Consider the following 117,900-nt stretch of genomic DNA (forward strand, 5'->3'; position numbering starts at 1 on the left):
TCGGGGCTGTGAGGAGACGGATCACCCACGCCTTTGTCCGAAGCACAGGAGATAGGCAATGTCCAGCAGTTGTAAAACTACAACTCCCAGCATTCATACCTCCTCTGCTCTTCTCAGAACTCAATAAGGCATGCTGGGAATTGTAGTTTTACAACATCTGGAGTGTGAAAGTCTAGTCACAGTGCATCCAGAAAGTGGACTCTCATTGGTTGCCATGGGCAACTGTTCTGAAATTTCTGCAGGAACCCAAGGGTTCTCTTGGAATTTATCAGCATGCCCTGTAAGTCCTGAGATGCTGGAGATTGTAGTTCCACAGTCATATTCATCAATGCAGTTACCTCAGTTTTGAAACCAAACTGAGTGAGGTCTCATCGCAACTTGGTGCCGCCACAACCCTAGAATTCTTGGGTCGCCGCACGGTTGCTACGCAGTGATCTTCAATTGCACGACAGGTGCCGTGTCCACCATATAGCCCCAGCCTAATAATGGGGCGGTGACCTGCTGCAAGTCGCACACTGACTGCAGACTATAAGACGCAGGCACTTTTGAGCAAGGTATTTTCTTGCCATAAAGTGCGTCTTATAGTCTAAAAAATACATCTCACCCGGCGGAAAAAAAACGAGCCTTCATACAGCTGCAATAACGTTAACCTTAGTGGCGTGAAAAAGTTGCAAACTGCACATTTGTGACCTTTTCAATGGCGCTTGCGCAAACATTTTTGGCCAAGTACCATTACTCTGCCAGCCTCACCGCTCGTGGCCACATGTATTATCTTCTACACCAGTTTGGTGTAGGAGAACACTGAAATCTATGGCAGCTAGCAGCTGGAGGTAGTTCTCAGTTCAGGTGCACAGACTGCCGGCATACACCTCCTCATAAATCAGGTGCGACATCCAGAAGTAAGCTTAGTTAGGCTAGCTTCACACTAGCGCTAGAGGTCCGACAAGCTGTTCTCAACCGATCTCTCTCTATTCAGGCATTGCTGGAAGCTTGAAAGTCTCCGTCTGGCCCCATTAACTATAATAGGGACCTTCGGAGATCCGGACGCAATACGATTGGCTGTAATCCAAATGCAGAGAGATGCGGCAGGCTGTTCCATGCCGGATCCCTAGCGCTAATGTGAAGCTAGCCTTATCGCAGCCTGGCGTACGCCGCCGGGCTATGACAAATCAGGGCCCATGGGTATAGCTGCTGCCACTAGGAGTGGACAAAAAGCAGTAACTGTTAGGTTCTTCCACCAGCTATACTCTTCCCACGGGGCCTAAGCTAAAATATTTTGTAGCGTAGTGTCTGCAGGAGACAGGTCTGCCAAATCATTTTCTCAGCCTTTTATTTTCATGGTTATAGTGGCAATTGCAGCAACTTGTCACCGCAGGGACAAGGAGGGAGACCAGCGGGTCATCAAGCCAGCTACTACTTTCCTACCCCTGGAAGGCAAGGAGGGGTCAGTCTACTGTCATCTTACCCACCAATTCCTCCTCTACCAGTGTAGGTTGTTTGTACAAGGGGCAGATGTCACCAGGATTTTGGGTATAGAGCTGAGGATATGGGTTGCTAGATGGCCGCTAGCACATCTGCAATACCCAGTCCCCATAGCTCTGTGTGCTTTTATTGTGTATAAAAACCGATTTGATACATATGCAAATTAACCTGAGATAAGTCAGAGCTTGAAAATATGACTCTTCTCCGGTCACACAAGTAAGATATGACTATTTTATGTTAATTAGCATATGCATCAAATAGTTTTTTTTTTTTACACAATAAAAGCACACAGAGCTATGGGGACTGGGTATTGCGGATGTGCTAGCGGCCATCTAGCAGCCCATGTCCTCAGTTCTATACCCAAAATCCCGGTGACAGGTTCCCTTTAAAGGGTTTCTGTCACCTGAAAAATGGGCATTAAGCTGGCTGACATTAGCGATGTGCTAATGTCAGCTGAACATAACTATATTAGGGCCATCTCACTGCCTAAAGCCTTTATTGAGAAAAAATTACTTTTATAATATCTTAATTAGCCTCTAGGAGGTTCCGTTTGCCCACCGCTTTTCACGCCCTTCTTCTCTTGATTGACAGGGCCAGGCAGCGCTGCTCTCCTCCCGCCGTCTGCAGTGTAAATCTCGCGCCATTCATTATTCGGCGCAGGCGCAGTGAGGAAGCCAGCAGCTGCCCAACAAAATTTCCCAAACCATTTTTTTAAGCACCAATTCAGTTATAAAGTGATTTTGAGGGGCTTACGTAATGTAAACCACCCATAAATGACCCCATTATATATATTTATTTATTTTTGTTTCAAATCTGTTTTTATTTATAAAAGAAGAACAGTGAACAGATTCTGCATCAAACATAAATACAGCATCAGACATGAGTACAAGGTTATGAATGCTTATACCATATGAGTTTATACAGAAATATGTATTGAAAGAAAGTCACTGTGGTCTCCTTCGACTACTAAATAAAGAGAGATGAGCTCGATTCTCCATTACTCAAACTTCTAGGAGACGATACGATGGTGTAACCTAGAGTTTCTACAGCTTGGTGAGCATGTACTGTAGGTCCCAACCGTCCCCTCAAGATGAGTGAGATGATTACCACGATCCAAATAATATAAGGAGACTGCAGCGACCCAAAATCAATATGCAATAAGAACTAATAAAAAATAAAAACAAAAGCATAAACAAGAAACAAAGAACTAGATGCTCCAGAGGTATCAATTGCCCATTGTATGATTCTAGAGGCAAGTGGGGTAAGGGGGATTGGGGTCTTTTGTTTATAAAGTCTAGCCATGGAGTCCAAATCTGAAGGAACTGAGATTCCCAGCCTGCTAACTCCTCTAATCTGCAAATCTGATGTACTTTGTCAAACCACTGGGTTAGAGTCGGGGTAGAGGTTGATCGCCAATGTAAAGGGATCATCAGCTAAGCAGCGGTGATGAGTGAGGTTTAGAGGGTCTAAAAGAGTCCATAGAAGGATCAGTTCTTTGTCCAATCGGATCTGAGATCCAGGGCAAATCTGATGCAGTACTCACCTCTACATGTTCCTAAAATTGTTTAAGCAGTGTGCACTCCCAAAATATATGTGAGAGAGCTCCTACAAGTTGTCCGGGGATATCCCTATTTTATAGAGATAGTCTGGTGTTCTATACCAATAGGTTGTGGTTTTAAATGTAATTTCATGTATTTTTACACACCCAGAGAATCCATGCGAGACTGTGTGAATCTCCTTCTGTTTAAATGTGCGGTTAATTTCCTTTTCCCAAAGTGCTATAAAGGCAGGTTTGGGAGTGGAACGATTCTCAAGTAGGGTTGTATAAACCTTGGAAATAATTTTAGATGTTGGGGATTGGAGGAGAGTGTAGTTTTCCAACCAGGAAGGATCTCGTTTATTGTTGGTACTCTTACTCTTCAGCCTTTAAAGAGTTGTCAATTCTAGCAACAGAGAGCTGGATCTCACAGACTTGCATGGAAGGCAGCCCCGATGCCTGTGGAAGGCATTGGGCTGCCTTCCCTGCCATCGGGAGCCCGTCACAGCAGCGTGGGGACCCGATGGGGAAGGGGAGGGAGCTCCCTCCACACACCCCGCGGTCATAGTGAGGGTTAATGCGCCGGCATCAGGGTTTTCACCGATGCCGGCGCATACAGCAGGGGTCCGGCTTACGGGAACAGCCGGTCCCCTGCAGCTGAACGGGCGGGCGCAGCCACTGCACCCGGCCGATCAGCGTCGGGAAGTCACTTCCCACAGCGCCATAGTATTACGGTGCTGGTCGGGAAGGGGTTCATAGTTCAGATATTTTGGGATGCGGTGGTATAAATTATATTTATTGTTTATATTTATTATGGGGAAGGGGGGTGATTTGAATTTTGATAATTTTTTAAAACATTTTATTATAAATATTTTAAGTCCCCTTAGGGGACTTTAATAAGCGATACTTATATTGTCTTAGCCTATGGGAGTTGTGCTATTTTGCTATGGAGCCTTGCCACCTGCAGGCTTCCATAGGAACTACTGCTGTAGAAAACTCAGAGGCACCAAGGTTGCTACAGGGACTGAATGGCTTCCCCGACCAAAGTGCGGGGCCGCCGTTCGGCCCCTGGAGAGCAGTGCTCTTGGAGAAAGCTGCCTCAGATGCCGTAGTCACAATTGACCACAGTATCCGAGGGTCTAAACGTCTGTAGTTGGCATTTCACAGACATGTATGACAAATGTCCTGAAGGGGTTAAACATGGGACAAATACATGATGTGAACACAAATTAAAACATACCCGAAAAACCACCCAGTAAACTGAAGAACTGAAGTCTCAGCCGCACTAAGGCCCCTTGCAGACAAGCATGTGTCACACTGCGAGTCCGCAGCGCAGCTCCCAGCACTGACGGGGTCACATAGCATTATATTGATTTATGATGCTATGTAACCCTTACAGTTCTGGAAGGTATTAGATGACACTAACATAATGCTGTTAGTGTAATCTAATACATTCCAGAACTATAAGGGTTACATAGCATCATAAATTAATATAATGCTATGTGACCCCCGTCAGTGCTGGGAGCTGCGCTGCGGACTCGCAGCGTGACACGCGCTCGTCTGCAAGGGGCCCAAGTTTACATTTCTTCCAGTATACAAGTGCATTCATGACTTCAGAAGTGAGGAAACATAACAGAAGCTTTTGGGGTACAAGACAAGCTGTATTATCATTGGTCAAAATGATCTGAAGACAGTGGCTGTAGTGCAGATCCGGTGGCTCTGTTTATCTCCGTCAGAACTTCACTTTCTTTCTCAAACATCTGTTGAAGTGAGCAACATTGTAAGCAATTAGTAATGAATAATAATTAGTATAGTGTATAGATCAAAGACACTGGATACACGTTTAAGGGCTGTTCAGACAGAGTATTTTGACAGCAGAACTTAGCAAAGACTGCTGGGTGGCAGTGTGGAATCCGGCTCCCTCCGTCCATTCATGCCGCCGCAGTTTCTGGCATAACCTTTCTTGGAGTGGCCAAAAACCACAGCCTCCCATTAAAAACAATGGAAGGTGGATTCTACTCTGCCACCTAGAGGGCTTTTGGCATGGAATCCATGCCAATTTCCAGTCAAAAGATGCCATGTGAATGGCTCCTTAGGTTGGGTTTCCACATTCAGGTTTTTGGATGTAGTTTTTAGAGCTAAAACCAGGAGTGAATTAAAAATGTATCCTTTATGCATACTCAAATACTGCCTCAGAAAACGCAAACATAGAAACCCAGCCTTAACCCCTTAGTGACCAAGCCAGATTTTGGAAATCTGACATGTGTCACTTTAGCAGAGAATAACGTCGTAAAGGTTTTGCACATCAAAGTAATTCTGACATTGTTTTCTCGTCACATATTGTACTTTATTTAGGTGGTAAAATTTTACGGATAAAATATGCGTATCTTTATTAAAAAAACGTAAAAATCGATGAAAATTTGTAAAAATTGGCATATTTTCCTATTTTCAACTGCAATATTTCACATACATACATAAATACTATTCAATATTTTTATCAGAAATACAATATATTTCCACATCTTTATTTTTGCTGCACAAAAACATTTTCTTTTTTTTTTTTATTTAGGAGACTTACCATTTTAACATTAATTTAAAATTTTTTGAAGAACATATTTTTTCCTGCAACAAGCCAAGTTTGAAGAGGCTTATAAGTGTCAAAATAATAGAACCCTCTCATTTTTAAAACTAGACCCCTTAACGTATTCATCTATGGGTGTAATGAGTTTTTTGATTCCCTAGTTTTTTAAATAAATTAATGTTAAGAAGGTGAAAACATTTTTTTTTTTTCATTTTTTACACAAAAGTGTCAATTTAAAGACAGAGCACATGGAAATGAAGAAGTACCGGTACACCCCAAAATGTATCACCCCATTTCTTCTGTCTTCAGAAATACCGCCATTGTGGCCCTAATCTTATGTCTTGACACACGGCAGGGCCCAAACATAAAAGGAGCACCTGGGGCCTTTCAGATAAACTGAAAATGGTTCAGACCCCATTGCACACATGTAATGGCATTGAGCTGCAAAATGATAGAAAACCCTCATAAATGATCCCATTTTAAAAACTAGATCCCTTAAAGCATACATCTAGTGGTGTAGTAAGCACGCTGAGTGCAAAATTATTATAGGATGAAATAATGAGTATATATGGTTTCATTTAAATTGTTAATAAAATTATTTCTCAGGAAATTGGAGAAAAAATATTTTTAGATGGGTAACCCTGTTACTGTCTTAGAAATCCTTATCTTTGTGGCGCGTACAGATGAGAAGTGAAGCTGTGCACTTCTAAGGGATTAGGGAATGCAACAAAAAAACCACACTAGGGTGAGGCAGTTCCACCAGATCGAGGTTAAATGTCCACAAGTTTAGAGGTAATAAGCGCCACTCCCTTAGTACAGCACAGTATAGTCTACTTAGTATAGACGTCAAAAAAGTGTAATTGGAATAACTTAATGGAGAACAGCATTAGGGGGACTCCAAGGCCCCAGTTAAGAAATAGATGGGCGATCTGACATAAGTTAGGGAGTTAGCATAGGCATCAATAAAAATGATAAAAATTCAAGAAACATAAGCATTAATAAATGAGATAATAAAATAATTAAAATCAAGTTAAAATCTGTATGCACTCACTTCGCTGGGGGGTAGTCAACAGGATAAGCTCAAGACGCCTGAGACTTTGAACCCCCTGGCGAGGATCGCATGTAGAGGTGTGGAAGATTCTGAGGCTTCTGATTAATCCCTTTATTTGAACAAAAATGTGGCTCAACGCGTTTCGGCGACAGTATTCCCGTTCCTCAGGAGCAAGAGCATATACTTAAAAAAATATTTCAATATTTCTTTTTAAAATATTTTTTATGTATATTCACTTGCTCCTGAGGAAGGGGAATACTATCCCCAAAATGCATTGAGCCACATATTTGTTCAAATAAAGGGATTAATCAGAAGCCTCAGAATCTTCCACACAATTCAAGATGGTAACACCTGTGTCTGACTCTGACTGCGATTGAGATTTTTACCTTTCCTTACAGAAAGACATTGGAGAGCAGATTTCTAATATTAATATTTCTACAACACCTCCTTTCTTCTTCACTGTCGGCACCCACATTTTTTCATCCCCTTGGGGATTTCATGATCCCCTAGGATTGGAATAACTTCCACTTTTTTCTCTGTTTTTACTGCACTTATAAGCGCGGCAGATTTCTAAAAAGTACATATGACTATGTCTCGCCAAACTGAAAAAAACGGAAAAAAAATGAACTGCAGTGAAAGACAACACGTCCAAGAAAAAGGAGCAAAATGTCTCCAACTATGTTGCAAATTCCAGTTTGTTCACAAGATACAAGAACACTGATAGGGCTATAGAGACAAGGTGGCATTCAAGGACAGTGACTGGTTGTATAACGTCTCTTTAGCCCCATCAATCCCTGTATGAGAGACGAACGTGCTAAGTGACACGGTGCACCATAACAGGCCCCTGCCGGGCAAGGTAGAAACCGCTATGCACACAATCAACCAGTTACCTACAGAATATATAAAAGGACAGTGTCCAGAACATCTGTGGGAACAGTAATGGATCACTAATTCCCAAAATGATGTCAGGATTTCTAGACATCCCTTAGTGTATAAGCCCTTAGGCCTCTTTCACACAAGCGTGTCCGGATAAGGTCCAGATGCGTTGCGGCAAACCCCCGCGAGTAGGTACGCAATTGCAGTCAGTTTTGACTGCGATTGCGATCCGTTGTTCAGTTTTTATTGCGCGGGTGCAATGTGTTTTGCACGCGCGTGATAAAAAACTGAATGTGGTACCCAGACCCGAACTTCTTCACAGAAGTTCAGGTTTGGGTTCAAGGTTGTGTAGATTGTATTATTTTCCCTTATAACATGGTTATAAGGGAAAATAATAGCATTCGGAATACAGAATGCATAGTACAATAGCGCTGGAGGGGTTAAAAAAAAATAAAAAAAAATATTTAACTCGCCTTAATCCACTTGTTCGCGCAGCCGGCATCTTTTCTGTCTTCATCTGTGAGGAATAGGACCTTTGATGACGTCACTGCGTTCATCACATGGTCCATCACATGATCCATCACCATGGTGATGGATCATGTGACGGACCATGTGATGAGCGTAGTGACGTCATCAAAAGGTCCTATTCCTCACAGAACAAGACAGAAGAGATGCCGGCTGCGCGAACAAGTGGATTAAGGCGAGTTAAATTTTTGATTTATTTTTTTTAACCCCTCCAGCGCTATTGTACTATGCATTCTGTATTCAGAATGCTATTATTTTCCCTTATAACCATGTTATAAGGGGAAATAATAATGATCGGGTCTCCATCCCGATCGTCTCCTAGCAACCGTGCGTGAAAATCGCACCGCATCCGCACTTGTTTGCGGATGCTTGGGATTTTCACGCAGCCGCATTCACTTCTATGGGGCCTGTGTTGCGTGAAAAACGCACAATATAGAGCTTGCTGCGATTTTCACACAACGCACAAGTGATGCGTGAAAATCACCGCTCATGTGCACAGCCCCATAGAAATGAATGGGTCCGGATTCAGTGTGGGTGCAATGCGTTCACCTCACGCATTGCACCCGCGCGGAAAACTCGCCCGTGTGAAAGGGGCCTTAGTGTACTGGTGAGGAACAACTCAATCATTAGAGATCCTCCAAATACAAAAATATCATGCCAATAACATGATACAGAAATGTGAATGGAATTAACAGCTTTGTGTGGCAGGACATAGTCATAAAAAAATGAAATTATCGGTGTACACATGGTACCCTTTGTCCCAATATTTTCAGGGCAGCCTGGGGTGTTAAGTTGGGAGTTCCTCTGTTAAATATGATAGCATGCCATGTGATGTTGGGTTGGCCGTCTCACCGCACAATGTAATGTGATGTAATGATGTACTACACTAAATAATGCAATGCACTTTTTGTTATGGGTTCGGGTTGCGGTGGGTGGGGGAATAAAAATAAAAAAATGTTGTCATGCACGCAATGTAATGAAGACAAAAACAAATAGATATTGTGTAAACAAATGTTACTTGCTGATTGTCATTTGGCTGCAATTTGCTTGACAATAAAAAAAATACACTGATAAAAAAAAAAGTTGTGAGTCCCTGCCCTCAAACAGACAGACCGCAGGTGTAGCCGGTTGTGCTCTCGCACACCTTATGTAATTTTACCCCATATCTGGCACACTTGGAGGGAATAAACTGACAGAAGGAAAGGCGGCCTTTAAAACTAAAAAGAGATTCATCAAGGGATAGATATTTTTCAGGGGTATATCATTTTAAGAATAAATCCCTAAGGAGGGAAATATTATCCGTATATATGGATTATTTATGTATGGAAAGAAAAAAAAAAGAAAAAATCTGAAAAAAAAAATAAAAATGACTTTCAGAAAATGGTGAAAAAAAAAAAAAAAATCCCTAAGGAGGGAAATAAGGGGTCTCAGTTTATTTAGGCGGTCGTAGGCTGGGTCAGTTCTGAGGGGGGGACTTGAGAATTGTCCGAAAAATGCATAAACCGCATTAGGGCCTCATAGCGGTTTCGGGACATACGGTAACTGCTGCAAACACAGGGGTTGAGTGGACAGTACTCGAAACCCAATAGGATCGGACAGATGGCTTTTTTTTTTAAGCCCCAAATTTTTTTTAATTTCAGGGACCACCATCTTATATAGATAGACGTGGGCTTTTGTACAGCAAACTGTGTGGCGTACAGATTAGTTTGCTGCGCAATTAACTCTAGGACTTTATCGTCCACAAATTGGTAAAATTGGTGATGTCCACATTACTTTGGGGAGTGGATAAAAATTGGGGTACTTGGGGGGAAAATGAAGTAGCAGGAACCCACGTAGTAGAAGGGACGGGACCGCTGGGTGGAGAATGAGATGAGGTGGCGACTTCTACCACCATAGGGCTATGGGGTCTGGAGATGGAAGTGGAGTCCCCGCTATCGGAAAATATTTCCGTCTCTGAGTGGTCAGAGCAGAGAAATTCATGTGCCAAAGATATCTCGCCTAATTCATTCCCTGCTGTGATCCCCATTGACATGCTGCTGCAGCTCAGCGTGCTTTCCGCCTCAATACGTACTCTTCTGGCTGAGCGGGATAGGCCCAAAACTGCAGAAAACCACACAATCCTGTATCATCATCAAAATGTCAACTGAAAAAATAAAATAAAAAATTAGACTAACCTTTCTCCAGTCTTCTGGATCTTGATGTGTATAACCAAGCAGGTGACATAGGCCATGTACTGCAGTCACCTGCAAGACAGAATATGTTGGAGTTTCATAGCAGTAGATTATAATTAATCTCTGAAAGACACAAGACCCTAAGGCCCCTTTCACACGGGCTTTGCGGGAAAATGTGCGGGTGCGTTGCAGGAACACCCGCGATTTTTCCGCGCGAGTGCAAAACATTGTAATGCATTTTGCACTCGCGTGAGAAAAATCGCACATGTTTGGTACCCAAACCCGAACTTCTTCACAGAAGTTCGGACTTGGGATCGGTGTTCTGTGGATTGTATTATTTTCCCTTATAACATGGTTATAAGGGAAAATAATAGCATTCTGAATACAGAATGCATAGTAAAACAGCGCTGGAGGGGTTAAAAAAATAAATAAAAATCATTTAACTCACCTTAGTCCAATTGATCGCGGCCCGGCATCTCCTTCTGTCCCCTTTACTGAATAGGAACTGTGGTGAGCATTAATTACAGGTAAAGGACCTTTGATGACGTCACTCCGGTCATCACATGGTACGTCACATGATCTTTTACCATGGTGATTCACTATGGTAAAAGATCATGTGACGTACCATGTGATGACCGGAGTGACGTCATCAAAGGTCCTTGACCTATAATTAATGCTCACCACAGGTCCTATTCAGTAAAGGGGGCAGAAGGAGATGCCGGGCCGCGATCAATTGGACTAAGGTGAGTTAAATGATTTTATTTATTTTTTTTAACCCCTCCAGCGCTGTTTTACTATGCATTCTGTATTCAGAATGCTATTATTTTCCCTTATAACCATGTTATAAGGGGAAATAATAATGATCGGGTCTCCATCCCGATCATCTCCTAGCAACCATGCGTGAAAATCGCACCGCATCCGCACTTGCTTGCGGATGCTTGCGATTTTCATGCAACCCCATTCATTTCTATGGGGCTTGCGTTACGTGAAAAACGCACAAAGAGGAGCATGCTGCGATTTTCACGCAACGCACAAGTGATGCGTGAAAATCACCGCTCATGTGAACAGCCCCATAGAAATGAATGGGTCAGGATTCCGTTCGGGTGCAATGCGTTCACCTCCCGCATCGCATCCGCGCGGAATACTCGCTCGTGTGAAAGGGGCCTAAGGCCCTTTCACGCGAGCGTTACGGATTCTCTCAGGTTCTGGTTTTGCACGCAAGTTCAGTGAGTTTTGTCTGCGATTGCGTTCAGGGTTTCAGTTTTTTCCACGCGGGTGCAATCAGTTTTTGATGCATTTTTCAAAAGTGTGAAAACAACCTGAATGACAATCTCCATCTCCTAGCAATCATAAGTGAAAAGTGCATTGCATCCAGATACAATCCGTTTTTCCTGAACGCAGAGTTGATGTGTGAAAAATGTGTACACAGACCCATTGAAGTGAATGAGTCAGGATTCAGTCCGGATGCTATGCGTTTGCTTCACGCACCGCACCCGGATGGAAAACTCATGGGAAGTTAGCCTAAAGCTTGTAGGTGCAAAATCCACAGCAGGAAACAGTAGCATCAGATTGTGTCAGGATACGTTCAGTGAAACTCGCACCAAGTTCAGTCAGTTTTGTCTGTGTGGGTGCAATAATTTTTCATGCGTTGTTCACACACACGTGAAATAAACGGAAGTGTTACAAACAACATCTGCTAGCAACCATCAGTGAAAAACGCTTTGTATCCGGACACAATGCGTTTTTCAGAAAGTCCCATTCACTTACATGGGGCCAGGGCTGCGTAAAAAACGCAGAATATAGAACATGCTGCGATTCTCGCACAACGTAGAAATGATGTGTTTAAAACAACGCTCATGTGCACAGACCCACTTAAATGAATGGGTCAGGATTCAGTGCGGGTGCTATGAGCTCAGTTCACGCATCGCACCCGGACGGAAAACTCACTTGTGTGAAAGAGGCCTTGCACACAAGGTCAATCAGTTTTTTCTGCGTCTGCGTACAGCGTTTCCATTTTTTCTTTCTAGATTGTATGTGTTTTTCACGCACGTGAAGAAAAACTAAAGAATAATAATCTACATGTCCTAGCCACCATCAGTGGAAAAGGCATTGCTTCCAGATGCCTTCCGTTTCTCACGCAAGTCCCTTGCACTTCTATGGAGCCAGAGCTGCGTTGAAAACGTAAAATATAGAACATGCTGCGATTTTTTCCTAGATGCAAAAATGATGTGTGAAAAACGCCACTCATGTACACAGACCCATTGAAATGAATGGATCAGGATTGAGTCCTGATGCTATGCGTTTGCTATTACAATACCCGATGGCTATATTAATTCTGTTTGTGGCCTGTTGTCTTTCTAAAACATAACTTTTATTTTTATACCTAAGGCTACTTTCACACTAGCATTAAAGTTTTCCGGTATGGAGTTCCGTCATAGAGGCTCAATACCGGAAAAAAAATGATCAGTTTTATCCTAATGCATTCTGAATGGAAAGCAATCCGTTCAGGATGCATCAGGATGTCTTCTGTTCTGTCCCTTTTACGGTATTTGGCCGGAGAAAATACAGCAGCATGCTGCGGTTTAAAAATGTGAAAAAAATAAATACCGGATCCGTTTTTCCGGATGACACTGGAGAGACGGATCCGGTATTTCAATGCATTTGTCAGACGGATCCGCATCCGGAAACAAATGATATCTGTTTGCATATGGATTTCCAGATCCGGCAGGCAGTTCTGGCAACTGAACTGCGTGCTGGATTCTTCTAACGCTAGTGTGAAAGTACGCTTAAAGGAACAAAAGAAAAATGTGTTCTTTCTTCCCAAAAGCCCTTTAGTGACAATAAAACATTGAAAGCACATCAGTGTTTTTATTTCCCTTTTCTTTCCTTGTTTTTACTTATTTTTCTTTTGTTGATAGAGATAGTGATTTGTGTGTATAGACAATAAATGTGTTTTGCTTTAAAGGGCTTCTGTCAGCCCACTAAACAGTTTTTTTTTTTTTGTTTAATAATGATTCCTACACTGCGATCTCTGCATACATAAGTAAAATAATCATTTTCGTTCAGTAGAATTTGATAAAACGCTATTTTTATAATATGTAAATTACCTTGCTACCAGCAAGTAGGGCGGCTACTTGCTGGTAGCAGCCGCATCCTCCGATCCTAATGACGCCCCCTCCGCATTGTGATTGACAGGGCCAGGGAACGGAATCATTCTCTGCTGGCCCTGCCTGTTTTCATTCAATATCTGGCGCCTGCGCCGCGGCCGTACCTATCTTCAATCTGCGCAGGCGCACTGAGTGGCGGCCACTCACTCGGCCGCTCGCTCCTCAATGACGTCACATCTACACCCGGCGCAGGCGCATTGAGGAGCGAGCGGCCGAGTGAGTGGCCGCCACTCAGTGCGCCTGCGCAGATTGAAGATAGGTACGGCCGCGGCGCAGGCGCCAGATATTGAATGAAAACAGGCAGGGCCAGCAGAGAACGCATCCTCCCATCATTAGGATCGGAGGATGCGGCTGCTACCAGCAAGTAGCCGCCCTACTTGCTGGTAGCAAGGTAATTTACATATTATAAAAATAGCGTTTTATCAAATTCTACTGAACGAAAATTATTATTTTACTTATGTATGCTGAAATCGCAGTGTAGGGATTATTATTAAAAAAAACAAAACAAAAAAAAACGGTTTAGTGGGCTGACAGAAGCCCTTTAAGCTGTTTATATTTTAGAAATTGTCTATTCTTCATATAGATCCTATACTTAGACAAATATCTACGATATGCCTGTTAAGAGAAATATCCGCTTTTTTTTTCTTAAAGGGGTTGTCCGGGTTCAGAGCTGAACCCGGACATCCCTCCATTTTCACCCCGGCAGCCCCCCTGACTTGAGCATCGGAGCAGTTCATGCTCTGATGCTCGCCTTTGCCCTGCAGTAAATCGCGCAGGGCAAAGGCATTTTTAGGAGTTCCGGTGACGTACCGGGGCTCTCCATGGGGCTGCCAGGAAGCCCGGTGAGGTCACCGGCACTGATGGACGGGCTTTAGCGCTGCCCTAGCCAGTAAAACGGCTAGGGCAGCGCTAAAGCCCGCCCTTCAGAGCTATTGACGTCACCGAACACACTGCCGGGCGGAAGCCTCCGCCTTGCAGTCTGTTATGATAAACAAAAGAGCCCATTCCCTGCGCGATCTAGCTCAGGGCAAAGGAGCGCATCGGAGCATGAGTGTCACGAGGGTATCAAGAGCCACGTCTGACTCCGTTATACCCGGGGTCAGGAAGTCGCAGCGGGTGGCTGCGCGCTCTATATCTAAAGATCACGTTGTTTCTTAGTGATTGTTTTCTGTGTTTGCCTTGCTATCCTTTTTGTCTCTATCAGGGATCCGTAGCTTCTCCTCCTCAGCTGTTTCTTGTCTGCCACTCCCAACCTCCTTATATTCTCCCCTCACACTTCTCTAGTTGCCAGTTATAGAGCTTCCTGCCTGGACATCTATACTGACCCACTGGAGTTGTGTATCCTGGTTGTCGTTCCAGAGTGCTACCCTCCGGATCCCTGTTGGGCTTCTTGTTGTCTCCTGTTGTCGCCCACCTGGGATTATATGTTGAGTTTGTATTGTCTGTCCTTCCCTTGGTGTTTTCCTTTAGAGCTAGTGGTGCGGACTAGGGCTTTAGGCACGTGATCGGCGTATGGGTGAGGAACCCGTCTAGGGACGTCAGGGCAGCCAGGTGCCAGCCGCTAGGTGAGTCAGGGGTCACCACCTTCCCTCTCACTTGGGCAGGGCCTTCCTTGTTCCCTCCCTCTGTGTCACGTATGTGATAGTCACGCCGACCGTGATAATGAGATGCTCCGATGCTAGCCTCAGGGGGGCTGCCGGGGTGAAAATAAGGGAATGTCTGGGTTCAGCTCTGAATCAGAACAACCTCTTTAATTAAATCACTTTGTTATTTGTTATTTCCATTTGCAACATTATAGATATGTTGCAAATAGTTTCATTATGGACAGTAAATAACTCCTTTTGTGTCCCTAATAGACCTTTATTCAGGTAATAGTATCTTTGTTTCACAATACCTCTCATAACTTGCACTATCTCTATCTCTCGACCCCTTTACTGTAGTTTATCTCGTATTCTTCCTATCATTCCCTTCTGGGGAACGCCTGCAGTACGTTCCTCTAAGGGTCACTCATGTGCTTTTCTCATTTAAAAGAACATAAACAGAGGCTCCCCCGACATGTTTCGCCACTATGTGGCATCTTCATGGGTTATTAAGGTGCATCTCAGATGCTTATTTTGCAGATCCGTTGTTTGTGGAACGTAATACGGATACGGCCGTGTGCATGAAGCCTAATTAGTGAAACTTTCTATTTTCATAGGAAAAGGCTGTGACTTCTAAGAATCCCTCAAATCTTTTTTTTTTTTTTCTCCATTCTTTTTCTTCTCTTCAGGTTTCCACAAGTTCTTGTCCAACTGAACTCAAATCCTGCATGCAGCTATTGCTACAGAGAACACTATAAGCGTCTCATGCAGTGTAACTTACGGTCAAGACATTGTTAAAATCCTCCTTTGTTTCTTGGCACTGCTGATAAATAAACTCAACCCCAAGGTAAATGTCTCCTAAATTGTGTTCATCTGGGAATGGTGGATCAGGTAATAATCCAGGGCGCAAATTCTGGAAGTATACAAGCACAAAATCATACAGGGGGAACACACCATCATGTCTTGCAATTAAAGGGATTTTCCAAGTGTTTTTCTGAGACTTTTATACTGATGACCTATCCACTGGATAGGTCATCAGTATCTGATCGGTGGGAGTCCTACACCCAGGACCCCCGTTGATCAGCTGTTTGAGAAGGCACCGCCACTTGCAGTAGCGCCATGGCCTTCTCGAAGCTTAGGGTAGACCATGTGATGTCACGTTCATCGGTAACATGGCCTAGGTGCAGCTCAGCCCCACTGTAATGAATGTGGCTGAGCTGCGATACCAAGCACAGACGCTATCCAATGGGCGGCGCTGTGCTTGATGAGTTGAGAGACGGCCGCTACACTACTGCGTGCACCAGTGCCTTTGCAAACAGCGGATCGGCGGTGGTTCTGGGTGTCGGACTTCCTCCGATCAGATACTGATGATCCAGAGGATAGGTCATCAGTATGTGATTAGTGGGGGCTGACACCAGAGACTCCGGGCGATTAGCTGTGAATGCCACGGCCTCCTTACAGCTTACCAAGCCGTCCATTGGATAACGACTATGGCATTCACTCTAATGCGACTGACCTGTGCCTAGGCTTCTTCAAGCAGCTGATAAACGTGGGTGCCAGGAGACAGACCCCCACCGATGAGATAGTGATCGCCTGTCCGGAGGATAGCACATCTGGAAAAACCCTTTTATGCATAATGTATAGAACTGCAGTTACTTGAAAGCAACCTTCTGTCCCATTTGTGTACCTCATGGAATGGAAAGGACAATACGTCTGTGGCTTTGTCCTGTCGCCTGTAGAGTCTGTTTAACTGACGGATCTTTGTATCACTTGTACATATGACCCCAACGTCAAACCCCTCCACCTTTAGACATTTTCTGGCAACCTGTAAATTCTTGCGTAAAGGTGATCGACGAAGCGGAATCACACACTGCAAGTTCCGTATAAGTAGAGACATAACCCTGTGGGGTCAAAGAAACAAAACACACAAAATTAAAGGAGTTGTCCACTTTGGGCAATATTTACTTGTTAGTATTGTCCCTTGACCATAAGATGATGGCATGTTACCCTGCTGGCAACCCCTAGAGAAAAGCTGGAATCTGTTTGGAAACCTGATTGTGTGTAACTTCCTTGCAGTGCCACTACAAGGAGAGGTAGGCATGACATGGAGTCTGTTAAAATCAATGAATTGTCAGAGGTCAGCAACCTCCTGCACTCCAGCTGTTGTGAAACTACAACTCCCAGCAAGCTCCACTCACTTCTATGGTAGTTTAACCCCTTCCTGACGCAGCCATTTTCCATTTTTTTTGCATTTTCGTTTTTTGCTCCCACCTTTTCGAAGCCATAACTTTTTTTTATTTTTCCATTCACATAGCCGTATGAGGGCTTGTTTTTTGCAGGACAAGTTGTACTTTCTAACGTCACCATTTAAATTTGCATAGACTGTAGTCTAAATCCAAATGGGGTGGAATTTGAAAAAAACAAAACACAATTCTGCCACAGTTTTAGAGGTTTCGTTTTTTACGGCGTTCACAATACGGTAAAACTAACTTGCGCTCATTTTCCATGTCAGTACGATTACGGAAATACCACACTTGTATCGTTTTTCTTCCATTTTAATACTAAAAAATAAATAAAAACTTTTGAATTTTTTTTTTATTCTTTCTTTCTTTTCTTTGCCATATTCTGACCCACGTAACTTTTTTTTATAGTTATGTATACAGAGATTTGTGAGGGGTAATTTTTTGTGGGCCAATCTGTAGTTTCTGACTTTTCGATTACTTTTTATTCCATTTTTTGGGGAGGTAAAGTGATGGAAAAAAAAAACAGCAAATTGGCCATTTTTATTTTACGCCATTCACCGTATGGTGCAAGTTTATTATGGCACGGCATCCGCTTGTGTGAAAGAGCCCTTAGTCATGCAAAGGCGAATGCAATCAACATCTTACTTCCATGAGCCCCTGTTGATTATGACAAACAGGTTATGCTTAGGGATGAGCGAACTTCTGTTTTCAAGTTCGGCGTACAAGGTTCGGGTTATCTAAGAATTCCGTTATGGATTCCGCTACCACGGACCATAACTTATGGTCTGTGGTAGCGGAATCCATAATGGAATTCTTAGATAACCCGAACCTTGAAAACAGAAGTTCGCTCATCCCTAATTATGCTCACTGCAGCATAGGTCACCAGTATTTAATGCCGGAGATTCCTTGAGAAAGCCAGTCAGTCAATCACATAAAATACAAGTCTGGTTGCACAGACTTATCATTACTGATACATGCCACCCAAGTGTCGCTCTTTTTGACCCAAGTCCCTCTTTGATTCTTAAATGTCCCTCCTTTTGACCTGGGGAATGAAATGTGCATTAATAAATTTACAAAATTGCTCCGTTCTAAAGTGTCTGTAAGATTTCTACCTGTATATTAGACCAGAACTTCATTATTTGGTGCAATTTGGACCTTATGATATCTATTAACTGATGATTCATCTGCCAATATTTAAATAGATATTGAAGCACAAGAAAGAAAAAAATTGTTCCAGGGGCTCCACATGCTGTAAAAAAAAATAAAGGAACTTATATTCACCTGACCAATCCCCAGCTGCTGCAGTTGTGTCAGTAATTATGCTTTAGGCGCACTGCCCATATTGTCCCTCACTGCGATTTTCAAAAGTTGGGAGGTATGCCGATATACAGGGTGGGCCATTTATATGGATACACCTTAATAAAATGGGAATGGTTGGTGATATTAACTTCCTGTTTGTGGCACATTAGTATATTTGAGGGGGGAAACTTTTCAAGATGGGTGGTGACCATGGCGGCCATTTTGAAGTTGGCCATTTTGAATCCAACTTTTGTTTTTTCAATAGGAAGAGGGTCATGTGACACATCAAACTTATTGGGAATTTCACAAGAAAAACAATGGTGTGCTTGGTTTTAACATAACTTTATTCTTTTATGAGTTATTTACAAGTTTCTGACCACTTATAAAATGTGTTCAATGTGCTGCCCATTGTGTTGGATTGTCAATGCAACCCTCTTCTCCCACTTTTCACACACTGATAGCAACACCGCAGAAGAAATGCTAGCACAGGCTTCCAGTATCCGTAGTTTCAGGTGCTGCACATCTCGTATCTTCACAGCATAGACGATTGCCTTCAGATGACCCCAAAGATAAAAGTCTAAGGGGGTCACTGGATATGCGAAATTGCTACATGATGATGTGTTTCCCTCTTTATGCACTGAAGCTGGCACGTTCCCTGAGTTTTTCCAGCAAGATGGTGCACCACCACATTATGGGTGTCAGGTCCGAGCATTCCTAGATGAACAGTTTCCTGGAAAGTGAATTGGTCGTCGTGGGCCAGTTGAATGGCCCCAAGGTCTCCCGATCTGACCCCCTTAGACTTTTATCTTTGGGGTCATCTGAAAGCAATTGTCTATGCTGTAAAGATACGAGATGTGCACCACCTGAAACTACGGATACTGGAAGCCTGTGCTAGCATTTCTCCTGCTATCAGTGTGTGAAGAGTGGGAGAAGAGGGTTGCATTGACAATCCAACACAATGGGCAGCACATTGAACACATTTTATAAGTGGTCAGAAACTTGTAAATAACTCATGAAAGAATAAAGTTATGTTAAAACCAAGCACACCATTGTTTTTCTTGTGAAATTCCCAATAAGTTTGATGTGTCACATGACCCTCTTCCTATTGAAAAAACAAAAGTTGGATTCAAAATGGCCAACTTCAAAATGGCCGCCATGGTCACCACCCATCTTGAAAAGTTTCCCCCCTCACATATACTAATGTGCCACAAACAGGAAGTTAATATCACCAACCATTCCCATTTTATTAAGGTGTATCCATATAAATGGCCCACCCTGTACAATGACATGGACTGATGCAAACCTTCACAGATACCCCTTGATCTTTGTTTACAAGGGGCCGGCATGTGCCCACTGTAGCCAATCAGTGGATCAAGTCAATCAAGTAGAAACTCCTTCTAGTTCTATGGAATCTCCAGGTTCAGAAAAGTGTCTAATAAAACTGATCCAAGAGAAAAGAGTCCATGACTTTACCTCAAATCTGGAAATCTTCATAACACTCTAGCGTAACCCGTGCGTGCGCCCAAACAGCAGGAGAAACGGAACTCAGGCGACATCGGAACCTTCATTGCGGGATAAGGGGAACGTGATTTCTGTTGGAACTCGGACCGGAAGTAAACCGCTTAACACCGGAAGTAGATTCATTTCTATGTTGCTGTTGTTTTCCCCCCACCGTTGTATGAAAGTGTCCGCTACGTTTGGAGCTCGCCTGCATGTGAGTAGCTTGTGTCATGACGCTCCGGCGGCCATACTATTGTTTGTGTGCGTTAAAGTGAGGTCACGTGATGCGCTCGGTTCCTGTGTGTGGTGGCGGAGTTTAGTACAGATGTCGGGAGGAGGAAACCGCGGGACGTGAGTGTCTATTAGGTGAGGTAAATAGGCGGCCAGGAACATGTAAGTCTAGTTATGGCTGTAAAGGATTCTGTACAAGGATTCTCCGTGTATGTTCGGTGTAGGTCACCGGCCGCAGATATTTAGGCTTGCTGAAGGGCAATACTCCTTATCCTCATTGTTTACAGTGCGGTATTTGCGTTCTGCCTCTATTTTTCTCGAAAAAACAAACAAACATGGAATGATTTTTCCATTCACATTGCCTCTATGATATATATTATAAACTTTTTTTTTTTGAGTTGTAGTTTTTAATGGTAACATTTGTGGTGTTTTCCATGTGTTTAAAGGGCATCTGTCACCAGATTTGTACCTATGACACTGGCTGACCTGTTACATGTGCGCTTGGCAGCTGAAGGCATCTGTGTTGGTCCCATGTTCATATGTGTCCGCATTGCTGAGGAAAATGACGTTTTACTATATGCAAATGAGCCTCTAAGAGCAACGGGGGTGTTACCGTTACACCTAGAGGCTCTGCTCTCTCTGTAACTGCTAAAGAACCTGCACTTTGACAGGGCCAGGCAGTGAACACATCATCACACCTGTCTGGCCCTGTCAATCAAAGCAATTCAGTCATCGACTGTTGCTCCACCTGTAGTATACCACGACCTGATTCAGAGCCTCACTTAAAGGGAACCTGTCATCTGGATTTTGTGTATAGAGCTGAGGACATGGGTTGCTAGATGGCCGCTAGCACATCCTCAATACCCAGTCCCCATAGCTCTGTGTGCTTTTATTGTGTATAAAAACCGATTTGATACAAATGCAAATTACCCTGAGATGAGTCAGAGCTTGAAAATATGACTCTTCTCTGGTCACACAAGTAAGATATGACTCTTTTATGTTAATTTGCATATGTATCAAATTGTTTTTTTTGACACAATAAAAGCACACAGAGCTATGGGGACTGGGTATTGCGGATGTGCTAGCGGCCATCTAGCAACCCATGTCCTCAGCTCTATACCCAAAATCTCGGTGACATGTTCCCTTTAACCCTTTCGCTACCAGCGCTGTACGAGCATGGCAATAATGCCGATCGCGGTAATAAATGCTTTAGATGCCATGATCAAACTAGATCACAGCACCTAAATGCACAAAAACCTACTTATGCTCCGTGTGGCCAATTCGGGCATCGGTGGTTGGGCTGAACACTCTCTTGCTGATAAGGCCGAATGCACACGGCCGTGTTCCGCGGCCGAGAGCGGTCCGTGGTATGCCGGGCTGGATTCCTGTTCAGAGCAGGAGCGCACGGCGTCATTGGTTGCTATGACGCCGTGCGCTTCATGCCGCCGCTGCACTACAGTAATACACTAATAAACATCATGGGTATCGCGGTGACTGAAAACGCCCATACTATTAAAATAGAAAAAAAAAATTCCAATACGGCGAATGGTGTAACGGAAAAAATGGTCGATTTGCAATTTTTTCATTGCTTCTCTTACCCCCCAAAAAAATGTGATCAAAAAGTCACGCACACTCCAAAATGGTATCAATAAAAAAACAGATTGTTCAGCAAAAAATGAGCCCCTAAACAGCTAAGTAGACATAAGTATAAAAAAAGTTATGGGGGTCAGAATATGGTGATGTGTAAAAAAAAAAAAAACGTACTGACCCAGACCATGCTGCACGACGTTCCTGTCAATGTGCAGAGGGCGCTTTGGTTGCAGAGAGAGCTGAGCCTCTAGGTATAACAGCAACCTCTCCCCGTTGCTCCGAAAGTCTCCTTCCCATATAATAAAACATCATTTTCTCGCAATGCGGACACATATGAACATGGGACCAACACGGATGCCTTCAGCTGCCAAGTGCACATGTAGCAGGTCAGCCAGTGTCATAGGTACAAATCTGCTGACCGATGCCCTATCCTCAGGATAGGCCATAAATATCAAATCAGTGAGGGCAGAGGTCTTTTTCTAGTCAGGAGCGCTGTAGCAGAAGCTGGCAGGTCCAGCACACATTAAGCCCCGCCCTCTCATGTGTATGGCAGCGTTGGGTGGGCGCTGTGTATGGCAGCGTTGGGTGTGTGCTGTGTATGGCAGCGTCGGGTGGGCGCTGTGTATGGCAGCGTCGGGTGGGCGCTGTGTATGGCAGCGTCGGGTGGGCGCTGTGTATGGCAGCGTTGGGTGTGTGCTGTGTATGGCAGCGTCGGGTGGGCGCTGTGTATGGCAGCGTCGGGTGGGCGCTGTGTATGGCAGCAGTGGTCTTATGTTTAGTGTATGATGTTGGATAAATGTAAAATTGTCTACATTTATTTCTGCATGGGAGACTAGCAACGGTTTCCCTGCAGAAATATCAGCCTCATAACGTTATGTGGGCCTATGCATTATATATATGAATTACCGCAAAATTCGCACTTCTCCTGGGCTAAAAATACCCCTCAAAATTGTTTACTGACCGCTTCCCTGCTCAGACATCTCCACTGCGCCTGCGCGATGACGTCATAGTGCTCCGAGGAACAGGCGCAGTGGAGATGTCTGAGCAGGGAAGCGGTCAGACATTCACTGCGCATGCGCCGAATACAGGCGCTCACAGGGAGGATCGCATTCAGGAGGAGATGGGCGGGCTGGAGGGACGCGCTGGGCGGCGGCAGTTTGTGAAGGTAGACCGAGCCTCTAGGTGCTAATGACGCCCCCATAGCACCTAGAGGCTCATTAGCATATTAATAAAAGTTCTTTTTTTTTAGCAAAACGGCTGCCCCAGAAGCAATTATATTAGGATGGTTTGGCAGAGCAGACACTAGCGGATCGCTAGTGTCTGACAGCTAATTATGTGAAACGAAGTGATAGAAACCCTTTAATATCTTTATCAGCGTGTCTTTTTGCTGATGACAAAGATATGTAACAGGGTTGATGTTCCTGGAGGGATACACCAAATGGAAAAGGATTTAGGAAAACTAGAGGAATGGTCAAAAATCTGGCAACTAAAATTTAATGTTGATAAGTGCAAGATAATGCACCTGGGGCGTAAAAACCCAAGAGCAGAATATAAAATCAGTGATACAGTCCTAACCTCAGTATCTGAGGAAAGGGATTTAGGGGTCATTATTTCAGAAGACTTAAAGGTAGGCAGACAATGTCATAGAGCAGCAGGAAACTAAGGTTTAGTCTTACCGGTAAACGGTTTTCCAGGAGTCCGACATGACAGTACCCACTGGAGGATGTCCTATTGGATCTCTGTAGGGACAGGAAGCGTGAGAGGTTAAAAGGCCCCTCCCCTACCCTCCCACCAGTGTTCTTTCCAATTACTACACCAGATAGGATCCAACGTATTTATTAAACTTCCATGTTAGACACACATCGGAAAGATAATTTTAAGGATCCTGGCAATAACTGAAAAGAATTATGGGGGGGAAAATAACGGGTACTGTCATGTCGGACTCCTGGAAAACCGTTTACCGGTAAGACTAAACCTTAGTTTCCAGGACGTCCCTCCATGACAGTACCCACTGGAGAACTACCAGCTAAACAACTAGGGGGGGACCACAGCCTGAAGGACCTTGCGACCAAATGCCAGATCCTGGTTGGCCAGGGAATCTAATCTATAGTGCTTAATGAATGTAGAGAAACTGGACCAGGTTGCGGCCTTGCAAATCTGCTCTACAGAAGCATCTGCTTTCTCTGCCCACGATGATGCGACTGCTCTGGTGGAGTGGGCTCTTAAGGGAAACGGACAAGAAAGTCCTTTTTGTGAGTAAGTCTCTCGAATCAAGTCTCTGATCCAGCGGGCTAGAGTTTGTTTCGAGGCCTTGTTGCCTCTGTTCTTTCCCCCAAAGGAAACAAAGAGGTTCTGTGATCTTCTCCACGGCTCCGTCCTTTGGAGGTAGGCGAGAATGGTTCTTCTTACGTCGAGGCAATGGAACCTTTCTTCTTTCGCATTCTTAGGGGAGGTACAAAAGGAGGGAAGAATTATTTCCTGCTCTCTGTGAAACGGTGATACCACTTTTGGCAAGAAAGATGGGTCTAATTTCAGAATGACTCTGTCATCCAGAATCCTCAAGAATGGTTCTCTGATGGAGAGGGCCTGAATCTCCCCAATTCTACGAGCTGTGGTAATAGCTAGTAAGAAAACAGCTTTAAGGGAAAGCATTTTATCTGATAATTGGTCAATAGGCTCAAAGGGGGGCCTACAAAGACTCTCTAGGACTACATTTAAGTCCCATGGGGGAACCGTCTGTCTAACAGTGGGTCTTAACCTGGAAATCGATTTAACAAACCTCCTAATCCACCTGTGGTCGGCCAGAGGGGTGTCAAGAAAATTACTCAAAGCCGAAATCTGGACCTTAAGGGTACTGGGCTTTAGGCCCAGGTCGAACCCTGCCTGTAAAAAGTCCAGAATGCAGCCTATAGATGGGACCGAGATTCCTGGATGAGTGTCTGCGAGCCATGATAAAAACCTTTTCCATATTTTTAAGTATATGGCAGAGGTTACCGGTTTTCGGCTCTGCTGCAAGGTTGAGATTACCTTATCCGAAAGGCCCTTACTTCTCAGGATCTGCCTCTCAGGATCCAGGCTGTTAGCATTAACTTCTCGAGATTCGGGTGTTCCAGGGGCCCCTGAACGAGAAGGTCCTTCCTTGCTGGAAGGGCTATTGGGTCTTCTAGGAGTAAGTCCGTCAAGAGCGGAAACCAGGCTCTCTTTGGCCAGGCTGGGGCTATCAGGATAAGGGTCGCTGAGCAAGCCTTTAGTTTTTTCAGGACCAGCGGAATTAAAGGAAACGGAGGAAAGGCATAAGCTAATTCCATGTCCCATTTGTGGGATAAGGCGTCTACCCCCCTCGGATTGTCTCTGGGGTTCAGGGAGAAGAATTGATCTACCTGGGTGTTCCTTCTGGAGGCAAATAGGTCTATCTGTGGGAACCCCCATTGATGGCATATTTGAAGGAAAACTTCCCGGTTTAGACACCATTCGCCTGCATCGAGACAGTGTCTGCTCAGAAAGTCTGCCGTGGAGTTCTCTGTCCCCTTTAAGTGGACCGCTGTCACCGAGAGGACTTTCCTCTCTGCCCAGTGAAATATTTTTCCGGATAACTCCAGAAGTAGAGGGTTCCTGGTACCCCCCTGACGCTTCAGGTAACATACAGTGGTTATGTTGTCTGACAGCACTCTGATGTGGTGGTCGGAGAGAATATATTCGGCTGATATTAGTGTCTTCCATACCGCCTTCAGCTCCCTGTAGTTTGATGATCTGCGGCTGTCCAGGGTGGACCATTTGCCCTGGAAGACATGTCCTTCCAGATGGGCCCCCCAACCCCACTGGCTTGCATCCGTGGTGATGATTATAGAAGGAGAGAGGTTCCAGGCAACCCCCTTCTCTAGGTTTCCGGGATTGGTCCACCAGGATAGAGAATCTAGACACCGCTTTGTAAGTGTTACCTTCGAGTCCAAGGACTGATGATCCCGGTCCCAAGCTGCCAGCACTGCGGACTGTAGGCCCCTGGAATGGAACTGGGCCCACGGGATCACTGAGATGCATGAAGTCATTAGGCCAAGGATCTTCATTGCCTCCCTTAAAGTATGACCCTTCTGTTTCTGGAAGGTCAAAATCTTTCTCCTTATCGTCTCCTGTTTGGATTCTGGAAGGAAGGAGAACTGACTTTCTGTGTCCAAGAGAACCCCTAAGAACTGTTTTTTGGTGTTTGGTACCAGGTCGGATTTGGGGTAATTTATCACCCAACCTAGATCCTTGAAGAGGGCTAAGGTCTGATGAATACTGCCCTCTAGATCTTGTTTTGTGTTGGCTATAAGAAGAAAATCGTCCAAATATGGAACAATCCTTATTTGCTGCTTTCTCAAATGCGCCACCATTTCCGTGATGACTTTTGTAAAGATTCGAGGGGCTGAAGAGATTCCAAAGGGGAGACACTGGAATTGATAATGAAGAACCGTCCCCTCCTGAATGACTGCAAACCTGAGATATTTCTGGTGTAGGGGGTGAATCGGGATGTGGTAATACGCATCCTTCAGGTCCAAGGTGCATAGAAGGTCTCCCTCTGAAATCAACGGAATTGCCGACTTTATGGATTCCATTTTGAATTTGTGATAGGTTAATGATTTGTTCAGGGACTTCAAATTGATAATTGTCCTGAAGGATCCGTCTGGTTTCTTTATTAGAAAGAGACTTGAGTAATGACCTAGAAATTTCTGATTTTCCGGAACCTGGACGATAGCATTTAATTTTAGTAGTTTCTGCACGTCCAGACCTAATTGATTCTGCTGACTCACTGAATGGACTTTTGTAACCAGGAATCTTTCCGGGGGAGGACCACGGAAATCTAATTTTACCCCTTCTCGGATGGTTTTTAGGATCCACTGGTTTTGGGTAATCCGAATCCAGGATTCCCAAAATAAGCGGAGCCTGCCCCCTACTGGCCTGATGTCATTGCTTACTTGGGCCTGAGTTGGGATTGAAGAGGAACCCCCTACCTCTCCCTCCTTTAGGGTAGCTCCATCTACCTGTTTTACCTTTCCCTCTCTCTGAGGGTGTATACTGTTTGGAGGTCTTACGAAAGGGCTGCACAGGCTTTTTTGCTTTTCCCTCCGGAAACCCTTTCTTTTTATCGGCTGCGCTTTCCAGAATGGAATCAAGGACCTGGCCGAAAAGGTATGTTCCGGTGAAGGGAATTGCGCATAATTTGTTTTTAGAGGCAATGTCTCCTGTCCAGGATTTGAGCCAGAGGGCCCGTCTTGCAGTATTCGTAAGAGCGTCGTTCCTGGCAGCGAAACGAATGGACTCTGCTGAGGCATCCGCCATGAAGGATGCAGCAAATTTTAATAAGGGTAAGGACTCAAGAATTTCCTCCCTGGAGGTTTTCATCTTGAGATGCTCCTCCAGTTGCTCCAGCCATAAGCACATAGCTCGAGCCACTGAGGTTGCTGAAATGTTAGCATTAATAGTGGCCGCTGAGGATTCCCAGGCCTTCTTCAGGAGTCCATCTATTTTCCGGTCCATGGGGTCTTTTAATTGTGAAGAATCCTCAAATGGAATAGATGTCTTCTTCACCACCTTGGCCACCTGGATGTCGACTTTTGGAATTTCATCCCAAAGTTTAGTCTCCTCTGGATTGAAGGCCAGTCTGCTCTTGAATTCCCTGGGAATATAGAGCTTTTTGTCACCTTCTTCCCATTCCTCTTTGATCAGATCTTGAAGGTAAGAATTCACCGGGAAAATCTTTCTTTTCCTGGCCCTTAATCCGCCGAACATCTCGTCCTGTATAGAACGTTTCGGCTCCTCCTCCTCCACTGCCATGGTCTGCCTTACTGCAGTAAGGAGCGAGTCCAGCTGATCCGAGGAAAACAGGTATTTCCTTGGCTCCTCTGACATTGAAGGGGGGATCTGATCCTCCCGATCGTCTGAAGGGTACCCGGTTTCTTCCTCTGAATCCGATACTAAGTGTACCCTGGTACGCTTGGACGGAGGGGAAGCGGGAACTGGAAGAGAAGGGGGCTGATTCATTCCGGCCGCCTGTACTTCCTCCCTGACGATGGTTCTCAGCTCTTCCAGGAAGGATGGTTGTTCTTCCTTCAGGATCCTTGCTAAGCAATCCATGCAGAGGGCTTTTTTATACGACTCAGACAGCTTTTTTGTGCATGTCGCACACTTCTTAGCTTTTTTCTTGGTGTCTCCATGCGGTCTATGTCCCGCCTCTTTTTCCACCTTAATAGGGGGAGAAGGAGATATAAAAACCAGCCTAGGGGGAACTATACACCTGCCAGCCGGATACTACTTACATTACTCTGGACGAGGGGGTCAGCTATCGCATCTAGCTTGCTCACACCTTGGCCCTCCATGATGCAACCGCCACATAAGCATACATCATAGCATTTAAATAAGGTTCCTACCTTTACAGGCCCTCCCCTCATCGCCGCCGGGACCGCCTCCTCTTCTGGGGGACTCTTCCATAGAAAAATCAACCCCACATGCGAGGCCCCAAACCGAGGCCTCCAGCATGTATGCGCGCCGCCATCTTGGACGCGTCACTTCCGGGTCATCAGGAAGAGACGCCGATCGCGTCATCGAGGAGGGCGGAGCCGCTGCTGAGCGCAGAGCTCCGTCGGAGAAGCCGCTCAGCGTCCGGGTACCTGCGGCCTGCTCCGGAAAAAAAGGTACCGGACAAGCTAGGGGACCCCTCCCAGAGGGGTGCTGGCTTTTAGGCCCCACGGAGGCTGAAGAGGAGAGGCAAGAGCCCCCCGACCAGCCTCGGCCTAGTGTTTTCTCCCTACATTAAGCAGGGATCCTCTCACTGCTCCTATCCTTGTAGGGACAGGAAGAACACTGGTGGGAGGGTAGGGGAGGGGCCTTTTAACCTCTCACGCTTCCTGTCCCTACAGAGATCCAATAGGACATCCTCCAGTGGGTACTGTCATGGAGGGACGTCCTGGAAATGCTAGCAGAATGCTTGGGTGTATAGGGAGAGGCATTACCAGGTGAAAGAGGGAGGTGCTCAGGCCGCTCTACAGAGCACTAGTGAGACTTCATTTGGAGTATTGTGCTCAGTACTGGAGACCATATCTCCAGAAGGATATTGATACTTTGGAGAGAGTTCAGAGAAGAGTTTTGTCCATGGATTGCAGGATAAAACTTACCAGGAAAGATTAAAGGACTTTAACATGTATAGCTTGGAAGAAAGACGAGACAGAGGGGATATGATAGAAACTTTTAAATACATAAAGGGAATCAACAAGGTAAAAGAGGAGAGAATATTTAAAAGAAGAAAAACTGCTACAAGAGGACATAGTTTTAAATTAGAGGGGCAAAGGTTTAAAAGTAATATCAGGAAGTATTTCTTTACTGAGAGAGTAGTGGATGCATGGAATAGCCTTCCTGCAGAAGTGGTAGCTGCAAATACAGTGAAGGAGTTTAAGCATGCATGGGATAGGCATAAGGCTATCCTTCATATAAGATAGGGCCAGGGGCTATCCATAGTATTCAGTATATTAGGCAGACTAGATGGGCCAAATGGTTCTTATCTGCCGACACATTCTATGTTTCTATATGTGTAATTTTTTTGGTAAATAAATTCCATTGTGAATGGATTAATGTCATGCTCTTCCAGAGGTATATAAAAGATAATATATATATATATATATATATATATATATATATATATATATATATATAATAATCCACTTGTAATAATAATACATAATAAAATATAAAAATAATAAACTTTTAAACATACATTACTTATACTATTTCCCCATTGCATCCTGAGTGGCGACGAAGAGGTCGGTGCCTCGCCATGTATTGAGTTCATGCCACGGCAGTGCAGAGGGAATCAAAAACCACTATAAAGCACTGGTCTTTGATACCTGACCCCCGCTGTTGACAATCCACTGCAGGGTTGCATAAGGGAAGTCTGCAGTTTTACAGTAGCAGCAGAGTGGATGAGAATTCAACAAATCTAACCCACACACTTCTCATAAAATCCCCAGTGGAAAACCTTTGCATGTCAGTTTATACTGTGGATTTCCACCAGGGATTGTACCCTTTGTGGTGCATTGTTCAGAAGTCTGTGATACTGCAACTCCGAACATGTACTCTTGCTTGGCTGTTCTTGTAGCTCCCATAGGAATGAATGAAGCATTCTGGGAGTTGTAGTTTTAGAACAGCTGACCTGCATCGATTGACTGAAAACCTGTCACAGTACAATATTTTGTAGACAAAACTTTTTTCTTCTGATTTCTAATTTTTCTTTTCTTTGTGTTTCTTAGGTTTTTGGAACACAAGCATTTTGTGTTGGACAATGAGCAACCTTTTTGGTGGACAGCAAATCTCAAGCGCCAACGCACAAAATCAGAACACCGCTATGTTCGGGCAAACGTTGCTGTTTGGCCAGAATGCACCTGCACAGTCTACCCCAGCATTTGGACAACCATCTATGGGCCAGACTGCTCCCATGTTTGGACAACTTGGTAACAATCAGTCTGTTTTTGGTCAGAATACCTCTAGCCAATCTTCTATGTTTGGACAGACTAATCCAGCTCAAACTACTTCAGCATTTGGCCAGACAAGTGGTGGACTGTCAGCTCCTACGTTTGGACAAGGTTCTTCTGGACTAACAGGGCCAGTATTTGGACAAACAGGTTCTGGCCAATCTGGTTCCATTTTTGGCCAGGCTGCTGGTGGGCAGTCTAATTCTGTGTTTGGACAAGGCACTTCTGTACAGTCTGCTCCCACATTCGGTCAAACAACTAATGTACAGTCTACTTCTACCTTCGGACAAGCGACTTCTGGTTCAGTGTTTGGACTAGCAACATCCGGACAGACTGCTCCATTGTTTGGGCAGGCTAGCTCAGGGCAGTCTGTTCCTTCCTTTGGGCAATCCGGACCTGCTTTTGGACAGGGCACTTCTTCACAGTCTACCCCAGTATTTGGACAGAGCACTTCGAGTCAGTCTACATCTGTGTTTGGACAAGCCACATCTGGTGCATCTGCGCCTACATTTGGGCAGGCATCTTCTGCGCCATTGGCTCCAGCATTTGGACAGTCCACACTAGGACAATCCGGCTTTAACTTTGGACAGACTTCAAGTAGTCAGTCTGCTAATCCTTTTCCACAGCAATCTTTAGGACAAACTGGTTCAGTGTTTGGACTGGCAACTACCAGACAGTCCTCTTCCCTTTTTGGACAAGCAAGTAATAGCCAATCAGTACCTGCATTCGGACAGACTCCTACTGGGCAGACTGGTCCCACGTTTGGAAAAGGAAGTACTAATCAATCATCTATATTTGGACAAACTGCCAACAGTATATCTGCATCTCATTTTGCTCAAGTACCATCCAGTCAGTCTACGTCCCTCTTTGCCCAGGCTACTACTGACCAGTCTGCATCTTTTTTCACACAGCCTACAACAAGCCAGTCGTCCTCCCCCTTTGGAAGCAGTGGTTCGGTTTTTGGGCAGGCAACATCTGGGACATCTTCAACACCCAGACAGCCTGAAGATGGATCAAATCAGGGTTCTCAGTCTCCCGGCAGTAGATTTTTGTTTGGCCAGACGTCCTCAGGCCCGACACCTTTGTTTGGGCTAAATACTGCTGGGCAGACTTTTGGTCAGACAGGCTCCCAATCTGGGCAAGATGGAAAAAGCCAGATTTCAGGCTTTGGGCAAGTAAACAGTGGGCAGAGTAACTTTTTTGGCCAACCACCTGGCTTCCAATCTGCCTTCACAAAACAGGAAGCTGGTTCTGAATTTGGCCAACCCCCGTCTGCACTACCATCTACTACTGCATTTGGAATTGCACAATCTTCTCAGATTAGCAAAGCAGAAACATCAGAGAAAACATCAGTCTTTGGTCAACAATCAAATATTTCTGGAAGTGTTTTTGGCACCAACACACAGATAAGTACCGGTTCGAGCGTTGTGGACTCTAAGTTTCCTACAAATATGACATCATCACCCTTTACACAGGTGTCATCCAATTCTGAGCACAGTTTCAAACCTGTTCATACAACTTTCAAGCCAATCTTAAGCGGAACAAGTAAATCGGATGAAACATCCTCATCTTCTTTTAGCATGTCCGGTAAAAGTGAGTCAAAAGATCAATCAATATTTGGATCCTCCACAGCATCTTCTACATCAGGGAATGTTAACTTCTTCTCCTTGTCTTCAGACAAGAAAAGCAAAGTTGAAACTTCACCCTCTAGACCTTCATTTGCAAGTGCTAATAGTAGTTTCACTAGTTTTCCTGAAGAATCTAGAAGAGATGAAGGACTGAAAGGAGTAAAGAGAAAAGAGGAACACAATCGTTCCCCGCTTAGAAGTGATGTTGCCACCTCGGGTGAACCCTCTTCCGATCTTCATAGCGAACATCAACCTGTTAAGAGGTCTGGAAGGTTGAATCGAGATTTGAGAGGAGGTGCTAACATCTATGTAAGGAGCTTGTTTGATGTTGTGAAAAGTCAAATGAAAACTCCGGATAGAAGGGATGTAAAAAAAGAAGACAATGCTCCAAAGCCGACGGATACTGATCCTCCACCATCAAATCAGTCATTTGGAAGAAATCTCTCCTCAAGCTCACCTAACCAAACGGAATCTGCTAAGGCTATCTCTGCTCCTCTGTCCAGTCAAGTAGCTTTCACTAAGCCCCAGATGACGGCCACGAGTCAAGCTCAATCTACCAGAATGGTGTCATTTGTACGACCAAATCAACAAGGATCTGTCCGAGAGCATTCTTCAACTGGAACTAGTGAACTGATACCAGGAAGAATTAAACCCTTGCTAGAGGAAGGAGAACTGCTGCAGGAAATTGGAGGTAACAGGATGTGTGTCCAACAATTTTTTTCTGTCCTTTATCAGCAAAACAATTTTTTCTTCCAAAACTTCATTGACAAAAAAAACTGACCCGTAGATTTGTTTGGATGTAAGACCCCATTCACAGAACCTTATTTTTGCTCCGCAACGGATCCACAAAAAATGTGGGCTGCAAACTGCGTGCTGTCCGCTTCCGTATGTCTGTTCTATAGTCCCGCTGAAAAAATAGAACATGTACTATTCTTGCCTGTTTTGCAACACGGATGTCATTTGCAAAATACATACGGTCTTGTGAATGCACCCTTAAAGGGTTTTTTTCGCCACAGACATTGGGGTCATATCACTGGGACCCACACCTATCTTTGGAACGGAGCCCACAAAGTGAAGGCCGCCCTCCATTCATTCCTATGGGAACCCCGAAAATAGGCGAGTTAGCCCCATAGAAGTGAATGGAGCGGTGGCCGCGCTTGCGTGATGCGCTTCCCATTCATTTCAAGTGGACTTCCAAAAACAGCTGAGCGCGCTGCTCTGCTGTTTTCAGCGCTCCCATAGTAATGAATAGAGGGTGGCTGCCCATGCACAGTGCGCCCTTCTTCACTTTGCGGGCTTCATTCTGAAGATAGGTGCGGGTCCCAGAGATGGGCCCCGCACCTATCAGACATTGGGGGCATATCCTAGCGATATGCCCCCAATGTCTGAGGTGAGACAACCCCATTAAAGTTTTGAATCCCATCAGACAGAGCAATTACACTGTTCAGTCATGAATATTGAAACTGGTTTCACATCTGTTTCTTGCCCTTTGGTGACTCTTCTTTTTGTGCAGATACTTCCTCCATGACTGCTACAAAGCAAGGAAAACATCCTTCTAGCGCTGAGCATTCGGTGCCTGTCTCCCCCAGTGAACTGACTGCTTTTTATGTTAAGGATCTGCCTAATAATCAAAATAAAAAAGCAGTGCTGCAGGATTTCTTTAAGAAGTATGGCAAAATTCAGCGTATAACCTGCAGGACGGCGCAAAAAATTGCTTTTATTCAGTTCAATAACCATGTAAGTAAAAATAAAAATCTGTGTTCCAAATCCGACAGGCTGTAATGGGATCCATTGACTATAATGGTTTTTGTCGTTCATCTGGCTGCTTTCTGGAATGAATGAAGGTTTTTGGCCAGACACTACTGTAGGTACTGTGTGAACCTAGCATTAAAGGGGTTTCCTACTATTGGAAATGTTGAGTTCACTTCCAGTAGAATATGCTGTCACATCCTGTTTGGAGGTCCAACAGTTGGGACCAGTACTGGTCCCATCATTTTTATTTATTTTTTTTCTGCACAGAGTAGCCACAACCTTCTTATTGGGGCTCATGCACGCAAACTTATTTTTTTTTTCGTGTCCGTTGTGTTTTTTTATTTATTTTGCAGCCCGTATGAGGAACCATTCACTTCAACGGGGACGCAAAAAAGAAAAGAAAATGATTGTTTCTATATGTCCATTCCGCAGAACAATAGAACATGTCTTATTATTGTCTTCATTACAGACAGTGTTTTCCAGATCCGCAATTTAGGATCTGCCTTTGGGACCCGCACCCATCTCTAGAATGGGACCCTCAAAGTGAGCTGGGAGTAGCAGCGTATGCACTGCTACCCTCCATTCATTTCTCTGGGACTGCCAAAAATATTAGAGCGCTGGCTCGCCTATCTCTAGCAGTCCCATAAAAGTGAATGGAGCGGCATGCTCTCCGTTCATTTCTATAGGACTTCTGAAAATAGCTCAGTGCATGCGGCTATTTTTGCAACTCCCTTTGAAATGAATGGAGAGCAGGCACAGATACTTGAGGGGGGCCCTTTCTGGAAAGGTGGGACACGCACATATCTCGCATTGTTAGCATATTTTATCGATATAGATGAGACAACCCTTTTTAATACATCTACACTACTCACAAAAAGTTAGGGATATTTGGCTTGTGGGTCAAATTTCAGGATGAACCTAAAATGCACTCTAACCTTTACCGGTGAACTTAATGTGACCTTTTCTAAACTTTTAAATGCACAACAGGTGTTTGATCTATGAATGGCCCAATACATTTCTTGGTTCAATTAGAATTGGTATTTAAACTGTCCTCCTCATCATGCTGTTCACATTTTGACATGAGACCAAGATGACACCTAACAATTGTAATTAATCAGCAGTACCTGGACATTGTGAAGCTTCAAGCAGTGCTGTTCTCAGATGGAAATGGCCACTGGGCTTAGAGTGTCAGAGAGTGTCATCAGCAGGTTGCAACAGAGAGACTGAAAGAGTCGCAGGCATAGGAGTGGACTCTCTTTGGCCACTTCCCACACTGATTACCACTTAATTGTGAACAATGCCCTGCAGAACCGGATGATGAACTCCACACAACTCCAGGCACATTTAACGGGAGAAGAGAGGCACCCTATTGTCACGTCAGACCATTCCAACCGTTTACATCAGCGTGGTCTGCGTGCTAGACCACCTGCAATGGTACCTGACCACAGGGACATCATCTTGCATGAGCCAGGGAGCATCTACTCTAGATTAGGGATCAGTGGGCCCCAGTGCTGGTCACTGATGAAAGTCAATTCACACTGAGCAGAAATAATGGCTGCCAACAATGTTTGGGACATCAAGGAGAGCGCTATGCATCAGTCACTGTTGTCACCAGACGAACCTTTGGTGGTGGTGGTTACAGTGTGGGCAGGTGTGTCAGTCCATACAGAAATTCCCTACACTTTGTGAATGGTACAGTGACAAGCCCGTACTACCTGAATATCATCATTAATCCAGTCATTGTGCCTCTGCATGAACAACACAGGCCTTATTTCATCTTTATGGATGACAATGCGCCAGCTCATCGAGCGGTCTCCAGCATCATTGGGGAGCGGCTGCTGGAGACTGGAATACCTCAAATAGTGACCTGCGCTTTCTCCAAACCTGAATCCCATTGAAAACCTATGAGATCAGCTGAGTCGCCGTGTAGAGGCTTGTAAGGCTGCTTTCCGTTTGTGATATCTGTCATGGGCTCTCACAAGCGGTCCATAACGGATCAGTTTTGCCCTAATGCATTCTAAATGGAAAAGGGTCTACTCAGAATGCATCAGTTTGCCTCCGATCAGTCTCCATTCTGCTCTGGAGTCGGACACCAAAACGCTGCCTGCAGCGTTTGACGAAACTGAGCCAAACTGATCTGTCCTGACACACAATGTAAGTCAATGGGGACGGATCCATTTTCTCAGACACAATCTGGCACAATTCAAAACGGATCCGTCTCCCATTGACTGATCCGTCTTGGCTATGTTACAGATAATAAAAGCGGATCCGTTAATGACGGATGCATGCGGTTGTATTTTTGTAATGGATCCGTTTTTGCAGATCCATGACGGATCCGCCTTAAACGCAAGTGTGAAAGTAGCCTAACTCTGTACCCCAGAACCTCAATGACCTGAGGGCCGCCCTTCAAGAACATTGGGATGCCGTGTCTCGGAAGACAAGAAGTCGACTTGTGAACAGCATGAGACGTCTTTGTCAAGCTGTAATTAATGCTCAAGGCCACATGACAAGTTACTGAGACACTGACATTTTTGTGGGGGTATACCCACTCCTGGGGTCAGCTTTTGTTTCAATAAATTGCTTGAGATGAGGATATCACCATTGCTTCTACTTAAATGCCCTACTTATGATGTATTAATTTATCACTGTAGCTTGAACTTTTTAAGTTTTCCATCAAATTCACCCGAAAGCCAAATATCCCTAACTTTTTGTGAGTAGTGTATATAGTGCAATAAACCACCTCTTTGGACTGCTATTGGATGGGAGACTAGTTTAATTTATTTATTTTTTTTCCAGGTGTGTTCTTTTACCCAAAATACGTAGGACTGGAAGATTGTTTGTTTGCATTCAGTTTTCCAAACCTGATTGAGGGCAGCCATTTTGCCTGAGCTTCTGTTAACAGCATTCAGAGATGTGCTTTTCAGATGCCACATGGACCACAGGAAACTGTGGATGTCTCATTGACTACTATGTGAGCGTGATCTAGGCGAGCTTTTTGATCTGTGCAGAAATGTGAACTAAAAAAGTTATCCAGAAAAGGACGTGCATGTCCCAGTGAGGGTTATTACACAGCTAAAATCTGCCACTGATTTGCAGCGACAAGAGGCATTTTATGCTGCTGAATCCACATTGAAAACTCCATCGACAGTTTACCATTGCCTTCAATGTAAAATAAATAAATAAATAAATAAAAAATCGAGAGGTGACATGTTACTTAGGAGATTTGATTGTGGATTCCATAGAAGTCAATGCTATCCTCAGGATAGGTCGTCAATATCAGATCAGTGGGGGTCCGATACCTGGCACCCCCGCCGATCAGCTGGTTGAAGAGAAGGCTGTGCTTCGTGCGAATGCAGCTTTCCCTTCATTGTTTACCTGCTCGCCGTCGACATTGCAGCGGTGAGCAGGTGTAATTACAAGCCGTCCCATTCAATTCTATGGGACGACTCTGTAGAATACACTTGAATAGGAAGGGCCCGTCCCATAGAAGTGAGTGGGACAGCTTCTCACTGCTCACACCTGCTCACCGTTGCGATGTTGACAGTGAGCAGTTGAACAATGAAGGGAAGGCTGTGCTTGCATGGAAAGCAGGCTTCTCTTCAACCACCTGATCTGCATGGGTGATGAGTGGCGGACCCCCACCAATCTGATATTGATGACCTATCCCGAGGATAGATGGATAACAGAAGATATCACAGCAGCATATCCAGTGTGACTTTTATTGGGGACCAGAGTGCACACACAAGTACGACTGACATATGTCCATTTTTTGGGAGTAGGGGCTCAGCCGGTGGGTATTTTAAGTGCTAGGAAGAATATAAGTAGGGCGGCTCACTGAAGCCCAAAAAATGGAATGAGGTGCTCAATCCGAACGGAGCGTACCCAACGCTTGTGGTAAGGGTTTAAGAGTAAAGTATAGGGATGGCACTCTGGTCATAGGTAGTGCATGGAAAAGAGAATTTATTAAGGGATGGCTGGTTATGCCAGATATCAACAATAGATTGACAATTAGGAAACAAATATAAAAAATTTCAAATCAAATAGTAAATAAAATATAATAATGATAAAAAGTCATATGTCTGCAATGTCTTTCTCCTAGGAAAATAAGGTGTATATATAATATACTAACAATGCATATAAAATACACAAATAAAAAAAGCCGTAGGTGGTGATGTTATAAGAGTCTGATAAACCTACTGGAGGTAGGTGCAGGTATCAAGTCCAATAGTATCTCAAGAAAAACAGGTTTAGGTGAGGAGTATGGTAGTGATCAATTCGATCTGGTTCTGCCTTAAATAGCTGAGATATTTGCCTCCGGTTAATGTCTGCTTATGTCTGCTTTATTCTAAGTTTAGCAGGTACGTTACCCTCCTGAGGATCAGAGGTAGGCTGGTGAGCGGCTCCTGGCGGGCGGCGTCCACGTGTGTTGTTCCCGCTCGCGGGGCTGTATGCTCTGCCTATTTGCTGCTGTAGCTGTTCGTCACTTCCGGTGACGTCACTTGCGCTCGCTGGCTCTCCCGCTCAGTTCTCATCGGCGTGTATATATATGGATTTTATTCTCATCTTACAACCACAAACATCATGGACCTCATACTGATCTATGATATGGCCGTATTCTGTCCGTATTTTTATATATATATCACAGCATCATATCTGAATGCCATCCCTTCCATCTGCAAGGCCAGTACAAGTGTTACCAAACACCAAGAATCAAGGTCCAAGACCACTCCCCCAAACCTCAATTGGATCCAATTAGGACCATATATTTAGAGCAAAAGAAAGAGGCTACCCATTCCCACTGAAGGAGCAGTAAGCTCCGAAACGCGTATGTTTTTTTTTTTTTGAGGTAGCCATTCCCAAACCAAGCTAGCTTAAACTAAAAGGATCCTAGAACTACAAGAGCTCCAGAGCATCTTTAACTACATTTCCTTGAAAGCCGCAGCCTCATTTTCCCGCCATCGGCCACCACGTGGAACGCCGATGAGAACTGAGCGGGAGAGCCAGCGAGCGCAAGTGACGTCACCGGAAGTGACGAACAGCTACAGCAGCAAATAGGCAGAGCATACAGCCCCGCGAGCGGGAACAACACACGTGGACGCCGCCCGCCAGGAGCCGCTCACCGGCCTACCTCTGATCCTCAGGAGGGTAACGTACCTGCTAAACTTAACAATATTATATAATATTACTATTACTGGACAAATTTAGAAAATAAGCAGACATTAACCGGAGGCAAATATCTCATCTATTTGAGGCAGAACCAGATCGAATTGATCACTACCATACTCCTCACCTAAACCTGTTTTTCTTGAGATACTACTGGACTTGATACCTGCACCTACCTCCAGTAGGTTTATCAGACTCTTATAACATCACCACCTACGGCTTTTTTTATTCGTGTATTTTATATGCATTGTTAGTATATTATATATACCTTATTTTCCTAGGAGAACGACATTGCAGACATATGACTTTTTATCATTATTATATTTTATTTACTATTTGATTTGAAATTTTTTATATTTGTATCCTAATTGTCAATCTATTGTTGATATCTGGCATAACCAGCCATCCCTTAATAAATTCTCTTTTCCATGCACTACCTATGACCAGAGTGCCATCCCTATACTTTACTCTTAAACCCTTACCACAAGCGTTGGGTACGCTCCGTTCGGATTGAGCACCTCATTCCATTTTTTGGGCTTCAGTGAGCCGCCCTACTTATATTCTTCCTATATTTTACCTTTGGTTTGGAAAAATTAGAATCACTGTTGTGAAATTTGTTTTGATTTTACAGAACTGCGCAGCTATGGCCAAGAAAGCCGTAAAAAAGCTGAACAAGGATGCTGTTGTTTTTTGGCAACGGAAAAAAACAAGTGAGTGTGTATATCGTCTGATCAATGTATATTGTGTACCGCCATATGGCACCTCCCTACAGCACTGCATTACGGAGATATTCTCCACTAGATGCAATGCTTTTAAAGGAGAATTGTTTCATAGAATGACATCCGATGGAGCATGACACAATTATGACGTTGGAGGCACACACATTGGTGTCATATTAAAGTTACATATATCTCCGAGGCTGCGCAGATCCATAATACACCTGTGTGCATGGGCTCTTAATCCCCCAATAAGCTGGCATACGTTACCTGAGGCCGATTGTAATGCTTATTTTTCAGGCCCTGCTAAGAAGAAGGGCACTCAGTCACAGCAGAGAGAAGAAAAACCAAATGAGCAAGAAAGCATTGGAGTTGTCTCGCCTGTGCACAAACCTGTTCTCCGAGGACTGAAGGGGTAAGCCTAAAATACTCAAAGTTGTTTGGAGTCTCAAACTTTTTTTGTGCCAAGTCATTATTTTAACTCTTTGGTAATTTAATTAGATCTCCTGTAAAGAAGGCTACGTTTTCCAAGACCCTTCAGTTTAGTGTTGACAACACCGATTCCTCAGCTCCTTTCTCGGACACCACAGTGCCTTTGCCTGCATCACTTTTGCATCTTGTGGGAACAGTGGCTGAGACTTCAGAAGAGAAGTATCGTCTCCTAGACCAGAGAGACAAGATATTGAGACAAGGTATTTGAGATTATTTAGACAACTGATGAAGCAATTTGTTCCTCTGCAAGACATGGTTAGCCTTTTTTTGGTAACCACAAAATAGAAATGGACAGGCTCATATAGGATACTTTTTCCATTCACCTTTCCTTTATTCTTGTAGCTCGAGTTAAGCGAACAGGGCTAGATCAAGCCAAAACTTTTGTAGGAACTTGTCCTGACATGTGCCCAGAAAAGGAGAGATACATGAGGGACACCCGCAATCAACTTAGCATCTATGAATTCCTTCCAGGAACTGACAAGGTAACTTCCTTCAAAAATGTTTGTGCACGTCATGTATATCCATATGTATGGTTTGAACAGGGGTTCTATTGTCTGTAGAGATATATTATATATATATATATATATATATATATATATATATATATATATATATATATATAGAAGATGAAAAAGGGCAGCACTCCACTGGATAAAAATAAAACAAACTTTATTTACCCATAAGGCTGTAGCGACGTTTCGGCTCTTACACAGGAGCCTTCCTCAAGCTTTTTCATCTTCTATATTTCGTTGGATTGGCTTTTATCCACACTGGGCCTGTGCACCCTTTTTTCTAATTTTCATTGTGACGGTGCTGCCATCCCCTTTTTTTCTTCTTTATATATATATATATATATATTTTATGGGTTGAATTTCTTTTTTTTTCTTTTTTTTTTTAACGCTTTACGCGCTCTCTTAAAGCTTGACCATGCAGCTGCAATAAAAGAGTACAGTCGATCTTCAGCAGATCAAGAAGAGCCCCTTCCTCATGAGTTGCGTCCTGTACCAGTGCTGTGCATGACCATGGATTATCTGGTGAACCATATCATGCATCTGGGAGAGGACAATTATAGAGACTGGTACGACTTTGTTTGGAACAGAACACGTGGAATTAGAAAGGTAAGAACTGTTAGTCTACGGAGAGCTGTGTAAGTACACATCAAGTAGCCTATTGTTAGATTTAGAGAAGTTATTTTTATAGATGACAATGCATATGGTCTTTTATGAAAGTGTCAGAACTAAACTGATTTGTGACGAAAAATAACTGGAGTAGTGCAGTTTGTTAGTTATGTACTTTTTTTTTTTTGTCTTTACTTTTTAGGATATTACGCAGCAGCATTTATGTGACCCCCTTACTGTGTCTTTGATGGAAAAGTGTATGCGTTTTCACATTCACTGTGCCTATCAACTTTGTGAGGAGCCGATGTCATCATTTGATCCAAGAATCAATAATGAGAATTTAACAAAGTGTTTGCAGAGCCTAAAGGAGATGTACCAGGACCTACAAAATCGTGGAGAGACCTATCCTTGTGAACCTGAGTTCAGGGGCTATAGTGTTCTACTCAACCTAAACAAGGGAGATATTCTCAGGTAGCATCTTGCTCTCCTTTTCATGTATTATTAAAGGGGTATTCTACTTGAGACAAGCTATCCCTTCTCTACTGGCTAGGAGATGACCATTGGGCTACGTTCACATCAGCGCTATCATTTTCCCTTCTGCTCTATTATAGGAGTGGAAGAACTGAAATGCTGGATGTGGCACATAACTGACAAGAACAAAAGCTAACAGAACTCATTGACTATAATGGGATCCGTTCGGTTTCCATTTGGGGAAAAAAAAAATTTGCGGAGAAAAAAGTCCTGCGTGTAGTACTTTTTCTCTCCTTTTGTTTGTAAAACTCTGTGATGGAGGCTTCTAATGGAGCCTTCAACGCAGATGTTAATATAACCTTAGATGAGTAGCGGTCCTACCGCTGGCACCCCCATGAACAGAGACCCTGTACACTTCAGGGCCAACTGAAGTGAACAGAGTGGCAGCACAAGCATGTGCACTGCTGCTCCATTCATTTCTTTGGGAGTTCTGTAGAGTACAGTGCTCGGCTATTTTCACAACTCCCATAGAGATGAACAAAGCAGAAGTGTGCATGCCTAACTTTCTGCTCTGTTCATTTCAGGGGGCCCCAAAGGGTACGTGGCCTCTGTTCCTATGATCAGTGAGGGTCTCAGCGGAAAGACCCCCACCAATCGAATAGTCATCCCTTATATTGTGGATAAGGAATAACTTGTCACAACCGGAATACTCCTTTAAGTGATTGTACAATATCCATTTTATTTTATCTTACTTTATAACTAAAATTATTGCTAGAACAAAACCAGAGTGTTTGTGAGGGCTTCACTGATTCTTGATGACATTTCCACCATCCCACCTGGTCTTTATAAATCACACTGTATACTATTGCGTATTGAGTGTGTGCCTACTAAAGGGGCGTGAGAAGGCGATGCATGGATCCTCTTTTTTTTTTTTCAGCATACGCACCAGGCCCTGCACTAAGAATAAAGCAATGTTTCCGTTTTATGTAAAGTGCTTCTTTTAGGGGCAACTTGTCAGCTGCCTAATGCTGCCCTCTTTGATCATTGTTATGTAGTATTATTTTATGGTTTCCTAAATTCACAGTTTAATCCCGGCTGTGAGTGGCCAGCACTATGCAATAGCTGTCCAATGTATTTATGGTATGCAGGCTCCCCCGCTGCTGATCGATGGCGTTCTCCCTTTTTATTGTGCATAAGTAAAAAACTGTTAAAGGGGTTCTTCAAGACTGGGAACCCTTTTTCATATAGCCAAGCAAGGTGCAGGAAAAATACCCACCTGTCACCTGCCCTCTGTTTTCAGCACCAAGAATCCTTCTCTAGTCTCTACTGGACCACAGTGGGACATGCCATTTACATTCATGTCACCACTGCTGGCTAATCAGTGGCTTCAGCGGTGGCATTGTTCAAATGCCCTGCCTGCATACTCAACCGCTGAGTGTACTGATTTCATTTTCTATGATGAGGACAGGTGCTTCTTCAGAGTCCTGGATAGTGCACAGTGTACCAGAAGAATAAAATTGAGCCGTCTTTACCCAACATCCAAAGGAGCAGCTCATCTTGTCACAGACAGAGGGGCAGTACAGGACGTGTAGTACTGCACTGAACTGTAAAGAGGAACTAACTAACAACCAGACAAAGAGGGGAATTTATGCCACATTTATCAAATGTTGTTTGATAAATTTGTCTTATCCTAAAACCTAACACTTCTGTCTAGAAAAGCTTTTCCTACTCCACTCTCCTACTGCAGTCAGATTGCGACTTTTTTAACATGTCTCAGTGATAAATCTGGAGTGAAACTCCTTAACTTGGCTAACCACACCTATGTTTCCACCCACATTACAAAGCTGGAGTGGTATAAAAATTTTAACTTTTTGAGCCTGCGAGTGCAAAAAGTCACAAAAGCCCTATTTTGCGACTTTTTGACGCCAGATATCTGGAGTGAAGGAATAATAAATCAGGGTATGTTGATTCTAGTTTAAACTTTTGATGGCCCAGGAAAGACTTTGTATGTGGAAAATATTGTATCCTGAGGCCATTGCATCTTTATGGATCACTGTATTGTCAAAATGGGGAAAAAACTGAAAAAATTGCTTTGTTTTTCAGAGAAGTGCAACAGTTTCCAGAGTCTGTTCGTAACTCAGAAGAAGTGAAGTTTGCCGTCCAAGTTTTCGCTGCACTGAACAGCACAAACTTTGTCCGATTCTTCAGGCTTGTGCGTTCTGCATCTTACCTTAGCAGTTGCATTTTACACTGTTTTTTCCCACAGGTAATACATTTATTCTGTATTCAGTCAATGTGTTTTTTTTTTCTTTTTTCTTCCTGGGTGCAGTTTTATGTCATTTCCATTATATTCCTCTCAGATACGAAGAGATGCATTACGTGCCTTGAATGTAGCATACACAATCAGCTATCAGCGACCCAGCTTATTTCCTCTAGAAAACATTGTTAGTCTGTTGTTTTTCCAAGATGCCGGAGAAGCCACAGATTTTCTTACAGCTTATGGCTTAAGTGTGAGTGAAGGGTAAGTGTAGGAGGCAACGTTTTGAAAACCTTTTGAGGTGAGAAACAGTTATAATTGTCTTTGATACTTAATGTTTTTTATTCCTATAAGTCTTGTAGAGCTGAATCGTGCTGCAATTACTGAGCCCGATGCTCCGTTGCGGCCAAAGAGGTGCTCATATATCAGTCTTAAGCACCAAGGGTCCGTGGGGGAAGTCGTGAACGGAGCTCCACTCCCACAATTCTCTATGCATATGCCTGTTTGCAGCTTTGATGCCCAGAATAAATATACTGGAAGTAGCAGCATTTATGAACCTGAACCCAAAATTTTATTAGAACTAACAGGTGAGTGACAAAAGGACACGGGAAGAATGAACTTTGTTGCCTGCTACTAAATCCACACTAACTGAAATCAACTCTCACTGATATTGTATTCTATATAATATAGTTTGTTTTGTACGTCAACAGAAAAACCTTCTGAAGAAGTACCAATTAAACGCACTATTGTACTTCTGCCTGAAGCTAAGGAGTCCTGCTCCGTGCCTGCACAGGCAGTGTTTCAGCCCATCATGCCTCCTGAACCACCGCCATCTCCTCCCAAATCGAAATTCAGTGATGAGGTACTTAAAAGATGAATGTCATTTTCTAGTCTTGCAAGATACTTTCATTTTAACAGTGTTATCTTCTTTTGATGCTTTATGCAGGATGTAGCTGATGTTCTGGAAGAGATCTTTGACAATGCCGTAAAACAATTGAGTGCTCCATACATTGAAAGTGTGGCGTTATACATCTCATCTGCACTTGAGTATAACAATGTTTCTTACTTCTTTGAATGTATTTTAACCATTCTACAATAACATTAAATATAAAGCATAAGAAAACAAAAAATCCCCCACTCCTTATTCAGATTAAAGAAAAGACAGCCAAGCTATGCAGCTAGGCAGAAGGTATAATGTTAAATAGCAATACTACTCGGCTATCCATCATTAAAACAGGTACTGTAAGATGCAGAATCCTGCACCCTTACATGAGACATCTTAGATGTAAAAATAATATCACCGATAACAGACCATTATTTTCTGAAAAAAAAGTCGGATGGGTTTGAAATTGACGTCCAATAGTCAGATGAAAGATCTTTCTCATCCGTATCATTGGGGGACACAGGCTTGACCTTAGGTATAGCTGTTGCCACTAGGAGGCGACACTAAGCACAAAAGTGTGAGCCCCTCCCTTCAGCTATACCCTTCCTACAGGGACTAAGCTCAAACAGTTTTAGCTTAGTGTCTGTAGGAGGCAGACCTCCCTGCTTTGCAGGTCTGCTGATATTTTCCTTTATTTCTTCTCTTCTAGCGGGATTACAGGCAGTCCTAGCTGCCTGCACTCCCACCCAGGAGACGGGAGACCAGGGGGTCCCCAAGCCCGCAGCTTCTTCCCAGTCTCCAGAAGACCAGGAGGACCAGAGGTTCCTAAAGCCTCTGCATCCCGCCAGCCTTCGGGTCACTACGGCTGCCCACGTCAAGTCCCCTCTGTTTCTGGTGTAGCAGCCCTCCCTAAGGGGCCGCACACCAAAAGGGGGGCAGAACACACCAGACGGGTAAGTATTTCTGGCTCCAACCCCCCCTCTCCCCCCTTCTCAGATTACTTGCTGTGGATAACCCCACGGAGCCTTGTCCCCCCAGGCGAGGAAAGGGTTAACAGCTGCGTGGCAGCTCTTCTGTGGGGGTGGGGTGAGGGGTGGACCTCTGTGCTTGGCCAAACTTCTTTCTGTCACAGCCACTAAACCCCCTTTCTCGGGACGCCCGACTGAGCGCCCACCCCCACCTGTTTCTCTCTCCTCCGCCAGGGCCGCTTGTAAGTTGAGGCCCCAGCTTCTGCTGCAGCCTACTTCAGATCCGCTCGCCGTGGGTACTTCTCACCCGGCTGACACCTCTGCTCGGCCGGGGCTCCTTGCGGCAGCACTGCTATACGGGGGTGAGAAGGAAAGACCTCCAGTGGCTGCGCCAGCTCTCCTTTTAATTATCGCCGGCGGCCGACTCCATTAGGGGGGCATGAGTTCTCCCCGTTTCCCCCGTCCATATAGCTTCCTGGCACGAATTCTTCGCGCTTGTTCTCTAACTCCGCCCATTTCCTGCTCGGGGGGACTTCTGCGGACTTTGGCACCAGGTTTTTTCAGGACAGGCCGGGTAAGCTCTTTTTCCCCCTTCCTACAGGGTTTAACTTTAGCCCCCCTACCTTTCACTATAGGTACTCACTATGTCTGAACCCAGAGCCCAGGCCCCAAAATTCACTTCCGTGCGACATTTTGTATATGCTTCTTTTTCACTCAAAATTCCCATCTGGTCAGTTGGACTCCTCTGCTCCACCGCCAAGTGGCTCTGACCCTGTCAGTCGCCCCCCCCTGCCCACCCCATGGTAGAGCCGGAGTGGGTGCGCTCTGTGTCTAAGATGGTGCAGGACGTTTCCGAGTCCAACAGGGCCATTGTGGAAATGCTGGGGCGTTGGCAGCCACCCTGACCTGTCAGACTCTAGGGGCCCCTCTGCTACTCCCCTTCGTGGCCGTCCTGCAAAATGGGCCAGACCACCCTCTCCTCGAAGAGCGTCTGCGTCCCCAGTTTCCTCCATCTCCCTGTCGACTCCCAGGAAGTCTCGCTCCGACGCGTCCTCATTAGAAGAGATGTGTTCTGAGGATAAGTTTGTCTCACCGGAGGACCAGTCCAAACTGTCCGCTATGGTAGACCATTTCATTGCAGCAGTTATAGAAACCTTACAGGTTGAGGACCCTACGTCCTCATCTGCCGATTCTAGTTTTTCCTTCAGGCGATCCAGTTGCTCGCCAAAAGTTTTCCCCAACCACCCAGAGTTTGATTCCTCCCTTTCCAAGGAATGGAACTTCGCTGACAGGTGTTTTACTTTGCTGAAACGCTTAGACATCTTATAACCCATTTCAGAGGCTTTGATAAAGAAGTGATCCTCCTCTCCTGTTGTTGACCCTCCGGTATCCCGCTGGTCTAAGAATTGTCAAGTATTTATTTTATATATATATATATATATATATATATATATATATGAGAGGGCTCACCTACTAGTCAAGAATGGTATGGGTGCTCCTACAAAAGGATTCACCCAATCCTCTAAAATTTTTAACAAGAAATATAAAGCAGTAGGGCACACCAACACTGGGCTACACACGGAGAGTTTTGATATAACGATATATTTATTGAGACACATAAAGCTATCTATTCCGACATATTAAAATACATAGCTAAAATACATAAATACAATATATTTATACGAAAAAATAATAAATAAAAAAATTCTCTATATTTGACCAATGTATCAGAGTCTATTGTATCAATATAGTCTCTCCAAACGAATTTCCCAACTAGTAAAGTTCAGATAGTAGAAATAATAATTTATGGCTGATAAGGTGCTTCACATGCTCGGCGCAGTATATTACTACTGCAAAGTCACTATGGTTGTAAATTCGCTGCCTATTAGTAAAGATAAACCGCAGTTATTTTACTCACTGTTTGTAGCTGGAGTACTGCCGGTTTAATTGTAACACTGGTGGCGTCCCACGAGTGATAAAGATCTTTGTAGGTTGCGGTGTAATAGGAATTTCCACCGAGTCTGTGTGAATGTTGAATCCGGGATCCTCGGTGATGTATAAAGCTGTGCTGTCCTAGAGGTCGCTTAATGGTATCCTTTTGCTGCGCTATTTAGTTGTATCACGCAGGCTATGTGATTACCAAGTGCGTATCGCATAGATAGCCGACAGGTATCCAGCTTTCCTTTAAGAAGATAAATTCTCACCGATCCCTTTTCTTTTGGTTCCTTTTCTTTAAGCGCTTTAAATCTTCTGATTCTATGTCTTATTTCATGGGATTTACCATACGCGTTTCAGAGTACTGCGACTCCTTCTTCAGAGTACTGGATATGAATATACAAACATTATATATATCATTGGATAAAATATATTAAATTACATGCAATTACACGTGAATATATACTTTACACTGGTGATTATATGGAATAACGCTGCATACCAGTGTCTTAAGCAATAACCTCTCTTGATCCCGGTATTTAAGACAGTTTATATGAGACCCATTATATTCTTTAAGATACCACATCTGTTGGCAATAACTTTTAAAACAATATACATTGCATGCCAGTGACTTTCCGTACCAGTTAAACTTATCCTGACCCTTTCTGGCTTATTCCAACAGAGTTCGGCCTCTTAAAGGTAATGTGAATCTCCATTTTGGTTCTAATAATGTCAGACCTTAATATGCAGATATAAATATGCCCGACAGAATACCACCTTGCCTTCTTGGACCCCACTGATAAGAAATTGGAATCTTTTGCCAAATATGCCTTCGAAGCAGCTGGCACTGCCCTACGCCCGATTCTTGCCACTACATGGGTCAGCAAGCCTATGACCGAGTGGGCTAACAAGCTACGTCAGGGCCTCGCCTCGGGTGACTCCTCGGAGGAACTTTTGGTTATTGCAGTGAAACTTTCACACCCCAGCTCTTACATCTGTGAGGCCTCTCTGTACACAGCCAGGCTTTTGGCCCACTCTTCAGCCCTTTTGGGGGCTATTCGCTGTACCCTGTGGCTATCTTGCTGGGCAGCGGATAATGCTTCTTCTAAACGGGCCTTGATGTCCCTCCCCTTTGCAGGTAACAGGCTTTTCAGCAAGCGTCTGGATGAGATTATCTTTGATGCTACAGGGGGTAAAAGCACCCATTTGCCGTAGAGTAATCCCGTGAACACAATTTACGTTTCATTATGTGTACCCTCCTCTTCTGCTCATTCCGTGTCTTCTCCGGAAAATCGGGTCAGAAGGTCTGTCCTTTATTCTCGTAGCCGGAATGGCACGCATCCCTAGTCTCCCTCCTCACTGACCAGCCCTGGCATCTTCCCCTTCGGGAGGACCTCTTGTCGCAGGGACCGATCTTCCACCCGAATTTTTGGGTCGCTACATTTAATGGCATGGCTGTTGAAGCCGCCGTACTACGGGCTCTGGGTTTCTCGGATGCTGTTGTCCAGACCATGATTCGGGCTAGGAAGCCATCGTCCTCCCGGATCTATCACCGGACCTGGAAGTCCTACTTTAGTTGGTGCGAACGCCACCAGTTGTCTCCCATTCGGTTCTCGTTGCCGCGACTCTAGTCTTTCCTGCAGTCGGGCATGGACTTGGGGCTGACTCTCAGTTCCCTCAAAGGGCAAGTTTCATCCCTTTCCATTCTTTTTCAGCGGAATTTGGCTTCCTGCCGGTCACCCTTCCTTATCCTCCATCAGGACAAGGTAGTCCTTCGTCTGGTCTAGTCCTTCCTTCCGAAGCTCGTGTCGGCATTCCATCTCAATGAAGAGATCATTCTCCCTTCCTTTTGTCCTTCCCCACCTCATCCTCGTGAGCAGTCACTCCACACTCTGGATTTGGTTTGGGCCATTCGCATCTATCTGTTTCTTATGGACGGATTCATTATTCGTCATTCTAGAGGGACCGAGACGAGGGCTAGCTGCGTCCAAAGTTTCCATTTCCCAATGCATTAATTTGGCCATTGTGGAAGCGTACCGCATCAGTGACTGGGCTCCACCCTTCCGGGTTACTCCTCATTCTGCTCGGCCAGTGGGGCCTCTTGGGCAGTACATCATGGGGCTTCGGCCCTTCAGGTGTGCAGAGCGGCTATCTGGTCGTCTTTGCACATCTTTTCCAAATTTTACAGAGTGCACACCTTTGCATCTTCTGACGCTTCTCTGGGGCGTAGAGTTTTGCAGACGGCGGTTCTCTGATTGGCCGGATGGCTTCTTTGTTTATGCCCCACCCTTGTAACTGCTCTAACATCCCAAGGTCAAGCCTGTGTTCCCCAGCGATACAGATGAGAAAACTAGATTTTTGTACTTACCGTAAAAATCTTTTTCTTTTCCGTTCATTGGGGCACACAGCTCCCACCCATTGTCTCTGGTTACAGGCCTCGTTGTGGCCTGCGTGATTCTGGGTTTTTTACGTTGTCTGGATTTCCTGTTTTTCCTTTTGCTTCTCCAACTGCTTTGGCACAAACTGTTTTAGCTTAGTCGCTGGAGGGAGGAGCACACACTTCTGTGCTTAGTGTCTCCTCCTAGTGGCAACAGCTATACCCAAGGTCATGCCTGTATCCCCCAATGAACAGAACAGATTTTACGGTAAGTACAAAAATCTAGTTTTTGTTTAACCTCCTTTCTTGACTGCCTAATGCATATTTATTTCGGCAGTCGGGTGTTTTAATGATGGCGCCCGCTCGCTAGTGCAGTGGGCGCCATGGCGGCGGGGTGCCTGCTATTTTAAACTGCAGGCACCCAGGGCTAATGAACTCTATGCAGCCACCTATAGGAAAGCAGTAAATTTCTCATAGACTCCAGTGCTAATGCATTGGAGTCTATGAGAAAAGCAATCTAATGATTGCCTGTTCATGTTCCCCAGGGGAATTACTAAAAAAGTGTTTAAAAAAAAATTTGTTTTTAAAAAAATAAATAAATATATATATATATATATATATATATATATATATATATATATATATATATATATATATATAAAAATCTAATCACAATCTCAAAAGTAAAAGAATTGGTCGTTGAGGAGATTTTGGTTGTTTTTCTTGGAAATTTTGTATTCCTACAACAGCATCGGCCACACCGATTAAATTAAACCAGTTATGGGGGATCTCAATGCTCTGTTTTCTTTTTTACTGTAGGTGCTACATTAAGTGCCAAATTTGGTGTATGTAATCTGGGGTATGTTGGTCATGAGGGGGCCCACTAGTTTGTCTTTTAGGACATAATGCCAATGTTTTTGGATAATTGTTTCCACTTTTTTTGTATTGAGCGTTATATGGTAAAATAATCCTTATTGGGTCTTTGTCCTCTTCGTCTGTCTTTATATCATCCTTCTCAGACTTGAAAAAGAGCTCCCTTTTCATATCTCTAACTCTGGATGTGTCCAGAAGGCAAGGCATTGAAATGCCGGATCAGTCTCTCCAGTGTCATCCGGAAAAACGGATCCGGCTTTTTTTTTATCACATTTTTTGCGGTCTGAGCATGCGCAGACCGCAATGCTGGATCTGTTTTGCTGGAACACTCGGGGCCGGATCCGGCATTAATGCATGTCAATGGGAAAAAATGCCGGATCCGGCATTCCGGCAAGTGTTTCGGAATTTTGGGCGGAGATAAAACCGTAGCATGCTGCTGTATTTTCTCCTTCCTGAAATGGCAAAAAGACTGAACTGAAGACATCCTGATGCATCCTGAACAGATTGTTCTCCGTTCAGAATGCATTAGGATAAAACTGATCAGTTCTTTTCCGGTATTGAGCCCCTAGGACGGAACTTAATGCCAGAAAAGAATAAGGCTAGTGTGAAAGTACCCTTAACCTGAACATCTGGTAATAATGCGAATGTAATTTATGTTGTGTCACTTTCCAACACTGGGTATTGAATACATTCTCCTCAAGGTATAGCATAATACTTTTATAGTTTACATCGGAACAAGTTCAAATTGAACTTTTTATATCCTTACCTTTTTATATCTTAATCTGATATCTATATTGTATATGGTTTGGGATTTTTATGCAACCTATGTATTTGAATAAAATGTTGATTTTATTTGATTACATGTGTAGAGTCAGATGTTGAGTGCCTGTCCACTGTACCTATAATAACCAGTACTTGACCTTTAAATCCCCTGCTGGTTCAGCAGTGATGACGTCACATATATCATTTACGTGTCTGTTGTGGCCTCACCATTGCATGGCATGTGACTGTTGCAGGACTGGTGGGGGACCGCTGCAACACTGGGTGGTTTAACAGATAATTACTGCTTATTCTTTACCATTTACTTCTTATTCTATACCATTTCATGCCCTTGCACAAGTTTCTATCTGCAATCACTACAGTGAATATCTTATCTATCTAATTTAATATTTTCCATTATATGATTAACAAATTACCATTCTCATCTAAATTGTTCTTCTTTTTGTTTCTATATTGCTCCAGAGAGTCGTCTGTAATTGCAGATAGGCTGCTTGCAGACGTCATACTGAATATTTCAGGAATTATTGCAGAAGAAGAATTAAAAGCAGAGACTGAAAGAGTGAAAGAGGAGAAACGAAGGAAGGCAGAAGAAGCCAGGTGAGATGAGGCATATTTTTGTTCATTTTTACACCCCTCTTAACCATTTTGGCTCATTTAACGTATCTTGATTTTGATTTGTATAACAGGAGAATTCAAGAAAGAGAGCGACTTCTTTCGCTGGAGAGCCGGTCCCAGTGTGATGACCTGATTAATGAAGTTATTACAGAAAATATCCGAATAATATCAAAGGAAGAGCTGCAGTGAGTGCTCTCAAATAGTTTTAAAGCCTATGGTCACTCTTGGATTCTGTTTTGTGTTAAAGGGATTGTGCAGCACTAGTGTATTATTGACCGATCCTCAGGATAGGTAATCAATATCAGATCACACTTAACAAGGCTCTGTCACCTGTTTCAAGTATACCATGCTAGATATATAGTGAGGTAGGGCTCCAAACGCTGATCACAAACATACCTTTATTTCCCTCATTTCAGGTCTGATCACACTGTAAAATCCACACTGTAAAATATGCTAATGAGCAAACAGAGCACTCGGAGGCGTGCCTATTGCTTCTGAGCACCGCATCTCCGATGCCCTCCTGCCTGTTAGTGCTGCCCTTTATGTAATAAAAACGCCCCCCATTCATTTGATCCCGCTAGATACTGTTGCAAGTATATCTAGCATGGTATACTTGAAACAGGTGACAGAGCCTCTTTAAAGAGCCTATGTCAGTATGATCAACCCTTTTAAACCAAGCATACTGCCTGCTAGGGTTGATAATGCTGATTAAAACAACACCTTTCTTTTGTCTGTATGTTGAACAGCTCCAGAGATATCTGTGTTTTTATTCATATGGAAAGGGGCGAGTTCAAGCATTGGGGGCTGCACCGAGTCCTTGGAGCACTGCTTTTGTAATGCCTCTTGCTCTGCACACTCCGCCCTCCCCTTGATTGGCGAGCTAGATATCAAGCATGGTAAGGGAAGAAGCAGCAGATGCAAGCATGCTTCTGATATATTTTACACTTACCTATGGCTTGAACCTTGCCTTTGCACTGAGAAACAGATCCTGAACTAGATAAGGGGAGTATTATGTATGAATATCAGGGAAGAAGTAAAAGTCGTCGTAGAACGGTGTCATAGCATGATATCCTATATACCACATACAGCCCAGCAAGTACACCATTACATCATAATACAAGAAAATATGTATATATGGTATGCATCATTAGCTAATGCTTAACTTTTATTACTGCCCGTGTAGTAACAAAAAAACTCAGTGCAAAACGTCTCTCCAGTGCACCCAACAAAAAGGAATGGTCTTACTGCCACTGTAGATTAGTATTAAGACAGGAACAGAGGATGCACCAGGAGGGTCCAATAAAAGCCCTGATGTGCCCATACTCTTGGCCTGCTGTACTTTGTACATCCAGGTAGTGGAGAACCCGCTCTGATAAGAGCTACCCCTCTGGACTATCCCTGAATTCTGACTAGGACTCCCTACATGCGCCCTTGTGCGTATTAATGTCGATGGTACCATTTCTGCTTGGGGTTCTCAGAAAGGCGTGATGGTTCTGTACGTCCCAACGCGTTTCACTGGGTAGAGGGCCCAGAATCAATAGGGGACTAAGTGTAGATGGCAGCCTAAAATATAGAAAAACAGCCCTAGTTATATATCCAGAGAGCGTGAGGCTCATACATGCCATTAAAGGGGTTGGCCACCCTAAGTATCAAAAATCCAAAGTGCCCTAGACAATAGCCTAAACCATGAAGTATTTCTATCATGTGACATGTATTGGCTATATATATACTTTTTCTAACCTGTTCACCATGACGTGAAAATCCCAGCATGCATTCAGAGGATCAGTCACATGACATCCCTGCCCACCTGTGTTTCCATAGAGACAAGAGCCCCTCAGATAATATCAATAACTCAGTCATCAATGAATAACTGCTGTACAGACATAGCAATAGGAAGTACGCCCCAGTCCCGGCAGCACACAGGAATATGATGCTAATGTATCATACATATGTTACTGGGGGGGAGGGGCCTGTTCATAAACTTGCTGTAGGGCCTTGTCATTTCTAGTTGCACCTTTTGGATCTAAGGCTACTTTCACACTAGCGTTCGGGTGTCCGCTCGTGCGCACCGTTTGAAGGGGCTCACGAGCGGGCCCGAACGCATCCGTCTGGCCCCAATGCATTCTCAGTGGAGGCGGATCCACAGAATGCATCTGCCTGCCAGCGTTCAGCCTCCGCTCCGCTCAGTGAGCGGACACCTGAACGCTGCTTGCAGCGTTCGGGTGTCCGCCTGGCCGTGCGGAGGCGAGCGTATCCGTCCAGACTTATAATGGAAGTCAATGGGGACGGATCCGCTTGAAGATGACACCATATGGCTCAATCTTCAAGCGGATCCGTTCCCCATTGACTTTCAATGTAAAGTCTGAACGGATCCGCTCAGACAACTTTCACACTTAGAAAATTTTCTAAGTTTTAATGCAGACGCATCCGTTCTGAACGGATGCGAACGTCTGCATTATCGGAGCGGATCTGTCTGATGAAACATCAGACGGATCCGCTCCGAACGCTAGTGTGAAAGTAGCCTAAGCCATGAGCAGAATGAATAGAGGGGGAGATTTATAATTTCCCTTTGTTTCTGAAAAGTGCCGTTAAAAAGTTGCAAACTATGTGTTTGTGACTTTTTAAGGCTGGGTTCACACGAGCGGATGCCGTGTGTGGCATCCGCTCCGTGAAAGAGTGCCAAGACCCAATGCAGACTGCAGAGGCACGGAGCATTAACATGACTGATAATGCTCCGTGCCTCTCTGTGACCTCTTTACTACGAAATCACAGTGAGATAAAGTTGTCACTGTGATTTCGTAGTAAAGAGGTCACAGAGAGGCACGGAGCATTATCAGTCATGTTAATGCTCCGTGCCTCTGCAGTCTGCATTGGGTCTTGGCACTCTTTCACGGAGCGGATGCCACGCACGGCATCCGCTCGTGTGAACCCAGCCTAACTGGCAATGGCAGGGAGGTGGCGTGACCAGTTGCCCCAACAAATTTATGTTAAATTTTCACCAGTTTTCTGACTCAAAGCCAGAAAGCCACGGCAGCTCTGAGCTGTCATAGATTTCTGTTTAGGTGCATGGACGGCCATAGGAGGGGGCTGTTGAGCGGGGGGACAGATCTTTGTTGCACAGGAGCTCTGATGAATAAATTTGTACGAATCGATCTGCTCGCATAGAGAGGAGCATCCTGTCTATCAACACACCTCTAAGGCTACTTTGACACTAGCGTAAGCAGGGTCTGGAGGCTGTTTCCCTGCCGGATCCGTGCGAACACTAGACCACGAGTGCCGTCGGAAGTCCGCTCCGGCCCCATTCACATTCACTGATGCCCAGCACGCTGCGTTCGGGCGCCTCTTGGCATGTTTGCCGTGGTGCGGCCGCATCTCAGACCTGTAGGGGGAAGGGGCCGTGGGGAGAGCAGGACGAGACGGGGGGGGGAAGGCCGTGGGGAGAGCAGGACGAGACGGGGGGGGGGGGGGGCCGTGGGGAGAGCAGGACGAGACGGGGGGGGGGGGGGCCGGGGGGAGAGCAGGACGAGACGGGGGGGGGGGGGGGGGGGCGTGGGGAGAGCAGGACGAGACGGGGGGGGGGGCCGTGGGGAGAGCAGGACGAGACGGGGGGGGGAGGGGGGGGCGTGGGGAGAGCAGGACGAGATGGGGGCCGTGGCTGCCAAATAGCAGGTCAACCAGTCAGATCTGCTTAAGAAGATATATTAGTAAGTGTAATATCTCCCTACTTTCTTTAGTTTTAATAAGTGCTAACAGAGTGGCCAACCCCTTAAGGACTTATGACATACTGGTAAGGCATGTTTTCCGAGTCCTTAAGGACCCATGACGTACCAGTACGTCATGTGTATTTTCGATCACCGGCGGGCGGTGATCGGAACCCGGTGCCTGCTCAAATCATTGTCACAATGCCGGGTGGGGGGGTGCCGTGACCCCTTCCCCCGTGTCGGCGATCGCCGCAAACCCCAGGTCAATTTAGACCTGCGGTTTGCGGCTTTACCTGCGGTTTGCGGCGGTGTGTGGCAGTGCCATCGGGTCCCCATGCTGCTGTAGGGGGGACATGATGGCATGCTGCCTGCCGGTGACGAGCCTGTGAGATCTAGCCCCCTGGATCTCACAGGCCGGAAGCTGTATGAGTAATACACACAGTATTACTCATACAGCCAATGCATTCCAATACAGAAGTATTGTAAAGGATTAGACCCCAAAGTGGGACAAAAAATAAAGTGAAAAAACTGTTGAAAAAATAGTTTTCCCCCCCAAAAATTATGTTTCAAGTAAAAATAAACAAAAACGTAATTTTCCTCAAATAAAGTTAAAAACAAATTGGTAAAAAATAGGGGGGGGGGAGTATACATATTAGGTATCGCCGCGTCCGTATCGACCGGCTCTATAAACATATCACATGACCTAACCCCTCTGATGAACACCGTAAAAAAAATAAAAACTGTGCTAAATAAACAATTTTTTTTTGTCAACTTACATTACAAAAAGTACAACAGCAAGCGATCAAAAAGGCGTTTGCCCACCAAAATAGTACCAATCTAACCGTCACCTCATCCCGCAAAAAATTAGCCCCTTCCTGAGACAATCGCGCAAAAATAAAATATGGAGGCACTAAAACATTTTTTTTTGTTTTAAAAAAGCTACTATTGTGTAAAACTTACATAAATAATAAAAAAAGTATACATATTTGGTATCGCCGCGTTCATATCGACCGGCTCTATAAATATATCACATGACCTAACCCCTCAGATGAACACCATAAAAATTTTTAAATAAAAACTGTGCTAAATAAACCATTTTCTGTCACCTTAATCACAAAAAGTGTAATATGCACCCCAAAATAGTGCCAACCGTCATCTCATCCCGCAAAAAATGAGACCCTACCTAAGATAATCGCCCAAAAACTGAAAAAACTATGGCTCTCAGAATATAGAGACACTAAAACATGATTTTTTTTTTTGCTTCAAAAAAGAAATCATTGTGTAAAACTTACGTAATATGTATACTTTTTTTTTTATTTATGTATCGCCCCATCCGTGACAACCTGGTCTATAAAAATATCACATGATCTAACATGTCAGATGAATGTTGTAAATAACAAAAAATAAAAACGGTGCCAAAACAGCTATTTCATGTTATCTTGCCTCACAAAAAGTGTAATATAGAGCAACCAAAAATCATATGTACCCTAAACTAGTACCAACAATACTGCCACCCTATCCCGTAGTTTCTAAAATGGGGCCACTTTTTTGGAGTTTCTACTCTAGGGGTGCATCAGGGGGGCTTCAAATGGGACATGGTGTCAAAAAAACCAATCCAGCAAAACCTGCCTTTCAAAAACCGTATGGCATTCCTTTCCTTCTGCGCCCTGCCGTGTGACCGTACAGCTGTTTACGACCACATATGGGGTGTTTCTGTAAACGACAGAATCGGGGCCATAAAATTTGAGTTTTGTTTGGCTGTTGTTAACCCTTGCTTTGTTACTGGGAAAAATGGATTAAAATGGAAAATTTGTCAAAAAATTTAAATTCTGAAATTTCCTCTCCATTTGCCAATAACTCTTGTTATTGGAACACCTAAAGGGTTAACGACGTTTGTAAAATCTGTTTTGAATACCTTGAGGGGTGTAGTTTTTTAGATGGGATCACTTTTTATGGAGTTTCTACTCTAGGGTTGCATCAGCAAAACCTGCCTTCCAAAAACCGTATGGCATTCCTTTCCTTCTGCGCCCTGCCGTGTGCCCGTACAGCGGTTTACGACAACTAATGGGGTGTTTCTGTAAACTACAGAATCTGGGCCATAAATATTGAGTTTGGTCCTTGCTTTGTAACTGGAAAAAAAATATTAAAATGGAAAATCTGCCAAAAAAGTGACATTATGAAATTGTATCTATTTTCCATTAATTCTTGTGGAACACCTAAAAGGTTAACAAAGTTTGTAAAATCAGTTTTGAATACCTTGAGGGGTTTAGTTTATAGAATGGGGTGGTTTCTTTTCTGTAAGCCTCGCAAAGTGACTTCAGACCTGAACTGGTCCCTAAAAATTGGGTTTTTGAAATTTTCAGAAGAATTTCAAGATTTGCTTCTAAACTTCTAAGCCTTGTAACATCCCCAAAAAATAAAATATCATTCCCAAAATGATCCAAACATGAAGTAGACATATGGGGAATGTAAAGTAATAACTATTTTTGGAGGTATTACTATGTATTATAGAAGTAGAGAAATAAAAACTTTGAAATTTGCAATTTTTTACTTCATTTTTGGTAAATTTTTGTATTTTTTTTTTTATGAATAAAATTTTTTTTTTTTTACTTCATTTTACCAGTGTCATAAAGTACAATATGTGACGAAAAAACAATGTCCGGGTCTTTAAGGTGAAATAGGGCTGAGTCCTTAAGGGGTTAAGTGTAAGTACATTTACTATAATCTTTGTAATGGATTACATTACAATTTCTTTATGTTGCAGGAAAGCAGTGCAACTTGATCATAATAAGAGAGTTTTACGGTGCTCCCAGAATGTCTGTGACCAGTATGTCGGTCGATATGTGGATGAGGAGATATTCCATGTAGCCAGAGAAACCCTTTATGAGATGCAGTGTTGCAGCAAATATATCCAGAGGTCTGTTGGGCCATTTTTCATGTGTAAAGTTTCAGACCTGTCCTATAATCTCTCGATAGTGACGTTGTGCTTTGTTTTCAGGTGGCGAGAGGTTTTAGCTGCACGTAAGAAGTTAAGACGACAAATGCGTGCCTTTCCAGCAGCCCCCGGTTCTGTGGGCCGTGATGGCAAACTGAAAGCTTTGATTCCCAGTGCTACACATGATGTACAGGCTTTATCTAAAGGAATTGTTAACTTGGGTCAGGCTGGAAAATTAAGCGTTTCCTTTACCAGGTGGGCTCATAGGGCTTTTAGTGTTAAAAAAAAAAAAAAAAAAAAAAAAACCTGACACTTTGATTTTACTTGAAATAACTATTGAATTCACTTTTCTCTCCAGGTGTCAACAGGTCAGGGAAAAAATATTTCATCAGTTGAAGGTTCAGCACTATTTCCAAGAGCTGCTATGGTTTGTATATGATTTAATTTACCTAGGGGGTCATGCACACGACCGTATGTATTGTGCGGTCCTCAAAAAACGGATCCGCAAAAAAAAAAGGATGACCTTTATGTGACGTCCGTGTTGCATTTTTTTTTTTTTTTTTGCGAATCCATTTTAAGGCCTCTTTCACACGAGCCTGACTGATTAGGTCCGGATGCGTTCAGTGAAAATCGCACCATTGTGCAAGCAAGTTCAGTCAGTTTTGTCTGCGATTGCGTTCAGTTCAGTTTTTTCCGTGTGGGCGCAATGCGTTTTGATGCATTTTTCACGCTCGTGATAAAAATCTGAAGGTTTACAAACAACATTTCTTAGCAACCATCAGTGAAAAACGCATCGCATCCGCACTTGTTGCGGATGCAATGCGTTTTTCACTGAAGCCCCATTCACTTGTATGGGGCCAGGGCTGCGTGAAAAACGCAGAATATAGAACATGCTGCGTTTTAAACGCAACGCAGAACTGATGCGTAAAAAAATAAAATAAAAAAAGGGTCAGGATTCAGTGCGGGTGCTAAGCGTTCACGTCACGCATTGCACCCGCGCGGAAAACTCGCTTGTGTGAAAGGGGCCTAACAAGTTCAGTTTTTTTGCGGAACCATTCCCTTCAATACGGTCATGTCCATGAACGTGTTTGAATGCAGCAGCCCTCGGGCCAATCAACTGATCACCCTGGGTTCGAATCTTGGCAGCTGCTGCAAACAGCAGATTTTGTTTGAGGAAGCTGTGGCCTGGCAAATAGTATTACATGGCAAGCATTAAATTGAATGGCTGTCCTTGATATTCTAAGAAATCCAGCAGTGTTGGAATTTGTGACTCTCGCTGTGATCCCATTCATTTCTATAAGACCACCGCTACTCTGTAATCCTGGCCGCGACCAGTGTAGCCCCAGCCTTATAGTAGAAGAGCACAAGACTGCCAGAGGGGGGGGGATGTCTGACATTCATATGCTCTGATAGGGCATATGGACTGGTTGTCTTCATGTGAAAACCCTTTTAATATAATCAGCGTATTGTATGTCTTTTAGTTCACAAATGGTTTTGTCCTCCCAATACAGTGATGCTGCATGGATGCCTCTGGAGCTGCCATTTCTGATCGTTAAGCATCTCCCCACATGGAAGCAATGCATCTTTTGGAAAGTAATCCTTGCTCTGCCTGAAATCAGTGATCCTGACGATCCCACAGGGTAAGTAAAGCTTATTATCTGATGTATAATTTTAATGGACGTTAAGCTGTTTTAATTAAGTTTATTTTCATCTGTGTTGCAGTGTCCTTTCAGACTGGTTAAAGGCCAAGTTCTGCTGGGCTGGTGTCAGGCCTGAGAGTGATCACGGGCAGCAAGTTCAAACATTAGCTCTCTACAGCTCCTTAGAGTCTCAAGGAGGAAGCCTGGTTCGAGTTAATGTGTGTGTAAAGGTGAGGTGGTCAGATGGGGGTCAACTATATTTTTCAAATTAACCCTTTCAGTAATCGCCTTAAATCCAAGGCCGATTTTTGCAAATCTGACATGTCACTTTATGTGGTAATAACTGTGGAACGCTTTTACTTATCCAAGCCATTCTGAGTTTGGTTTCTCGTGACACATTGTACTTCATTACAGTGGTAAATTTGAGTCGATATATTTCGCCTTTATTTATAAAAGAATCCAAAATGTACCAAACATTTGGAAAAATTCTCAATTTTCTAAATTTGAATTTCTCTACTTTTAAGACAGATAGCAATACCTCATAAAATGGTTATTAATCAGCATTTCCCATAGAACAATTTTACAAGGCTTAGACGTTTAGAAGCTATTTTTCACATTTTTAACATTTTTTAAAGAACCAATTAAGTTATAAAGTGATTTTGAGGGGCTTACGTAATGTAAACCACCCATAAATGCCCCCATTTTAGAAACTACACCTCTCAAATTATTCAAAACTGATGTTACAAACTTTAACCCTTGAGGTGTTCCGCAAGAATTAAAGGGGTTATCGGAGTTATATATATATTTCTTACAATGTGCCTTATAACATACCACATAATCCTTTTGTAATGTACTGTTTTCAGCTATATCATCAGGTTTCTTCAGTGCTGCTGTGGGTCACGTGACCCCGACGTCATCCAGCCAGCTCCCTGTGCTGATGTTTCGTGTACAGATTTATCCCTGCCTTAGGGAGTGGCCTGGCTCTGTACACGAAACGTCAGAGCCTTGTGTGCCCACTCCCTCCCTCTGCTTCTGGCCACTGGCTGGCGCCTGTGAGGGATCGCGCATGCGCGATCTTTACCAGTGCCGGCAGCCTTGTGAAAAGATTTACTGGACTGGTGTGCCCGTTCCCCTGCGCGATCCTTACCAGTTCCGGCAGCCTTATCAAATTAGCATTGCCCTATTCCACTGGCCATCAGCCACCCCCAGGAACAAAACAAAGTATAGCTTAGATATAATTATATATTTGATATAGAGCTATACCTAAGCGATAGAGATAGATCTATATCTTTATATACATATATATCTATATACTTCATCTGTATATATGTGTGTGTGTGTGTATATGTATGTATGTGTGTGTGTGTGTGTGTGTGTGTGTATGTATATATGTATTGTATATATATATATATATATATATATATATATATATATATATATATATATATATATATATATATATATTGCTCAAAAAAATAAAGGGAACACAAAAATAACACATCCTAGATCTGAGTTAATTAAATATTCTTCTGAAATACTTTGTTCTTTACATAGTTGAATGTGCTGACAACAAAATCACACAAAAATTAAAAAATGGAAATCAAATTTTTCAACCCATGGAGATCTGGATTGTGAGTCACACTAGGGGTGGGGGGCGATATAGACAATATAGGCGATATGCGATATAAATTTGTGCCACGATATGGATTTTGAGCATATCGCTTATATTGCCGGACCGCGATATGATCCTGAGCCGGCACAGTGGAGAAGGAGAGAGTCCCTCCCTCCCCACTGCGCGCGGCTGCCGCTGACCACCAATGACAAGAGGAGGAGGGGAGGGACTGACAGTAAATCATTGAGTTTTCACGATCTCAGTGAGCGCATGAAAACTCAAATCCGATGGTATATTCTAACGCTTGCCTGGGGGTTAGAACATACAGGGCCACGCCGCTGACAGTAGAACATTTAAAAACTAATCAGTAACTTTAACTTTATTAATTGGTGATCTCTTTACTGTATACCTTACTAGGTCTTAGCTCCGGTAACAGCAGGCAGTGCGGGCGGGCGGCGCAGGCGCGTGACGTCAGTGAGTGAGCGCCGCCCCCCGCACTGCCTGCTGTTACCGAAGCTAAGACCTAGTAAGGTATACAGTAAGGAGATGACCAATTAATAAAGTTAAAGTTACTGATTAGTTTTTAAATGTATTCCTGTGAGCGTCGGGGGGGGGGGGGGGGATCTGTGGATGGCACCGTTTAGGGGAGGGGGGGGGGGATGATCTGTGGATGGCACCGTTTAGGGGAGGGGGGGGGGGGATGATCTGTGGATGGCACCGTTTAGGGGAGGGGGGGGGGGGGATGATCTGTGGATGGCACCGTTTAGGGGAGGGGGGGATGATCTGTGGATGGCACCGTTTAGGGGAGGGGGGGATGATCTGTGGATGGCACCGTTTAGGGGAAGGGGGGGGGATGATCTGTGGATGGCACCGTTTAGGGGAAGGGGGGGGGATGATCTGTGGATGGCACCGTTTAGAGGAAGGGGGGGGGATGATCTGTGGATGGCACCGTTTAGGGGAGGGGGGGGGGATCTTTGATGGCACCATTTAGGTGAGGGGGGATCTGTGGATGGCACCATTTAGGGGAGGGGGATCAGCTCCCTGCTGTTGAGTGCACAAAGCACAGGGCAGCATGGAGAGTGTAAAGTCCTATTCACCCTAATAGAGCTCTATTAGGGTGAATATGACAAGGGTTCTAGCCCTTAAGGAGACTAATAGTTATTAAATAAAAAGTAAAAAAAAGTTTAAACACGCCCCCCCAAATATAGAAAACAATATATCGCAATATATATCGCATATCGCACATGCTTAAAATTATATCGCAATATAGATTTTAGGCCATATCGCCCACCCCTAAGTCACACTCAAAATTAAAGTGGAAAAACACACTACAGGCTGATCCAACTTTGATGCAATGTCCTTAAAACAAGTCAAAATGAGGCTCAGTAGTGTGTGTGGCCTCCACGTGCCTGTATGACCTCCCTACAACGCCTTTGCATGCTCCTGATGAGGTGGCGGACGGACTCCTGAGGGATCTCCTCCCAGACCTGGACTAAAGCATCTGCCAACTCCTGGACAGTCTGTGGTGCAACGTGACGTTGGTGGATAGAGCGAGACATGATATCCCAGATGTGCTCAATTGGATTCAGGTCTGGGGAACGGGCGGGCCAGTCCATAGCATCAATGCCTTCGTCTTGCAGGAACTGCTGACACACTCCAGCCACATGAGGTCTAGCATTGTCTTGCATTAGGAGGAACCCAGGGCCAACCGTACCAGCATATGGTCTCACAAGGGGTCTGAGGATCTCATCTCGGTACCTAATGGCAGTCAGGCTACCTCTGGCGAGCACATGGAGGGCTGTGCGGCCCTCCAAAGAAATGCCACCCCACACCATTACTGACCCAATGCCAAACCGGTCATGCTGGAGGATGTTGCAGGCAGCAGAACGTTCTCCACGGCGTCTCCAGACTTTGTCACGTCTGTCACATGTGCTCAGTGTGAACCTGCTTTCATCTGTGAAGAGCACAGGGCGCCAGTGGCGAATTTGCCAATCTTGGTGTTCTCTGGCAAATGCCAAACGTCCTGCACGGTGTTGGGCTGTAAGCCCAACCCCCACCTGTGGACGTCGGGCCCTCATATCACCCTCATGGAGTCTGTTTCTGACCGTTTGAGAAGACACATGCACATTTGTGGCCTGCTGGAGGTCATTTTGCAGGGCTCTGGCAGTGCTCCTCCTGTTCCTCCTTGCACAAAGACAGAGGTAGCGGTCCTGCTGCTGGGTTGTTGCCCTCCTATGGCCTCCTCCACGTCTCCTGATGTACTGGCCTGTCTCCTGGTGGCGCCTCCATGCTCTGGACACTACGCTGACAGACACAGCAAACCTTCTTGCCACAGCTCACATTGATGTGCCATCCTGGATAAGCTGCACTACCTGAGCCACTTGTGTGGGTTGTAGACTCTGTCTCATGCTACCACTAGAGTGAAAGCACCGCCAGCATTCAAAAGTGACCAAAACATTAGCCAGGAAGCATAGGAACTGAGAAGTGTCTGTGGTCACCACCTGCAGAACCACTCCTTTATTGGGGGTGTCTTGCTAATTGCCTATAATTTCCACCTGTTGTCTATCCCATTTGCACAACAGCATGTGAAATTGATTGTCACTCGGTGTTGCTTCCTAAGTGGACAGTTTGATTTCACAGAAGTGTGATTGACTTGGAGTTACATTGTGTTGTTGAGGTGTTCCCTTTATTTTTTTGAGCAGTGTATATTATACATACACACACAGACACACAATTTATATAGAAGTATATGGAGATATATACACTGCTCAAAAAAATAAAGGGAACACTTAAACAACACAATGTAACTCCAAGTCAATCACACTTCTGTAAAATCAAACTGTCCACTTAGGAAGCAACACTGAGTGACAATCAATTTCACATGCTGTTGTGCAAATGGGATAGACAACAGGTGGAAATTTATAGGCAATTAGCAAGACACCCCCAATAAAGGAGTGGTTCTGCAGGTGGTAACCACAGACCACTTCTCAGTTCCTATGCTTCCTGGCTGATGTTTTGGTCACTTTTGAATGCTGGCGGTGAATCCAATTGAGCACATCTGGGACGTCATGTCTCGCTCTATCCACCAACGTCACGTTGCACCACAGACTGTCCAGGAGTTGGCAGATGCTTTAGTCCAGGTCTGGGAGGAGATCCCTCAGGAGACCGTCCGCCACCTCATCAGGAGCATGCACAGGCGTTGTAGGGAGGTCATACAGGCACGTGGAGGCCACACACACTACTGAGCCTCATTTTGACTTGTTTTAAGGACATTACATCAAAGTTGGATCAACCTGTAGTGTGTTTTTCCACTTTAATTTTGAGGGTGACTCCAAATCCAGACCTCCATGGGTTGAAAAATTTGATTTCCATTTTTTTATTTTTGTGTGATTTTGTTGTCAGCACATTCAACTATGTAAAGAACAAAGTATTTCAGAAGAATATTTAATTAATTCAGATCTAGGATGTGTTATTTTTGTGTTCCCTTTATTTTTTTGAGCAGTGTGTGTGTGTGTGTGTATATGTGTGTGTGTATGTATGTATGTATGTATATATATATATATTAGATAGATTATTTTATTTTATGATAGATCTATCGATCTGCAATGTGACAGGAAGATCTTCTGCCTGTGTGAGCTAGGAGATGATCATGTGACTGTGTTTGTATGCAAGGTTAGGTTATGCAGTGCAGGGGGTGCGGAAGGGCCGATTATTCACACCCACAAATACTTATAAGGGAGAGCTCAGACATTGATACATGCCCCCACAGCTTTGGTGCAGCATGTAAACAAAGCATGAATAACAGAACTATGCAAAGGTGTAAGTATGGGTTTTTCTCTTAAGAAATCAAGCTTAACTAATGTATATGTATTGTCTTTTATAATTTTTTTTTTTTTATATCTCTGATAACCGCTTTAGAGGAAAATAGAGATGAAATTTCAAATTTTCAAATTTTTGGTAGATATTTTGTGTTAATCAAGTTTTTCTTGCAACACAGCAAGGGTTAACAGCAAAATAAACATCAATATATATTACTCTGATTCTGCAGTTTACAGAAATACCCCATATGTGGCGGTAAACTGCTCTATGGGCACGTGGAAGTGGTCAGAAGAAAAGGAGCACCATATGGATTTTGGAGGCAGATTTCGCTAGAATGGTTTTTAGGTACCATTTTGTATTTGAAGAGACCCTGACGTACCCCTTCAGTGGAAACCCTCAAAAAGTGACCCCATTTCGGAAACTACACCCCTTAAAGAATATATTAAGGGGGGTACTGAGCACTTTGACCCCCCCCCCCCTAAGCGTTTTACGGAAATTGGAAACACAGGTTTAGTTTTCCAATAAAATGTTGCTTTAGCCCCAAATTTTTTATTTTCACAAGGGGTAACAGGAGAAAAAGCACCCCATAATTTTTTACCCATTTTCCCCTGAATACGGCAACACCCCATATGTGGTGGTGAACTGCTGTGAGGGCACATGGAAAGGAAGGAGCGCCATATGGCTTTTGCAGCGCAGATTTTGATGGATAGGTTTACGGGTGCCATTGGTTTTTATTTTTTAAGTGATTGTCTTATGTGGGGGCTCATTTTTTGGTGGATGAGGTGGTAATAAACTTTTTGTGAGGCAAGGTGAAAAAAAAATGGCTGTTTTTTTTTTACTTACAGCATTCACCTGAGTGGGCATATAATGTGATATTTTTATAGAGCAGGTTGTTACGAACGTGCCGATACCTAATATGTCTATTTTTATTTTTGTTAAGTTTTACACAGTGAAATCATTCTTGAACAGAATGAAATCTTGTTTTTGTGTTGCCATTTTCTGAGAGCCCTATTTTTTTTTTTTTTTGGGGCGATTGTCTTAGGTTAGGGCTAATTTTTTGCAGGATGACATGACTGTTTGCTTGGTACTATTTTGGGGTACATAAGACTTTTTGATCCTTGGTATTACACTTTTTGTGAGGCAAGGTGACTAGAAAATGGCATTTTTTGACAGTCTTTTTTTTTTTTTTTTTTTATGGTGTTCACCTGACTGGGTGGATCATGTGATATTTTTATAGCCGATCGATACGGACGTGGCGATACCTAATATGTTACTTTTCTTACTTGAAACTTTAAAAAAATTTCTAAAACTTTCTTTTTTTTATCTTTTTTTTTTTTTCACTTTATTTTTTGTCCCACTCTGGGACTTCAACTTTTGCGGGTCTAATCCCCTTTACAATGCATTACAATACATCTGTATTGTAATGCATTGGCTGTAAGTGTATTACACACTGTAATACACTTACAGCTTCCTGCCTGTGAGATCCATGGGGTTGGATCTCACAGGCTCTCACGGAAGGCAGCCATGATGCCTAAGGAAGGCATCAGGCTGTCTTCCCTGCCATCAGGTCCCCGTCACAGTAGTGCGGGGACCTGATGGACACCCGCACCTGTCAGGATACCGCACGTGCCGCGGTCAGCACTGACTGCAGCAGTGCAAGGGTTAATGCACTGGCATCTGTGTTTTCACCGATGCCGGACGAATACAGCAGGGGACCTGCTATCAGTGACTGCCGGACCCCTGTCCCAGTTTCCAGCACCGTACATGTATGGCGCTGGTATCCTACGGGTTAGTCATGTGTAAAGAGAAAAACAATGGTTGATGGACGGAATTGTTGATCACGTGTAAATTCTTTAAAAAAAAAATTAATGGCTTCACTTTGACTTGTGCATCTCTATATATTTTCCTCCTATAGACTGTACATGGCCCTCTGACAGAAAATGAGTTGGAGCAGGTTGAGCTTCAAAAGCAGTTATTGGGAACAAGTGGTATTGTCCTCCTCTTGCCAGCGCAGTCAGATTCAGATGTCTGTCAGATCGAAGCATTACTGCAGCTGAAGCAGCTCCTCCAAGCTAAACCGTTTAAGCCACCCCCAAGTCTTGCTGTTCTGGTTCCTTCATCTTACTCCGATCCAGAGACCGTTGTAGAAAAAGGCGAGTGTACATTATGAATGATTAACTGGCAGTTTATTGCGTAGCAGCATGCAATTTTGCAGACGTCCTGAATCCTCTATCCCAGGGTCAGCAATGGCACTCCAGCTACAATTCCTAGCATGCTCCATTCATTTCTATGAGAGTTCTGAGGAAGTATGCTTGCTGGGAGTTGTAGTTTCACATCAGCTGGAGTGCCGGAGGTTGCCTACCCCTGCTCTATCCTGTACTTGTTGATAACCAGCCATGTAAACCATTTTTCCCCAAAACTAGAGTAATTTGGAACGCTTTTGAAAACCTATGGTTATGTCCGTATAAAAGTTGCAATAATGGATAATAAATCTCTTTATCACCTTCTGCTTTTATATCATTGTTTAACATCTTTGTCTTTTTTACTTTCAGAACTTAATATTTCTGACCTAGTGACATCTGGACTAATATCAGATTATAATGTGTTCTCCATACCTGATGGCATCAATGACATGAAAGGAACAAACATGGTAAGATTTACAATATTAAAGGAATATTACAAATTATATTCATGGCATATAGGACAAGTCCTAAATGTGTGACGTATTGGTCCCACCCCAAAGGTCCCCACCTTTCAGAAGAACAAGAGCTCTGTGCCTCCCTTTACACAGCATGTAGCTTTCTCATTTTCACTCTGGCTCACCTGTTTCCATAAGGTGCAAAACCATTAGAGTACAACCATGCGGGCAGGCTGCAGTCGAGTGTAATTAAACTAATTAGGAGCTCACTATTTAATCGGTCTGTATTGTTGCGGGTGTAGACTAACTATAAATGCGGTACTAATTATTCTTATTGGAGCTTGCTGCAGTTCGTACGGGCGCACAGTACTTGACCTCAGCGCAGGCGCATTGCACCTGCGCCATGACTGCCATGCGGTAGTCCACTTAAGGTACTGAGATCAGCTGGGTTAGGGTGCTTGAAATGCAGCAGATTTTGTGGCAGAAAATCGGTTCCATTCATTTGAATGGGGTAGCATGCTGATGGATTTCTGCAAGCCCCATTAAGGTGAATGGAACTGATTTTCAGTCGCAGTATTTTCTGCCGCGTGTGAAGGCACACTTATGGCACCAATAAGCAGCCTAATTAGGAACATAGACGAGATTCTTGATTCTAGACACGTTCTATCCTGAACTTGGAGCCTTTTAGTAGCAGCTCTCCTCAGTAACATTACAGCTATGCCGTGCTTGTTCAAAGCAGTATGGGCCGCTGAGTTGGGAGATGAATTATTTTTTTATTTTTAAATAAAAATCCAATTTACAGCTTTGGTTATACTGTATTACTTCAGTGGCTGACTCTTCTTTTGGCTTTGTATTTCCTCAGGTCTCCTCTGCTGTACAGTTTCTGCTGTCCCACTGCCCACATTCTTTGGAATTGCGCAGTCTCCCTTTCCGACAATACATAGAGGATGGTGTGTGCAGTGCATTCAGTAATGCCTTTTATCACGATAAGATGGAAAGAAAGAAATCTGGACTTCCCGCACAGGATCCTGCTGCCATCATTGACTTGTACAATGATACCATTTCATTCCTAGCAGAGGTAGTTTCTTCTGAGCAACTCACTGAACTGTCCTGGCCTGTAACAGAGTTTACATGTTCTAGTGGCAGCTCTCTAATGCCACCTACTGACTGGAACAGTCCTGGCCATCTTGCATGGCTGAAGAAGGCAGTACGTTGTTTTCAGCTTCCACAAATGGACAGACCTCCACAAGGAGGTGAGAAAGTACATATTATTGGAATAGAAAAAGAAGTTGGGTTTTCTAATGTTACAGCAAAAAGTATGATGTGACGTTTCATTGTACAGTTTATTAATCCTCTGAAATATTACTGTGATATCTTTCTGACAGCTCCTTGGGGTCCTGTCTGTTCCATGATTATGGACTACGTGTCACAGATCACACAGTCCCCATCAGGTCTTCCTCTGTTGTTCTCTGAAGTTCAGCTCCTTCTCGGTCGCATAAAGAAACAATGGTTTTCAAAGGAAGGCATTGCAGGCTTCACACCATCTGTGCAAGACATTCCTTGGGATGAGATAATTGCTCTTTGCATTAATCACAAACTAAGAGCCTGGGACCCTCCGTTTCTTTCCGATTCTAAAGGTAAAACATTATGGTCTGCATATGAATAATGCTTGTATTATATAAAATCTTCACGAAACTTAAAGCATTTTAAATAGTTTGCCTATATGGCAGATGGAGAAAGGCACAGATTAATTCCAGACAGTCTGTTACAGATACAGGCTGTATACAGATTAGTCAACCAACTCTACCAGTTATCTAATGGATATGGGTGCCTCATTACGGTCTTCTGATAGCACATGTTATGAAGGAAAGACAGATTGAGATTGTGGGATTTCAAGATGCTCAATCCTTTGTCCTCTTGAAGATCTACTTATTCCCTTTGAGAAATAGGTTTTGGATGAATAAGCATTTCATTTGTATGCCAGGCATCAAAGGGGTTGTCTCATCTTAGAAATTGGTGGCATATTGCTAGGATATGCCACAAATGTCAGATAGGTTTGGGTCCCACCTTTGGGACCCACGTCACTCTATCTCCACAACAGGACCCCCGAAGTAAGCGGAGAGCAGCCACGCATGCACAGCCACCCGCCATTAATTTCTAAGGGGCTGCTAAAAATAGCCGAACACTGGCTTGGCTGTCTCTAGCCGTCCCATAGAAGTGACTGGAATGGTGGATGTGCTTGCACATTGTGCTTTCCATTTCTATGCTCACTCAGCTATTTTTGGTACTCCGACAAAAATTAATGGAGAGCATGTTGCACATTTGCGATGTGCTCTGCTTCATTTTCGGGTGCCTATTCGGGAGTTAGGTGCTGGTCTCAGAGGTGGGACCTGCACCCATCGGACTTTGATGGCATATACTTTCGGAGGCCTGTTCTGGGATATGCCATCAATGTCTCAGATGACACAACCTCTTGTCACCTGACCGCTCATGGAAAACTATGAACCCCAATGAACGGAAGAGAAACTGATTTTTCCGTATCATTGGGGGACACAGACTCGACCGTGGGATGTTACAGAACAGTCCCAAGGCTGGGCATAACAAAAAACCCTCCTGCCAATCAGAGAACTGCCGTCTGCAAAACTCTATGCCCCAGAGAAGGGTCAGAAGACGCAAAGGAGTGTACTCTGTAAAATTTTGAAAAGTTGTGCAAAGACGATCAGGTAGCCGCTTTGCATACCTGAAGGGCCGAGGCCCCTACTGCCCGAGCAGAATGAGCAGTAACCCGAAAGGGTGGGTCTCTGTCATTGATGCGGTACGCTTCCACAATGGCCAAACAAATCCATCGGGTAATGAAGGTTTTGGACACAGCCAGTCCTCGTCTCGGCCCCTCTGGAATGATGAATAGAGAATCCGTCTGTTCAAAGGGTGACTTCTGGGACAGATGGATGTGAACGGCTCGTATCAAATCCAGAGTGTGGAGCTACTGTTCACGAGGATGAGACTGGGCAGGACAAAACAAAGGTAGAATGATCTTTATTGAGAGGGAATGCCGACACAACCTTTGGAAGGAAGGACTGAACAGGGCGAAGGACTACATTGTCCTGATGGAGGATCAGGAAGGGCGACCGACAGGAAAGAGCCGCTAGTTCCGACACCCTACGGATGGAAGTGATTGCCACCCAAAAGGCCACCTTGTAGGACAGGAAGCGAAGGGAAACCTGCTGCAAAGGCTCAAACAGTGAAAACTGAAGAGTGATGAGCACTAGATTAAGATCCCAAGTATTTAACGGAGGACGGTAAGGGGGTGCAGAGTGTGCAACTCCCTGCAGAAAGGTCCTTACCGCAGAGAGTGAAACCAAATCCTGCTGAAAAAGAATAGAAAGGGCCAAAACTTTCCCTTTGTGGGAGCTAAGAATTCGCACCAGGACACAGAGGAAGGAGTGGGAAGCGCGGGAACTTCAAGCCCCGCCCCCAAAATGGAGTCACCCCCGGGCTATAACGCGGGAGGCGCAGGCCCGATCCCTCTGTCCGTCCTAGAGAGGCCTCGCCCCAGCCCCCCAAAACCCCCCTCGCTTTCCATACAGTGGTGCAGGCGCTAGGAACCTCGGCCGACTGGAGATGCCTGCCGGGGACCCGGAGCGTGAGTAGCCCGCAGAGAAGCCGGGGCCTCAATTACAAGTGGCCCCGGTGAAGGACTGGATCAGAACCCCACAATAAGTAGAGAGGGTCCCGTAGAAGAAGGCATTGTGGGCACAGAGGGCCTCCCTTCACCCCCCCCCCCCCCCCCACTCCCGACAAGAGATGTGCACATGGAGAGGATAAGCATTGGTGGGGGCCATTCACTAAAGGTAACCTAAGAAGGGGAGGGGTGAGGAAGAAGGCGGCTGTTTGGGCCAAAAATACTCACCCGTCTGGCGTTTTCTGCCCCCCCGGTTCCAGCCGGGTCACCACCTTCGGTGTGCGGCCCCTTGGGGAGGGCTGCTACACCGGAAACAGGGGAAACTTATCCTGGTGGCCATGATGACCCGAAAGCTGGCGGGATGCAGAGGCTTTGGAAACCTCTGGTCCTCCTTGTGTTTTGGAGACCTGGAACGAGCAGAGGGCTTGGGGACCTCCTGTTCTCCCGTCTTCTGGGTGGGGATGCAGGCAGCTAGGACTGCCTGTAATCCAGCTGGAAAAAAATCAAAAATTGAAAAATCAGCAGACCTGCAAAGCAGGGAGGTCTGCCTCCTACAGACACTAAGCTAAAACTGATTTAGCTTAGTCCCTGTAAGAAGGGTATAGCTGAAGGGAGGGGCTCACACTTTTGTGCTTAGTGTCGCCTCCTAGTGACAGCAGCTATACCCATGGTCAAGCCTGTGTCCCCCAATGATACGGATGAGAAATCAGACCAACGTTCCCTTGAATCTGAGTACAGCATCAAGAACTGTCACTTTTAAGGCTAATGCACACAACCATATTTTGCAGATTGCACATGGACTCCATTTCTATGGGTCTGCCAAAAAAAAAAAGCGGCACTTGGATGTCATCCGTGTACTGTCCGCATCCGTATGTCCATCACGCAAATTATATATATATATATATATATATATATATATATATATATATATATATATATATATATACCCTATTCTTGTCTGTATTGTGGATGTAGTGATGAGAAAAAAAAAAAGCGGATTACACACGGAAGTTAGCCACCAAATCTCTGGTTTCCAGACTGCAATATGGACACAGTCGTGTGCATGAGGCCTTATACTGTGAATGGCAAACTCTCAAAAATGTTTGTCATGGGGCAGGTAAAGTAGTCAACAAATCTCATCCTACATCTATAGTAGAGTTGTTGCGATACCAAATTTTTGATTCGGTTTCGATACCATGAAAAAGTATTGCGATACTCGATACCATTCGATACCACGCGAAAAAAATAAACAAAAAAAGCCACGTGCATTCCTCATTTTTAAAAATGGCGAATCGCGCAGTTTTTATTTTATTTTTTCTGTTCCGGCATTCACCACCTAGATTTTTTTTTTATATTTTAATAGTTTGGACTTTTCTGACGTGGCGATGTAATATGTTTATTTATATATTTTATATGTGAAATTGGGAAAAGGGGGGTGATTTATACTTCATATTTTAGTGTTTTGTTTTTTTTTCACTTTTTATTTAATAACTATTTCCCCCCTTAGGGGCTAGAACCTGGGATCTTTCATCCCTTTTCCTATTCACCCTGATAGATCTCTATCAGGGTGAATAGGACTCCACACTGTCCCTGCTGCTCTGTGCTTTGTGCACACAGCATCAGGGATGTTACCATGGCAACCAGGGCTTCTGTGGCGTCCTGGCTGCCATGGTAACGGATCGGAGCCCCAGGCTTACACAGCTGGGGCTCCGATCAGAAGCTGCCACTGCACCACCAATGAGGGGGAGTGGAGAGGTCCCTGTGGCCACTGCCACCAATGATTTTAATGGGATGGGGGGATTGAGGGGGAGGGGGTGCACTGCACCACCAATGATTTTACCCCTTTATACAGGAGGCGGGTACTAGCAGATCAGCGGCAGTTAACTGCCGCTGATCGCAGCTCCCTGTCAGGGGCAGGGTGCCGGCAATGCGATTCTGCTGCCGGCACCCGCCTCCTGTATGTGTTAAAGACTGACTACTGTATATGAGTCCAGACTTTCACTATTAGGCCACACAGAGCGGCGCCCAGCGATGTCTCAGCACTCACCATTAGTCCTGGGCGCCGCTCCGTTCGCCCGCAGTGCCCCATTACTGTCTCCTCTCCTGCTCCACATGCTGCTGATTACTATCGGAGCGATGGGAGGAGACATCAGCTTCACTAGTGGGCGTTCCTTCTCCCTGGCTGTAGCGCTGTCCAATCGCAGCGCAGGGAAAAGGAACGCCCACTAGTGAAGCTGATGTCTCCTCCCATCGCTCCGATAGTAATCCTATCATTGGTGGCGCAGTGCGCCCGCCCCTCCTCCGCCCCTCTCTTCTCATTGCCGCCCCTCCTCCAGCCCCTCTCTTCTCATTGCCGCCCCTCCTCCGCCCCTCTCTTCTCATTGCCGGCAGCGGCAGCAGCACAGGGGGAGGGAGGACAGCTTCCTTCTCCCCGTGCTGCTGAGAGAGAACATGAGCGCGCCGATAGCAGCGCGCTCATGTTCAGAGATACTAGACTGCGCAGAAGCGCAGCCCAGTATCGAAAAAAACGGAAATCCCGGTATCGTATCGATACCGGGACAAAAGTATCGATTGGGTATCGAAATTTCGATACCCGCAACAACCCTAATCTATAGAGATAGATATTGCATGCTTTACTTGCCCCTGCACAAAGATTCTATAGAAGAGTGAGTAGGCTCTCCTGGAAAACATTTATATATTTTTTTTTTTTGCAGGGCTTCACAATTTGGAATAATTGGATAAGACAGAAAAATGGTTATTGGACTCTGCATCCACAGTTAACTAGACTGTCGGACTTAATTTAGGCAGGGGGTAATCAATGGCTCATTTGTCTTACAGCTCATGTACTTCATGACATATTTGTGCACTTACGTACTAAATAGAAACTGGTAATAAGAATATTGGATCTGTTAACAGGAGGCAGTGCAATATTAATCTGGAAAAAGTGAAAACAATAGTAAATTATTATTATTATTTTTTTTTCTACAAAGCGGCTAGATTTTAATGATTAAAATAAGTAAAGGTAGAATTTCTTTCTACCCCAAATTTCCATATTGTTATTAATATGAAGTAAAGCATTACCATTATTTCTTTCTCCACAGTTGCCCAAGAAGATCTTTATGTCTATTTCTTTGAAGAAGATTTAAAAAACTTTACTTACCCTGATACATGGGAAAATGCTCGTCTCTCCACGCATCAGAATGTACTAGTAACAGCAGACAGGTAAATGTATTATCTGTATATCAACGTGTGAAATGAATAACTAATTCATGCCAGTAGGTATATTGCATTATACTTTAGTATTCTTGTGCTACAAATGAACTATTGTGTTTTTTTTTTTTCTTCTTCTCTCATTGCAGCCCTCAGAGTACAAGAGAGCATTCCTCACAGACACCCCAGACTCCGCACTCTGTCTTTGCACCTAGTGAAAAGGATACACAGAAACTTTTGCAAACTCCAGAGCTGTCTGATCTGGAGTCTCTTCCGTCACAACTAAACCGCTCTCTTTTAGCAGAGAAAGAGGAGGATGCAAGGTAATATTCGCACTTAAACTGGCCATACACATTAGATTAATGTCAGCTGAACCTGCTGACTGTAATGTGTAAGGGGGCCTCCTGACTTTCCCAACAGCTTTAAAGATGTTGGCTACTTTACAATTTTGGTTACTCAGTCTGTGTCACTGTTTAAGTTGTCCTCACTAACATCCATCCAGATTATCTTTTTTATTTAACTATTCCTGGCCTGTGCCCCTGTAAATAGCACCTATGGATTGCTTTGATAACTCTGACCTGCATATATGACATCATAGAGTATGGCTGCATAGGCTCCCCCATCCTGCTAGCATTGCGCGCTTCATTCCCATTTTGTACTGCGCAGACTCCACATCAATTGTTCATCTGCGCAGTAGAAAAAATTCTCTGCCCCCAGTGTCCTAACTAGAGCACAGCTGAAGAATGCGAGCATCCAGCACAGCAGGCTTTGACGGTGTTAATGCTCTCTTTTCCTTGCTTCTGAAGCTGGGACACTGGAGGCAGAGAATAATTTCTACTGCGCAGATGCCAAACACTCTGTGGAGTCTGCGCAGTAGAAAACGGGATGGGCGTGCACACTGCCAGCAGAATGGGGAGCCTATTGAGCCCTTTTCTATGATGTCATATATGGGGGCCAGAGTTACCAAAGCAATCCATAGACCTGGTTTACAGGAGCACCAGCCAGAAATAATAAAAAGACAAGAAAACAAGAATGATCGATGGATGTTAGGGTACTTTCGGCACTTGCGGCAGACGATTCCGGCAGGTAGTTCCGTCGCCAGAACTGTCTGCCGGATCCGGCAATCCGGACGCAAACTGGTGGCATTTGTCATCCGGATGCTGATCCTTCTGACAAATGCTTTGAAATACCAGATCCGTCTCTCCGGTGTCATCCGGAAGAATGGATCCGGTATTGATTATTTTTTGCATTTTTAAAGGTCTGCGCAGATCGGAAAACTGGATCAGTTTTGCCGGAACACTTAATGCATTTCAATGTAAATTAATGCCGGATCCGGCATTCTGGCAAGTGTTCAGGATTTTTGGCCGGAGAGAAAACTGCAGCATGCTGCGTTATTTTCTCCGGCTAAAAAAACATAGGAGGGACTGAACTGATACATCCTGAACAGAATGCTCTCCAATCAGAATACATTAGGATAAAAATGTGACTGAACTCAACACCGGAAAATAAAAACGCTAGTGTGAAAGTACCCTAAGTTAAGACCGCTTCAGCAGTGACATATAGACCCCTTTCAGACAAGCGAGGTCCATGCATCGGACTCGCAGTGTGAGTATGCAGCAGCTCCCGTCCTTACCTCCCAGCACTGACTGGGTCGTATAGCATTATATTAATTTATAATGCTATGTAACCCTGACAGTTCTGGAATGTATTGGATAACACTGACAGCATTATGTTAACCAAAAAATAATACAAAGTGGCCAACCTTTTTAACCCTTGGGATACCAGCTCAGTACATTTACAGCGCTGGAAGCGGGGTCTGAAATCCCAGCGCCGTAGAGCTACGGCGCTGTGTACATTCGGTCCCTGAGCGAAATCGCTCGGTGACCGGGGTACGATGGTTGCTCTGTACGGCAGGCAGCCATGTTTACTAGGGGCACAGGGAGGTATTTTCGCCCCCCTGCAGCCCCGATCGCTGCTATTGGCTGGATTCCGCAGACATGCGCATTGCAGCTCTGGCTGTGATACGGAGATGCAGGGGGGGCGGGGGGTGTCATGTGGAGGTGACCGGTGCTGAACAAGTCAGCACCGGTCTCCTCCTTGGTAAGACGGGGGACACCAGTGTTTTGGGTCCCCTGCCAGCGCTGCTATTGGCTGGAACGATGCTCCAGCTAATGGCAGCGCTATAGCTGCACAGGAAGAGGCAGAACTTCCCTGCATGCAGCCATTCTAGCTGGTGACTGCGTGCAGAGAGGTTCTGTGTCTTTCTGAGCTGCTGTTGGCGCACCACCACTGCGATTTAACCCTTTCCTGCTGAAAGAAGAAGAAAAGAACAAAAAAAGAAAGATGATCATCTGGAATAGCTGCACTGATTTAATTTTTTTATTTTATTTGCAGCTGTTCCAGACCCCTCTGTCCCTTCCTGCCCCCCTTCCTCCCTGTCCTTTTTTTTTTTTTTACTGGCACCATATGGTCCGTGCACTTTTTTTGGTCTTTTTTTTTTTGCTTGGCTGTGACCGCCAAGTGCTGTTCAGTGCGTACCTGCCTGATCAGCACCTAGGGATTTTGTGTGCTGTTTTTTACTGATAGTTAGGGCTTTATATAAATATAGATTCTTGCCTCCGATACTGAGTCTGCCAGCGAGGGAGAAGAGGATGCCACTTTCCTCTACCCCCTCATCATCTTCATCATCTGCTGATGATGGACCCTCTAGAAGGCGCTCCAGTGTAGCAGAGGAGGCAGCCCCCCAGAGTGAGCCCACATGGACCCCACCCCCTGAGAATTTTCAGCCCCATATTCCTGAGTTTGTGGGCAACTCAGGAATTCAGATAGACGGGCTTCACTGAAATTGATTTTTTATTTTTTTTCAAATCTTTTTCTCTGAAGATTTTATAAATTTCATGTTAGCCTAAACAAATTTATACGCCCAGCAATTTATTTCCCAGCACCCTACATCGCCATTCGCTAGACCCCATGTACCCCAGTAAATGCAGCAGAGGTGATGACCTTGCTGCATATGGGCATAGTAAAAAAAAAAAACTAAGATTAATCAGTATTGGAGTGCGGATGTCTTGTACCACACTCCAATTTACAGTAATACCATGGCCTGTAATCGATTCCAAGCAATTCTGAAATTTTTGCATTATAACGATAATGCACAGTGCCCACCCCAGAATGACCCCGCATTTGACCGTCTGTTCAAAATTAGGCCCGTCCTTGACCACTTCAACGCAAAGTTTTCAGAAGTGTACACCCCAGAACAAAATGTCTGCATAGACTAATCCCTGTCACTTTTCCAAGGGAGGGTAAGATTCCGCCAGTACCTGCCCAGCAAGTGGGCAAGGTATGGCATAAAACTGTATAAAGTCTGTGAGAGTAGCTTTGGGTACACTCACAAGTTCTGGGGTTATGAAGGGAGGGACACCCGGATTGAACCCCCAGAATGCCCCCTCGTCCTAGGAGTTTGAAGATAGTGTGGGACTTACTGCACCCACTGCTGGATAAGGGTTACCATCTATACGTGGATAATTACTACACGAGTCTACCACTGTTCCGGTCACTAAGTTCCAGAGGTACTGTGGCGTGCGGCACAGTACGCAAAAATCAGAGAGGCCTCCCTAGATGCCTGGTAGGGCAACCACTAAGAAAAGGAGACAGCCATGCTCTCCTCAATGAGAACATGTTAGTGGTTAAGTACAAGGACAAGAGGGATGTCCTTGTACTGACCACTATTCACAGTAACACCAGCTCCCCTGCCGCTGTACGTACCACTACCACTGTCCCTAAACCAGACTGCATTCTGGACTACAAAAGGCACATTGGGGGAGGGGGGGGGGGGTGTTGATCTTTCAGATCAAGTTCTGAAGTCCTACAGTGCCACATGAAAAACAAGTGTGGTAGAAAAAGCTGGCCGTGCATACATACTATTAAGATCTAAAGGCCAGACAAGAACATTCCTACAATTTCAAGAGGTGGTGATAAAGGCCCTATTTTTTCCAAACCAAGCAATGGAGGGCCCCAGTACTTCTGCAAGTTAAAGTGCCCGAGTTGTACCAGGGCAACATTTCCCTGGTGAAGTCCCCCAAACAGCGAGGAAGGGAAGGACCCAAAAAAGATGCAGGGTGTGTTCCAAAAGGGGGATAAGGAAAGACACCATTTACCATTGCGAAACCTGCCCCGAAAAAACCTGGCCTGTGCATCAAAGATTGTTTCAGAATCTACCACTTATCCATGGAGCATTAATTTAATTTCATCCTTTATGTACCCTGTAGTTTTACCACCTTTATATCTCTGATTTAGTCCGCATAACTTACATATCCACTTTTCACCAACCGCTACATATTAATTTCTGTGAAACACCTGTTAGGTCAAAAATGCCCTTTCCCCCCCTTAAAATGTTCGTACGGAGGTGCTCTTTCCAAAATGGGATCACTTGTTGGGGTTTTTCATTTCTGGGGACCTCAGACATGTCACCTAAAATACATGTCTGCCAATTCAGGTCTGCAAAAAAAAATTTCTCGCCCATATTCATTGGGGGACACAGAAACCGTGGGTATAGCTATGTCCTCTAGGAGGTGTTGACACTAGATAAAGCTGTTAGCTCCTCTCCTGGCAGCTATACCCCCTCCAGCCTGGAGAGAGAGCTTCAGTTTTTTCTAGTGTCAATAGGAGGCAAGACCTCCCTGCTCTGCTGGGATCTCCTAAAGATTTCTTATTTTTCAGATGGGAAAACAGTGGACGCCTCGCCTCCCTGTTCTCCTGGGGTTGAGTTGCGCCAGTGCCGGTCACCCACACTGCTGCCTCCCCCACAGAAGACAAGGTGGACCAGGGCAGCCTCGCTCCCCTGCATCCCGCCAGCCAAGGGGTCACCTAGGTCCGGCAAAGAGAAGACCCCCCCGCCATACCAGGCGCCTGCCACTCCGGTGCCAGCTGCTGAGAAGGTGACTTTGAGGGTCCACATAGGGAGGGTGAAGTGAAGAGGATGAGAGAGGTGAGTACACTGGACTAGGTAAGTGTTAACCCTCTCCCTCCTTTCCTATTTCAAGGGTTCTACGGAAATAGCTCCCAACTTGACCAGACACAGGCTTAATTTTTTTTTACTAAGCCCAGCACCACAGTCTTCCCTCCCCCTCTGTGCCGTCGGTACTTGGGCACATAGGGGGTTAATGACATTTAATCACAGCGGGCGACCGTGCGCACCGCTTTGGTCGGGTGTAGAGTAGATGCAGAGTGCCTGCACATAACGCAGGGTTGGACCTCTGATCTCCCCTTGTCTCCGCTCCCCAGCGATTATCATCCCCTGGAACCGGGCGCCTAAGAGTGCGCCGCTCCAGGAGGGTAACACCAGGATCGGTCCGGGAACCGCAGAAATCTGGCCCCGCCTGATCACTCCGGCCAGCGCGACATTCTGCCTGCGCAATCCAGCCCCGGCTTGTGGCCTCCCCAGCATGCGTGCACAGCGGGCGCATTTCTCTGCAGTCCGGCGCGTCTTCACTTACAGTGATACGCTGTGTCTGGTGAACGCGCTGCCCTTCGGCCGGCCGCGGCATGCAGCGCTGTCCTTGGGGTTCTTAGCATTGTTGGTACTTTAGGCCCCGGCTTGCGGCCTACTAGCCCGCACTTCACCTGGGGAGGGGGGGCGGTCTGGCGCGAATTCTTCCCGCCTTGCCCTCCCCTCCCGTCCCCTTCCCCAGTAGCTCAGAGCCCCGCCCTCTGTTCTGGCAGTTAACCCTCCTGGTCAGCCATCTCTTGAGGCTGGCACAGGATTTCATGGGTTTCTATCTGCGGGGCTTTAATGCTGAGGGTTTCACTCCTCTGCCTCTTGGCCAATTACCACCTGAGCAATCGTGGGCATCTCAGTTTTAACAAATTAAATAAATGTCCATTCGGGTCCTCCCCCCCCCTCAGTCCTAATCACTGCAGGAACCCCCCCGTCAGTATTAGACTGGGCCCCCCCAGTCAGAGGAGGACCCTTCAGTTTTCCATTCACCCTCCGGGGTCAGTTTGGTTGATAAAGCGCTTCCTGCGCAATCCACTGGTACATCTGGATATTTCCTTTTCACCCTCTGGGGCCGTTTGGTTGCACAGCGCTGCCTGCGCAATCCAATTGTGTGCATCCGGACCTTCCCAATCACCCTCCGGGGTCGTTTGGTTGATAAGCATCACCTGCGCAATCCGATTGTGTACATCTGGATCGTCCTAATCACCCTCCTGGGTTGTTTGGTTGATAAAATGCGCAATCCAGGTGGACATCCAGACCTTCCCAGTCTTCTGGGTCGTTTTGGTTGATAGTGATGCTTGCGCAATCCCATGGTGGACATCCGGACCCTCCTAAGCACTCTCCGGGGTCGTTTGGTGGATTAGCACCACCTGCGCAAATCCAATGGTGGACCACTAGACCTTCCCACTCACCTGCGGGTCGTTTGGTTGATATTCTCCACCTGCGCAATCCAATGGTGGACCTCTGGACTTCCCAATCTCCCTCCAGGGTCGTTTGGTTAATAAAGCACCGCCTGCGCAATCCGGTGAGTGAACCTCTAGAAGTTCCCATTCCACCCCTGGGTAGTTTGGTTGATAACTCCCACCGACGAGCCTGCGTCTGCCATGGGCAAGATTTGGAGAGGTGAGACTGTACACAGCAAGCCAGAGCAGGATATATTCCTCCTCGGTCACCTCCACACCCCCACCCTTCCTCCCTAGGGTCACACTCAGACGCACCCTCCCTCCCTGGAGAGGTTCGGTCTGAAGGGGGGGGTCAGTGTTTCGGTCCCTGCCGTGATTCCGGTGCGATCTTCCAAGATGGCGTCCGAGGTAGACAGCAGTACTTGTCTTATGCATTACCCCCTTCCTTAGGCGGAGTATTTGCACTACTACTGGATGCAGTACTCCCTTGGATATTACCTCCCTCTATTGGGGTCTAACCGCACTAGAACTGTTTCAGTGCCGGCAGTAGGCGTTCCTCCTTTTAGTAGCTGGCGGAACTGGATTCCCACAGGGGACAGCACTTACTGTAGGCGTTTGCCTTCTTCCATAGGTGGCACTAAGGCATTATCCCTGGTTCAGTGCTTACTGTATGTTTTAACCCCTTACGTAGGTGGGGTATTGATACGGGACTCTCCTTATGCCTTGCCTTTTCCGTAAGAGGCGTATTCTCTCTACTTGGATTCAGTTCTTGCTAGATGCATTACTGCATTGTCACCCTTCATGGTGGAGTATTACACTACCACTGAGTGCAGTGCTTGCCGTAAGCATTGCCCCATTTCATTGGTGGGATAATTGCAACATTGCCCCTTCCACAAGTGATCCACTACCGTGGGGAATGAGTACGCATCTTGGATGTTGCACTTCAACTACGCCACGGCTAAAGATGCCTTTAATTCTTCTAGAAGTGGTGCGTAGCGAGTATCGATACACGCTGTTGCCCTGTATTCTTCTTCTAATGGTATTTCGGTGCCGCCAGTGGATAATGTGGCTGTTTCCACGTTGTGTCCTTTTCCTTCGATGCTGGTTTGGAACATAAATATGACAACCTCTCTCCTCAGGGGGTTGCCCAGCGTCACTCATGGGTCCTAGCATCCCCTATATCCATGGTCCTCCTCTGTTCCAATGTGTCTCAACAATATGTAGTGCGTACACCATGGCACGTAATTTTGTGCTTACGTTCCAGCAAGTCGAGTGTTACACTGACTCTATATTCCCTATCCACCATTCCTGATGTGGGAAGTGGTTGTGCTGGCACTCTGGTTTAACTTTGCAGCGTGTTTTCCTCCGCTAGTGCAGATTTTACGCTGGTACTAGCGTTCGCAGTCGCTGCAGTGGGACAATCCCTCAGGTAGTGGTTCTACCCTGACGCTGGCTTGGCGGTTGTTCCTGTTCAACGCCCTTCCCAGGTGGAGTGTTTAAGATTAGCTCTCTGTCCCTGGGGCAGTATGAGACCATGGCTTCTACCGGATTCCTCTAGTCTGCCCCTCAGTTTGTGCTGGCAGGGCACGCTGCGGCTCCTACGGTACGGGGGTCCTGGAGTAGCCTTTACGTACTCTGGCTCCCCCTGCACGGCTCCTTCGTCAGGTGACGGATTCTTCTAACGCCAAATTCAGTGGCGTACGCTGCATGGCCGCCTCCTTAGGCGGAGTATGGCACTGCCACTATCATTCGGTGGCTTCTTCTGTGTAGTGCCAGTCTCAGATGGGGAATGGGCTTCGCCCTGCCACTTTTTTTCCTTCTGGTTTTTCCTTCTCTGGCTCAGGGTTCACGGCCTCTCCGCAAACCTTGGTAGCTCCTACGTTACTACTTCCCCTCATCTACGTTGATGCAGGGTCTTGGTTCTGTGTTTTTTTTTCTTCCAGTCTTGTTCCGGACCAACTTTTGGGCTGTGACGTTTTCCCATATCCCCCTTTCTATTGGTCCTGGGTGTACTACCCGTATCCACAACTACCTCTCTTAAAGGGATTCTGTCACTAGGTTTGACCCCTGTCAGCTAAACATATGCTGATGTTCAGGGCGTCTTCACGATTCCTAATGTGGGCTTATAAATGTCATCTGTGGGCTTATTTAGCTAAAAAACTGCTATTACTAACCTGTCAGTCAAACAAAGGGGATGTTAATGGGTGCAAGATGCCCACCGCCGTTCGTGCCGCCTTTCAGGACTTCTGCGCCGCCTCCTAATCCTCTGTGCCGCCTCTCGCTCTCCCTCCCCCTCCTTCTGCTGTAAGATCTCGCGCTTGCGCACAGGGCTCTGCGGACTTCTCCATTTGGCTTCTTACAGCGAAGTGCGCATGCGCCGACACTTCGCTCAACCCCTGTATGTGCGAGATCTTACAGCAGAAGGAGGGGGGAGGGAGGGAGAGCGAGAGGCGGCACAGAGGATTAGGAGGCGGCGCAGAAGTCTGGAAAGGCGGCGCTGGGCACGAATAGCGGTGGGTGCGGCCGGCATCTTGCACCCATTAACATCCCCTTAGGCACCTTATTTGTTTGACTGACAGGTTAGTAATAGCTGTTTTTAGCTAAATAAGCCCACAGATTACATTTATAAGCCCACATTAGGAATCGTGAAGACGCCCTGAACATCAGCATATGTTTAGCTGACAGGGGTCAAACCTGGTGACAGAATCCCTTTAAGACTTGACTAGTGACTGCCATGTCAGTCCGATGTAGTCATGCCTTTTCACTGCACATTCTGTGGCTAGACTACGAGACTCGCCACGCCACGCCAGGCTCAGCGGGGGTGCTGTCACGACTGTTGATGGAGTTTTTCGTCCCTGGAACGGAACTCCCCTTCTATTCTCCTCGAGGCAGGGGTTTTGTCTCTCATTTTGGTCTGGTCGAAATTTCTGTCGTGCAGGGTTACTACACTGTCAATACACGGTCGCTGAATGAACTCCTTATTGTCTCTACTTCTACCTATCCAATGTATTGATTCCTTGGCTTGCGGTTGGACATGCCTCATTCAGGCGTTTTTTTTTTCTCTGTAGTTTATCAGCCAGCTTCTCAGCCTCCCCACAAGCCTCTTCGGCTCGGGGGACATTGGTGGACCACTTACCATTTCCGTGGAGCGCTTCCCTTTAGCAGGAGTGGATCCTACAGTTCTGGGTTTTTGGTTTAACCCTCGGTTCCTTGATGGGCCGGGTTCGGCGATTTGTATCCTTTTCCAGCGTCCTCTGACTCACCCAGGGCCCATGATACCTTCCTTCAGGGAATGGCACATACGGTTCCTCTGTACCGTCCTCTTTTTTTTTTTTTTTTTTTTTCGCCTTGGGATCTGAACTTAGCCCTTTCAGCGCTCCGGAATTCTCCCCTTGAACTCTTGCGGGATATGTCACTCCGACTCCTGTCCTGGACGGTAGTTTTTTCTTGTGGCTATCACGCCCATCAGACGGGTGTCCGTGTTGGGGCGCTCTCTTGCAGAGAACCTTCCTGGTTCTCGGCAAGGATAAGCGGTTCTCCGGCCCGTTCATTCCTTTCTCCCGACGGGGGTTCTCGGATTTCCATTTCAATGTAGATATTGTCCTTCCATCACTGTGTCTCTCCCCTTCACACCCTAGGGAAAGGGAGTTAGACCATTTGGATGCCGTCAGGGCTCTGACGTTTTATTTGCCGGCCTCCAGTTCCTTCCGGCGTACGGATCCCCCTTTTTTTTGTCATCCCGGAGGGTCCTCGCAAAGCATTGGCGGCCCCCAGGGTGGCAATGGCACGTCTGCAATTGCTGAAGCATACTGCACCTGGGGCAGGGTTCCGCCCTTCGGTGTTACAGCTCACTCCACCAGAGCGGTAGGCTCTCTTGGACTTGGAGGATTCAAGGTTCGGCCGCGCAGTTGTACAAGGCGGCTACTGCTTTCCTTACGCACATTCTCAAAATTTTGCCAGGTGCATACTTATGCATCGGCGGGCGCTGCCTTGGGCCGCATAGTCTTGCAGGCAGCAATTCTTAGTTGCCTGAAGGGGCGCTTGCTCCATGGGTCTGTGGTTTTCCCTCCCTGTGGACTGCTTTCGGACGTCCCACGGTTTCTGTGTCCCCCAATGAATATGGGGGGCGAGAAAACGAGATTTTTGTAAAACTTACCAGTATAATCTTTCTCGCTCATCATTGGGGGACACAGCACCCACCCAGTATTGTTGTTCGGCCACAGTCGTGGCTGTTGCTGGTTAGAACCTAGTGGGGTTCTTAGCATTGTTGGTGTTCCACGTTGTTTCGTTGGTTTACTTGCTTCTCCTACTGCTTCTCACAAACTGAAGCTCTCTCTCCAGGCTGGAGAGGGTATAGCTGCCAGGGGAGGAGCTAACAGCTTTTACTAGTGTCAACGCCTCCTAGAGGACATAGCTATACCCATGGTCTCTGTGTCCCCCAATGAAGAGTGAGAAAGAGATTTTACTGGTAAGTTTTACAAAAATCTCGTTTTTTTACACTTTGCCTCTAGAGACCTGCTGTGCGCCAATACGACAGGCTACAAGCACATATGGGGTGTTTGCAAAAAGGGGAGAAAATGGGGAACATATACTGGGGTGCATTTTCTCCTTTAACCCCTTGTGAGAAAGTGAAAAATTGGGGTCTGCTAGTAATTTTTCATTTTTACAAATGTGTGCTTTGAAATGCTTTCTCTAGTATTTCTGCCTTCTGCGAGTCACCGGTTTGCTGAAAAATGCCCTTTCTACCACTTAAAATGTTTGTACAGGGGTGGCTCTTTCCAAAATGGGGTCACTTCTTGGGGTTTTTATCATTTCTGAGGACCTTAGGAATTTATTGAATGCGACATGACACCTAAAATAAATGTGTGCCAATTCAGGTCAGCAAAATCCATATTTAGCTGTTTGAGCGCACAACAGGGCTCTAGAGTCATACATCATTTTTTGAGCACATATGGGGTGTTGGCGTATTCGGGGGGGAAATGGGGAACAAAATGTGGGTGCATTTTGTCCTGTTACCCCTTGTGAAAGTGAAAAATGTGGGTGTAAAGCAACTTTTTCTGGAAAAAAATTTAATTTTTCATTTTTACAACTAAGCGTTTCCTAATTCTGTGAAACGCCTGATGGGTCAAAGTGCTCGCTACACACCTTGAAATATTCCTTGAGGGGTGTAGTTTCTGGAATGGGGTCACTTTTTGGGGGTTTCCACTCTAGGGGTACCTCAGGGTGTGTTCAATTGCAAGATGGCGCCTGTCAATTATTCTGGTGAAATCTGTCTTTCAGAAGGAAGCCATTTGGTGCTCCTTTACTTCTGACCCCTGTGGTACGCCCATATAGCAGTATACAAGCACATAAGGGGTATTGCTCTAATCAGCTGAAAAGGGGCAATACATTTCAGGGCTCCAGATGGCGACCAAAATGGTCGCCAATGCGACTTAGAATTTACAAATGGCGACAAGACTTTTTAGTCTTGTCGCCATTTGCGACTAGACCCGCCGCCGCAGCTTTGCCGTTCAATACAGCGGCGGGGCACAGGAGCTGATAGTTCTCTTCCCCGCCGCCGATGTTCTTCTCAGCAGTGGAGAAGGAGTCTCCCTCCCCCTGTGCTGCTGCCCCCGCCGCCGCCAATAAGAAGAGGGACAGGGGGAGGAGGGGAGTGGCTGTGGCCACTGCGCCACCAATGAAGAAAACTGACCTGTAATACAAATACAGGAGGCGGGTGCCGGAATCAAATAGCCGGCACCTGACCTTTGTGACAGGGAGCTGCGATCAGCTGCAGTTGAGTTAACCCTTCAGGTGCGGTACCTGAGGGGTTAACTACCGCTGATCGCAGCTCCCGGTCACAAAGGTCGGGCGCCGGCTATTTGATTCCGGCACCCGCCTCCTGTATTTGTATAAGAAACATTGGTGGCACAGTGCATCCTGAACGGATTACTCTCCATTCAGAATGCATGGGGATATGCCTGATCAGTTATTTTCTGGTATAGAGCCCCTAGGACGAAACTCTATGCTGGAAAAGAAAAACGCTAGTGTGGAAGTACCCTAAAATATTAAGTTTAAATCCCCCCTTTCCCAATTTTACATATAAAATATATAAACAATAAATAAATAAACATATTACATAGCGCTGTCCAAACTATTAAATTATTAAAAAATATCTCCTATGCGGTGAGCATTCGCCATTTTTTAGTCACCTTGTCACCCCAAAAAATAGGATAGGACTGTTCTATTATGGGCCGAATGTTTCATAAAATGCGAAATGCACGCGGCTTTTTTTTGTGTTTTTTTTTTATTTATTTTTTGCGCGGTATTGAGTATCGCAATACTTTTTTATGGAGACAGAAGCGAATCAAAATTTTGCTATCAAAACAATCCTACGCTGATCTGATCGGCGTAGCGTTGTCACGATACCAAAATTTTGATTCGGTTTCGATTTGGCGACTAAAAATTTGATTTGGCTCCTACATTTTTCAGTTCAGGAGCCAATGGCTACTAGGTATTTTTTTTAGTCTGGAGCACTGAATTTGGGGGTGCATATTATCCAGTTCCACCTTGTGAAAGTGAAAAATTTGGGCCTAAAGTAAATTTTTCTGGAAAAAAATTAAATTTTTAATTTTCACTGCTAATTCCATGAATCCCCTTTGAGGACAAAGTTCTCACTACTCATCTTGAAATATTCCTTGAGAGGTGTAGTTTCCAGAATGGGGTAACTTTTTGGGGGTTTCCACTCTAGGGGTACCTCAGGGTGTTTTAATATGCGACATAGCTCCCAAAAGCCAATCCTGCAAAATCTATCCTCCAAAAGCCCTATGAGCACATATGGAGTGTTGGCGTATTCAGGGGGAAATGGGGAACAAAATATGGGGTGCATTTTATCCTATTTACCCTTGTGAAAGTGAAAAATGTGTGTGTGAAGCAACTTTTTCTGGAAAAATTTTAATTTTTTATTTTCACAGCCAAGCGTTTTCTAATTCTGTGAAAAGCCTGATGGGTCAAAATGCTCACTACACACCTTTAAATATTCCTTGAGGAGTGTAGTTTCCAGAATGGGGTCACTTTTTGGGGGTTTCCACTGCAGGGTGTCTTCATATGCGACATAGCTCCCAATTACCATTCCAGCTAAATCCGCTCTCCAAAAGCCATATGGTACTCCTTCCACTCTGAAGCATGCTGTGCGCCCATACATCAGTTTTTGAGTACACATGGGGTGTTTCTGTAAACTCCAGATTCAGGGTAATAGATTTTGGGTTTTGTTTGGCTGTTAACTCTTGATGTGTTGCAGAAAAAATAGATTAAAGTTTAAAATCTGCTTAAAAAATTGGGGTTTGGAAATGTTCTTAAAAATTTTAAGATTTGCTTCTAAACTTCTAAACTAAGCCTTCTAACGTAATTTTCAAAATGATCCAAACATGAAGTAGACATACGGGGAATGTAACGTAATAACTAGATTTGGAGTTATTACTATCTATTATAAAAGTAGAGAAATAGAAATTTGGAAATTTGCAAATTTTCCTTAATTTTTTGTAATTTTTTTTTTTTTATAAATAAAAAAAAATTTTGAATCAATTTTATCACTGTCATAAAGTAAAATATGTGACGAGAGAACAGTCTCAGAATGGCCTGGATAAGTAAAAGCGTTTTAAAGTTATTACCACATAAAGTGATACGTCAGATTTGCAAAAATCGGCCTGGGATTTAAGGTGAAAAGTGGCTCGGTAGTGAAGGGGGTTAAAGACTATCTTTCACCAAAAAATGCAATGCAATCTGCAAGCAGCATGTTATAGAGCAGGAGAAGCTGAGCAGATTGATGTATAGTTTTGTGGGAAAAGATTCAGGAAAATCTGTAATTTATACACTTATATCTCTGCTGTTTCTATTTTCTGTGAACTGCATCGGTACAGGGAGGAGGAGGAGTTATCAGTGATTGATGGCATTGTGTGTAATAAGTGTGCATAGAGAGATAGCTGTCAGTCACTGATAACACCTCCCATCTGTACTGATAGCACTATTACAAGTTTTACTGACTCTTTTCCAACAAAATATATATCAATCTGCTCAGCTTTGGTGCTCATGGTGCTTTCAGATTGCATTGCATTTTTGGTGAAAGGTGAGGTGAACGCATTGCACCCGCACTGAATCCGGACCCATTCATTTCTATGGGGCTGTGCACATGAGCGGTAATTTTCACGCTTCACTTGTGCGTTGCGTGAAAATCGCAGCAAGCTCTATTTTGTGCGTTTTTCCCGCAACGCAGGCCCCATAGAAGTGAATGGGACTGTGTGAAAATCGCAATTGCGGATGCGGTGCGATTTTCTCGCACGGTTGCTAGGAGACTATCGGGATGGAGACCCGATCATTATTATTTTCCCTTATAACATGGTTATAAGGGAAAATAATAGCATTCTTAATACAGAATGCATAGTACAATAGGGCTGGAGGGGTTAAAAAAAAAAAAAAAAAAATTATTTAACTCTCCTTAATCCACTTGATCGCGCAGCCCGGCTTCTCTTCTGTCTTCTTTCTTCAGAACCTGGGTAAAGGACCTGTGGTGATGTCACTTCGCTCATCACATGGTCTGTCACATGGTCCATCACCATGTTAAAAGATCATGTGATGGACCATGTGATGAGCGCAGTGACGTCACCACAGGTCCTTTACCCAGGTCCTGAAGAAAGAAGACAGAAGAGAAGCCGGGCTGCGCGATCAAGTGGATTAAGGTGAGTTAAATAAATTTTTATTAACCCCTCCAGCCCTTTTTGTACTATGCATTCTGTATTAAGAATGTATTATTTTCCCTTATAACATGGTTATAAGGGAAAATAATAGCAATCTACAGAACACCTAACCGAAACCCGAACTTCTGTGAAGAGGTTCGGGTCTGGATACCAAACATGCCGATTTTTCTCACTTGCGTGCAAAACGCATTACAATGTTTTGAACTCACGCGGAAAAAAAAGAGGCCGAAGAGTGAAAAGGAGCGGGTTGTTGGACCCTAACATTACTAATCCTTTTGTTGTTCTCAGGGATGATAAGCCACCCCCAGAGGTACCTGGCAGCGGTTTACTTTCCTGTTCCAAATTAGAACACATGCACGAACCCCATCCACCCACTGCTGATTGACAGCTTTCTCCCTATACTAATTATTGGTGGGGTCACAGCAGTCAGCATTTTTTTTTTTTTTTTAGAACTTAAAATGTTTGTGAAATAACTTCTAAAACTAATGTGTGAATTTATAATTTCAGATTCAATGAAAAACTGCAGCAGCTACTTCTGGATGAACCCCTAAATGCATCGCTTTGCCTGCCGTTATACCTACCCATTCCTTCTTTGTCAACTTCTTTAGAAAATTCCATTATTGTGCCAGCCCTGCAGAAGTCATCCACACACAGTGCTATGTATTCGCCAACCAAGCCAGACCTTACTGTGTGCTCCCCCTCACTAAGACCATCTGTGAAAGACAGAATAAAGGAGTTAAATATGAAGTTAAGAGGGAATCAACAGGAGGATATTGCTTTCAGCTTACACCTTAGCACCTTGCTCGATGTAGGCAAAATTGAGCAAGGGAGCAGTTCACCAAAGTAATTATACCCCATAAACATACAATTATGATCATACAGGATCTGATGTTTTTTAAATGTTAGCTGATATATTTTCTAAGTGTGTGTTTTTCGAAAGTTGCAATTTCTTTATTAGAACAACACAAAATGTAATAGTCGGTATGTCTCTGTATATTTTGGAATTTGAAATTCAAACTGTAAGCATGCCAAAATAATTAACCGGACCTTAAAATAATTATCAGCTTGTAAATATAATAGGGAATAGAAAATGCTTTCTGCATATGTAGTGTAACATGTGTTCCTAAATGCATTATATTTTATTACATTTTGTTTTGTATTAAATTATGTAAAATTAATGTGTCTGTACAATGATAGAGGATGCAGTCTATCAACATTAGCCCCACATTACCTATTATGGTCTTAGTTAATCAAAAACTGGGACAGGTCATAGCAGGAAAATAAAAAATCTTTATTTAAAAATCAGACACAAAATCGGACACAAAAGAAACACGCAGCACTGTTATATACTTCACCATTGGGGACAGGCAAGGGCAGTCCAAAGAACAAATCTACAACACAGAAGGGCAGCACTACGTTCTTGATTTTAGAAAAAAAAAAAAAAAAAAAGTATTTATTCACCTCAAACTGGGGCTGAAACTGCAAAATAGGGCTAAATAAAGACTTTTCTTTTTACTCAAGAAGGTAGTGCTGTTTTAGACTGGGACTTTTTTGTAAAAGATTCCATCGGGCTGTGCAATATTGTCATGTGTATGTGCTGCGTCTACATATAAGGAAAAAAAATATCTGTTGCAGGTTGTGGCACAAATTCTGGTAAGTGGTAATGGCAGAGAAGCCACTGCACTTCTGGGATCCATGGTCTGACTATACTGTTATGTCTGACCTGGCTAGGTGGATTTTCTGTTAGAACCAAATGAGCAGGTCTTATACAGCATGGTCAGGTGGTGCTGTGCAGGAGTAAGGTATATGCAGCAAAAGTGGGTAGTTGATGTTGGAGTGTGATGTAGCAGAGTGGATGACATAGCAGAACTGTTTTGCTGACGAGAGCAAGACTTTAGGCTCAGATACTCTTTAAGGCTAGGTCTACACGACGACATTTTGTTGCACTAATGTCGCGCGACAATTTTTATAATGGCAGTCTATGGTGTTGCACTGCAACATGCTGTGACTGCGACGCAACAGTCGCAGAAAATCCATCGAGATGGATTTTTCTGCGACTGTTGCGTCGCAGTCGCATCATGTCGCAGTGCGACACCATAGACTGCCATTATAAAAATTGGCGCGCGACATAGGGCGCAACATTTTGTTGCACCAATGTCGCGCGACTTATTGTCGTCGTGTAGACCTAGCCTAAAGAGAATCTCTTAACTGCAACTACACTATTCTGCCACAGATGTACGTTAGAGAAGTCTCTGGTTGTGAGTGGTAATCTCTGTACAAGCAATGGTAGATAGCTGAACTCACTAATATCCCTAGGTTGTGGTACGATTTGTATGTGAAAAATCCAGTGAGGAGAATACAGTGGAGATGCTTTGGTAAATTGAGTTTACCTTGAGCAAAACACATAGAGGACGTTGGAGGTCAAAACGAAATGTTCTCACCAGCTCTAAGTCTGCTGCAGGAAAAGAAGACCCAGCAACAGAGCACAGGATGTAATGTCACAGAAAGGGAGGAGTAGAACAGAGAGCAAAGGCAATGGAATTTACATAATACATTTCAGGAAACCTATAACAAGAGTGACCACAGGGTGGCTGTGATACATAACATGGTAAATGCTAAACAGCCATTTATCTAAATGGAAGAAATGCATGTTGGGACAGGATTTCACACTATATGCAAACATGAATGTCCGTATGATGTTTAATGAAAATACTGGAACCTGAAAGATAAAAGGCAATAAAATAAACACAGTAAACTAGAATGGGTGGACAGGAACAGTCCAATGTCTTGCGGGTGATGCCTGGTTTCAAGTTGACAATGAGGCTGCCTTTTGGAATGTCAGTTCCTTGTGAAAGGCACTCTGTTGTACGTTCCATATCACAAGCAACTCACTTAGGACAAGATCTTCTGCAGTCAGAGGTTTATGGCACACGTGACAACTGCAACACTCAGTGTTCTGTTTCTCAGCACGAAAACACTGTACAATGTGGATTAACCTTGCAATAGTCTGAACGAGCTTTGACCATCTGGAGAAGCGTTCAAAGCGATGACAGCCCAAGCCAGACCTTCTTTCAGCCTTAGTGACAAGGGTACTAACTTCAGGGCGAATCTCTGGATCTTCATGAGGGTCTTGGAGACTGAAGACGTCTTGAGTAGGAGTGCTCTCTGCTCTGGTTCAGCAAAAACTCCAGACCTGTTAACCAAGAAGAATTTGCAGAGACTCTACTAGATGCTGGTCTGGTGGCGCAATCTGCGGGATTGAGATGAAATGGAACATAGTGATACTTTCAGGTTTAGAGGACCTCTTAATCCTTCAATGTGGATGCAACATTATTCACCTGATGAAGGGAAATTTGTCCCCGAAACGCGTAGAGTTTGCAATAAATTTTTCTGCAGATACGACATACACACCTGGTTGGTTCCTTGCGCCGAGGGATGTTTCTTCTATCCATTTCACATTAATCCTCCGTGTGGGCCTAGGCACGCTCATCTGAGGACATCTTCATCTGTGGCTGCATACCTTCCTATCTATTGGGGATTGGTTATATCCCCGACACGTCTACATTAGTGTTGTGCCTACATTTGCACAACTGTTCAAGGTGAGCCTCCAATATTGGAGTTCATTTCTATTTTCCAAACGTTTTCACCCTATGGTACGCCCTGTGTTTTTTTGTGAATATCACGCCTATTCAATGTGGTTACTGACGTAGACTTAGAAGCATTTCAACTGGTTGTATATACACTGCTCAAAAAAAATAAAGGGAACACAAAAATAACACATCCTAGATCTGAGTTAATTAAATATTCTTCTGAAATACTTTGTTCTTTACATAGTTGAATGTGCTGACAACAAAATCACACAAAAATAAAAAAATGGAAATCAAATTTTTCAACCCATGGAGGTCTGGATTTGGAGTCACACTCAAAATTAAAGTGGAAAAACACACTACAGGCTGATCCAACTTTGATGTAATGTCCTTAAAACAAGTCAAAATGACAATGAGGTGGCGGACGGTCTCCTGAGGGATCTCCTCCCAGACCTGGACTAAAGTATCTGCCAACTCCTGGACAGTCTGTGGTGCAACGTGACGGTGGATAGAGCGAGACATGTCCCAGATGTGCTCAATTGGATTCAGGTCTGGGGAACGGGCGGGCCAGTCCATAGCATCAATGCCTTCGTCTTGCAGGAACTGCTGACACACTCCAGCCACATGAGGTCTAGCATTGTCTTTCATTAGGAGGAACCCAGGGCCAACCGCACCAGCATATGGTCTCACAAGGGGTCTGAGGATCTCATCTTGGTACCTAATGGCAGTCAGGCTACCTCTGGCGAGCACATGGAGGGCTGTGCGGCCCTCCAAAGAAATGCCACTCCACATCATTACTGGCCCAATGCCAAACCGGTCATGCTGGAGGATGTTGCAGGCAGCAGAACGTTCACGGCGTCTCCAGACTCTGTCACGTCTGTCACATGTGCTCAGTGGGAACCTGCTTTCATCTGAAGAGCACAGGGCGCCAGTGGCAAATTTGCCAATCTTGGTGTTCTCTGGCAAATGCCAAACGTCCTGCACGGTGTTGGGCTGTAAGCACAACCCCCACCTGTGGACGTCGGGCCCTCATATCACCCTCATGGAGTCTGTTTCTGACCGTTTGAGCAGACACATGCACATTTGTGGCCTGCTGGAGGTCATTTTGCAGGGCTCTGGCAGTGCTCCTTCTGTTCCTCCTTGCACAAAGGCGGAGGTAGCGGTCCTGCTGCTGGGTTGTTGCCCTCCTATGGCCTCCTCCACGTCTCCTGGTGTACTGGCCTGTCTCCTGGTAGCGCCTCCATGCTCTGGACACTACGCTGACAGACACAGCAAACCTTCTTGCCACAGCTCGCATTGATGTGCCATCCTGGATAAGCTGCGCTACCTGAGCCACTTGTGTGGGTTGTAGACTCCGTCTCATGCTACCACTAGAGTGAAAGCATAGGAACTGAGAATTGGTCTGTGGTCACCACCTGCAGAACCACTCCTTTATTGGGGGTGTCTTGCTAATTGCCTATAATTTCCACCTGTTGTCTATCCCATTTGCACAACAGCATGTGAAATTGATTGTCACTCAGTGTTGCTTCCTAAGTGGACAGTTTGATTTCACAGAAGTGTGATTGACTTGGAGTTACATTGTGTTGTTTAAGTGTTCCCTTTATTTTTTTGAGCAGTGTATAACCCAGAACAACCTTACTGTCTGTGTAAAATTAAATGTCATCCACATGAATATCTAGCTGACGCTGTATAAAGTCTGCAATCTCCACAGCTAGTACAGTTCCACAAAGTTCAAGCCTAGGAATGGTGTGTTCGGGTTTTGGAGCTAATTTAGCCTTCCCAAACAGAAATCCAACATGAGCTTCATTGCAATAGTCTATTACCTTTAAATAAGCAACAGCTGCGATAGATTCAGTAGACTCATCTGAGAATATGTGGATTTATTTTCTCTAAGTTGGTGTAAGGAATGTTTGAGTGTAGCACCATGGTATGTGACTCCTGTCTAATGCTTGCAAGAATTCCTTCCAAAGCTCACACTTTTGCTGTTTGTGAGAAGGCAGTGGAGAATCCCAGTCTGAAATATCTGAAATAGACTCTGAAAACTGTCTTAACAGGAATTTGCCTTGTACAGTCAAAGGTGCTACAAATCCCAGGGGATCATATAGGCTGTTCACCACTGAGAGAACTCCCCGTTTAGTAAATGATTTATCTGCACAGCTAACTTGAAACCCAAGGGAGTCATTTGATAAGTTCCACCTCAAACCCAGACTTCTCTGTACTGGTGGTGGATGGTCTATCCCTAGATTCAAGTCTCTGAATTCTGTGGCATGATCACTGGGCTTGAAGGCTTTCATTACAACAGCACAGTTGGAGGCGATTTTATGTAACCAAGATTTTGAAAGCATACATTGAGTTCTTTTGAGCAGATCTATGGCTTCCTCCGCTGTGGGCAAGGATTTGAATGCGTCGTCCACGTAGAAGTCTCTCTCAACAAAGTTTCGGGTGTCTTTCCCAATTTCTGACTCTCCATCAGAGGCAGCCCTACGTAGGCCATATGTAGCAACAGCAATTGAAGGACTGTGACCGAACACGTGCACCTTCATGTGCTATTCAACCATTTCCTTGCTGGTGTCATTGTCATTTTGGGTTCCGTGGGTGATATACTCCAAAGGAGGGAAGGTACCAGCATTCTTCATGCTCTTGCAAAGGTGGAGCCGGCTCTGCATGGTCTTTGTAAAATACTGTATCTTTTCCATGAAGGCCACAAAATGATTTTTCATTTCAGGTTTGTTTTGCACGTTGCAGAGAGATGAATCTGGATAGTGCCTGTTCCCGGTTGTCAGGAAGTCTGGCTCTTACAGCACGGAAAGGTAAAGATGCAACCTAGTGGTTAGATGCATCTTTGAAGAATCCATTGTCCATTATTTTAATAAACTCTTTTTTGTATACGGACAAGGCTAATCTGTTGTCCTCTGGTGTTGTACAAAACACTGATCTTCATAGGTTGTCATAAAGGGTAGGAATGATGTATGGTGCCTTAAGGAGGTTAGAAAGCTTTTCCTTTACCTCGGAATGATGAACACATGGCTTAAAGTGAGTTGTGCGACCATTTTTAAACACAGGTTTTGAAGGAGTTCACTTGAGATGGTTTGTGGTTCTTATTAATGCATACATTGCCCACAATTACCCAGCCTAATTTGAGTCTCTGTGCATATGGGGCGTTGTTAGGACTGTTGCATTGTTGCCGCACCTTGTGGACCCTTAGAATGTCTCTCCCAAGCAAGAGTAGGCCGTCAGCATTCATGTTCATAGGAGGAATCTCACTAGCTAGATGTTTCAAGTGGGAATGATGGTATGCAGCTTCTGGAGTAGGAATTTAATCTCTTTCAGCAGGTATATGGTAACATTCAATTAACGTTGGCATGGGTATATGAACATTCCCTTTAATGAAGGAGATAAGGTACCCAGTGGCTCTTCTGCCATAGGTCTCTACACGACCAGAACAAGTGTTCAGGCTGTATGGTGTTGCTTCTCCCGTTATGCCGAAGATCTCAAAGAATTTAGGTTTTGTCAGAGACCTATTGCTTTGTTCATCTATAATGGCATACATTCTGGTAGCCTTTTCAGATTGCCCTTCTGCGTAGACGTTGACCAAACACACTTTTGCACAGAACTTGGAACCAGTCTACTTGCCACATATTTCCATACTGGAAGAGGAGACAGTCGTCGTAGCTAGCTCTTGAGCCGGTGGCTCCCCGCCATGAAGTGCGACGGCATTGGTTGCGGCTTGAGATGGTGCGTTTTCTGGAGGCAAAGTAGGATGCATTGCTGTAACATGCTTATCACTGCTGCATTCTGCACACCTGATGATAGCTTTACAGTCTTTTGCCATATGATTTGAGTGTGTCTGTGTTCTTGCAAGGTCTTTTCCCTGAGCCCACAACATTCTTTTAAAAGATGAGGTCTTTTGTGGATAGGGCACATGTGATTAGGATCCCTTTCTTTAAGGACCGGGGTGTCCTTCCTAGTACTGGAGGTTGTAATAAGTGGGACGTTTGTTTTCCTAACGGATACTGTTCCCCTGAAGTGTCTACGTTTACTTGTTATGTTGTCATACCTTGAGCATGAGGATGAAGCAGGTAGAGTGGATTCTGTGAAGTCAAAGCTGGGATAATTCTTCTTCCGAGCTTGGTAACTGATGAATCTGGAGCCCTGGTCTGCCCATTTTTCTTGCATGCCGCGTGGTAATGTTTATTCGCTCCCTGCGCATCATGTATCTGGCAAAGTCTGACACGTCTGATCTCCCATTCCTTGTTGCTGGATTGCATTGTGGTGTCTCTGGGTCATGTAGGGGCTCTGGCACATAAGGCTTAGATTGATCAGGACAGAATGATGCGGCATAAGGATTAAGCTGTGGTTTAGTCTCTGAAGGATCAGTTGGCTATACGCTAGAAATGAACTTATCGGTGGATGAAGATATCTGGCGTTCTGTAGGTTCACCCAGTTGGTGATTTAGAAGTGGTGTTGGTACATGCGATTTAGCAGGAGGAGCAGGCGATGATTGCCTTAATACATATCTGGCAGTACGGTCGGCTGGGTCTTTCACTTCTTCTGGGATGAAACAGTCTAAGTCAGTACCTTGCCATAATGCTCGAAGACCTTCAGTTTAGCTAAAGTAGCTGCTTCATTCCTTTCTGTTTGGAGAATTTTTAGTTGGGCTACTGTCTCTGCCTCCAACTGCGCCATTTCCGCTTTCTTCTTTGCCATTTCTGCCTCCTTCTTTGCTTTCTTCTTTGCCATTTCTGCCTCCTTCTTTGCATACTTCTTTGCTATTTCTGCCTCCTTCTTTGCATACTTCTTTGCCATTTCTGCCTCCTTCTCTGCTATCTTAGCCTCCATTTCTGCTCTTTGTGATCTCAGCCTCCTTCTTAGCAAATGAACTTCTTACACTAGCTTCCTCTGATTCTAACCGGATCTCTATAAGCTTGCCATGTAACACTGACCTTCGGGAAGGAGACGTTTTGGAAGATGAAAGCGTATATTTGGTTGAAGTTGATCGTTGGCATCTCACTTCTTGCAAGTGTGCGATGCGGAGTCCTGCCTTATTCTTAGTGTCTTGTACTAAGGCATCCTTCTCTTGGAGGAGATTATTTCTCTCTCTCTCTCTCAACTCTCCTGAGCGACTCCGATTTTGATGATCCCTCAGAAAAGTGAGGTACTTTGTAGACAGTCGCTGATAGTGGACATAGGCATTAAACGATTCAACACTGTGGCCAACTTTGGTGCATCATTGTTACAGCACGAAAGAGCTGCTATATAGCGTTCAGTTCTTTGCCATAAATAATCCAAATTGTCACTGAACTTCTCTTTGGTTGCCTCAAAGTTCTCTCTAATCTTTTGTGTTGGTTTGATAACATGTTTAGATCGTACTGTTTGTTCTTCAGTGAAATTAGAGGTCAAAACGAAATGCTCTCACCAGCTCTGAGTCTTCTGCAGGAAAGGAACAGAGCACAGGATGTGAAGTCACAGAAAGGGAGGAGTAGAACAGAGAGCAAAGGCAATGGAATTTACATAATACATTTCAGGAAACCTATAACAAGAGTGACCACAGGGTGGCAGCATTACATAACATTGTAATGATATGATAACACAAACAGCCATTTATCTAAATGGAAGAACTAAATGCTGGGACAGCACATACACATCAAATGAAGGTTAAAGGGGTTGTCCGGGTTCAGAGCTGAACCTTGACATACCCATAATTTCACCCCGGCAGTCCCCCTGACTTGAGCATCGGAGCAGTTCATGCTCCGATGCTCTCCTTTGCCCTGCGCTGCAAGGGCTCTTTTGTTCACAATCACACACTGCTGGGTGGAAGCTTCCACCCGGCAGTGGGTTCGGTGACGCCACCGGCTCTGATGGGCAGGCTTTAGCGCTGCCCTAGCTGTTTTAGCTAGGGCAGCGCTAAAGCCCGCCCATCAGTGCTGGTGACGTCACCGGGCTTCCTGGCAGCCCCATTGAGAGTCCGGTACTTCACTGGATTTTCGAAAAATGCCTTTGCCCTGCGCAATTTAGAAGGCAAAGGAGAGCATCGGAGCATGAACTGCTCAGATACTCAAGTCAGGGGGGGCTGCCTGGGTGAAAATGGAGGTATGTCCGGGTTCAGCTCTGAACCCGGACAACCTCTTTAATAATATGATTTTATTAAATATAATAATAATAGTATATGCATATAGCGATATAATGTGCTTCTTCTGCAAATTAAGTATATACAAAGGATAAAGAACTTACAACACCAATTGCGTAAACGTCATCTGACAGCGACATATCAGCTGGGAAGCCGTCATGATCAAAAAAACACAATTTCCTGCGCAAGCTGTCCTCTCGTAGGTGAGCTCCTGACTTATTCCCTCTAGATCTACAGCTTTTTTACAGATTAAACAAAGAACTTCACTCCTTAGTCGAATGTAGCCAGGACATGCTCAGTATAAGGGCTCATGCACATGAACATGTGCTGCCCATTCCGTGCATTGGCGACCACATTTTGAGATGTAGCAAAGCTGTATATATATAATGGAAATAACGCTTTTGCAGAGTTGTTGATGCCCCGTTAGAAGCCAAAAGGCTGGTGTGCCTATGTTGTTTTTATTAATTTTAAGATATGTGTTGTCATGTTACACATGCATGGTTTGCCACGTTTTGAGCGGATCGGTCATGGATCTGCAAAAACTGATCCGTTACAATAATACAACCGCATGCATCCGTCATGAACGGATCCGTTTGTATTATCTGTAACATAGCCTATCTGAACTCCATTTAAAGTCAAAGGGAGACAAATCCATTTCTATTGTGCCAGATTGTGTCAGTTTCGTCAAGCGGACAGCAAAACGCTGCAGGCAGCGTTTTGGTGTCCGCCACCAGAGGGGAATGGAGACTGAATCGGAGGCAAACTGATGCATTCTGAGCGGATCCTTTTCCATTTAGAATGCATTAGGGCAAAACTGATCCGTTTTGGACCGCTTGTGAGAGCCCTAGATGGATCTCACAAACGGAAAGCGCGAGTGTGAAAGTAGCCATCATTGGCCCACAAGCAACTTAAGCAGAGAGGAATCATGACTTCAGATTGAAAAAAATGACAAATATTCTAAAAAACAAATATATAGCACTATTTGATATAGTGCTATATATTTGTTTTTTAGAATATTCATAATTTTTTTTCCATTTGAAGTCATGATTCCTCCCTGCTTAAGTTGCTTGACAAGCAACTTAAGCAAGGAGGAATCATAACTTCAGATGGAAAAAAATGACGAATATTCAAAAAAAACGAATATATAGCACTATATTCTATAGTGCTACAGTATATATTCGTTTTTGACCCACGCCTGTATTGATTGCGTAATATTACGCGATCATTACCTTGACGATTTTCGAGTTAAAAAGAATATAACGAATATTCGAATTTGCGAATATTCTACAAAATATTTGCGAAATATCACTAATTCGAATATTACCCCTGCTGCTCATCACTATTCATCACAGACCTCTTCAGAAATCCATCACTCTGTCATAGCAGACAAAGCACTCAACCAAGGTGTTTTCTCTGCACCTACTGCACTTTCTCAAGCGGCGGAAACTGGTACGGATAGAAAAGACTTTCTACCTTACTATGGCACTAACCAGCTACCTCCTAACAAACCCACTACTATACAGCTACAAACCAACACACCCTTGGGCTGTACGCCAGATGCAGTGTTGAACGCATTAGCACCATCCTATGTTCCCAAGTCACTCAACATCAGTGTACCAGCCACTGCAACTAACTCTGTCCCACCTGCAGCTGTATACCCAAAGTCTGAAAACACAGACATGTCACAGTTTGCTAAATACATGCTTCGCAGAGAACTCACTAGGATGGGCCTCACCACGTTTGATGACAAACCTGAAAATTTCAGAGGCTGGAAATTAACCTTTAAAGGCACAATCAGCTAGCTAGACATCACTGCTGCTGAAGAACTGGATCTACTCATCGGGTGGCTAGGTCCCCAGTCTTCCGAACATATCAAGAGACTCAAAACAGTTATCACTTCCAATCCTGCTGCAGGTCTCGACGTGGACAGTTTTGAACGTTTTTCCAAGTGGTCTTCTGTATGAGCGACTGCACATCTTATTCACATTGCTCATCACTTTGCAAGCAGCATTGACACTAATCAAGAGTGTTGTAAGTGGCACATCTGTAAAGGGCCCCCACAATTGCAGAGGTTACTCAAGCGGAAAGGCTCATCATCCAATGTGTTCAACATTCACAATATGTCAAAGGGACTCAACCTATTTAAAGATAGTCCTCTATAGCAGTTAAATCCAATAATCGATCAGAACAAACTACTTCGAGTTGATGGTCACATAGCAAGGTCTAAAGTGATGAGTGAAGAGCAAAATCCCCTCATCATTCTAGGACGTCTCCACATTACTGCTCTGCTAGTCAGACATTACCATGAGCAAGTGCAACACCAAGGCCGTCACTTCACAGAGGGAGCAGTAAGGTCTGCAGGTTTCTGGATAGTCGGGATGAAAAGCTGTATATCTTCCATACTTTAAAAATGCGTCAAGTGCCAAAAACTAAGAGGAAAACATCTAAAATCAACAGATGGCAGAGCTTCCAACAGACAGATTAAGCACTGAACCACCCTTTACCAATGTCGGCATAGACATTTTCGGCCCCTGGACCGTTGTTACACGTAAGACTCGTTGCGGAGTTGTTAACAATAAGCGTTGGGCCGCGCTATTCACTTGTTTGAGCATTTGCGCAGTGCATATCGAAGTTATAGAATCAGTGGACTCTTCTTGCTTCATTAAGGCCTTCAGAAGATTTGTTTCCATACGTGGACCAGTAAAGTTACTTAGATCCGACTGCGAGACAAATTTTACAGGAGCAGAGAAGATAGAGAACTTCTTCAATGCCAACAAGTGTAAATGGGAATTCAACCCGTCACATTCTTCACATATGGGAGGCTCTTGGAAAAGCATGATTGGGATTTTGAGAAAAATCCTGGACTCTATGCTGCTGGACCACAAATCTTCCCAGCTCACACATGAAGTCTTGGTCACCTTCTTTGCAGAGGTGTCCGCCATAATCAATGCAAGACCACTTGTTCCTGTTTTCTCAGACCCAGAGTCTCCAGTATTGCTAACTCCAGCCACCCTTCTAACACAAAAGATTGGAATAGCCACTATTCCTCATCAGGACTTTGTCCAAATGTTTACAAACACCAATGGAAACGGGTCCAACATCTTGCTAATGAGTTTTGGAGCCTTTGGAAGATGGAGTACCTTTGCAACCTTCAGAGTCGTAGAAAATGGCAAGTCAGCAAACCCGACCTACAAGCCGGGGACATAGTCCTCCTGAAAGAAAGGGATGCTCATCGTAACAATTGGCCTATGGGTCTTATTACAAAGACTATTCCAAGTAACGACAGCAAGGTGCGGAAAGCAGAAGTTAAGGTAATGAAAGAAGGTTCTGCAAGACACTACTTCAGACCCACAAACGAGTACTGGTACTGCTTCTGCCCGAAACAGGAAGATGAACTCCTTACACCGACCTGATGCAAAGACAAAGAGAGGTAAGAAGGACTGGTGCATGTTGCTGCCTTCCCATCTGAAGACAGCCCTTCAAGTCAACTTGATTAAAGGGAGGTGCCCATACCATAACCCCACCGCCACCATGGGCCTGTCGATCCACAACTTTGATGTCAGCAAACCGCTCACCCACACGACGCCACACACGCTGTCTGCCATCTGCCCTGAACAGTGAAAACCGTGACTCATCCGTGAACAGAACGCCTCTCCAACGTGCCAGACGCCATCAAATGTGAGCATTTGCCCACTCAAGTCGTTTACGACGACGAACTGCAGTTAGGTCCAGACCCTGATGAAGACGACGAGCATGCAGATGAGCTTCTCTGAGAAGGTTTCTGACAGTTTGTGCAGAAATTCTTTGGTTATGCAAACCGATTGTTGCTGCAGCTGTCCGGGTGGCTGGTCTCAGATCATGGAGGTGAACATGCTGGATGTGGAGGTCCTGGGCTGGTATGGTTACACGTGGTCTGCGGTTGTGAGGCCGGTTGGATGTACTGCTAAATTCTCTGAAACGCCTTTGGAGACAGCTTATGGTAGAGAAATGAACATTCATTGCATGAGCAACAGCTCTGGTAGACATTCCTGCAGTCAGCAGGCCAGTTGCATGCTCCCTCAAACAATGCGACATCTGTGTCATTGTGCTGTGTGATCAAACTGCACATTTCAGAGTGGCCTTTTATTGTGGGCAGTCTAAGGCACACCTGAGCAATATTCATGCTGTCTAATCAGTAGCTTGATATGCCACACCTGTGAGGTGGTATGGATTATCTCGGCAAAGGAGAAGTGCTCACTAACAAAGATTTAGACAGATTTGTGAACAATATTTGAGAGCAATGGGTCTTTTGTGTATGTAAAAAATGTTTCAGATCTTTGAGTTCATCTCATGCAAAATGGGAGCAAAACCGAAAGTGTTGTGTTTATATTTTTGTTCAGTGTTTAAAAATGATAAATTCATGAAACCATTCCAAATATAAAATGAATACATGATTAGTGAATAAAGTCTTCATAACATATAATAAACCACACATAAAATCTGAATAAAATGTATATGCGCATATACATAATTATTCAAGTACAAATGAACAATGACCCTAGATTTCCTATAAACCTAGAAATTGCGTAAAAAACTAATAAATATAAATTCATACTATATTAAATATAAATAGTGAATTCAAAATACCAAATTAAACCACCAGAGTGACCAATATATTTGAAAATATGTGAAAAAAAGTGAACAAAATATATTTTCATATATCAAGAAATAAAGAATATATAAAAAATATATACATATAAAATAAATTCATGATTATTTAACGCATACCCAAATAGCCATATGTGTACATATTTTAAACATGATATACAGTAATAAACACAATCCATATCCCGTATCAATTATTTCGATACACATTATTATAATAAAATGTATCCAAACTGGCCATAATGTATGTACACTTTCGGTTTTGCTCCCATTGAATGAAAAAAGTACAGAATAATTGTGGAACCTTAAAAATTCATGGGCCTGCAACGGGAAACCAGGTAAGAAAGAAACAGAAAGAGGAGACATAAAATGGATATTCATATTCCATGTGAGATCACGTCACAACCAGAATGAACATATATAAACAGGTATGGTGGTCCATCATCCAGAGAAGATAACTTCCGAGGTCTCTTCGCAAATGTCCATAGCTACAATTCCATGGTGTACGTCCCAAATATGGAGGGGCAGGAATCCGATCCTGAAAGTGCAATGTGCTAGTGTCCTCGACCCCAAACGATGCAGCAAATCCGTAGTGCTAAAAAACTAAAGTGAATCAATGAATAAAAAGTGGTGAAGAAGGAAAAAAAAAAGGCTATATTTTATTTATATATAAAATAAGATGTACTAGAAAATTATATATACTTTATTGTGCGTAAAAGCCAGAAAAAGTTAATTCCTCATTTTGACCCTGCGGTGTAAAAGAACCCAGGTTGAAAATCCACCCGGATTCAGATCTAAGTAATTGTTGTGATACAGGTGCTCCCCTAATATTATTGCGAATCAGATCCAAGCCAACAATTTTCAGGCCATTAGACCTACCTCCATGATGTTCCAGAAAATGAGACTCCACTGACGTCAGAGATTTTTCTTCTTTATGCTTATCCCGTGATGCTAGGCCAATATTAGAGAGGTGCTGTTGCACCCTCCTATGTAGTTCCTGTGTCGTTTGTCCCATGTATATTTTCCCATAAGGGCATAGCAAGACATATACCACATTTCTGGAGTGACAGTTCACATAATTTTTCAAGACAATGTTCATCTGGTTGCTCATGTTCACAAAAGTGTTGGAGCCCAACATAAATTTGCATAAGTTACAATTCCCACATGGATAAGTGCCACTCAATTTTATGCCACTATCCGTCAAGCCAGGTGGATGCTGGAAGTGACTCCGCACCAGTTTATCCTTCAAATTCGGTGCTCTATGTGCCACTATTCTTGGTTTGGAGTCATTGTATAAAATACGTTTCGTGTCAGATGCTAGAAGGTACCAATGTGTGTCCAGAATCCTATAGAGGTCAATCCATTGATTATTGAACCGAGTGATGGGTCGTACTTTATTAACAGAAATCCTTGGTCTTGGTTTAAAAAGAGCAGAGCGATTCGAACTCCTGGCCAGGTCATAGGCCTGTGAGGTGATCTTTTTGGGATATTCCCTCTTTCGGAATCGTGACGATAGATCATTAGATGCCTCCTTAAAATCCATCATGAATGTACAGTTACGTCGAAGTCTCAAGAACTGGCCCTTAGTTATTTCTTTTTTGAGATGAACCGGATGAAAGCTGTGATAATGGAGCAGACTATTAGTAGCAGTGCTTTTACGAAACAAAGATGTGACAATGTCAGTGCCAGCCATTCGGATCCTCAAATCCAGAAAATCAACCTCCGAGAAATGTTGAGCCAATTTTGGTAATAAGTTGCTCACAACACTCTCTTGGCCCCTGCCAAAGAAATAGGACATTGTCAATGTAATGAAACCAGCCCACAACATATTCCTGGAACATATCTGATGGATATACATGTGTCTCCTTCCACCAACCTAAAAAAATGGTTGGCATAGGAGCGCGCACAGCGTGCACCCATGGCTGTACCAGATACCTGTTTGTAAAAAGTGCGGTCAAACACAAAATAATTGTGATTCAAAATAAATTTGAATCACAATTAGAGATCCGTATCCCACAAGACCACGTTCCCACCTTTATCTGCTTCCTTAATAACAAAAAAGGATTCTGTTGTAATTTTCGGATTGAAGCAAGTTCTTTTTTCCCAAGGTTTTTGCCAAAACAGATGTTAAGTGTCAGCTTTTGGATCTCCTGCATAATCGCGTGGAAGAACAGGCCGATGTTAGGGAAGAGACCAAGAGACCATGTTCCCTCTTGTCTGTATTAGATAAGTATCTTGCATCATCTTTGATGCCACATTTATGAATTGCATATGTACTTGGCGGTCTCTCTCATGTTCTTATATTTGAACGAGGTGTTTGTGGGTATGTGTATCGGACCTATCTTTTGATCCATACACTATGTTGTTATTGTATACAATGTTTTAACTTCCTGAGCTTTTTTTTTTGTTTATTAATAAATTATCGATTTTAATCAATTGGATGTGCAGCCTGAGTATGCAGCGTTTCTCTTTCTCTTTTTTTTTGCATGATTTTTGCTAATAAGACGTGTCACTTTATGTGGTAATAACTTTGGAACGCTTTTACTTATCCAAGCCATTCTAAGATTGTTTTCTCGTGACACTTTGTACTTCATGATAGTGGTAAATTTCAGTCAATATTTTTATTTTTTATAAAAATAAAAATAAATCTAATTTACAAAAAAAAAATCAATTTCTCTGCTTTTAAAACAGATAGTGATACCTCATATAATAGTTATTACTTTACATTTCCCATATGTCTACTTCATGTTTGGATCATTTTGTGAATGCTATTTTATTTTTTGGGGACGTTAGAAGGCTTAAAAGTTTAGAAGCAAATCTTGAAATTGTTCAGAAAATTTCCAAAACCCACTTTTTAAGGACCAGTTCAGGTCTGAAGTCACTTTGTGAGGCTTACATAATAGAAAACACCCAAAAATGACCCCATTTTAGAAACTACACCCCTCAAGGTATTCAAAACTGATTTTACTAACTTTGTTAACCCTTTAGGTGTTCCAAAAGAATTAAATGTAGATTAAATTTCAGAATTTCACTTTTTTGGCAGATTTTCCATTTTAATCCATTTTCCAGTAACAAAGCAAAGGTTAACAGCCAAACAAAATGCAATATTTATTACCCTGATTATGTAATTTACATAAACACCCCATTTATGATCATAAACTGCTGTACAGGCACACGGCAAAGCACAGAAGGAAAGGAACGCCATATGGTTTTTGGAGGGCAGATTTCACTGGTACAATTTGAAGACCCCCGATGCACCCCCAGAGTAGAAAATCCCCCAAAATTACCCCATTTTGGAAACTACGGGATAAGGTGGCAGTTTTGTTGGTACTATTTTAGGGTACATATGATTTTTGGTTGCTCTATATTACACTTTTTGTGAGGCGGGGTAACAAAAAAATTGCTGTTTTGGCACCATTTTTATTTTTTGTTATTTATAGAGTTCAGAGAACACCTGGATGTTTCGGGTTCGACGGGTTCGGCCGAACTTTACAAAAAAGTTCGAGTTCGGGACCCGAACTTTTGAGCACTAAAATAGCTGTAAAAATGTAATGGAAAGGCCTGGAGGGCTGCAAATGGCATCAAAATGTGGTTAAGAGCATGGCAAGTGCTCTGCAAACAAATGTGTATAGGGAAATGACTTTAAATAACATTAAATAAAAAATCTTGATCTAGGAAGACGAGGTCCATATGGAGTAGGAGGTTGAGGAGGCGGTGGATGTGGCAGTGTAGGTGGAAGTGGCGGTGGAGGAGGTAGCCTACACTGCTTTTTGGTTTTAAATGTATTTTTATTTTTTTAAATTAGGGTACACCCCAAAACATTGGGAAATATAACCTGTGATAACCCCCTCCAGTCATGCTAAACACACGTTCAGACAATACACTGGCTGCAGGGCAGGCCAGCACCTCCAAGGTGTAAAGGGCAAGCTCAGGCCATGTGCCCAATTTGGAGACCCAGAATTTGAAGGGGGCAGACCCATCATTCAGTACGTGTAGGCGTGTGCACACATACTGCTCCACCATGTCGCACGTCCCCGTGATGTCCACGATCCAATTGAATATCTTCTCTATCAACTTTCGATGTTCTTTTATGCGCCTACTATGGTGATCACAGGTGGCAGGGAATCAGGGTTCCAGGCCGGAGAGGGAGCCTAAGAAAGGGATACCACATCCAAGGGAGGTCAATGGATAAAATTAAATGTAATCAAGCAGAAATGTGGGACAAAGTATTGAAGCATAAACTTCCAAGTTAAGGAGGGGGCGCGCAGCGCGCGGCAATTACCCACTCCCGACTTGGGTAGGTAGTGACGATAAATAGCAATACAGGACTCTTAAGATGCCCTGTTATTTGAATGATTAATTAAAAACTACAGGAAATGTCACTGCAGTATTTTGGATTAGGAAACGTTAGACAGGAGAGGCCCTGCTGCCGCTTTGTTGACTCTAGATAACTTCTGCCTGATTGCACGTCCCTGTGACATCCACTATCCATTTGGATATCTTCTCTATCAACTTTTGATGTTCTTTTCTGAGCCTACCGTGTTGATCACAGTTATCGGCGAATCAGGGTTCCACGCCAGAGAGGGAGCGTGAGAAAGGGAGACCTCATCCATTGGAGGTCAATGGCTGCAATGGGATAAAGCGGAAATGTGGGACAAATTATTAAAGCAGAAGGATCGAAGGAAAGGGCCAATTAAAGACGAATTTTAGAAATTTAAGTCCCTGTCACCTATGCAGAGCAGGGGTTTCTATCCGGCAAAATTGGTAAAATGTCACCTGACAATGTAACAGACAAGTTTTTTCAATTTATGTTCCTGTCACCTATGCAGAGGTGCCCCCGTGACATCCACCATCCATTTGGATATCTTCTCTATCAACTTTCGATGTTCTTTTCTGAGCCTACCATGTTGATCACGGTTATCGGCGAATCAGGGTTCCACGCCGGAGAGGGAGCGTGAGAAAGAGAGACCACATCCAAGGGAGATAAATGGATGAAATAAAATTTTGATTGAGCGGAAATATAGGAAAAGTTATTAAAGCAGAAGGATCGAAGGAAAGGGCCAATTAAAGACAAATTTTTTAAATTTAAGTCCCTGTTACCTATGCAGAGTAGGGGTTTTTCATTGGCAGAAATGGGTTAATGTCACCCACCAATGGAACAGATTATTTTTTAAAATTTCGGTCCCTGTCACCTATGCAGAGCAGGGGTTTATTTACGTCAAAAATTTTAAAATGTCAACCCAAGAATGTAACAGAAAAATTAGTGACATTTATTAACCTTCATTAACTAGGTAGAGCAGGGGTCTATCATCAAAAATTGTTTAATGTCACCCGAAAATGTAAAATAAACATGAGTGAAATGTATTAACCTGTCAACTAGGTAGAGCAGGGGTATATCACAGCCAAAAATTGGTTAATTTCACCCGAAAATGTAATAGACAAATTAGTGTTTTTTTTTACCTGTCTACTAGGTATAGCAGTGGTATATCACACCTAAAAATTGCTGAATTTCACCTGAGAATGTAACAAACAAATTAGTGAAATGACAATGAAATATGTACAAATAAAAAAAGAAATTGATTTATGAGGTGGAGGTCCATATGGAGTAGGAGTTTGAGGAGGCGGTGGACGTAGCGGTGTAGGTGGAAGCGGCGGTGGAGGAGGACGAGGTAGCCAACACTGGTTTTTGGTTTCAATTTTTTATTTTTATTAGGGTACACTCCAAAAGAGTGTGAAATATGAAAAATACAACAAGGAGCAATTGCGCTGTAGTATAACAATGGCTGGGTAAGGCCGGTATACATGTCTATTCTGCACAAGGTACGGACAAGTCCTGTGGGATCCATGCCTGGTTCATTTTAATGAACGTGAGCTTTTCCACATTGGCTGTAGACAGGCGGCTGCGCTTGTCTGTGATAACGCCCCCTGCCATGCTAAACACACGTTCAGATAATACACTGACTGCAGGGCAGGCCAGCACCTCCAAGGCGTAAAGGGCAAGCTCAGGCCATGTACCCAATTTGGAGACCCAGAAATTGAAGGGGGCAGACCCGTCATTCAGTACGTTTAGGCTTGTGCACACATACTGCTCCACCATGTTAGTGAAATACTGCCTCCTGCTAAGACGTTCTATATCAGCTAGTGGTGCTGGTTGTTGGGGCGTGCTGACAAAGCTTTTCCACATTTCGGCCATGCTAACCCTGCCTTCTGAGGTTCTGGCGGTGCCCCAGCTGCGCTGGCGACCTCTTCCTCCTCCTCTGCCTTCGCCTTGTGCTTCCACTGTGCCCACACTGTCAGGTGGGAATGCCACTAGCAGCGCATCTACCAGCATGCGCTTGTACTCGCGCATCTTACGATCACGCTCCAGTGAGGGAATTAAGGACGGTACGTTGTCCTTGTAACGGGGATCCAGCAGTGTGGCCACCCAGTAATCAGCACAAGTTAGAATGTGGGCAAATCGGCGGTCGTTGCGGAGACACTGCAGCATGTAATCACTCATGTGTGCCAGGCTGCCCAGAGGCAACGAAAAGCTGTCCTCTGTGGGAGGTGTATCATCTGTGTCCTCTGTATCCCCCCAGCCACGCACCAGTGATGGCCATGAGCTTGTCAGGGAGCCACCCTGCTGTGAACAAGGTTCCTCCTCCTCCTCCTCATCCTCCACCTCCTTATCCTCCAGAACTGTGCCCTGGCTGGACAATTCTGTACCTGGCGTTTGTGGGTGCAGCAACCCACCCTCGGAGCCACTTGTGAATGACTGGCCAGAAACCCTACAAAATTATCCCTCTTCCTCCTCCTCCTCCTCTGCCACATTCTCTTCCATCATCGTGAGCAGCAGTTTTTCAAGGAGGCATAGAAGTGGAATAGTAACGCTGAGAACGGCGTTATCAGCACTGGCCATGTTGGTGGAGTACTCGAAACAGCGCAACAAGGAACACAGGTCTCGCATGGAGGCCCAGTCATTGGTGGTGAAGTGGTGCTGTTCCGCAGAGTGACTCACCTGTGCGTGCTGCAACTGAAACTCCACTATCGCTTGCTGCTGCTCGCACAGTCTGGCCAGCATGTGCAAGGTGGAGTTCCACCTTGTGGGCACGTCGCATATGAGGCGGTGAGCGGGAAGGCCGAAGTTACACTGCTATCCGCCTCAGGCCCAGCCGCCACTGCATTTACCCAGTGTGCTGTTATGGAGATATAACGTCTCTGACCGTGCTTACTGGTCCACGTATCCGTAGTGAGGTGCACCTTGCCACAGATGGCGTTGCGCAGTGCACACCCAATTTTGTCCTCCACCTGGTGGTGCAGGGAAGGAATGGGATGGCTCGCCTGGAAAAGTAGTGGCGGCTGGGCACAACGTACTGTGGGACAGCCACCGCCATAAGGGCTTTAAAACTCTCCGTCTCCACCAGACGGAATGACAGCATTTCAAAGGCCAGTAATTTAGAAATGCTGGCATTCAGGGCCAGGGATCGCGGGTGGGTAGGGGGGTACTTCCTCTTCCGCTCCAGTGTTTGGGAGATGGAGAGCTGAACGCTTCCGTGGGACATTGTGGAGATGCTTGGTGACCCAGATGGTGGTGTTGCTGGCAGATCCTCTGTTTGTGGGGTGGCAGGTGGCACTGTCACTCCAGAGGTGGATGAAGAGGCCGAGACTGCAGCAAAAGAGGAAGCAGGAGGAACCAGAAACCTTACTTTGTTTTTGAGGTGTCTACTCCACTGCAGCTCGTGCTTTGCACTTAAATGCCTGGTCATGCAGGTTGTGCTCAGGTTGAGAACGTTTATGCCTCGCTTCAGGCTCTGATTGCACAGCATGCAAACCACTCGTGTCTTGTCGTCAGCACATTGTCTGAAGAACTGCCACGCCAAGGAACTCCTTGGAGCTGGCTTTGGTGTGCTCGGTCCCTTGCTGCGGTGGGCAGTAGCATCGTACTGTCTAGGGGACGGCCGCTCCGCTTTTGCACCCTGCTCCCTCTTCTGCTGTGCTGGTGGCTCTGTGTGACCACCGCCTCTTCCTCCGAACTACACAGGTCACTCGCATGACCTTGATTCCATGTGGGGTCGAGGACCTCATCGTCCTCCACATCATCTTCCACCCAGTCTTCACCCCTGCCCTCCTTGTCTGTCTGCACACTTTCGAAAGCCACAGCAGTTGGCACCTGTGTTTCGTCATCATCCGAGACGTGCTGCGGTGGTCCTCCCATGCACTCATCTTGAAACATAAGTGGTTGGGCATGAGTGCACTCAATCTCTTCCACTTCTGGGGCAGGGATAGGTGGATGGCCCTGGGAAACCCTGCTAACAGAGTCATCAAAAAGCAGAAGAGACTGCTGCATGACTTGGGGCTCAGACTGCTTGGCTGATTTGCAAGGGGGTGAGGTGAAAGACTGATGGACATGGGCTGCAGGTGCCAACTCTGATCGTTCAGCAGGAGACTGGGTGGGAGACAATGTGAAGGAACTGGAGGCACTGTCAGCAACCCAATCTATCGCCTGTACTTGTTCAGGCCTCACCATTCGTAGAGCCGCATTAGGCCCGACCAAATATCGCTGCAGGTTCTGTCGCCTACTCGCACCTGAGGAAGGTGTTTCACTTGTGCATGTAGCTGGCACAGATCGACCACGTCCTCTCCCTGCAACAGGAGCTCCACCAGCACCACCACGACCTGGGCCACGTCCCTTATTTGACGCTCTCTTCATATTTCTCAAATGTGGGATCTTGCCCTAAATGGGTGTATAATTAATAGCAGAAAAGAACGACAGTATGTAAAGGGTGTCTCTCACACGTACAGATGCAGACTAGGACGCCGTTTTTTGCCTAAAAAGGGTGTTTTGCTAATAGCAGAATAGAACCACAGTATCTAAAGGGTGTATCTCACAATGACATATGCAGCAAAGGCTGCAAAATTACATTTTTTGCCCAAAATGGGTGTTTGTTAAATAACAGAATATGACAGCAGTATATAACCCTTGAATTTCACACGTGCAGATGCAGCAAGGGCTGTAAAATTGTGTATTTTGCCCAAAAAGGATGTTTTTTTAAAACCCAGAAAATTATAGCTGTATTTCTAGCCTAAATTGCACACTGACTAATGCGGCAGAGGCCCAAAATGAAGGTTATTGCCAAATATTGGTGTTTTTTCAAAGCCAGAAAATTATTTAACTATTTCAAGCTTGTTTTTAACAATAAATCACTGCAGAAAATGCACCAAAATGATACGTAACTGACAATACTAGCTAATTCCCCAGGCCGATGTTAAAAGCTGAGAACTTTGCCAATATCTTCCAGTCAGAAACATATCGGAGCCCCACATGTTCTTGTGGTGCATGCGGTCCGCCCCGGCATCCTCCATTGTACACATTTTTTGCTGGGGATTGCCGTTGTCTGCGGACCGCATGCGGAGAAATTGCTCACCCGGTTATAGACACGCTACAGTGTCTGAGTTTGGAGCATTTTCACCCGTTTAGGCTTTCTTCAGTGAGTTTTTTGTCTTTATGTGTATGGAATGTGCCACTTTAATTTGTTGGTAACATTCTTTTGCACCTGGTAGCTTCTGTGTCACATGGTCTGTTGTGGGTGCGGCTCACAGCTTTATCCTACCTCACAGTGCATTGGTGATACCACTATGGAGGCATGTGAGAGCCTGGCTGTGAGTTGGTTTCTAGCACTGATTCAGACCCTGTTCACACACCACGGGTAGTTGAGTGGTAGGACCCCATGCGTGCTGAGACACCGTGACGTGGTGCATGAGGGGCTCCGATATGTTCCTGACTGGAAGATATTGGCAAAGTTCTCAGCTTTTAACATTGGCCTGGGGAATTAGCTAGTATTGTCAGTTGCGTATCATTTTGGTCCATTTTTTGCAGTGATTTTTTGTATGTATATTTTTTCATCTGCACAATGTATCATTTTGTGTAAGATGTCCTTGTGGTGCATGCGGTCCGCCCCGGCATCCTCCATTGTACGCATTTTTTGCTGGGGATTGCCGTTGTCTGCGGACCGCATGCGGATGAATTGCTCCCCCGGTTATAGACACGCTACAGTGTCTGGGTTTGGAGCATTTTCACCCGTTTAGGCCACTTTTTTCAGTGAGTTTTTTGTTTTTAACAATCACAGATGCAGCAAAGGCTGCAAAATTAAGTATTTTGCCAAAAAAGGGTGTTTTTTTTACTAACAGAATATGAAAGCTGTATATAATGCTTGAATTTCACACGTGCAGATGCATCAAGGGAAGTAAAATAGTGTATTTTGCCCAAAAAGGGTGTTTTTAAAAACCCAGAAAATTATTGCTGTATTTCTAGCTTAAATTGCACACTGACTAATCCCGCAAAGGCACCAGATGTAGGATATTGCCAAAAAAGGGTGTTTTTTTTAAACCCAGATTATTATTGCAGTATTTCAAGCTTGGACTTGAATGTCACAAATGCATATATGTAGTGCTAGTGCACTGAGCTTACATAGAATGGCCGCAGCCGCCCACCTGACTAACAGACGGATAAAAGTTATTTTTCTCTGTCACTGGGCTCAGGGCAGGGTAAAAAGATTGTGCACTGCACCCACACAACTAAATCTATGTAGATCGCTGAGTTCAATTGGAGTTCTGATACACTGGGACACTGCACTGCTGTGAGGGAGAGAATAGGACAGAATCTGTATTCTGTCCTATTCTCTCCCTCACAGCAGTGCAGTGTCCCACTACGTGACAGTGGGCACAGCAAACGTGTCTTTATCATGTAGTAGTGTATACAATGTGATTCTATATGCAAAGCTCCTTTACACAGGCCTAGTCAGGGTGCACTACACTTGTTTCTCCACAAGATGGAGAAGTGTGTATATATAGCTTAGCTCAGACCTAAGTTAGGCAATGTTGAGCTCAGGTCAATCCAAGTGAGAGTTCAGCTCAAAGCAGTTCTCTCATGAGCTTATTCAGAAAGCAGCAGCAATGTAGCTGAATACCTGGAGGGAGGCATATTCCTAGCCTCTCTGCTCTGTCCCTATCAGCTTTACAGTCCAGGGTTAAAGCCTGCAATTATTCTACCTAGAGGTGAGCAATCCACTCCTATAGATCGCTCTTCCAGGGTGACCAATGTCTAAAACTGCATGCAGCTGAGTATTTGAGGAATTATCACGTTTTTATGCAAGACAAAGGATTAGCAAGATAGTCATTACCTGAGGACTTATTAGGCACCTTTGTAGTAGGTGTAGGAGACAGCATCAAGCATCCGCACCTCCAGTTCAAACTCTGAGGACAGTCAGGCCAACTGTCAGAACAACATTGGAATAGAAGTTCCACTTGTAACAGCAGAGTGACGTGCAGCGCTACGTGCCTCCAGCTTATATAAAGGCTGGCTCACATGCTGCACTGGCCAATCACAGCCATGTCATTAGTAGGCATGGCTGTGGTGGCTTCTAAGTTCACACAGTTAAACGCTCGTTGATTGGCTGCTCTGCAGCCTTTCAAAAAGCGCTAAGAAATCGCCAAACTCCGAACCCGAACCTGAACTTTTACTGAAATGTTTAGGTTCGGGGTTCAAAAATCCTAAAGTTCGGTATGAACCCGAACTTTACAGTTCGGGTTCGCTCAACCCTAGTATGGATTAATTTGCTGACTAGAGGGTGACACTTTGAGCCTAGAATATTGAACCTTTTCACAAAATTCAATTTTTAAGCTGCAATAATGTAATTCCTTTTAATTTGCATAACTGAAATAAATAGATTTTTGCACGATATTCAAATTTTTCGAGTTTCACCTGTAGTATCTTGGTTCTTGCTCTGTATTTTTGTTCACTAAAGGAGCAGCATTATAGTCTATGGAGTCTCTTCAGCTCAGGGGTTGGTAAATCTTTAAAGGGGTTTTCCCACTAACGACACTAATAGGATAGGGCATAAGTGATAACTGACCACTGGCAGTCCTATAGAATCAAATGATGCAGTAATTATGCATGCACACTACTGCTCCACTTTTAGGCCAGTTTATCAGTGTGAGGTCTCGTTCTGACCTCCACGCCTCTTACAGGATCGCACAGCATTGTAATAATTTATGATGCTGTGTAAGGCCTCTTTCACACAACCGTTTTTTTTTTTTTTCATCTACGGGCCTTTTTTTGCGTTCCTTATACGGAACCATTCATTTCAATGGTTCCGCAAAAAAAACTGAATATACTCCGTATGCATTCCGTTTCCGTATTTCCGTTTTTTTTACGTTCCGTTGAAAGATAGAACATGTCCTAATATTGCCCGCAAATCACGTTCCGTGGCTCCATTCAAGTCAATGGGTCCGCAAAAAAAAACGGAACACAAACGGAAATGTATCCGTATGTCTTCCATATCTGTTCTATTTTTGCGGAACTATCTATTGAAAATTTTATGCCCAGCCCAATTTTTTCTATGTAATTACTGTATACTGTATATGCCATATGGAAAAACGGAACAGAATCGTAAACAGAACGGAAACAAAAAAACGGAACAACGGATCTGTGAAAAACGGACCTCAAAACACTGAAAAAGCCATACGGTCGTGTGAAAGAGGCCTAACCCTGAGAGCCCTGGAATCTACCGAATTACACTGGCATAATGCTGTCAGTGTAATACAATAGATTCCAGGTCTCACTTGGGCACACAGCCTTATAAATCATTATAATGTGCGATCCTGTCAGAAAAGTGGCAGTCAGAACGGGACCACACACTGAAGCACGCTGCGAGTTTCTCACATTGAACTCCAGAGTGTGTGTCTGGCCTTATAGGGGCACAATGACACCTCTGGGTAATATGCCAGTGAAAAATAAATAAATTGTGGCATGTTTCATCAGATGCTGTATATACAAA

The 117,900-nt window shown here is 44.5% G+C and overlaps 2 protein-coding genes across 5 annotated transcripts; one reads left to right on the plus strand and one right to left on the minus strand.

Annotated features, from left to right (window-relative positions):
• Positions 1–3,587: 3,587 nt before the first annotated feature.
• On the minus strand, positions 3,588–20,061 carry YBEY (ybeY metalloendoribonuclease). 2 transcript variants are annotated; one of them, XM_040441178.1, is made up of 5 exons: positions 19,986–20,061; positions 16,658–16,871; positions 15,752–15,883; positions 10,227–10,295; positions 3,588–4,779 (listed from the first exon to the last, which is right to left on the minus strand). In XM_040441178.1, exons 2-5 carry the CDS (start codon positions 16,865–16,867, stop codon positions 4,687–4,689), a joined length of 504 nt encoding a protein of 167 aa, XP_040297112.1. In that variant the 5' UTR covers positions 16,868–16,871; positions 19,986–20,061; the 3' UTR covers positions 3,588–4,686. The 2 variants fall into 2 exon arrangements, with proteins under 2 accessions (XP_040297112.1, XP_040297113.1); XM_040441179.1 differs by lacking the exon at positions 19,986–20,061 and adding an exon at positions 18,495–18,557.
• A 79-nt stretch (positions 20,062–20,140) lies between these two features.
• LOC121008983 (minichromosome maintenance complex component 3 associated protein) lies at positions 20,141–91,905 on the plus strand. Of its 3 annotated transcripts, none has more exons than XM_040441840.1 (28): positions 20,141–20,226; positions 30,110–32,650; positions 33,473–33,696; positions 39,506–39,584; positions 39,891–40,005; positions 40,092–40,282; positions 40,425–40,564; positions 41,003–41,200; positions 41,403–41,671; positions 43,775–43,937; positions 44,032–44,192; positions 44,283–44,515; positions 44,639–44,790; positions 44,875–44,975; positions 52,207–52,341; positions 52,431–52,544; positions 58,825–58,977; positions 59,059–59,250; positions 59,354–59,422; positions 60,507–60,635; positions 60,718–60,865; positions 67,982–68,219; positions 68,619–68,716; positions 69,567–69,957; positions 70,090–70,341; positions 75,488–75,608; positions 75,746–75,919; positions 91,235–91,905. In XM_040441840.1, exons 2-28 carry the CDS (start codon positions 30,142–30,144, stop codon positions 91,572–91,574), a joined length of 7,089 nt encoding a protein of 2,362 aa, XP_040297774.1. In that variant the 5' UTR covers positions 20,141–20,226; positions 30,110–30,141; the 3' UTR covers positions 91,575–91,905. The 3 variants fall into 3 exon arrangements, with proteins under 3 accessions (XP_040297774.1, XP_040297775.1, XP_040297776.1); XM_040441841.1 differs by lacking the exon at positions 20,141–20,226 and adding an exon at positions 20,268–20,378; XM_040441842.1 differs by lacking the exon at positions 20,141–20,226 and adding an exon at positions 20,314–20,383.
• Positions 91,906–117,900: the final 25,995 nt, after the last annotated feature.

The sequence above is a fragment of the Bufo bufo genome, chromosome 7, assembly GCF_905171765.1.
Source record: "Bufo bufo chromosome 7, aBufBuf1.1, whole genome shotgun sequence".
Lineage (NCBI taxonomy): Eukaryota > Metazoa > Chordata > Amphibia > Anura > Bufonidae > Bufo > Bufo bufo.

Coding starts and splice junctions, on each gene's coding strand:
- YBEY (XM_040441178.1), bottom strand. CDS start 16,867: ATGTCTCTACTTATACGGAACTTGCAGTGTGTGATTCCGCTTCGTCGA. Junction 15,884..16,657: donor TGTCCTTTCCATTCCATGAG/GTACACAAATGG, acceptor GTATACTTCCAG/AATTTGCGCCCTGGATTATT. Junction 10,296..15,751: donor ATTTTAACAATGTCTTGACC/GTAAGTTACACT, acceptor TCTGTCTTGCAG/GTGACTGCAGTACATGGCCT.
- LOC121008983 (XM_040441840.1), top strand. CDS start 30,142: ATGAGCAACCTTTTTGGTGGACAGCAAATCTCAAGCGCCAACGCACAA. Junction 32,651..33,472: donor ACTGCTGCAGGAAATTGGAG/GTAACAGGATGT, acceptor CTTTTTGTGCAG/ATACTTCCTCCATGACTGCT. Junction 75,609..75,745: donor GTACTAGTAACAGCAGACAG/GTAAATGTATTA, acceptor CTCTCATTGCAG/CCCTCAGAGTACAAGAGAGC.